The sequence below is a fragment of the Culex pipiens genome, chromosome 1, assembly GCF_016801865.2.
Source record: "Culex pipiens pallens isolate TS chromosome 1, TS_CPP_V2, whole genome shotgun sequence".
Classification (NCBI taxonomy): domain Eukaryota; kingdom Metazoa; phylum Arthropoda; class Insecta; order Diptera; family Culicidae; genus Culex; species Culex pipiens.
In genome coordinates this window covers 118,417,669-118,561,847 of record NC_068937.1, presented here as the reverse complement: position 1 = coordinate 118,561,847, position 144,179 = coordinate 118,417,669, and the positions used below count along the sequence as shown (strand labels likewise).

General features: G+C 37.5%; 2 protein-coding genes and 1 long non-coding RNA gene across 4 annotated transcripts in view; 1 reads left to right on the top strand and 2 right to left on the bottom strand.

Annotated features, from left to right (window-relative positions):
- The first annotated feature begins 38,654 nt into the window (after nt 1-38,654).
- On the top strand, nt 38,655-118,951 carry LOC120426226 (uncharacterized). Its single transcript, XM_039590962.2, has 7 exons — nt 38,655-39,530; nt 82,908-83,624; nt 108,000-108,345; nt 108,411-108,556; nt 111,579-112,413; nt 117,223-117,310; nt 118,357-118,951. Exons 2-7 carry the CDS (start codon nt 83,543-83,545, stop codon nt 118,522-118,524), a joined length of 1,665 nt encoding a protein of 554 aa, XP_039446896.1. The 5' UTR covers nt 38,655-39,530; nt 82,908-83,542; the 3' UTR covers nt 118,525-118,951.
- Nucleotides 118,952-131,845: 12,894 nt separating this feature from the next.
- LOC120426228 (uncharacterized) lies at nt 131,846-140,091 on the bottom strand. 2 transcript variants are annotated; one of them, XR_005606673.1, is made up of 3 exons: nt 139,543-140,091; nt 132,538-132,796; nt 131,846-132,476 (listed from the first exon to the last, which is right to left on the bottom strand). It is a non-coding gene; the product is annotated as an uncharacterized LOC120426228 (long non-coding RNA). The 2 variants fall into 2 exon arrangements; XR_005606674.1 differs by having other exon boundaries at nt 139,577-140,091.
- Nucleotides 140,092-142,987: 2,896 nt separating this feature from the next.
- The window catches only part of LOC120426233 (scavenger receptor class B member 1), a 60,357-nt gene continuing 59,165 nt past the window's right edge, over nt 142,988-144,179 (bottom strand). The window contains exon 9 of the mRNA XM_052706760.1: nt 142,988-143,835. Coding sequence (XP_052562720.1) covers nt 143,542-143,835 — 294 coding nt within the window. The 3' untranslated portion in view covers nt 142,988-143,541. The remainder of the gene's footprint in view (nt 143,836-144,179) is intronic.

Genomic DNA, 144,179 nt, shown 5'->3' with positions numbered 1-144,179 from the left:
GAAAATTTTAAAGGAGGAGGAGTAGACAAAGAAAAAATAAAATGTTTTGCAATGGTCTAGATTTGTAAACTTTAAATTTCATATTGATTTAAAAAAACATTGATGGATTTTTTGGTTTAATTATTTCCGAGGACCATGATTTTTTTTTTTTTTCAAAGCTATAATGCCTGTCAAAGTAAAATTGGAAGTATAGCGCACATTTTTTTTGCTCTATTTTTGTGGAATTAGCCTAAGGTGTGACATAAAGTCTTTAAAAATATCAGGATGGTATATCTATATGAAAAAACACTAAACATTTATCGAGGCCATTTTTTTGAAAAGATGACTAAACGTCATAAATATAAAAATCAATTTACATAATAGTAGTTTATGCAACAAGTTGCAAAAAGAGGATTTTTCAGCACGAGTCGTACATTTATCCAACGAGGTTCACCGAGTTGGATAAATACGAAGAGTGCTGAAAAAATCAAGTTTTGCAACGAGTTCCGCACACAATTTTTTGCAATTCCGAAAAACTATCATTGAGTGAAATTTTAAGTCAAATTTTCATGTATTTTGTCAATGAATCGTTTAAATCAAAAAAATGTTGAAAAGTGTTACTTTTCGAAACAAGTGCTGAAAAGTTCATTTTTTCAGCACCCATTTGAGTGCTGAAAAGTAGAACTTTTCAGCATTTATTTTGAAAAGTGTTGCTATTCGATTCTGTTATTTTTGGTACAGAAAAGTAGGCTATTTCGTCGTTCAAGAATGACAGTAGTTTCACGAACGGAATTGCAAAAAAGTTTTTTAACTACCGTTTTCAGTTCAATCCTTGTAAAGATAAATCGATTTTTAAAATAATGGTAGTTTAGGCATCAAGTAGCAAAAAGAAGATTTTTTTCAGAATGAATCGTACATTTATCCAACGAGGTTTAAAACAAACAATTTTTGCAACTCCGAAAAATACTTTTTTTGCAATTCCGTCGTGGAACTACTTACTTTTTCTCTCATTCTTCTGAACGACGAAATAGCCTACTTTTCTGTACCAAAAATAACAAAATCGAATAGCAACACTTTTCAAATTAAATGCTGAAAAGTGCTACTTTTCAGTACTCAAATGGGTGCTGAAAAGTTGAACTTTTCAGCACTTGTTTCGAAAAGTAACACTTTTCAACATTTTTTTGATTTAAACGATTCATTGACAAAATACATGAAAATTTGACATAAAATTTCACTCAGTGTGTGTTTTTTGGAATCGCAAAAAATGTTGTATGGAACTCGTTGCAAAACTTGATTTTTTCAGCACTCTTCGTATTTATCCAACTCGGTGAACCTCGTTGGATCCTCTTTTTGCAACTTGTTGCATAAACTACTATTTTGCAATTCCGTCGTGAAACTATTTACTTTTCCTGTCATTCTTGAACGCCGAAATGGCCTACTTTTCTGTACAAAAAATGACAGAATCGAATAGCAACACTTTCCAAAATAAATGCTGAAAAGTTCAACTTTTCAGCATTGAAATAGGTGCTGAAAAGTTGAACTTTTAAGCATTTGTTTCGAAAAGTAATACTTTTCAAAAAAATTTTTTATTTGAACAAATCGTTAAATCATTGGCAAAATACATGAACATTTCGTTGCCATTGTGCTAACTTGTCGTACGTGCATTTTGGGCCAAATTGAGTTAAGAACGCCATATTGTGCAGCTCACAATGCCTCACCTTTTGACCGTCACAGATCCCCAAAATTCGATTTCAATCCTGAGATATTTAACAAAAACCGAAAAAACTCCGTGCATTTTTGTCACTTTATATATGAAAGTAGTTTCAATCTTGTCGTGCTATCTTGTCACTCCATGAAAATTGATGTAAGTGCGACAAAAGGCCAAAGGGATTTCAGGCCAGGAAAGTCAGGATGCGTTTGACGCGCGTACAAGCTAGACTACCGTTAACATTTGTAATTATAACTCGGGACTCCAGCAACCAACTTTAACCAAACTTTGGGACAATGCACAGAATGGTCAGCCAAACAAAACGTGTTTGTTATTGTTTACATTGCGTGCTCTCGTTTTTGTATATTCAAGGTCAAACATTAAAACGCGTTTTTCTCGGAACGTCGAAATGGCGGGTGCGACAAGATAGCACGACGACGTAGATTTGACTTATAATTAAACTCAAAGGGTGTTATTTGAAATAGCGAAATTTGTTGTATAGAACTCGTAGCAAAACTTGATTTTTTCAGCACTCGTCGTATTTATCCAACTCGGTGAACCTCGTTGGCACTAGCGTGCCCAGGGTGGGGCAACATGGGGCAGTTGCCCCACCATCCTCGGAAATTTGTTCTAAAATTGGGCAGGGGGTGTCCATAAACGACGAAATTTTCAAAACTCTTATATTTTTGCCCCACCTTCCTTGAGGACCTGGGCACGCTAGTGCTCGTTGGATAAATGCACCACTCGTGCTGAAAAAATCATCTTTTTGCAACTTGTTGCATAAATTACCGTTTGCCGTTCCAAACAAAAATTTAAATTTTCAATACTAGAGCTAAAATGTAGAACTTTTCATTTCCCATTTCAGCACTGGTATTGAAAGGTATTAATTTTCTATTCAGTTATTTTTGGTAAAGAAAAGTCGGCCGTTTCGTCATTAGTTTCACGACGGAATTTCGAAGAAATGATTTAAAAACAGTGGTTATGGTCATTTTACATGGTCAAACATTTAGGAAAGGAGTTTTTTCTCAATAAATCTGCTTTCCACAAATAATGATGTTAAGAGTTGCTATAAAACTATAAGCTACTTGCATCAATCTCAAGAGAGCGCATCATTATATGATTGTCGTAGACGGCAGACATTGCATGCAACTCCTCTAAGTCTGAGCCGAGCAGCCAGCAAGATGTATAGCAGCAGCTGCTTGACGGAACGAAAGAAATAAAGCAAAGCTTAATATTGTTATGAGTTAACTAATAGCAATCGCGATAAGACGCTGCAAATACTCCGTGATGATGCTGTTTGCTGTGAAGTTGTTTATTTGTGTTGGAGCTTTTTATTTTGCTAGGAATTTTAGATGCTTTTTTATCACATTTTCTGTTGTTTTTAATTAAAAAAAAAGTTTTTTATTATTTAATGTAAATCCATATTACTCAAGGTGAATCAATCAGCGTGTTTCCAAGCTCGAGTCTCCAACAATCTGGTCCAAATCGAGGAAAAGAAAACTCTTTGTTTTTGTTTGTGCTTCAACTTTAAGGTGATCCAAATTCGAACCACAAGACATGGGGTGCAAAAATGTTGAAAAGTCAAGCTCTCTTCCACTCATCAACAGGCGACGATGATACCTGAAAAATATTACTTCACACCACCCATACTCCTTGCATGAACAGAAAAAAGCTCGCTCGATTTTCATTTTGCTTGTCGAGATTCCAATGTGACTGAAAAACACCCCAAAGTTGACGACACTCACTTCAGGTTTTTAAACTTTGAACGGCACCTGAAGCAAAACAGCGAAACTGTCATCGGCAGATGAATTTCCAGCAAGTTTCGTGCCCAGAAGTACTTGGCCTGAAGTGACGGCGAAAGTGACGCTAAGTTTTAGGCTAAAGCTCAGCTTTCGATGGTGCCGTGACAGAGTGGCGGCGCTTTTTGTTGTCGATTTGTGGAATTGATTTTCAATCGAAACTTCACGCCCAGTTTTCGCGTGACAAGCGGCCGAAATAATAAATCGTGCCCAAACGGACTTTGGGGAAAACTGGCCAGATTTTGGGTGATCTTATGATTTTGACTGACTGGTTTTTTGAATTCAGTTTAAGATTTAGTTTGTTCGACAATATATTGAAAGTTAAAATCCATACTTATTCCACCTTAAGGTGGTTGGTGCCTTCCTCACATTAATATAATCTTGACAGGGTTGTCAGATTTTCAATCGTTTGTACTCATTGGAAAGGTCTTTTGATTAAGCATCCAACGATGGGTTGCATAATAAATCCAGGCAACGTTTTCAAAAAATATATGAGATCCGACCTCAAACAAGTGTATAAATAAGACTTAAATACTTATAACGTTTGATAGTGTAGTCAGATCTTCAATGTTTTGGACTCATTTGAAAGGTTTTTTTGGTTATTTTTCTAAAAATGACAACTAAAACAGACAAAATTGGTTCAACCAGTGTCGAAATGATCAAGTGACCATTTTTGGATCCCACCACACATACATTTGCTCGGACTTTGGTCCTGAGTAGATAGATATTTGTGAAGGTTTGTCTAGGAGGTCTAATTAAGATGTTCAGCTTTCGAGTGATTTTATAGCATTTCCTCAGTAAAGTAAGAAAGGTAAAATTTGTTTTGAAATTGTCTTAGATTTAATGTAAACATGTAAACATGTTAACATTACAAATATATTTCGAAGTTTTTATGAGGGTAAAACTATAATTACCATAACAAAAATTCCAGACCATTGATATAGTTAGTAGTAGTAGTGTTCACAAAAATAGCTGCCGATGCGAAAACAGCTAATATACCATTCAATCAGAAATCACCGGATTTGATATGATTTGATGATATTTGAATTATTCCTTGCATTCGAAATTCCAATTATAAACAGTTTAGAAGCTAAGGGAGTGGAGAGACTAGTTGATCTGTTTTGTATCGTTCATAGTTTTAAATTAATACGAAAACATAGAACTTTTTGCATTGCATCGTTGGAAGCTTACATTACGTTATGCTGGTATGGAATTATGATTTAACTAGTCATGCCAAACATTTAAAAAAAATATAAAAAAAAAAATTCAAACAAAGATCGGCAAAACAATAACATTTTAGAAAAATTACTTTATTTAAAAAAATCTAAAATATTTTTCAGAAAAAGCCCCATTTGAAACCAAAAAACATACAAACTCTCACCGTTTACCCCAAAATCATTCTCGCATTTTCATTTCAACTATCTCCCTCCTCGTCAACGTCAATGTCAGCCGTGCGGCGATCAAACAGAATTTATTCATGCCAGTACAAGCTTCGGTGGCTCTGTCCACGTCAATAATTGATTAATAAATTAAAACGTTTTCCTCAATGTTGTGACCAGAGGAGGAGACGCTGGTGGCATTTCGGTGGGAGACAAACAAAAACCGCAAAATTTTGACGTAGTGAAAAGCAACATAAATCGACATTCAAAGCATAAAACCAATAACTCTCCCTGAGTAGACAAAACAAGGCATTGCTACTGGTTATTGATTTATTTTTTTCACGTTTCGTTCTGCCTTGCCGGTGTAATTAATTCGATTTTTTTCAAATTTATTACCTTGTCTGCAAACTTTCCTGTTTTGCACGTTCACGGTGGGTTGTTGGTTACAGCAAAAATAGTGACATTTTCTTCAGCCTATAGTGCAATGCATTATTTTACATTGCTTTTCTGCAAAAAAAAAAATCAAAAATTGAAAAACTTATTTATTCCACCTTCAAGCAGAAACCAATCATGCATTTATTATAACAATTAATCGTAAAATTGCTCCATACTGTTTTTTTTCAACTCTTATGGCAATGGATTCAAATTAATAAGTCCTGTTATGTATTTTCAACGTGTTTCACCACATTTTTGTTTCAATTTTAATTTCCGTAAACCACCAGCACGTGGAATGGCATGCCCTACCGGACCTGCTGTCCGGTTTGTGGTTTGCTTTTAACTTTTATTCAAGCTCACTTTTCCACACCCCCGACTTTGTTTGCTTTTTGCATCCCAACAAAAAATGTAACTGATGTTTTACACCGTTACTGATTTTTATGTTTTTATTTGTTTTTGGTTCATTGCTCAGATTAAATAATGTTTGCTCCCGTCCAGTCACTGTTGCTATCACAGTTGCTCTTCTACAGTTGTATTGAGTTTCCTTCTGCCTTGTATAGAATCTCAAAACGAAAGTGACAGCAAAAAGGTGCTCAAATTAGAGGTATCAATCATTTGGGAAAGTAATAAAATAGGCAAAAAATCAGAAAGCACCCACTGGATTCGATTTTTTTCCTTGCCTAAATTAAAAAAAAAAAGTTTATCAAAATTGATGTCAAATTTGAGCAAACAAAAGCCAAATTTTAATTAAATAAAACTAATTTCTTTTAATCCTTTTGCCTATTGGAGATTTAAGGCCAAGGTCCTTTTGAAATATTGATGCTCTTGAAATTAGGCGATACTTGCAAGTCCCGAATTTAAAAATGTATAAACTGAAGACTTCTTATACAGCACTTCCATATGAAAGTTAAAGAAAAAAATAAAAGTGGTGCGATTTGGCTCAAAATTGTTCTGGGGGTTCCTTGGCCAAAATAATTAGACCCGTATTTTTTGTTTGGCCTTTAGGGTGGCCTACGCCGTGTTATGATGTTTGAAAATAGAATCCGGGTTTTTCGACGCACCGCGCAAAAACGGAAAATTGACGAAATCGGCAAAAAAATCAACTTTTTTCACTAAAACTGCGATAACTCGAAAATGTCAGCGATGACCTATACATGTTTTGGTAACAAAATTTTCGTAATTGAAATACGCAACTTTTGGTACCCTAACATGTGTAGGTCATCCCGGAAATTTTAGAGTTATCGCAGTTTTAGTGAAAACAGTTGATTTTTTGCCGATTTCGTCAATTTCCCGTTTTCGCGGGCGGCGCGTCGAAAAACCCGGATTTTATTTTTAAATATCATATCTCTGAATCTTGTTAATGAATCTCGCCAATGTTTTGATATGATACACCCAAACGACGGTCGCATGATTTTGTTGCACGGTGGCATGAAAGTATATCAGAATCTGCATGAAAACTGTCCTCATGCATTTTTTGCGATATAGGGGTATGACATTTTTGCCCGTTACCGACAATTATCGACATTACCGACGGCTTTTTTGTTGTATTTCACAAAAAAAAAACCCTTAACAGAATGAGAATTGAACCACCAACTTCTTCATTATTGATCCGACACGATACCACCACGCTATGGACGCTTGATGAAATGTAAGTGACAGAGCACCAACATATGCTTCTCTTTGGAGTGTTGCTCGGGGCCGGGCCAGCATTATATGTGTTCGTGAGAACTGCAGATCGCTGACATGTTTACACGCGGGCAAAAATGATCTACGGGCTTGCTGCAAAAATGTTATAAAATGTGACATATTCTGCAGCAAATCCACTGTTGCAGATTTTGAGATATATTTTTCCTTTGGGTGTATGTAAAATTGTTCGAGGAATCCGTTAAAAATATTTTCAGATACAGGCTTTTTGGTCCAGACACCGTCAAAATGGCATTTGATGTTTTCATAAGACTTTTTCAAATGTTAGGCTAGATTTTTGAAACTCCACATTATTTTTTCTTGTAAATTAAACTTATCATATTTTATTAACGGCTAAAACAGCTAAAATCGGTTGAAATGAAGCGAAGTTATGATTTTTTGAAAAATGTGGTTTTTGTGAAAATCGACAATAATGGCAATTTTTCGGACCACCCTAACACGGCGTAGGTCCTAATGGCCAAACAAAAAAATACGGGTCTAATTATTTTGGCCAAGGAATCCCCAGAAAATTTTTGAGCCAAATCGAAGCACTTTTATTTTTTTTCTATAACTTTCATATGGAATTGCTGTAGGGGAGAGTGGAGAGACCTGATCCCCTTTTTTTGTATCGCACATAACTCTGTCAATTTCTCACAAACATATGATCTTTTTGCATGAATTGAAAGCTTTAACATTCAACTATGTTTGGCTGATAAGGGTATTTCATGAGATAATCTCTTCGAATCATGCCAAGCGTTTAAAAAAAATATTTTAAACCGGCATTTTCAAAATGTTGACGGTAATTTGATCCCCCTTTCAACATTTTGAAGAAATCTTAAGCAAAATGTTTCTTATTCACCCAAACTTTTAATTTTCTATAAGTTACAGCAATTTTACATAAAACCTGTACGTTTGTGTTCAAAATATAACAAGTTTAGCATGCAAAATATTTAAAATCTTAAAATTTTCATTTTTAGACCGAAATTAAGGTGAAGCCGTTGATCATTTTTGAAGAAAATTGATCATCACTTTAAAATATTCTGTATTAAATTCAATTTAACGAATTTCAGCACCAAAAGGAATCAGCATGTGCCGGTTGTTGCCTTCTTGAAGCCACTGAAAGAATTTTTGATCTAAATCAATTGAGCTTCAAAATTTATATAATTTTGCGGCACAGTCATTGACGACTTAGTTGGCAATCATTGATTAATGACGATTTCCATAACTTTACAGGGAATGGGATAATCGTTACCAAAAGGAATCAGCCTGTGTAGGGCACTATTCTAAACAACTTGTAGAAGGAATTTTGTCAAAATATTGAAAGCAACGCAATATTTATATCTTTGAACGAAAAATTATGACAATGATGGAAGTCTTCACGTTAAGCATGTTTACAAAAGCTGGTAATTTTTGTTTACAAAAATTTTGAAAAATGGTTCATACTGCAGTAAGTTATGTACAACTATACTAAAGGAAACTATGTACGAAAACCCAGCCCAATTATTTAATGTTGAGGCTGATTCCAGTGACTGTAAAAATGCAGGGATCAAGTCTCCCCAAACGCACTTTTTTAAACAATTGATTGTAAAAATAGTATGACGATAAATTTAACGTCAAATACGTAAGGGTTTCGGAGTTGATATGTTTATCAAACAATTCATGTATAAAAAATGTTTTTTTGAATATTTTTTCAGTGTTTTCTATACTTATCAAAACAAAAAAAAGATTTCTTGGAAATTTTTTGCAGCACTTCTTAGAAAAATGTGGGTAACTAAATGTAAACATTTTTTAATTTTTTCTTTGTTTTCTACAATGAGTTTTAGTCAATTTCGCACAACTTTCTAGAACAAAGCTAATTGTTTTACCCACATGCGAGACGAGATACAGGCTTAGCATCAAGTCTCCCCGGCGATCAAGTCTCCCCACTCTCCCCTATAGTACGTCTCATGGGAAAAATATCTACGTTTCAAGAAACGATATTTTGACATGGTTCATAATTCAAAGAAATATCACCGATTTGCTTACGTAATATATTTTGCATATAATCTACAATGAATTTTTATATTGGAAATACTTAGAAATGCGAAATAAATAAAATAATAAATGATATTTTTTTAAATTCCCTTTGGCTTCATCCATAAAGTATGACAACATTTTATCACCCCCCCCCCCTTTCGTAAAAAGATGAACTTTTCAGAACATAAATCAATTTTGAAAAGAACTTTTAAGATTTTTTATGCTGTGAAAAAAGGCGATTTGCATTCGTGAATGATAGGAACAGTACGTAGATTCACGACAGAATTGTAAAAAGTACTTTTCACCGCCCATTTTTTAAAGATAGGCAAACTAAAATACACAAAAAAAAATCCGAATCGTTTTCTATCTTCTTGTAACTACTTTTTTGACTTGAAATACCCAAACAGCTTCTTAACAGCAGTAAAATTTGCAGTCAAATCGACACCACGTCTGAAAATAAAGAGGAGAAAAAAAATCATAAAACGTTAGTGGCTGAAATTGCTCCCCGATTGCTCGATATCAAGCGTCTTTCTTTCAAGCAAAAGTGTCGTCTCCTGAACGGAAGAAGAATGCAGTTTCTTCCAGCAGCTGCATCGTCTTCAGCAGTAGCACTCAAATTGCATTCGAAACGATTGTGAGAGAGAGAAAAAAGGGGTGGAAAAGAAGCTCACGAAATTGTTCAATTTAAGCGATATCTTTCGACACGTTTTTTTATTTGTCTCTTTGGGCGAATATGAAGTGTCTTTTATTTCTTCTTTTTACGTGAATCTTTTTTTCTGCTTCTTCTAGTCTATTGCACCCTTCTGTTTCGTGTTTGAAAATATGACAAACGAAAGTTTGTTTACTTCACGAACTGTCGTCGCGTGTTCTGACCTTTGGCTGGCTGGCTGGTGACGACAACGTCGAACGACCTTTTGGGAGAAAAAGTGCTCAACTTTTCCTTTCGATTGTGTCGCCAACGTCGTTTTCCATTCAACTGCATGCAATGCAAAATGCAATTGACAATCTCTTAGGGATGAAACTAGCTTGTTATTACAGCAAAGGTAATCATTTACCGGGACCGTGGTGTAGGGGTAAGCGTGATTGCCTCTCACCCAGTCGGCCTGGGTTCGATCCCAGACGGTCCCGGTGGCATTTTTCGAGACGAGATTTGTCTGATCACGCCTTCCGTCGGAAGGGAAGTAAATGTTGGTCCCGGACTAACCCAAAAAAGGTTAGGTCGTTAGCTCAGTCCAGGTGTAGGAGTCGTCTCCCTGGGTCCTGCCTCGGTGGAGTCGCTGGTAGGCAGTTGGACTAACAATCCAAAGGTCGTCAGTTCGAATCCCGGGGTGGATGGAAGCTAAGGTGTAAAAAGAGGTTTGCAATTGCCTCAACAATCAAGCCTTCGAACACCTAGTTTCGAGTAGGAATCTCGCAATCGAGAACGCCAAGGCAATGCTGTAGAGCGAATAATTTGATTTTGATTTTTTTTTTGTAATCATTTACTGATATATCTGTGAAATTATAAAATGTGGAAAATTCAAAGCTTTTTTAAAATAATTCCAACCCTTGAAAAAAACTCAAAACAATAACACACATTTAAATTCAATTCCATTATTAAATCCAAATGTTCAACCCAAACTCAATCTCCCCTCCCACAAACGTTGCCAAATTATTCATTCAAGCCCGAAAGCTCCCCCTCTTCGCCTGACAAAGGCAGGTTGCAAATTAAAACGATAAGCATCGTTCTGTGAAAAGCCACTTGAGGAAACAATCTTTGATGCAAGCAAGCCAGAAAGCAAAAAAAAATCGTCTTCTTTCTCCAGCCTCCTCCAAAAGCTCATTTTCCGCTCTCCGTTTAGCAAACACACGGCACAGACACACAGCGCAACTGAGCAGTCTAATTGACATTGGGTAAAACATTTAAATTATTTCCTCGAGAGGAATCTTTTTTCTCTTCGTTTCTCCCCCATTGCTGGAACCGAGCATGAGGCGGAAACAAAAATGACAGCAGGAAAAAGTTTTTCACCAGTTCGGATTCTTGCGCTGGAAGGCTTTTAATTAATCTTTTCCAGTGCGTTTTTTTTTTGTGCTTTTTCCTGCCACTTTAGCTTTCAAGTGCATGGAAAAAGAGCTCACTTGCATCCGATGGATATTTTATTGCCAGAAATTTGGTCACCACAAAAAAAAAACTGCCTTTTTTCATTCCCCATAAGTGAAGGCAGGCATGATATATAAAAGTTGTGTCTAAAAGTATTGAAACAGTGCATGTTTTGCATTTCTTTAATTGATACGATCCTTCTGGAGTAGAAAATGAACTGAGCATCGGCATACGAGAGAATAAAGAGCACGATTCGGTAGTAAAATGGTACTGTGTGCGGACGGAGAGAATAAATCCCGAAATTACCGAGAGTACTTTACTCATGGTTCATTTTCCAAAAAAGTTCATCTTTCAAAAAAAAAGTACCGGTACCGAGACTCGAACCCAAGACCTTCGGCATATTAAACCGTGCCTTTGCTGTATGGGCCACCATGGTTCGATAACTAAGTGGCGGTAATTTGTCCATATAAGCCACTCATAGGATAAACTGTCCCAATGAACGAATGAACACGCGAGAGGACTATACTCTCGCAATATAGCACTTTCCTCACGTTTCTTTTCGTGAGGACTATCCCCTCGTTCTTTAATTTTGGGTGCACATGTAAAATAGACCAATTTCTCATACAATTTCTTGGACAATGCGGAAAACTTATCTTTTTACAAATTTAAGATGATACCCATTTTTAAAAGCAATTCCATCCTTAGATTTTTAAAATATACTGATTAAGTCGGGTGAAGTCGGGTTTGGGAATTCTATTCACATTTGTGACACGTAGTACACCCAGAACTGGACAACGGCATACGAGAGGATAAAGAGCACGATTCGGTAGTAAAATGGTACTGTGTGTGGATGGAGAGTATAAATCCCGAAATTACCGAGAGTACTTTACTCATGTGTTCATCTTTAAAAAATGTTCACCTATCACTAAAATGCCAATAACTCTCTTTAGATATAACCAATTTTGATGCTTCTCCTTGCATTTTGTTGCATTTTTTAAGTTCTTTCAGATGCATTTTGAATTTTGAAAATAAATTGAATTTTGCTTAAGCTAAGTTAAGATTTTTGACGTTTTTGAACCTTTAAACTTTGTGGCCCGATTTGCCCCACTTCCCGTTGACCTAGAGTGCTCACATTTTGGCCAGATGCTTTATATGTACAAACAACCCCTGAAAATCCAAACGACGTTCCATACAAAGGGGTATGCCCTGTTCGTGTTATTTATACACTTTATAGATGTCGGATCTCAAAAATTTGAAGAAAAAAAACATTGTCCGAATCTATCACGCAACCCATCGATGGATGGGTAATAAAATTAGCGTTTCCTAAACATTGGAGATTTGACAACCCTTATCAGCAATTATGAGTGTTATTTACGTGTTCAGGAAAATGATTAGAATGTGAGAAAGGCATTAAAAAACTGTACTTCTTTTGTTTTATATTTCTCTATAATGTTTGTTGTTTTTATTGGCATTTATACTTTTAAGTTTGAAATTTGTATTGATGGTATTTATCTTATCCGCAAACCACTCGTTACATTTTGTTCTGCCTGTTTGCTAATTTTTATAACTGTCCAGTCAATTTTTCGTTTTTTTTTACAATTTTTTAACATTAAATGATGCTGGTAACTTTGAAATCTCAAAAAAGTTAGTTGAAAATAAATCTGATAAAAACAATTATGCATGTTATTAATCTTCTCATTGAAAAGTGCCGGCGACAAAATTGGGCGAAAAGTTCACCGCCCGGAGATCGCGAGTTGGCGCGAGCGAATGAACACCGCGAAAAAAGATTCGGGGGTGCATTGGGGTTAAATGATCATTTCGTCATTCGGTTTAATTAAAAAATAATTATTTTTTCGTAAATATCGCTACTTTGATGCGATGTAATTCATTTTTAAAGTAAATTAGGCATTGTTACATCAAATTTGACCATTCAAACGCACTAGAATGGCCAAATTTTAAAACATCAATGTTTGCCAATGTTTGATCTCCACGGTTTCTCTCACGCACACCATGATTCTGTGTTAGTATTTGTATTTAAAGTATTGTTTTGGTTTTGATCGATTGTGATTGGTTGAATTCCAAGCAGCTGATTTTGTTTATACTATTTTTACACATACATAGGCGAATCGAGTAGATCAATCGCCTGTAAAAAACCAGCTGTTTACCACGTGCTCGTGGGATAACAAAGGACACAGCTGATTGTGACAGACGAATCATTCTACTCGATTTGCCTATGTATGCGTGTCAATTTTGTTACGAACTAACACACTCTCGCGCGTAGATATCTCTATTTGACCGTTTTACCCCCAATTCCCCTTGTAGAACAAAAGAAAAGTTCATCCGCGGTCTGTCAGCAGCGCGCTGTTTTGTTTGCTGGATCAACATTTGGAAATGTCGAACGTTGAAGGAAATCGCTCAAAAAATGGAAATTAACCGATTTCAAATGTAATGGCCGCAAATGAAAGGTAAGGGTGGCTAATTTTTGATTCCGATCTGTAAAACTAGTTCTGGCGAGGGTTCTGGGCACTGCGGCAATCGATTTTACCGGCGGGTTGCTTCCGGTTGCATTTGATTTGAGGAGAAGGTTTTTCAATCCACCAGGGGCTTATTCGGGGGCAACAGTTTCGGTAATCCGGAACTTCCGGTAAGTTACATATTTGCAGTGTTTAGCATGAAAAACAAACTTAGACCAATCTTTCAAGTGTGCGCTCTTTTTGAAGAAGAGCGCAACTCGAAACTATTGGCACTACGCCCCCCGGGGCATGGCCTTCCTCTAACGTGGGATTTCTGCTCCAGCGCCTCTGACGAGACAGGAGAAACCGGGACCGACGTTTTACTTCACCATCCGATAGAAGCTCAGAGCGCAACTCGGGGGAGCGTTATTTCGGGGTTTGATCGCAAATCGAAGGAGCGTTATTGCAGGGTTTTGGCGTAAAATGGGATTTTCTTTTTTAATTTTATTTACAATTAAACGAAACATTTATATAAGGGGTCATCCACAAAACACTGATAATGGGCCATCCTCAAATCTGGGTATCCAAGAACTCCCGGATGTCATGGCCTAGATAGCTACCTGATCAACGGAGGTCTCGACAGAGGTCTATATGGGTGAATTAACCATCGGTATACACTCAACCCCCGATGGTTGGTCACTTTTTCGTTTGACACTTTTTTAGTTTGTACCCCGTTGGTTGGTCAAAGCCAAACTAAAAAGTGACGAACTGTCAATTTTTACACGGCGCTCACGCACACTATCAAAACACGCGTTTGGTAGTGTGCGTGAACTCCGTGTAAAAGGGGTGTCAAACTAAAAAGTGACCCCGTTCGTCTGACAACAGTTGGTGTCAAACCATCGGGGTTTGAGTGTAGCTTCAGTGAGCAACGATGGACACACTGGGGTACGTTGGATTGTTATAAGTCTTCTAAGAACTCCTTGAAGTTATGACCTGGATATCAACCAGATCAACGGAGGTCTATATGGGTGAATTATCCATCGGTATAGCTTCAGGTTGCTCCAGTGAACCACGATGGATACCCTTCGCCATGTTGGATTATTGGTCCTCCAGGAACTCCCGGGAGTTATGACCTGATGATCCAAGGCTGTATATCATAGGTACTCACTATCTTGCTTTGCTTTAGTGTGAGTGCATGACTCCGTGCCACTAAAACCAAAACAATAACAAACGAACAATGGACCGTGCCAGGAAAAGCAAAACATAAACAATGGCAGTGGAGTGAGAGAGTCAGAGATAACGATTTTGACAACCGCACTACTACACACTCGCGAGTACCTTAGGTAGAAAGCCATGCTGATGATCTACCTAATCAACGGGGGTCTATATGGGTGTATTAACCATTGTAACTATAATCTTTTCTAGACTAAAAAAAGTTTTTAATTCAAACCTGGTCATAACTTAAAACTTTGCCAATGGTTGGTATTCAGAAAATCTTATCTCAAGATACAGATTTGCGAAAACATTCACAGCACTTGTGTATAGATAGACACCATTTTGTATGAAGAATATGAGGCAATAGTGCACAATAACTATTTTGGTCATAAAAAACATCAATGGACAAGGTTTCATACAAATCTGAAAATGCAATCAAAAGTCGATTTGCAATAACGAAAGGAATAAAATACTTTGTTGAATCCAAATTAACGCCTCATTTTTCTGTTTGTTTGTAGTTGTTCAGGTTTGGTTTCAAATATTTCGTTTGATATGTTTCACACTAGCGTGCCCAGCTCTTTGAGGAAGGTGGGGCAATAATATGGACGTTTTGAAAAATACGTCATTTGTGGACACCCCCTGACCAAATTTAGAACAAATTTCTGAGGATGGTGGGGCAGTTGCCCCACCCTGTGCACGCTAGTGATGTTTCAATTGGGCCCAAAGGTGAAGCTTACATTTGTGATATTATTGTTCACAACGATAAAGCTTATTTTCTGAGTATAATGACACTTTATACGACCGAGAAGGATTTAAAATCGATTTTAAAATCAATTTAAAAAAAATCACAGCTCGTTTTAAGCGGACCTTAGTTGATTCATCAAAAAAAATGTTGTCCTGTCCTATTTTTTGCATTTAAATGAAAAAAAATGATCAAAAATGGGTTTTAATCTGTTTTTTACCGTTGAACATAACAATTGACTCAGGGCTTTAGGACCCTATTGTCTATATGGGTGAATTGATCATCGGTGTGGCTTCAGGTAGCTTCAGTGAACAACGATAGATACTCTGGGGTACGTTGTTATCGATCATCCAAGAATTCCAGGAAGTGATGACCTGATGATCTACCTGATCAACGCGAAACTATATGGGTATATCAACCATCGGTATCGCTTCAAGAAGCTTCAGTGGACCATGATGGACACTTTGCACCATGCTGGATTGTTATGGGTTTCCCAGGAACTCTCGGAAGTCAGGTAAATCATCAGGTCATAACTCCCGGGAGTTCCTGGAGGACCCATAATAATCCAACATGGCGAAGGCTATCCATCGTGGTTCACTAAAGCTATCTGAAGCTATACCGATGGTTAATTCACCCATATAGACCTCTGTCGAGACCTCCGTTGATCAGGTAGCTATCTAGGCCATGACATCCGGGAGTTCTTGGATACCCAGATTTGAGGATGGCCCATTATCAGTGTTTTGTGGATGACCCCTTATATAAATGTTTCGTTTAATTGTAAATAAAATTAAAAAAGAAAATCCCATTTTACGCCAAAACCCCGCAATATTGTCCGTTTCTCTCGAAGGTACACGCCGCGCGGCATTTCAGAATGTGCCGCAGACACTGTGGCCAGCGATTTTCTGCACTTTTGGTGCAATAAAAAATATTCCCGGCAACAATGCCATGCAACTCGAAGAAGAAGATCAACAAAAACAAAACGCACAGTATGGGATTTGACAGCGCGCATTTGCCGAAAGTGCGGCGCGTCGTTTCGAGGCTGGTATGCCGCGTGTCCTTTTCGGGAATACGCGCAATAACGCTCCTTCGATTTGCGCTCAAACCCCGAAATAACGCTCCCCCGAGTTGCGCTCTTCTTCGGTTTGCGCCCCCCCTCAAAAAGAGCGCACACTTGAAAGATTGGTCTAAGTTTGTTTTTCATGCTAAACACTGCAAATATGTAACTTACCGGAAGTTCCGGATTACCGAAACTGTTGCCCCCGAATAAGCCCCTGGTGGATTGAAAAACCTTCTCCTCAAATCAAATGCAACCGGAAGCAACCCGCCGGTAAAATCGATTGCCGCAGTGCCCAGAACCCTCGCCAGAACTAGTTTTACAGATCGGAATCAAAAATTAGCCACCCTTACCTTTCATTTGCGGCCATTACATTTGAAATCGGTTAATTTCCATTTTTTGAGCGATTTCCTTCAACGTTCGACATTTCCAAATGTTGATCCAGCAAACAAAACAGCGCGCTGCTGACAGACCGCGGATGAACTTTTCTTTTGTTCTACAAGGGGAATTGGGGGTAAAACGGTCAAATTAGCAAACATTGATGTTTTAAAATTTGGCCATTCTAGTGCGTTTGAAAGGTCAAATTTGATGTAACAATGCCTAATTTACTGTAAAAATGAATTACATCGCATCAATGTAGCGATATTTACGAAAAAATAATTATTTTTTAATTAAACCGAATGACGAAATGATCATTTAACCCCAATGCACCCCCGAATCTTTTTTCGCGGTGTTCATTCGCTCGCGCCAACTCGCGATCTCCGGGCGGTGAACTTTTCGCCCAATTTTGTCGCCGGCACTTTTCAATGAGAAGATTAATAAAACATCAAAGTTGATACCAGACAATTCATATTTTACAAAAAAAAAAATCAAATTATTCGCTCTACAGCATTGCCTTGGCGTTCTCAATTGCGAGATTCCTACTCGAAACTAAAGTGTCCGAAGGCTTGATTGTTGAAGGCCTCTTTTTACACCTTAGTTTCCCTCCACCCCGGGATTTGAACTTACGACCTTTGGATTGTGAGTCCAACTGCCTGCCAGCGACTCCATCCCAGGGAGATGACTCCTGTACCTGGATTGAGCTTACGACCTAACCTCTAAGTTAGACCGGGACCAACATTTACTTCCCCGTCCGACGGAGGGCGTGGTCAGACAAATCTCGTCTCGAAAAATGCCACCGGTACCGTCTGGGATCGAACCCAAGCCGACTGGATGGGAGGCAACCACGCTTACTCCTACACCACGGTCCCAACATAAAGTCACGTAAAACAAGTCAACTCAATTAACCCGTAATTTCCTAATTAAAAAGGTTTATTTTTTCATTACTTTAGAAAAGACATAGTTAAGGCCGTCTAGAGGTTTTGTTGGGTTGTAGAGTAGTTTAATGGTGTTCAAAACATGTGCAAAAATTTTGTAGAGGAGATTAGGGAGAACTCCTGTTTGTTTGTATCGCGCAGCTTATACATACAACTTGCCAATGCTAGCCTTGAGTTTTTTAACAAACCGAACTTCTTAAAACAAATCAGCAAAAAAAAAATAAAACAAGCACTGTCCCTTCAGCAGATGCTTGCCTTGAAAAAAAATGTAACTCCTTAAAAAATTAACTTCTCAAAAATCAAACGGAAAATGTTTGTTGATAATACAATAATAATCCTTAATCGCATTGTGTCACTGGTCGCAACGCTTGCTTAGAGCATATCCTAGACCTTATACCATCCCAACAACCATTCATCTCCAAGTTAAACTTTTTAAGGGATACCGTGGAGATTTTTTATTATCCCCTTTAAAAAGTGGATCATCATCACTTCCCGTCCTCCAAATTCTTTTCCTTTAATCTTGGTGCGCGTTAAAAATGGGAACGGCCGGCATTAGGGAGGTGGCGTAACATCGTGCTGCCATCTGGGTTTTTTTAAGTGCAAGAGTGGAAAAGTGCTGAGTCATCGTCTAAAAATAGACGACATCCTATCTCGCCCAGCAAAATGAAGTCGGTAAAATAGTCTGTTTCGATGAGAAAAAGTGGAAAATGTGGTCTAACAATAGCGACGCCATCCTCGACGGCTTTCATGTTGTTGAAGATCCGATTCAGGTGGGATTAGTTTAATTCTCAACTTTTATTTTCAATTCCACTACCCACTATAATATTCGTGAAATCTTCATTCTAGCTGAGGGATGCATTATCCTCTTCTTCGATTCTTAATAATTTCGAGTTCAATCGAATCTCAATTTGGAATGAAAATTCTGCAAAGTCAAAGCATTTGTGTTATCATAGCACATTGCACAAACGTTGGTAAAAAAATTAATACATATTCCTTAAATGTTACATAAACGCCATTATTCGGTTCTTTTGCTTTAGCTCAAACTTTTTCCGAGTTAGATGAATCCGATTTACATTGTTAAGGTGAGTTTAGTGCTGCTTATTGCCCACTGAACAAAGTCACCGGTCACTTGCAGGAACCACCTCCAACGCAGAAAGAGTAATAACAACATCAACGATCACAGGCGCCAGTGGCCGACCCTCCCTTGTTGTTATGGGCTTAACATGTTTTTATTTCCTACAGTTTTTTTTTTTTTGTTCCCACGGACCGGAATAATGTTGCAGGACAGCGCCGAAGACAGGTGTTACAGTCATCCCACATATTCGGAACGGTTTCCAGATCGGCCAATGTTCAAAAAATCATAGCAAATCGATAATTGAACTTAATGATTCGCTTTTACCTTCATTTGAAAGCTTTTCTTGCGATCTCTCGAATGCTGTATCGAACATCTCCAAATTTCAACTTTTACATGAAGTTTTTGAAGAATTACTTTGACCCTTGAAATCCACAAATTCGAAACACTTTTTTCTTACGAATGTAAACAAACTTTGGATCTCTCCAGGAGTACATATTTATTACCAAATAATGACTTCTCACACTGAAACCAATGAATCTCAAGCTTAGTGATGTTATATACATGGTTTGATAACTTTTTTGTGAAAATTTCAGTTAAATTCAGGTGTTCCACAATAGTGGGAGGCACAATAACATCCCACAATTATGAAACAGGCCATTTGGAGGCAGTGTTTTGCTGCTCTGGACAAAATAGTCTTGGAATGAAGTTTTTTTGTTCAAAAAGTACTACTTTTACTAGTGAAATAGCAAGATAATGTCCAAATGAAGGTTCTAAAAATAGTAAGGTCGACAGAAAAGCTACTTTTGGCATGCTATTGACAAATTATCATAAAAGTGTTCCGAATTTGTGGGTGTTCCGAATATGTGGGATGACTGTACGTCAAATTGGATGTTACTATTTCTTTTGAGAGTTTTTTGCTAGGAGTTGGAGTTTGTTTTTTTTACAAAGATATATGTGCCGCGCTGAATTTTTTTTGTAATATTCAAAATGTCATTAAATTGCCTATCATTTCTGTCACAGACTCTCAGAAGTTTCCTTTATCAAGATGGCGCTAGCAGTTCTTTTTTTATAGTTTCTTTTCTGAAGAAGATTAGTCAATAAGGAACTTACCGAATCATTGCACAAAAGTGTTTTTTGTACATCAAGTTAGATTGGCCAATGACCACTCTGGACGGCAGATAAGACACCGTCTCCAGTTTCTATCCGTTCCAGACAAACACCCCAAACAAAATTCAGAAGCTTCAATGAAAAAAGTTGGCACGTGATTGGAATGAGACAGATGGCGGAAAATAAATAATTACAAGCACCAGAGAGCGTGAAGATTACCACCATTCAACATCTTCACCTTTTCGAGGAACCCCAGTTGCACCTTTTGACAATCGGTAAGGTGAGTTGGGGTGAAGCGACTTATTCCGCAATTTAAAATGGGTTCTTTTTGTAACAAAAACAATGTTTTCGAGGTTGTCAATACTTCAATCAAACTACTGTTTGCGTTTCCACAACCGACCCTTCGTTCAAATCGAGCCTGAAGGAAGGACAGAATAAAAAAAAACAGCCACCCAAGCATGGGTGCGAAAGATGGCGTAATCGACGATGAAAGCTTTAGTTGGGAAGGCCAAAGACCACCCTACAAGGGTGCAAGAGGACGTCCGAGAGTAAAACCAAAAGTTTAGCTTTCACAACACCGTGGACTCCACCCGCTTCTAGTTCACCCCCCCTCCCACTTTACACGCTGTTCCTCTTCCTGATGTTGGTTTGATTTTTTGCTCTCCTTTTTGAGGGATCACCTCCTACGATTTATGCTGTGGTTAAGAAAAGTACGCGGAGAGTGAGGAAAGAAGGAGCAGTGGGACGCCGTGATTTTTTAATTAAAATATTACTTAAACTCTGCTTCTTCGTCCAGCTTTCCGTAATCCGCTTCCAGTCCAGAAGGAAGGTTGAGGTTTTTTTTGTCGTCTCCGTAACACTATTCAACAAGGTAAATAAAAAAGTCATGACGGCTTCCGTCGAGATGAATTGGTGAAAAGTGAGGAAGGTTAGTTTAAAGGTGATAGATGATTAATTTGGTAAGAAAAATAATAATATAATCCTGATGATTGCACCATTAGCAGAATGTGTTTGAATTCACATGAGCAGCTCTTCAGAATTTTGGGCCGATGTTTATTTTTTGTATTTTTTATGAATCCATTTGAGGGCCATCCATAAACCACGTGGACACTTGGGGGAGGGGGAGGGTTGGCGATTGTTCACGCTCCATACAAAAATGTTTTTGCCTTCCTCACCTTACTGAGGAAAGGCTATAAAATCACTCGAAAAACGAAATTCTTAATTTGAACTCCTAGACCCACCTTCATGTATACATATCGACTCAGAATCAAATTTTGAGCAAATGTCTGTGTGTGTGGTGGGATGATGATCAAAAAAATTTGCACTCGGCACTGGCTGACCCGATTTGGACCGTTTTGGTCTCATTTGATCCGTCTTGGGGTCCCATAAGTCGCTATTAAAAATTATGCAGTTTAGTTAAGTAATTCTAAAGTTATGCTAAAAAACCGAATTTAACAAAAGTCCGGAAGATTGTAAAAAGGGTGATCGTCATGTTATACATTTTTAAAAAGGTATTCGAAAGACCTTTTCAACAAGTTCAAAAGATTGAAGATCTGATAATCCTATCAAAAGGTATAAGCACTTAAGTGTTATTTATCACCTTTTTAGAGGCCGGATCTCATATACAGTCATACCTCGGTTTTGCACGCCTCGGTTTTGCACTGCCCCGGTTTTGCACCGTTCAGCTGCCTCGGTTAAGCACGGCCCAGTGCTTAACTGAAGCACAGAGCTTATGGGATTTTGGCTATATGGGAGACACTGGCTATAATTCTATGAATATTCATGCAAACATCAAAAATTATAGTGTTTTGGAATCGGGATGATATCAGCTATCCATTTAAATTATAATTTCATGAAAATTTTTACAAAAATACGTATTTTTCCTGTATTTTGAAAATGCATATTTTTTCTCTAAAGAAACCAAAAATATATTGATATTGCAATATGGGTATCAAATGATCAGGTTTTTTTTCATATATTTTTGATGTAACAATAACATTTTTAGAAAATACTCAAAACATTCACAAAACTACGTATTTTCGAAAAAAATACTCAAAATTTAAATTTTTACAATATGGGTATCAAACGATCGAGATTTTTTCATACATTTCGAATGTAATAGCAACATTTTTAGAAAATACTGAAAATTATCACAAAACTACGTATTTTCGAAAAAATACTCAAAATTTTAATTTTTACAATATGGGTATCAAACGATCGGGATTTTTTCATACATTTCGAATGTATCAACAACATTTTTAAAAATACTCAAAATTTTCACAAAACTACGAATTTTTGAAAAAAACACCCAAAATTCAGAGTCGAGATAATCGTTCTCTCAAAATTTCTTGAGGGCTCAGTGCCAAAATCGATAGAATAATGGTACCAACTCACACCATCATAACAAATGAGTTCATTCGTTAGTTGAATCAATAAATCTCCAAAAAGTGTCATACATCGACTTCTGACTTCTCCTTGGTCACCAAGCTGTGGTGGCCGAGGCAGCTAAGTCATTGGATTGGTTTGTCAAAAGTCTCTGATTCGATTCCCGTTGTCGACACTTTTGGTTTTTTGTTTGACGGATGAACTTTTTTTGCAAATGAACCTCGAGAGAATAGTTCTATCGCCCATCTCGAGCTGTGTTCTCTGCGTCCGTAAATGGTACCACTATTCTCTCGACTCGAGACCATCATTCTCTCGGACTAGCGCTTCCAGTTTTGGGTGAAGTACTCAAAATTTCCGTTTTTACAATGTGGGTATCAAACGATCTTGATTTTTTCATACAATTCGAATTTAATAACAGCATTTTTTTTAAATACTCATAATTTTCACAAAACTACGTATTTTCAAAAAAAAAATACTAAAAATTTCAATATTTACAATATGGGTATCAAACGATCGGGATTTTTTCATACATTTCGAATGTAATAACAACATTTTTAGAAAATACTCAAAATTTTCACAAAACTACGTATTTTCAAAAAAAAATACTCGAAATTTCAATATTTGCAATATGGGTATCAAACGGGATTTTTTCATACATTTCGAAAGTAAAAAATTAAAATACTCAAGGTTTTCACAAAACTACATATTTTAAAAAAAAAATACTCAAAATTTCCGGTTTTCACAAGAGGTATCAAATGTTCGGGATTTTTTTATACATTTCAAAAGTTTTAACACAAATTTGTGAAAATATCCAAATTTTCACAAAACTACGTTTTTTAAAAAAAATACCCCAAATTTCAGTTTTTTACAATATGAGTATAACATGGTTGAGATTTTTTCATTAATTGTTTCTTTGTATCGTCAACGGAAATTTTAAGTATTTTTTCGAAAATACGTAGTTTTGTGAATTTTTTAGTATTTTCTAAAAATGTTGTTATTACATTCGAAATGTATGAAAAAATCCCGATTGTTTGATACCCACATTGTAAAACCGGAAATTTTGAATACTTTTTTTCAAAAATTCGTAGTTTTGTGAAAATTTTGAGTATTTTCTAAAAATGTTGTTATTACATTCGAAACGTATGAAAAAATCCAGATTGTTTGATACCCATATTGCAAATATTGAAATTTCGAGTATTTTTTTTTTGAAAATACGTAGTTTTGTGAAAATTTTGAGTATTTTCTTAAAATGTTTTTATTACATTCGAAATGTATGAAAAAATCCCGATCGTTTGATACCCATATTGTAAATATTGAAATTTTAAGTATTTTTTTTGAAAATACGTAGTTTTGTGAAAATTATGAGTATTTAAAAAAATGCTGTTATTAAATTCGAATTGTATGAAAAAATCAAGATCGTTTGATACCCACATTGTAAAAACGGAAATTTTGAGTATTTTTTCGAAAATCCGTAGTTTTGTGAAAATTTTCAAAAAAAAATTTGGTGCGCGTTAAAAATGGGAACGGCCGGCATTAGGGAGGTGGCGTAACATCGTGCTGCCATCTGGGTTTTTTTAAGTGCAAGAGTGGAAAAGTGCTGAGTCATCGTCTAAAAATAGACGACATCCTATCTCGCCCAGCAAAATGAAGTCGGTAAAATAGTCTGTTTCGATGAGAAAAAGTGGAAAATGTGGTCTAACAATAGCGACGCCATCCTCGACGGCTTTCATGTTGTTGAAGATCCGATTCAGGTGGGATTAGTTTAATTCTCAACTTTTATTTTCAATTCCACTACCCACTATAATATTCGTGAAATCTTCATTCTAGCTGAGGGATGCATTATCCTCTTCTTCGATTCTTAATAATTTCGAGTTCAATCGAATCTCAATTTGGAATGAAAATTCTGCAAAGTCAAAGCATTTGTGTTATCATAGCACATTGCACAAACGTTGGTAAAAAAATTAATACATATTCCTTAAATGTTACATAAACGCCATTATTCGGTTCTTTTGCTTTAGCTCAAACTTTTTCCGAGTTAGATGAATCCGATTTACATTGTTAAGGTGAGTTTAGTGCTGCTTATTGCCCACTGAACAAAGTCACCGGTCACTTGCAGGAACCACCTCCAACGCAGAAAGAGTAATAACAACATCAACGATCACAGGCGCCAGTGGCCGACCCTCCCTTGTTGTTATGGGCTTAACATGTTTTTATTTCCTACAGTTTTTTTTTTTTGTTCCCACGGACCGGAATAATGTTGCAGGACAGCGCCGAAGACAGGTGTTACAGTCATCCCACATATTCGGAACGGTTTCCAGATCGGCCAATGTTCAAAAAATCATAGCAAATCGATAATTGAACTTAATGATTCGCTTTTACCTTCATTTGAAAGCTTTTCTTGCGATCTCTCGAATGCTGTATCGAACATCTCCAAATTTCAACTTTTACATGAAGTTTTTGAAGAATTACTTTGACCCTTGAAATCCACAAATTCGAAACACTTTTTTCTTACGAATGTAAACAAACTTTGGATCTCTCCAGGAGTACATATTTATTACCAAATAATGACTTCTCACACTGAAACCAATGAATCTCAAGCTTAGTGATGTTATATACATGGTTTGATAACTTTTTTGTGAAAATTTCAGTTAAATTCAGGTGTTCCACAATAGTGGGAGGCACAATAACATCCCACAATTATGAAACAGGCCATTTGGAGGCAGTGTTTTGCTGCTCTGGACAAAATAGTCTTGGAATGAAGTTTTTTTGTTCAAAAAGTACTACTTTTACTAGTGAAATAGCAAGATAATGTCCAAATGAAGGTTCTAAAAATAGTAAGGTCGACAGAAAAGCTACTTTTGGCATGCTATTGACAAATTATCATAAAAGTGTTCCGAATTTGTGGGTGTTCCGAATATGTGGGATGACTGTACGTCAAATTGGATGTTACTATTTCTTTTGAGAGTTTTTTGCTAGGAGTTGGAGTTTGTTTTTTTTACAAAGATATATGTGCCGCGCTGAATTTTTTTTGTAATATTCAAAATGTCATTAAATTGCCTATCATTTCTGTCACAGACTCTCAGAAGTTTCCTTTATCAAGATGGCGCTAGCAGTTCTTTTTTTATAGTTTCTTTTCTGAAGAAGATTAGTCAATAAGGAACTTACCGAATCATTGCACAAAAGTGTTTTTTGTACATCAAGTTAGATTGGCCAATGACCACTCTGGACGGCAGATAAGACACCGTCTCCAGTTTCTATCCGTTCCAGACAAACACCCCAAACAAAATTCAGAAGCTTCAATGAAAAAAGTTGGCACGTGATTGGAATGAGACAGATGGCGGAAAATAAATAATTACAAGCACCAGAGAGCGTGAAGATTACCACCATTCAACATCTTCACCTTTTCGAGGAACCCCAGTTGCACCTTTTGACAATCGGTAAGGTGAGTTGGGGTGAAGCGACTTATTCCGCAATTTAAAATGGGTTCTTTTTGTAACAAAAACAATGTTTTCGAGGTTGTCAATACTTCAATCAAACTACTGTTTGCGTTTCCACAACCGACCCTTCGTTCAAATCGAGCCTGAAGGAAGGACAGAATAAAAAAAAACAGCCACCCAAGCATGGGTGCGAAAGATGGCGTAATCGACGATGAAAGCTTTAGTTGGGAAGGCCAAAGACCACCCTACAAGGGTGCAAGAGGACGTCCGAGAGTAAAACCAAAAGTTTAGCTTTCACAACACCGTGGACTCCACCCGCTTCTAGTTCACCCCCCCTCCCACTTTACACGCTGTTCCTCTTCCTGATGTTGGTTTGATTTTTTGCTCTCCTTTTTGAGGGATCACCTCCTACGATTTATGCTGTGGTTAAGAAAAGTACGCGGAGAGTGAGGAAAGAAGGAGCAGTGGGACGCCGTGATTTTTTAATTAAAATATTACTTAAACTCTGCTTCTTCGTCCAGCTTTCCGTAATCCGCTTCCAGTCCAGAAGGAAGGTTGAGGTTTTTTTTGTCGTCTCCGTAACACTATTCAACAAGGTAAATAAAAAAGTCATGACGGCTTCCGTCGAGATGAATTGGTGAAAAGTGAGGAAGGTTAGTTTAAAGGTGATAGATGATTAATTTGGTAAGAAAAATAATAATATAATCCTGATGATTGCACCATTAGCAGAATGTGTTTGAATTCACATGAGCAGCTCTTCAGAATTTTGGGCCGATGTTTATTTTTTGTATTTTTTATGAATCCATTTGAGGGCCATCCATAAACCACGTGGACACTTGGGGGAGGGGGAGGGTTGGCGATTGTTCACGCTCCATACAAAAATGTTTTTGCCTTCCTCACCTTACTGAGGAAAGGCTATAAAATCACTCGAAAAACGAAATTCTTAATTTGAACTCCTAGACCCACCTTCATGTATACATATCGACTCAGAATCAAATTTTGAGCAAATGTCTGTGTGTGTGGTGGGATGATGATCAAAAAAATTTGCACTCGGCACTGGCTGACCCGATTTGGACCGTTTTGGTCTCATTTGATCCGTCTTGGGGTCCCATAAGTCGCTATTAAAAATTATGCAGTTTAGTTAAGTAATTCTAAAGTTATGCTAAAAAACCGAATTTAACAAAAGTCCGGAAGATTGTAAAAAGGGTGATCGTCATGTTATACATTTTTAAAAAGGTATTCGAAAGACCTTTTCAACAAGTTCAAAAGATTGAAGATCTGATAATCCTATCAAAAGGTATAAGCACTTAAGTGTTATTTATCACCTTTTTAGAGGCCGGATCTCATATACAGTCATGCCTCGGTTTTGCACGCCTCGGTTTTGCACTGCCCCGGTTTTGCACCGTTCAGCTGCCTCGGTTAAGCACGGCCCAGTGCTTAACTGAAGCACAGAGCTTATGGGATTTTGGCTATATGGGAGACACTGGCTATAATTCTATGAATATTCATGCAAACATCAAAAATTATAGTGTTTTGGAATCGGGATGATATCAGCTATCCATTTAAATTATAATTTCATGAAAATTTTTACAAAAATACGTATTTTTCCTGTATTTTGAAAATGCATATTTTTTCTCTAAAGAAACCAAAAATATATTGATATTGCAATATGGGTATCAAATGATCAGGTTTTTTTTCATATATTTTTGATGTAACAATAACATTTTTAGAAAATACTCAAAACATTCACAAAACTACGTATTTTCGAAAAAAATACTCAAAATTTAAATTTTTACAATATGGGTATCAAACGATCGAGATTTTTTCATACATTTCGAATGTAATAGCAACATTTTTAGAAAATACTGAAAATTATCACAAAACTACGTATTTTCGAAAAAATACTCAAAATTTTAATTTTTACAATATGGGTATCAAACGATCGGGATTTTTTCATACATTTCGAATGTATCAACAACATTTTTAAAAATACTCAAAATTTTCACAAAACTACGAATTTTTGAAAAAAACACCCAAAATTCAGAGTCGAGATAATCGTTCTCTCAAAATTTCTTGAGGGCTCAGTGCCAAAATCGATAGAATAATGGTACCAACTCACACCATCATAACAAATGAGTTCATTCGTTAGTTGAATCAATAAATCTCCAAAAAGTGTCATACATCGACTTCTGACTTCTCCTTGGTCACCAAGCTGTGGTGGCCGAGGCAGCTAAGTCATTGGATTGGTTTGTCAAAAGTCTCTGATTCGATTCCCGTTGTCGACACTTTTGGTTTTTTGTTTGACGGATGAACTTTTTTTGCAAATGAACCTCGAGAGAATAGTTCTATCGCCCATCTCGAGCTGTGTTCTCTGCGTCCGTAAATGGTACCACTATTCTCTCGACTCGAGACCATCATTCTCTCGGACTAGCGCTTCCAGTTTTGGGTGAAGTACTCAAAATTTCCGTTTTTACAATGTGGGTATCAAACGATCTTGATTTTTTCATACAATTCGAATTTAATAACAGCATTTTTTTTAAATACTCATAATTTTCACAAAACTACGTATTTTCAAAAAAAAAATACTAAAAATTTCAATATTTACAATATGGGTATCAAACGATCGGGATTTTTTCATACATTTCGAATGTAATAACAACATTTTTAGAAAATACTCAAAATTTTCACAAAACTACGTATTTTCAAAAAAAAATACTCGAAATTTCAATATTTGCAATATGGGTATCAAACGGGATTTTTTCATACATTTCGAAAGTAAAAAATTAAAATACTCAAGGTTTTCACAAAACTACATATTTTAAAAAAAAAATACTCAAAATTTCCGGTTTTCACAAGAGGTATCAAATGTTCGGGATTTTTTTATACATTTCAAAAGTTTTAACACAAATTTGTGAAAATATCCAAATTTTCACAAAACTACGTTTTTTAAAAAAAATACCCCAAATTTCAGTTTTTTACAATATGAGTATAACATGGTTGAGATTTTTTCATTAATTGTTTCTTTGTATCGTCAACGGAAATTTTAAGTATTTTTTCGAAAATACGTAGTTTTGTGAATTTTTTAGTATTTTCTAAAAATGTTGTTATTACATTCGAAATGTATGAAAAAATCCCGATTGTTTGATACCCACATTGTAAAACCGGAAATTTTGAATACTTTTTTTCAAAAATTCGTAGTTTTGTGAAAATTTTGAGTATTTTCTAAAAATGTTGTTATTACATTCGAAACGTATGAAAAAATCCAGATTGTTTGATACCCATATTGCAAATATTGAAATTTCGAGTATTTTTTTTTTTGAAAATACGTAGTTTTGTGAAAATTTTGAGTATTTTCTTAAAATGTTTTTATTACATTCGAAATGTATGAAAAAATCCCGATCGTTTGATACCCATATTGTAAATATTGAAATTTTAAGTATTTTTTTTGAAAATACGTAGTTTTGTGAAAATTATGAGTATTTAAAAAAATGCTGTTATTAAATTCGAATTGTATGAAAAAATCAAGATCGTTTGATACCCACATTGTAAAAACGGAAATTTTGAGTATTTTTTCGAAAATCCGTAGTTTTGTGAAAATTTTCAGTATTTTCTAAAAATGTTGTTATTACATTCGAAATGTATGAAAAAATTTCGATCGTTTGATACCCATATTGTAAAAATTGAAATTTTGAGTATTTTTTTCCGAAAATACGTAGTTTTGTGAAAATTTTGAGTATTTTCTAAAAATGTTATTGTTACATCCAAAATGTATGAAAAAACCCTGATCATTTGATACCCATATTGCATTTACAATATATTGTTGGTTTCTTTAGGAAAAAATATGCATTTTCGAAATACAGGAAAAATACGTATTTTTGTGAAAACTTTCATGAAATAATAATTTTAATGGATAGCTGACATCATCCCGATTCCAAAACACTATAATATTTGATGTTTGCATGATTTTTCGTACGATTAAAGCCAATGTCTCCCATATAGCCAAAATCCCATAAGCTCTGTGCCTCGGTTATGCACGCCTCGGTTTTGCATCCCCCATATGCGGTGCTAAACCAAGGCACGTCTGTATTTCGATGAAAACGTTGTCCGGATCTATCATGCAACCTGTCGTTGGATAGATAATCAAAAGACCTTTCCAACGAGTTCAATAGATTGTGGATCTAACAGCCCTATCAAAAGTTATAAGCACTTATATGTTATTTATGAACTTTTTGGAGGCAGGATCTCAGATATTCTACACCCAAAACTGGCAGCGCTAGACCGAGAGAATGATGGTCTCGAGTCGAGAGAATAGTGGTACCATTCACGGACGCAGAGAACACAGCTCGAGATGGGCGATAGAACTATTCTCTCGAGGTTCATTTGCAAAAAAAGTTCATCCGTCAAACAAAAAACCAAAAGTGTCGACAACGGGAATCGAACCAGAGACCTTTGATAAACCAATCAAATGACTTAGCTGCCTCGGCCACCACAGCTTGGTGACCAAGGAGAAGTCAGAAGTCGATGTATGACACTTGTTGGAGATTTATTGATTCAACTGACGAATGAACTCATTTGTTATGATGGTGTGAGTTGGTACCATTATTCTATCGATTTTGGCACTGAGCCCTCAATAAATTTTGAGAGAACGATTATCTCGACTCTGAATTTTGGGTGTAACAAAAACGTTGCCTGGATCTATTAAGCGACCTGTCGTTGGATAGGTTATCAAAAGACCTTTGCAACGAGTTCAATAGGTTGCAGATCTGACAACCCTATCAAAAGTTATAAGCACTTAAGTGTTATTTAAGAACTTTGTGTAGGCCGGATCTCAGATATTACCAAGCATTACACTCAACATGTGAGGAAGGCACCAACCACCTAATGGTGGGTTAAGTAACGTTTTTTTTTGTACGGACATTTGTCCACGAAGGGGGGGGGGGGGTTTGAGATTTCCCAAAATGTGTCCACGCCCCTTAACATAAGTGTGGTGTACAAATTTGACAGGTGTCCATACAAAAATTTTGTCTTTATATTTCAAAATATGTAACATTTATAGTTCTAAAAATCACAAAGAAAGACAAAAAATGAAAAGCAACCCTTGAAGTACCATGCTTCTCCATCAAAATTAGTTCCCCGTACATTTTCTGGATGTGCTTAATGTTCTAATAATGTAACGAAATCAGATTATTATTATTTATTTTTTTCATTAGGTCATATCGTCGTTGTAGTACTCTTTTGTCACACGAACATTTTGGGAAAAATTAAGTAAGAACACAATTTTTTGCCTTTACAGATTTCCAAAATTCGATTTCCATCCAAAGATATTAAAGAAAACCGAAAAAACTCCGCGCATTGTTGAAACTTTTTGAAAAAAGTATCTGTTTAGTCGTGATATCTGACACACCCTGTATGTTGATGTAAGTGCAACAACTGGCCCAAGAGATTTTAGTCAGAATGCGTTTGACACACGTAAATGCTCGACAGTCCAGACTCGATTATCCGAAGTTCGATTATCCGAAGGTTTGTATCGGACATCAAATAATCTTTAGAGTAGTTCAAGGGTACTTAAGCTCGACAAACAAAAATATAATAACTATTTTTTTTATGATTCAATTATCCGAAGTTTCAATTATTCTTAGGATAATTGAGTCTGGACTGTAAATTTAACTCGGAACTCAGGCAACCAAATTCAATCAAACTTTGCGACAATGCGCGATTAAAAGCTTCATAATTCCGACAGATGGCGCAAAGCATCGAAGAATGACGATTCAAATTTTCGCTGTTCGGTTATATAGCAATACAAACTTAAAATTTAATATACAGCTCTTAGAACAACATTTGAGAAAAAATTCAAGTACGAGTGTCAACTTTTTGCCCTCTATAAATTAACGCAATAAAAAGATTTTGAAAAAAATACTGTTTCAAATGATAGAGCATCAAAAGTTAACAAAGTATCAGCTCGAAGGCTTGTTCAAAAGTTTTTTTGAACGCTGGAATTTAACAAAACAGAATTCGAATACATAACCTCAAAGGGCAAACATTTCAATCGACATCCTTCGCTCTGTTCTGCTACTCAACACTAGATGCCGCATGTCGTTAAGCTTATGAGGGTCAATGGACAGAATGGTCATTCAAACAGCTTTATTTTTTGATTTTGTCAAGGTCAAATATTTGTTCTCGGAACGTCAAAAAGCGACGTGCAACAAGATAGCACGACAGCCTCGATATGACGTATTGATCACAGGGTATACAAGATTTAACTTTTTTTTTGGCTTATAGTCCAAAGAATTCAATAACTTTTGACCTAAGTTTGTATGGGTGTTGGAGGCTCTTGCATAAAGATATTGGGATTTCATAAATATTTATTTATTTTGCGGCAAGGATCATTTCCACACAAAACAATATGTGTGCAATTATTTTGGTCCAGGAATTCGAAAGACAAATCGGAGTACTTTTGATCAAGATCCTGCTAGTTGGCGAATAAGTCTATATTTATTTATATGTGATATTTGAATTTGTTCTATAACATAAGTCTATGTATAGCGTAACAACATGTCTTCTCCAGGGCTACATTGCATAACCGCGATCTAAATGTTGAGTAATCCAGCTTAGCCCCGTAACAAAAAGCCTTCTCTGGCATAACTTCTACGTAAGTAACCTAGTTTTTGCTTGCTCGCAATCCGCATCTCCGTTCAGCAGGTCACTCTAATTGCACCGCCGCCGCAGCCGCGACCGCAGCATTCGGTATAGTATAATTACTCTTGCTATCACTCTTCTGTTAAGCCGTGGCGTAAATCTGAGACACGTTTTAGAAGGAAGTGCCATTATGGCACCCCTCAGGCCAAACCGATCCGATCCAAATCGAAGATTCCAGCGGCCGTCTGTCGTGCCTTTGCGTAAGTCCGCCGAACGGCAAAAACTCGGTCGATCTCTGGTCTTATCACACCATTAACCAACTTCTCCAGCATCGAGCGGACAATCGCGTAACCTGGACCAACGCCGCATCGTCCGATGGTTTATCCGACTGGCCTCGATTCGTCTCCGACGGATCCAATTGCCGTACAGACTCACAGCAGTGGCCAAACGCGCCGAGTCATCGGTAAGTGAATTGTTATTGTTTGGCTTTCTTCTTCGTCTTTTTCTTTTTTTTTTTTGCTCATTGCACGCCGATCTTTTTAGTCACCTGCTTTGCATTGCTCATTGAATCACCACACCTCCAGTATGATTGCCCGCACCTCTTCTCCAGCTATGGGAAGCAGTCGAGAGAAAAAACACACACACTCGAGAGACTCGTAACCTGTGCCAGTGCGCTTGTTCACGATCGTAACCACTTCTGGCTTGGAGTCTTGTCGTCGGGAGATCTAGTCGTGACCCCAAAATGCTCCACATGAAAGTGAAATTATGCTTGTATAATATAATTACTAGTTTTATTCTCTTCTTTTCCTTTCGGTTTTACCCCACTACTGGCTAGGCTAAAGTGTAGCAGCTCTCTGGCGTAACGTCGGGTGGTCATTTTTTTTTTCTTTTTGGTTGATAGGTCTGTTATTTGGCTAAACGGCCAGCGTTGGTCACTTCAAAGGGGCTGGAAGGCAGTTTAGGTCCGTGAGCCCAGTCCGAGTCAAGTAGAAGCTTAAGGATTAAGGTCCCCAAAATCATCGCCTTTGGAAATTACAAGCCAATGTTTCAACATTTCAATACAAGACTAGCGGTAATTCCGAGCAAACGGAAAAAAAAACTTTTTTGATATTTGAAAATACTAGGCCAATAACATTGTATGTTATTTATAACAAGATTTGCCATTCGTCGTTATGATTTTTTTTGTTATTTGAATTGTAATAACAGACTTATAACACTTTTTGTTATTCTTCGAACAAATCTTTGTTATTATTTTTTTGTTATTTTAACAACTAATCCGATCATCCCGATAACAGTTGGAGGTAATCTTCCATAACAAAACATGTTATTCCATAGTTGTTTTGGCTTTCAACCAATGTCAGTCCAATAACAAATTTTGTTATGATAACATAAACTTTTATTCAACTCTTATTTTCAATTTCAATTCGGTTTTATTGGTGAATAATCAAGATACAATAAGTGCTTTTGAGGTACATAACAGAGTTTTGGAGATCCTTTCAGCTGTGTGTTACATCATAATCCATTTTGGAACAATTATTGCTTGTAAATAAAGGTGTCACGAAGAGTAAGAAAAATTTAAAAAAAAAACTTACTAAGATTGCAAGGGAAAGGGGATAGAAATAGAGAAAGCTTAGAACCAGAACACACATTATTATCCTTTATGGGTAATTCTCCGCCAACTCACACAGCAGTTGCCCCGACCCCTCTTCGATTTGCGTGAAACTTTGTCCTAGGGGGTAACTTTTGTTTCTGATCACGAAACCGAGGTCCGTTTTTTGATATCTCGTGACGGAGGGGCGGTACGACCCCTTCCATTTTTTTACATGTGAAAAAGAGGTGTTTTTCAATAATTTGCAGCCTGAAACGGTGATGAGATAGAAATTTGGTGTCAAAGGAACTTTTGTGTAAAATTAGACGCCCGATTTGATGGCGTACTCAGAATTCCGAATAAACGTATTTTTCATCGAAAAAAACACTAAAAAAGTTTTAAAAATTCTCCCATTTTCCGTTACTTGACTGTAAAAAAATTTGGAACATGTGAGCAATTCTCTACCAAAACCGGAAATGGATTTTATTTGTATTTTTTTATTTGGCTCAAACTTTGTGGGGGCCTTCCCTATGACCAAATATGCTATTTTGTGTCATTGGTTCACCCATACAAATCTCCATACAATTTTGGCAGCTGTCCAAACAAAAATGGTATGTAAATATTCAAACAGCTGTAACTTTTGAGTGAATTTTCTGATCAATTTGGTGTCTTCGGCAAAGTTGTAGGTATTGTTGAGGACTTTTGAGGAAAAAATAGGTACACTGAAAAAAAAATTTGCAGATTTTTTTATCAACTTTTTTTTACTAAAACTCAATTTCCCAAAATACGTATAAAAACAAGTTTGACATTATTTTTTAATGCAAAAATGAATTTGCAATCGAAAAGTACTTTACAGATTTTTTGATAAAGGGCTCCGTTTTCAAGATATAGCCACCGAAAGTTTGATTTTAGCGAAATATTTGCAGTTTTTCGATTTTTATAAATAGTGACCATGAGTGACCAATACGAAAAAAAGTTTTGAAAAAGTTGGTCGTCATCGATCATGGCCATTCATGGTCACCCGCGACAGACACGGACGACGAAACAAAGAGAAACGCAAAAAGTAACTTTTTCAAAACTTTTTTTTCGTAAAATAGCGATAACTCGTGATGTTTATAAGCAAACCCCTTATGTCTATATATCAAAATTTTTGTAATTGTCTGCTCTACAACTTTGTAGAACATTGTTACACTCTAAAAAATTACCCTGCAAAGTTAGAAAAAACACGAAATTTTAAAATGAAAAATTTTGTTCTAAATGAAAAAATGACCCTTCTGGGACAATGTAGATTCGAAAAGTACATTAAATTTCCCATAAAATGACATGTTCCAAAATTTTTTACAGTCGAGTAACGAAAAATGGGAGAATTTTTAAAACTTTTTTAGTGTTTTTTTCGATGAAAAACACGTTTATTCGGAATTCTGAGTACGCCATCAAATTGGGCGTCTAATTTAACATAAATGTCCCTTTGACACCTAATTTCTATCTCATCACCGTTTCAGGCTGCAAATTGTTGAAAAACACCTCTTTTTTCGCATGTTCAAAAATGGAAGGGGTCGTACCGCCCCTCCGTCACGAGATATCAAAAAACGGACCTCGTATTCGTGATCAGGGACAAAAGTTACCCCTTAGGGCAAAGTTTCACGCAAATCGAAGAGGGGTCGGAGCAACTTTTCCCGATTTCGTGTGAGTTGGTAGAGAATTACCCTTATAGATGTGCTTGATCATCAGCTCCCCAAGAGCCAGGAATTGCTCCGCTTTGTTACGGCAGGTCCGAAAACGCGTCATCATCTCCCCTGCGAGAGCAAAGAACTCTGGCAGGGTAAAGATCTTCCCCAGTAACTTCATGCTAGGCCGCATTGCCGCTACCGGCAGCGACCACGCTGGCGAACGATCGCCCCCATCTCCCATCCAGGAGGGAGCGCTGAGCTGTCCGCTGGAACCGTACGATGGCCAGCTGCCGGCACGGTTACGCTCGTACTTCGCTGAGGAGGGTGGGACGCTGCTGCTTTCTTCTTCCTCTTTTCCTGCTCCTCGAGGTAGTTTTTCCGTGCGCTGCATCCACGGTAGTTGCTGCACAGCAAATAAAGTAGTAATCGAGCTTCGTGTGAAAGGCCTGAGTGTAAAATAAATTTCGCATGATTTTATGAAATCCTGTGTATTATTACACCCTGAAATATGTAGCCTATCAGTATGGGAAACCTACTTGACCGAAATGTCAAGCTCACATATAGGTTTATCCTTCTCAATTTAAATCGGTCTGATGGCCGAGCGGGCTAAGGCGCCAGTTCTTAATGCAAGTGCTGGGTTTGAGTCCCGTCGGCTGCAACTTTTTTTTTGTGTTTACAAAAATTGTACATGCAGCGTGTAATATTAAGTGTCTTTTTTGACGAAAGTGATGTGCATGCTTTTGCATGCGATTTTACCATCGGATTTTTTGCTGTGCAGTTATCACAAGTCAACAACATGGCAATTTTAATATTAAATAAACGTAAGATTTCCATCACTGCCACCGTTTTTTTTTTGCTGATTCATTTTGGCACAGAAATGTGTTAAATTTAATTCAATGCAACGCATTTTAGAGTGATGATCAATTTTCTTCGAAAATGATCAACGACTTCACCGTAATGTTGGAATTTTAATATCATTATGCCAAATGGCCATTATGCCGGACGGCGTCATGCTTTTTTTAAGTTCCTAACAATTTCTGAGGAATGGGTCATTCTGGGCAATAGGTTATTCTGGGAAGCGGGATTCTGGGGAATGGGATAGAATCATTTTTCATGTAAAAATATTGATATTCACAATTGCAACAAAAAGTACTTTGCACTGAATCATGATTTCATTTTAATGCTGGCTCCGTCCCGCTCCAACTTCTCCCTTCAGGTGAAGTGTGGTGAGATTGCGCAGGGATCAGCTCACCACCATCGCCGGGGCAGCAGTAAAAAGCATCTCCTCAACGGTTGCCTCGCGATGATCGCGATTATGCTGCCGCGCTGCTTGGGATGCTGTGCGGAAGGCTACTGAAGACACTTTTTTTCAACTCTCTTTTTGTTCATAATTTGGGAGGGGAAGGGGCGGCTCTTTTATCGAATTATGTGCATCGCGAGCACGTTTTTTATTACCGTTCAAGCTCAAGTCTTTTCGTTGTTGTTTTTTCTTCTTTCTCTCTCTCTCTGAAGTCCCGGTCAGAGACGTGTTCCGGCTTTGGCGGCTTGACAAGTCGTGTGCGTGCTCAAATTTCCTACAGAGTTGGGGCGTAAGATCGGTTTTATGTTGCACAGGAGGTACCGCCGCCACCCAAAACGTGTGTAGGATGGCTGTAATTGCTGCTGCTGCTGCTGGAGCTTGTAGGAGCATTACTGATGCTGTGGGACCACATGAGAAAGGTAAAGGTTACTTTGTTATAGGATGCCACCCATAACTTTCCAAAATGCTCTAGATTCTGTTCCACGAAAAAAATCTTTGAAAAATGATGTACTAGCCTAACTGACGATAAATAAAAAGTGACTCAATCCACCTGTGTGGACATCAAGCCTCGCCAAAAACAAGTTATACAAATAAAAAAATCCATAAATAATGTATAGCTGTGGAACCAACATAACCCAAATAATTTAGCTTCAAATAAGTACATAAATACTCAAGTGGTATCAAAATTTAGTTATTTTTTAAATCATATCATAAATCATACATTGAAAATTCCAGAAACCAAACAGATATCAGCAACAACTAAAATGCATTAATATTGCAGTTATTTTTTTGTATATTTTTACAAAGCTTACTTTTCACTCACTTCGATCATAAACTAAAAACAAATATTTGTTACATAACACACAATTCCACAGTATATTTTAAGGGTCATATTATAAGTTTTAGGAATTCCTGTTTATAGAAAACCCATAGTTAATGACCGTGCGGATAGTCCTACCGAAAAGAAACGAGAGGAAATTATTGGTTGGCGAGAGTATAGACCTCTCGCGCTTACAATAACAACAAATCATGTTCATTCGTTCATTGAAACAGTTCATCCCATTGAGTGGCTAATATGGACAAATGAACGCCACTAAATCACCGAACCACGGTGGTCGGTACGGCAAAGACGCAGTTCAGTATGCCGAAGGTCGGTATCGACACATTTTTTTGAAGCTTTTGAAAAGTGAACCCACGAGTAAAGTACTCTCGGTAATTTCGGGATTTACCCTCTCCGTCCATTCACAATACCATTTTACTACCGAACTATGCTCTTTTTGTCCTCCCGTATACCGATGCCCAGTTCTAGGTGAACCTTTTCAAATAGTATTGTTGAATTGAAATATCTTCTCATGAATCAAATTTTATTTTATTTCTAATTATTTTATTTTTTATATGCATCAGCAAACAAATTACTCAGTAGAATCACTTTTCCCCCTAAAACACAACATCACTCCTCCAACACTTCTTCAGCGATCCTCGATCGCCGTCGAGCAAAGGAGAGCGAAACTGAACACCCTCGCACGGGAGAAAGAGAGGGAGAGCGCGAGTGTGCAAACATATCAAAAACAACAAACGCTCACCGGCGCGCGCGCGAAACCAACGCCAAAGAAAGGTGAGCGTCGTCGTCGTCTTGGAAACCAGCTGGTAGTAGGAGCAAACCACGAGAGACGGGGTTTTGGCGCGCGGAGGACTTCCCGGAGGCCGCCGCGATCGACACCGTCAGTCAGTCGCGATCCGCGAACCAAACCAGCAGCCGCCTCCGAATTCAGCTAGCGGAACAAGCCAGACTGTCGAAGAACTTTCAGTTTCAACGGGCACGATCGTTGGAGCGTTAGAGCCGTGGGAACTTCAACCTGTGCGTCGCGTCGTCGATTCTGAAGCGTGTCGGATTGTGTCTTGTGGCCCTGGTTGAAGAGTTATTGCCTCCAAGAGTTGGACTAGACCAGGTTCCGGTGATCAATCTCGTCGAACAAGACACGCGGAATCGCGATCGCTAAATTTGCATCTGCTTGAGGTTATGTCCAGCGATCGGTAGTCGCAAACCGGTCGCTTTTGTTTGTTTGTTAATTCGGCCTGATGACCGGAGTGGTCTTTAAAACCGTTTTGATTGGCAGTGTGTGACCTGGAAGATCAAGAGTCCAAGAGTTGCGAAAACATGAGATTGTAGTGAAATTGATGTCCGTTTATCGTAAAAGCGTACGAAGCGGGTCGAAGAAGAAGTTCATTGTTGGACCGGAAAAAAGTGCTGAATTCTGGGCCGGAGCTTCCGCGTGACACGATCGCCGTGGTTCAACTGGAGTGAAAGTCACTTGATGCTGTGGGATTCGTTGACTTCTGACTTTGGACGATGCATCAAGAAGAAGTGCGTGTATTGAGTAACAACTACACGAAAGAAGAAGGAAGTAATCGTTACTCGTAAGTCCAAACCGAAGAGGCAATCAACTCTGATCTGTTGCTGGATACTGGAACGGTAAGTGGATGAACTGCAATGGCGTTAAAATAAGAAGAACGGGTCGAGAGAAGTGGCGGGAAGACGTGACGGAGGGACGAACAAATTGGGATCGGATTACTGGTTGGCCTGGTGGTGAAGTTTTTAATTTGGACAGGAAGAAACAACTGAATTATTCAAGATAAATTTGTGTGCCACTTTTGGGCGATGGAATGTGACCCAGATCGATGGTTGGGTTGACAAGAAGTTCAACCAGCTTGCGCAGGAAATACATTTAATTATGATTTAAAGTGCAGGTTAAATTTGATTAAAAAAACAGAAAACATATTATATTTTGGATCATTTACCACTTTGCCTTATAAAATAGTAATCATTAGGGTGACAACAAAATGAGAAATTTCGGAAAATACTAGGCGATACTACCTGGCTCAATTCCTTAGGCAATATCAAGCATCTGTGCCAATTTCGAACAAAATCGGTTTATAAGGTAACGAAATACTTGAAAAAAAATGGAGAAAGAGAAATTATCGATTTTTCCCTGAAGTTTTTCTTAAATGTGTGTACTGCCCATGTTCGCATAAATGTCCCATATGCAAAAACAGCAAGCTGAGAAAAACGCATTTGAAGTTTGTCCCACGCATAAGGCTACGTGTTAAGTTTTCACGAAAAAACTTGATTTACTCCTGATTTCTAGAACAAAGTACTGGATGTTATAGGCTCTTTTGAAAGAGCACACGATTTTGAACCAAACTGCATCAATAACTCAAAAGTGATGAAAATGCATATGGGACATTTATGCGATCATGGGCAGTGTAAATGTGTGTAAATTTACTCTAGAGTGAGATTTTAATGTGAAATTTAACGCTCTACAATTTTTTCCAAGAGTTATTAGCGATTAAAACGAGACGTATTTGTATTAATTTTGTTTATTCACCAACGATGCCTGGGATATTTCTACAATCTTGTTGCCCCCTAATTATATGGGAAAGTTTTGAAGGGAAGGAGACATTTTTTTCAAAAATTTTGATTAGTTTTAGTCAGTGGTGCTCAACCTTTTTTGATCCATCCTCCCCTTGGCTTTTTTTTCGTTTTCTTCACTCCTCATTCATTTTAACAAAATTCTATCGTTGCTCAAATGTTATAATTTTAGCTTTAATGTTTGTAGAATGATTACATATTCGACAACATTTTTTTTGGCTCTCAAAAATACAAATATTCATAGCATTTTTAAAATCATTTTTCATTAGCATATTTAATGTAATTATATATAATATTTGTTCAATAATCTTTTCAAACTGTTCCTGTATATAGAAATTGCAAATAACACCAATTAAAAAAATAATTAAAGAAGATATACTTTCTTGTTTTGCAATAAATAAAAAATGTTCTTTGAAATGCAATTCAGAAATTCCCTGAAATTTATGTAAATATTTTTTACATAAAAAACGAATGAATGCAAAACCTGACAAAGGCTTCATCCATAAAGTACGTCACGCTAGAATCTGCCAAATATTTACCCCCTCCCCCCTTCTTCACGCTTAGCCTATACTAATAACATGCAATGTCACATTCGCTCAGACTCAGAAATATCTCAAAATGAGTCAAAACATCAAATAGAAAAAACAATATTTTCATAAACTTCAATCATTCTAAGAAATACGAACAATCATTAACGTGTCTTCATCATCAATCGTGAAACATTTCAATTTATTAAATATTGGAATAACTAAAACGTAAACATAGTTTCTATTTGTAATTAAGATTTTAATTCAAATTTCGTTTCAATAAATATTATCTTGTCTAGTTGATGTTCAAACTAGGAAAAAATACCCTGCAATTTAAATGTGTTTCTAGTTAATAATAATAAGTATTCAACTTTAATTAATAAGTATTCAACTTTAATTAATAATAAGTATTCAACTTCAATCGACAAAAACAATGAAAATACAATTTTACGCAAAACAAAATAAAAATAAATCCAATAGACCGATCGAAGCAAGCCGTGCGCGTGTCGTGACGTTTTCAATTTTTGCTCCGCGATTTTTTCGTTTCTTGATTTGATTGTTATAGTTTTCTAAGTGAATTTTAACTTTAATATTTTGATTGCCCGGGAGGTTCAGAGTCGGATTACGAATGCTGAGCGACGAATTTTCAAATTGGAGGTCAAAGAGAAATATGATTCGTAAACTGGAAATACGGTGGCAGTTTTGTTTGGCAAACAAATCCAAAGACAGGGACCTTCAAGGGTGAGCTTGCCCTAGCTAGAAGCAGAACCTTTTGAACCTGCTGGTAGAAATTTCGGTGCTGTCGGGATCGATTCATGCTGAATGGTGATCGAGATGATCGAGTCAAAATCGTGTTGTCCCATCCCGGTGAGCTCTTTCCTTTTTGGATCTACGTTTAATTTTCATGTATTACATAACGGAAAAAAATATGGGAGTGCCGTGGCTGACTGGTAACGGTGTTCGCTTTGTAAGCGAATGGTCCTGGGTTCGATGCCCATCTCATCATCCAACGAGAAAGTTTAAGACTTATAATACTTGAAATATGTAATATGAACTAAAAATCAAAGTCGCTCGAGGCGGGGTTCGATCCCGCGTTCTATGGATTGGTAAGCAAAAATGCTAACCACTGTGCCATCACGGCTTGGTGAGCTTTGACTGGAATTAAGAATACTATTACTACCAACTAAATACGTGCTGGGTCTTTGTCCATTTGGCAAGGACCCGGAAGTTCTTAATAACGTGTATCCGATTGATACAAACGTTCTTTAGAGCGGGGCTTGTCGGTTCAAGCTGAGGTACCTCGCGTACGGCTAGCCTACGTAGAAATGGGTCACCGAAGCTCGGCAGAGCTAACACCCTCCAAATGCCTATGCGAGTTATTTGCATGTATAGAATGGAAATCTAAAACACATGGAAACAACTCAATTTGTAAGATGCGACCGCGTGGTCCCGTTTGGTTGGTTGCACACACCACACACACAACAAAATAAAAATAAATCCAATAAACACATCTGTGAAAGTTATCTTTGTTTTTTTGTTTCTTCAAATTAAGATGTATGAATTATATTTGCAACACTAGTTTATTTATGTGTTTACTTGAAACAATCTAATAAAATAAGTTTTAAGAAAAAAAAATTAACTTTTTTAACTTTTATTAAACGTTAGTTCCGGCCCGCCACTACTTCAGAAATATCAGATCAGGTTGGGCACCCCTGCCCTAGAGCGTAACATTCTTTATGGATGGCGCCAAACATGTTTTGTTCAAGTGGTGCTCCGATATAAAAGAATAAATATTTGTTTTGATTTTCATATTATTGCTAATAATTTGAAAAAAAAACTGAAACTAACAAACACATAAATAAAAATAATCTGACAAAAAAATAAACGCTCACATCAATTCTCCTTAAATATTTGTTTCTATATAGCCTATCATAGCTTTGCAGGAAATATCTTAATTGTCGTTTTGACCCACTTGAAAAACTTTTTTTACTCTCTCAATTAATGCATATCCATTTTTACTGTTTCATCCAAACAGTAAAAAAGGAAACACATTAATTGAGAGAGTAAAAAAAAGTTAATGTTAAATCTCTTAATTGAAAAAAAAACTTCTACAAAACTGTTCAACTATCCAGGTTTTTAAGCGAAGATGGCGTTCGAATGGTGAACGCCCGAAATGTCAAAATCGCACAGTGGTACCAACATTGCGAAAAAAGTGTGCCATGGCATGACCGCCACATTTTTTTTTGTAATGTTGGTGCTACTGCACGATTTTGACATTTCGGACGTTCACCTTTCGAACGCCATCTTCGCTTAAAAACCTGGATAAACACAAAAAAGAGTTGCTCAAAATATGGTTGCCACACAGAATACTTGTTTTTTTGATTTGATTTCCAAATAAATTTATTTTTTAATTGATTTTAAAAACTATCTTCATTCGTGTTTCTATGAAAACAGATTCAATTATGCTTTGATTTTGCATTTTGCCTTCCTCACTGAGGTAAGGCTATAATCCTGCTCTAAAAATGAACTTCGTATAAAAACGGCGTAAACCCACCTTCATGTATACATATCGACTCAGAATCGAAAACTGAACAAATGTCTGTGTGTATGTGTGTGTGTATGTGTGTGTGTATGTGTGTGTGTATGTATGTATGTGACCAACAAACTAGCTCATGTTTCTCGGCACTGGCTGAACCGATTTGACCCGAACTTTTTGCATTCGACTTGGTTTAGGGTCCCATAGATCGAGTTTTATACAGATTGAAGTTTCGATAAGTAGTTCAAAAGTTATGTATAAAAATGTGTTTTCACATATATTTGGATCTCACTTAACTGTATGTAAACTATGTCCGGATCCATCATCCGACCCATTGTTGGTTAGGTTATCAAAATACCTTTCCAATGAGTCCAAAACATTGAAGTTCTGGCAACCCTGTCTCGAGATATGGCCACTTAAGTGACATTTATGTACTTTTCTGAAGCCGGATCTCACTTAAATGTATGTAAACTATGTCCGGCTCCACTATCCGACCGATCGTTGGTTAGATTATCAAAAGACCTTTCCAACAAGTCTAAAACATTGAAGATCTGGCAACCCTGTCTCGAGATATGGCCCCATAAGTGATATTGATGTACTTTTTTGAAGCCGGATCTCACTTAAATGTATGTAAACTATGTCCGGATCTACCATTCGACCTATTGTTGATTAGGTTATCAAAATACCTTTCCAACGAGTCTAAAACATTGAAGATCTGGCAACCCTGTCTCGAGATATGGCCTCTTAAGTGAAATTGAAGTACTTTTTTGAAGCCGGATCTCACTTAAATGTATGTAAACTTTGTCCGGATCCATCATCCGACCCATCGTTGGTTAGGTTATCAAAAAACCTTTCCAACAAGTCTATAACATTGAAGATCTGGCAACCCTGTCTCGAGATATGGCCCCATAAGTGATATTGATGTACTTTTTTGAAGCCGGATCTCACTTAAATGTATGTAAACTTTGTCCGGATCCATCATCCGACCCATCGTTGGTTAGGTTATCAAAAAACCTTTCCAACGAGCCCAAAACATTGAAGATCTGGCAACCCTGTCTCGAGATATGGCCACTTAAGTGATACCGATGTATTTTTTTGAAGCCGGATCTAAAAAATAGATGAAACTTGTGTACAGCCATTGTTGTGAGGAAGGCTCTAACCACATAGGTGGATTAAGTTAGTTTTTTATGAAAGTTATTCTCTATATGTTGAGTTAAAATCAACCAAAAACTGTACATGCTTTTGATGTAACAAATAAAAAATACCTCTGAGCCTTTTCGCAACAAAACCTCTAAACAAGATGTTGATTCACCACGTGTTACCAACCTTCTTTCATCAACGTGAGATAATCTTTCAATAGCACACGTCACCACCTGCATGTGTGAGACAACTTTACCGATGGTGGCGGCACTTTCTGTAACATGTGAGTATGTGTGATCTACCGGCTTTCCTCCGGCATTCACCTGCCCAAAATGCCTTTACACCTCGTCAAAACAATCTCCCGACCCCCTCTCCACCCCAACTATTGCGCGTCTGTTTGCGTTTTGTTTACAAATTCAAAACTCCCACGCTTGGGAGGTTTTGTTGTGCGCGCCCATTGTGTCGGGGGCCAGGAACTTTCTTCTGCGGGATGACTTTGACCGTTTTTCTTCGGAGACCATTTCTTGGGCGCTCCACCCAGATGGCTTATCTAGATGAGTTATCACAGAGGATTAGCTTTGGAGGAGGGGAGGGCATTAAAAAGTGTTGGTTTTATCTAATTGATCAAAAAATGGCACAACAGTTTACGTAATTTACGACGTTTTTAAGGTGGCGTTATTTTTATGAGTTTTTTTTTTACTAACTTTACATCAGATATGATTTGCAAGAAATGGAATGTTGCATCGCAGTTGTTGGCGTAATGGCGCTTGTAGATTTAAATCTTAAACGAATATACTTTAGAAGGTTAGTTCAGAGCGTTCATCGCTGAACATTTGATGCCAAATTGTTTGTTGTGGGAAGCTAATCTACAAAATGGTACAGATTATCCGTTTTGTAAATTTTAGCTGATTTCGTTTTCAAACTGTCTGCAAAAGCGTTTTTTTTTTTTCAAAGTAGGAGAAGGTTTCAGAAGTTCTTGAGATGCCATTGATAAAATATACTTAAAATATATGATTTTTTTTCATCCCGTAAATTAATGTCTTCTAAGTTATTTACAACAAAGTTTGAATAAGAAGACCACAACTTTCTTGGCTGCTCAATCAAATCAAACCATCCACATTAACGACCCCCGGGTCTTTTGTGGTCTCTATTGCAAGTTTCTGCTCGAACCTAGGAGTCCGAAGGCTTGAATGAGGAGAGCACCCAAACCTTTTTTTACTCCAAGGAACCTTCCACCCCAGTGTTTGAACTGACGACCTTCGGATTGCGAGTCCAACCGCCGCCAGCGATTCCACCGGAGTAGGCTTGGTTTGGTGTGTTGTTTGTACTTATGGCATGGAGACGACTCCTACACCTGGAATGACTTAACGGCCTAACAACCAAGGCCGGGACCGACATTTTACTTCCTCATCCGATGGAAGGTTGCAGCAGATGGGAATCGAACCCAGAATCATCCGCTTACAAACCGGACAGCGTAACCATTCGGCCACGCACTGCCACCTTCTTGGCTGCTGTGCACCCTTAAAAAATTAAAAAAATTAAACACTACTGAAATTTTAATTTACTTTTTTATAAAAAAAAAATAGTAAAATCACATTAACTTAAAAAACTTGAAAAATTGATTGATTATTTTTTTATGCTTTCAAAAGATCTGTACTGCCGCTCGAAGCTAGTCCGTCCCATATGTAATTGCGTCAATTTTGAGGTAATGATGCAGTTTGGTTCAAAATCATGTAAACTATCAGAAAAACCAATAAAATGAAGTACTTTGTTCTAGAAAGCCGGAGAAAATCCACTTTTTCGTGAAATTCTAACACGGGATAACATGGGCGGGACAACTTTGACACGCGTTTATCTCGGCTTGCTGTTTTTACATATGGGACGGACACGATTAGAGCGGCAGTGTAACAGGCATAAAAATGACAGTAGCACAACTATTTTCTTGTCTCCGCCAACTGACACAGCAGTTGCCCGACCCCTCTTCGTGGGTAACTTTTGTCCCTGATCACGAATCCGAGGGAGGGTACGACCCCTTTCATTTTTTAGCATGCGAAAAAAGAGGTCTGAAACGGTGATGAGATAGAAATTTGGTGTCAAAGAGACTTTTATGTAAAATTTTGAAAAAGTTACGAAAAAGATACTTTTTGCGTTTCTCTTTGTTTCCTCGTCCGTGTCTGTCGCGGGTGACCTTAACTTTCTCGATGGGATCAGTTGAGAATTGAACCCAGATCCATTGGCTTACAAAGTGACCACCGTAATTATTAGCAGTCATGTGCTCCCTGAACGGGAGGTATTAAATTATAGAACGAAAAATCAAAGCATGCTACTTGAAGGGACTAAAAAATTTATTGACAACTGGAATATATCGATATCGAGAAGATCAACAACCCATAAAGTCAACTGCTTAGATACAGATGATTTTGTTAAGGTGAAATTTCAATATCTGGCTTAGTCACATACACGGAAAATTTTAACAGACTTAGCTCAAATTTTTTTTAATTCGGTCCCGAGATATTGTGGCACTCGAAAATAAATAGTTGATAAAACATTCAGGAGTTTAAGAAAAAACAATTCTGGGATTTTTTTAAAGGCCCTATAAGCTACGGGATTTGCTATGTTTATAAGACACTTTCAAATAAAACTCTACAACTTACAATCAAGTGAGTTGATTTTCATAAACATAAATTTTGGTAATTTTTAATGTACGTAACCCCTGAATTTAATTTTTATAGCTTGTGTTCTGTCATGTGACACGTGTTCCGTAAAAAGATAGAACCTTTTCCAAACTACGATCACGAATATAATATAATAAGTTTGTAAACATTCTAATGTTCCCAAATCACCCAATTTTATTCGATTTCACTGTAAGTGATTTCAAAACCGACAATATTGTTGCTCAAAATCGGATTTTTTAATGATTCTAAAAACTTCCCCTAAAAATAAACAACAACATCAAATTTGACAACAACGAGTTACCGGATTCACTTACAGGATAACTATCCATGTAATGAACTCAGAAAAGAAGTTTTATAGAAGTTAGCTATCCAATAAAATTGAAATGTTACAAACAAACTTTTTGCAATTCCGTCGTGAAACTACTCACTTTTCCTGTCATTCTTGAACGACGAAATAGCCTACTTTTCTGTATCAAAAATAACAGAATCGAATAGCAACACTTTTCAGCACTTGTTTCGAAGAGTAACACTTTTCAACATTTATTTGATTTAAACGATTTATTGACAAAATACATGAAAATTTGACTTAAAATTTCACTCAGTGTGTGTTTTTTGGAATTGCAAAAAATGTTGTATGGAACTCGCTACAAAACTTGATTTTTTCAGCACTCTTCGTATTTATCCAACTCGGTGAACCTCGTTGGATAAATGTACGACACGTGCTGAAAAAATCCTCTTTTTGCAACTTGCATAGCATAGCATAGCATAGCATTGGTGTCTACCCGTAGCTGCTACTTCGTTATTGACCAGGACCCCCAAACATTGCTCCGTGGACCACAGATGAAAAGTAGGAACCAATCATCACCCCTTCGCAATTTTCAAAGGTCCCTATCGTGCTGATCAATACCGACGCCGGCCACGACCAGTGGTAAGACACGGGGAAGTGGATGGGAATGTTAGTCCGATACTTGAGTGATGGGACCGCCAAATCGACTGCGTCTCCGACAAAGTATCACATGAGTTTTGAGGGGTTAGTAAGTTGGGTATGAGGTCAGGATTCACTGTGGTAGGTGATGCGACCATGAGCAATTTGTTTATGGGTTGAAATTTTAAAAATCTTAGACAGCCGGCTGCGGAAAGATACCTATCTAGGGATTTAAATATAGTATTAATTCGACCGCGATTCTCCCGAAAAACTCCGTCGGCGTGCCTTCCGATCAACGGTGATGTAGGAAGTGCTTCATTCATTAAAATTATTTTATATCATAAGCCTTAAAACATATCCGTCGACGTGCCTTCCGATCCTCGATGATATGGAAAGGACTTAATCCAGCAATACGACTTGCTTGTCTCAAAAACAAAAATCGGATCGTTTCTATCGAAAACTATATAAAGAGAACAAAAATAAAATTCATCGGCCAACGAACGCGCGAACAAAAAATAAATGAAAAAAGAAGAAGAAGAAATCCAATCACCCCATGTACACAAATAGCGACACAAAAAAGACGGAAAATAACACGAAAAAACAGGACTGCGCGTCCACACAGGCACCGCACCACTGATGCCATTATTTAATTATAATGACCAATCACCCCATGCACTCGAACAGCGACATAAAAGAGACGGAAAATAACACGAAAAAACAGGACTGCGCGTCCACACAGGCACCGCACCACTGATGCCATTATTTAATTATAATGACCAATCACCCCATGCACTCGAACAGCGACATAAAAGAGACGGAAAATAACACGAAAAAACAGGACTGCGGGTCCACACAGGCACCGCACTACTCAAAAATCCTCTTTTTGCAACTTGTTGCATAAACTACTATTTTAAAACTGTCAATTTGTTATGACCTTCACCATTAAATGGGCTCGAAACGAAAAATTAAAAAAAAATTCAAATTATTTAAACATTTTCTGCTAAGAACAGACAGCAAAGTCTAAGGCTTGGGAGGTGAGCTGTTAAAAATTGACTTAAAATCGGCTTAAAATCAGAAGCAGTAATCCTGGGCATTAGACTGGCTCGTCGTTAAATGGAAAAATTTTGAAAAATGATCAAATCAAACCAGAATAAAGATTTTTGATGCCTTTTGGGCCTCAAAACAAGCCTCTTAAACTTGAGGGCGATTGGTTGCATCCACACTTTGCGCATTGCATTTCAATTTTGTATGGGAGTTAGTATGAAAAAACCCCTCTTTTTTACATTTTGATTTTTTATTTTCCACTAAATTTTTCAAACCAGCACAATAGCGTTAAAATTGAGAAAATTCTCTAAAACTTTTCCGAAAATGTATCTTGCTGTTCTCAAAAGATACAGCGTCCTCAAAACTGGTCTAAAACGTGTTTTTTGCTCGGAAATCACGTTTTAGACCAGTTTTGAGCACGCTGTATCTTTTGACAGGAGCAAGATAGCACAATGCATTCTTTGGGAAAGTTTTAGAGAATTTTCTCAATTTTAACGCTATTGTGTTGGTTTGAAAAATTTTGTGAAAAATCAAAATGACAAAAATCAAAATGTTAAAAAGAAGTTTTTTCCATACTAATTCCCATACAAAATTGAAATTCAATGCGCAAAGTTTGGACGTAACCAATCGCTTTCAAATTTTGGGGAGTTGTTTAGGGGTAATAGCAATCGAAAAAGATTTGTTAGGAAAAATTCACCACCTCGAACCATCCTAATGGGCATTTAATTTGTATTTTTACACATTTTCTTCAATTCAAAAGTAGAGAAAATAAATTTGATGTTATAAACTATAAAATTTACACCGATAGGCATTTTTCCTTTATCTACTACTTGTATTACGAAACAAGCTTTTTATCGTATGACACCATGGATGGCAGATTCCTCAAAACGCTACCTTTTGCAATATAGAACTACGTGAAAGGCCGTCCACTCAAAATTGATTAAACCCGTCGCAATTGTTCCCCTTTATCTGTGCATCGTATCATTACCGCACACATGTGTTGTACATGTTATGTTTGCTCAAACACTGCAGCAGCAGCACTTTCGCTGAACCTCCCCGGACAATACATTCTTCAAGAAGACATCCACCGCGCGGATACGACAAGTGGCAACTACCTTGTAACAATGACCTATTGAATAACACATCTCCCATCACCGCAGCAGCGGTGGCGGTCAAGACGTTGATGATGGTCATTTCGACCAACTCCAGGGGGTTCCAACCCATGGGGATGGGGATGTCGTAGGTGGCTTCATCACTGCTAGCTAGACCGCGGTTCATTTCACTTTCAATTTGCAGAGCTGTCCCGGGCCCACGTGGAACAATGCCGACCTGCTGCTGCTGGCCACAATCAAAAGGTCGTTATCTTAAGTCAATTCAGTCATGGGGTGGAAAGGGTGGTAGGGGCAGGTCGGATGTTGATTTGATGGACTGCCGGCACACGCCGCGAGTCACCAACGACACTTTAGACGGCCTCCCCGTGTTGTCGGACAACAGTCGTAATTTGTTGCGAGAGGTAATTGAAAAACTCAGCCGTTGAATTAGTGTCTCCGCAAGTTCCTGTTGGGATTGGATAAGAGTGGTGGCAAAAAAAAGCGAGACGAGAAGCCCTTTGCAGAATGCATGCCGGTACCAACCCTCTTGACCATGTCTACGCGCGCCACGAAGAGTCAGCAGCAGAAACAACTGGACCTGACTCGATTGCACTGCACTGCTGAGGTGGAACTAATGGCCAAGCTTGAAGTGTTTGCAAGTTGATTGAGTTGGAAAGATACGCGCGAGGTGCTCCTGCTGTGACAGCTGGACACGGACACAACTTTGTTGATGGACGAATCAGCAGGATCACTCTTCATCCGGATGTTTTACCGAGCGATTAACGCGAACAATTAAAGCGGATGTGGATTTTGCAGCAAGGGTTGACATTAAGCTTGCGAGCCTTGATTGTAGGATTATCGGGTTGATCCGTGAGCGTGGTAACCGAGCCAGGTAGCCCGGTGTTAACGCTTCCGCCTCGTAAGCAGTAGGTCGTGAGTTCATTCTCCGACTCGGATCATTGTTTCTCTTCAGCAATCAACTGCTTTGTAACGGGAAAGTATAGTGTCATCACAGGTCGGACCTCATCTGGACACCTAATCCGAAGCCTCGATTATCCTAAGTTCGATTATCCGAAGGTTTGTATGGAGCTCGAATCATTTTCGAATCGATTTTTTTTCGTGGTTTTCAATTTTCTTACTATTGACATAAAATTTGTGTTTAGTATTTTTTTTATAATTGACTGCATTTTAAATTAACACAACGACTAATTTTTATTTTATTGGTTCGACTTTGACCTAGATTTTTTTTCATGTTTTAAATGGTTTCAGTGGACAAAAAATAGGGTACATATTAGGGTGGTCCAAATCCGGACTTTTTTGGGGCTACCCCCTGAAATCAAAGATTGACCCATCACTAGGCTAAATTCCAAATTTGAGCTCATTCTGACCACGGGAACCCCTCCCTCCAATCGCTTAAAGTTTGTATGGGAAAAATCGTCAAAATGTATGGAGAAAAGCAACTGTTTTACTTTTTTACCTGTGGAAGGCGCCAAAGTTATCCGATTCTTACCATTTCTCAAATGTAGAACCTTCATTAAATTTAGAACAACTTTCCCGAAGACACCATATTTTTAGGATTTTTTCTCGCGAAGTTATTAGCGCCCAAAACTGACCCTTTTTGCGCGGCCAGCTGTAAGGGGCTACCTAACAACGATGTTTATTTCCAATTCGTACACGCACGTGCTCTCTCTCAGGTTCAAACTCTCTCACGAGCTTGTTCGCCTGCCTGCCTGCTTGTTTACCTACAAGCGCGTGCTCTGTTTCTCGGCTTGGACTTTTGTCGTCGTCGTCGTTTTCGTTTGCTATCCGCTGCGCTGCGTTCTTGACATGTTTATTATAATGTTGAACTAAAATACCAGGTTTGTTTTGAGATATAAAATTTAATGTAATATGTGATCAACAAAAGATATCATATTATAAGAGCGTGTGAGGGAGAATACAAATTTGATGAATTAGTTCATCCCAAGTTCATCCATGAATCGTCATCGTTTTGGATTTTAATTTATCTGCTCTTGTTACAAGAAATACCATGCAGTTTTTTTAGATAAAAAATGAAGGAATCTTTTTTAGATTTTTTTTTAAACTGAAAGGAAAGGAAGGCCGCAACTGCAAGATCTGAAGGTAGTTTACGATTGTGCAGAAAGAGATGTTTTCTGAATCGTTAAATTTACAGGTAAACTGACAAAAAATGATAAACAGTTGCAAAATTTGTTGCAGGTGGTCTAGGAACACAGAAAGAAATTTCCATAAAGAATAAAAAAATAATTTTAGAGAGTATGAATGAAAATTTGCAGCAATAATTGTAAAATTGCTTTGATTTGTACTAAGTATATTTTTGTTAAAGCAAACTACCTAAAGGAACAACATTTATATTACCTGAAGTTTTTTTGTTTAATAATTGAATCATTATCATGTTTCTTTAGAATATACGAAAAACTGCGTGTAATGCTTGAAAAAACAAACAAACCCTGTTCTCATGACATTTGCTGTAATTTTTTGATCGAGCCTAAGCTGTCTTTTCTTTAAACTATTTTTCAGCGCAGTTTTTTTTTTTATTTTTGTCATAATTTAAGAATTTATATGCTAAGTATATCTCAAAACAATCCTGCTATTTTAGTTGAAAATCATAATAAACATGCCAGAAACGCAGCGCAGCGGATAGCAAACGAAAACGACGACGACGACAAAAGTCCAAGCAGAGAAACAGCGCGCGAGCTTGTAGGCAAACAGACAGGCAGGCAGGCAGGCGAGCAAGCTCGTGAGAGAGAGCACGTGCGTGTACGAATTGGAAATAAACATCGTTGTTAGGTAGCCCCTTACAGCTTGCCGCGCAAAAAGGGTCAGTTTTGGGCGCTAATAACTTCGCGGGAAAAAATCCTAAAAATATGGTGTCTTCGGGAAAGTTGTTCTAAATTTAATGAAGGTTCTACATATGAGAAATGGTAAGAATCGGATAACTTTGGCGCCTTCCACAGGTAAAAAAGTAAAACAGTTGCTTTTCTCCATACATTTTGACGATTTTTCCCATACAAACTTTAAGCGATTGGAGGGAGGGGTTCCCGTGGTCAGAATGAGCTCAAATTTGGAATTTAGCCTAGTGATGGGTCAATCTTTGATTTCAGGGGGTAGCCCCAAAAAAGTCCGGATTTGGACCACCCTAGTACATATAGGGTATGACGGTCGTTTTGTTTTTAGTTAGGCCGTTGCAAATATTTTTCAAAGTTTGATCAGAGTCGAGGGACATAAACATCCAAAAATATGTGCAACGGTCTTATGATTTTTTGAAAAAATAGTAATTTATCTCTGAAAAAATATATTTGTAAAGCTGAGGAAATTTTCTACAATACCAGAGTTTTTTTTAAGATCCTATATGCTATTGTGTTTCATATGTTTATAAGACCTTTTGAAAAATCTAGAATTTATAAAGAATGAAAATATTTCAATCGATTATATCTTGAAAACTATTGACTTCGATTTTAAGGGTGCACCCAAAGTTAAAGAACGCGGGGATAGTCCTCACGAAAAGAAACGTGAGGAAAGTGCTATTTTGCGAGAGTAAAGTCCTCTCGCGTGTTCATTTGTTCATTGGAACAGTTCATCCTATTGAGTGGCTTATATGGACAAATGACCGCCACTTAGTTACCGAACCATGGTGGCCCTACGGCAAAGGCACGGTTCAAACTGTCGAAGGTCTTGGGTTCGAGTCTCGGTACCGGTACTTTTTTTTTTGATAGATGAACTTTTTTTGAAGATGAACCATGAGTAAAGTACTCTCAGTAATTTCGAGATTTATCCTCTCCGTCCGCACACAGTACCATTTTACTACCGAATTGTGCTCTTTATCCTCTCGTATGCCGATACCCAGTTCTGGGTGTGAAAGAAAATGTTAAAAAGCGCAACTCGTGTGAAGTTTTATCAAATTAATAGGCTCTTTTGATATGTAGATCAGGTTTTGAAAAATATTTTTCAATAGGTTGACCAATTTCCTAAAGGTTGACCATTTCCGAGGAACTTTTTGATTCCAAGTTCATTATACATCCATAAATTATTCTTGGAAGCATTTTTGGGTGAACTTCCGATAGTTTCCGAAAATCACTATTTTTTCTAAAATGAAATCATTACTTGGCCAAAAACTAAACGTCCGTCGTACCCTATAGGACAATAGTTACACCCAAAACTGGCAGCGCTAGTCCGAGAGAATGATGGTCTCGAGTCGAGAGAATAGTGGTACCATTTACGGACGCAGAGAACACAGCTCGAGATGGGCGATAGAACTATTCTCTCGAGGTTCATTTGCAAAAAAAGTTCATCCGTCAAACAAAAAACCAAAAGTGTCGACAACGGGAATCGAACCAGAGACCTTTGACAAACCAATCCAATGACTTAGCAGCCTCGGCCACCACAGCTTGGTGACCAAGGAGAAGTCAGAAGTCGATGTATGACACTTTTTGGAGATTTATTGATTCAACTAACGAATGAACTCATTTGTTATGATGGTGTGAGTTGGTACCATTATTCTATCGATTTTGGCACTGAGCCCTCAAGAAATTTTGAGAGAACGATTATCTCGACTCTGAATTTTGGGTGTAGAACTTTAAAACAAAATATCAAAAAATTAAAAATCGAAGGGGGTTTGTCAAAATTGTTTTTTTGTGATAAAAAGTTATATGTAAAAATGGTATTTACTCCGCTTACCTATTTTTCCGATTATTTCTAATCATACCCGAAAACATTTCAGAAGACACCAAATCGATCAGAAATGGCAAAGCACTTTTCTATACAGCAATTCCATTTGAAAAGAGCCTAAACCGTAAAAAAAAGTTCTCCGATCGGGCTCAAAATTTTTATGGGGGTTCCTTGGCCAAAATAATTAGACCCGTATTTTTTTTGTTTGGCCATTAGGGTGACCTACATCGTGCTAGGGTGGTTCAAAAAATGGCAATTTTCGTCATTTTTCGCAAAAAAAAAACACTTTTTTCGAAAAATCATATCTCCGCGCCATTTCATCCGATTTTAGCTGTCTTAGACGCAAAAGAAAGGTGATGAGTTTGGCTATTTGAGAAAAATAGTAAAAAGTTCCAAAAATCTAGCTTAACTATTGAAAAAGTCGTATGAAAACTAAAATTGCGTTTTGACCGTGTCTGGACCAAAGAGCCTATGTCTGTAAATATTTTTATCGGATTCCTCGGAAAATTTCATATGGCATTTTTAAAAATTTGCCAAGTTGAACCGTACGTTTCCAAGATATGATTTTTTGAAAATAAAAACTGCGTTTTTTGACGCGCCGCGCGCAAGAACAGGAAAATGACGAATTCGGCAAAAAATCTACTTTTTTCACTAAAACTGTGGTAACTTAAAAATTTCAGTGATGACCTATACATGTCTGAGTACCAAAAATTGCGTCTCTCAATTGCAAAAATTTTGATACCCAGACATGTATAGGTAATTGCTGAAATTTTTAAGTTACCGCAGTTTTAGTGAAAAAAGTTGATTTTTTGCCGAACGCAGTTTTATTTTCAAAAAATCATATCTCGGAAACGTACGCTTCGACATCGCCATTTTTTTTAATATTCGGTGAAATTTTCCGAGGAATCCGATAAAAATATTTTCAGACATAGGCTCTTTGGTCCAGACACGGTCAAAACGCCATTTTAAGTTTTCATACGCCTTTTTCAATAGTTAAGCTAGAATCGGATGAAATGGCGCGGGGATATGATTTTTCGAAAAAAGTGGTTTTTGCGAAAAATGACGAAAATTGCCATTTTTCGAACCACCCTAGCACGATGTATGTCACCCTAATGGCCAAACAAAAAAATACGGGTTTAATTATTTTGGCCATGGAACCCCCAGAAAAATTTTGAGCCCGATCGGAGAACTTTTTCGGTTTAGGCTCTTTTCAAATGGAATTTCTGTATAGACAGCCCTCAATATGCATGGAGCAATCAATGTTGCAAAATGGTTTATTTGGACCTAAGAAATCGATGGACAAAGTTTCATCCCAATAAAAAATACAAAAATTATTAACATTTTTTTGCAAAATTTTAGATAACTGCTAAAACGTTTTTAGATAAGGTTGTCATGTTATCAAATATCCACTAAAAAATGCGGTGCAATCAATTGTACACTATTTAGAAAACCTCGTACCATCAGTGGGGATGATTATGAGTTAAAAAACGATAAATCTCTCGTAATTTCTAAATAACAAAAACAATTTTAATGATATCAAAAAACTTTTTGCGTAGGATTGTTCTAAGAAAGTTTACCATCATTTTCTCAAAATAAGTTGGAATTTGATGAATTCTACCATAAATGCCAATCATTTGAAAAATGTCTCAAAATCACTCCCTTAGCGTGGGTTAGATTGGGTCAAATGAAACTAAAATTATGATCAAATACAAATAAAGGATCAAAACAAGTCACCCAACAGCGTTACTTGTTCCATTGAGAAGAACCTGAGAAATTGCAAAATCCTTAAAAAATCACTTTGGCCGAATTTCACCCCCGATGTCACCCCCACTGACGGTATATTTTTGTTTAAATTTAAATTAATAAGGACAAAATCGGTTGTGCCTATTTATTTTAAAGCAAAATTATTTAAATAAAAAGCTACACCCAAAATTCAGAGTCGAGATAATCGTTCTCTCAAAATTTATTGAGGGCTCAGTGCCAAAATCGATAGAATAATGGTACCAACTCACACCATCATAACAAATGAGTTCATTCGTTAGTTGAATCAATAAACCTCCAACAAGTGTCATACATCGACTTCTGACTTCTCCTTGGTCACCAAGCTGTGGTGGCCGAGGCAGCTAAGTCATTGGATTGGTTTGTCAAAGGTCTCTGGTTCGGTTCCCGTTGTCGACACTTTTGGTTTTTTGTTTGACGGATGAACTTTTTTTGCAAATGAACCTCGAGAGAATAGTTCTATCGCCCATCTCGAGCTGTGTTCTCTGCGTCCGTGAATGGTACCACTATTCTCTCGACTCGAGACCATCATTCTCTCGGACTAGCGCTGCCAGTTTATTTTCTACTTTTTCAAAGTTAAGGTTTATTTTTAACTTTTATATGCTAATCTTTTTTATTTTTTGTTGATAAAAAAAACTTATGATTTATTAATATTTTGATCCCCACTCAAGGATACAAAAAAAAGTTCATAATATTTAATAATTAAAACAATTTCACAGGTTTCAATGTGAGTGAAACTAGTAAATATCGTCAAAACTTTCATCAAACATTTTTAGAAATATTTAAAAAAAAAGTTCAAGTTTGACTTAGGTAGAATTCTGTAATATTTGCCAAAATATAAGTTTTCTTTATTAATTTGCAAGTCATAATAACCCTTTTATGAACTGACCCTGAAACATACATTGCACTTCCTTCGGGATTTGAACTCATTACAGTTAGATATCGTATCTGATTGACTACCAACTGATTCAGGCAGACAAATTGTGGAAATCTGAGGATCAAGTTTGTTGCAAATATTTTTCAAAGCTTTCGTCGAAAAAATTGGCTCGGAAACAAGGAGCAAAAATATATTTCCTAAAAACTTTAAAACTTAAAAAAAAAATAGGTGCAATCAGCTGAAATTGATTGAATATGCATTCCTTTGCATTTAGAATCATTTGAACATGTTTAGGTTTATGAAAAATAATTTAAATTTAAGTTTATTTTCGTTGAAATATATAAATGTTTTTTCTGTAAATTTTTTTTTTTCGAATCTTTTTTTAAAATAATGATTGCAGTCTAACTATACGGAAGCTTACATTATTTTCATTGAAATGTTGAAATTCTGGCTCTCAACGATTTTTCATAAGCCAAACTAAACTTATAGATAAAATTACGCCTTTAGATAAATTGTTCAACATGTTATGTCACCATTTTCGAAATATAAAAACAAAACCTATTTATTTTTTATTTTTTTGAAAACGCAAGTTCATTCAGCTAAAAACTTTTTTTTCAAATACCTGAAACAATAAAATCAACAATACCGATAGAAAACCGTTATTTTGTATTTTCTATTATTATGAATTGACAATTTTTTAAATAACAAAAATTAAATCTTTTAAATTAAAATAACGTAATTTATTTTGTATAACCTTTTTTTGTATATTTGGCCCGCAACCTCATTTGAGCTTCAAATTTGGCCCGGCCTCCAAAAACTTTGAGCACCCCTGACCTAGAACCACGGCAAATAGTGTCTTCCTCCCCTGTCGATTCAGAATTGTGTTGTTGTTCGAACACTCTGTGCTCAAACTCAACCCACTTTGAACGAATCATGTCTCTGCAATACGACTTTACGCAGTAGGCCTGGCCGCTTTAACGCTTGTGATGTTTCAATGCATTCCAATGTATTGGCGCACTACAAATGTTACAAGAAGAGTGCTAACCTAAGGCACTCATCAGCATCCCTTCAAAAGATTGGCTGCGCTAGGGTTTGACTAGATTAGATTAGATTGGGAAACAAAAGGTATTTGAAAATATATATATAACTGACAGTATTTTTAATGTAAAAAAAGAAATTTCATGTTATTGCAACAAATTCCTTTGATAAAATCCTCTTTTTATTGACTTACGTCTGTTGTCCTATGCACCTGACAGCACCTTGAATTAACGTCGAGCGCCCGCGCACACTCGTTCCTCCGTCTTGTAGTACATCACTTGAGCGCAACGCTTAGGCACACCACCCGGTAATTGGCGAATTAAATTTTCAATAGCGCAATGAGTACCTGCCACCTGTCCCCGTCCCTGTCCAATCCTGCCTTCCAGGCGTGGAGCAAGAAGCGCGCCAAAGAGATTGAGTGGACCCCGGGGGCCACCGATTTAAGAGAGGGGGGACTTTGGTGGAGCCCCCGCGGGGCCAACGCTAATCTGCCGGAATCATAAAGCCATGAATCAAATCGAACAGGTAGCTGGTACCGATGACGGAGATGGTGTCTGAGGGGGGATCAGTGATGGGAACTTAACATAATGGGATCGATTGCAGCGCGTTGGTTTAAAATGATTTTTCGTTCACAGATTTCACGAATTTTATTCATAGCTTGGTAGGCCACAGCCACTGCTGGTACAGCTTAAATTGAGATATTTGATGATCGCGTGCCGAGCAAATTCTTCACCTGATTGCATCGGGCAAAACTGGATTTGCAGGTGCATTGCTGGGCGTCCCTCGGAATTGGATGAAAGTGAAATTTTCTAAACAGATCAACAGCGAATTAGTTCCGGCGAAGGAAATTGCATTCGGCGTTCAATATCTTATTATAAAACAGTTCAGTGCAGTTTTGCAGTCATCAATCTTGCCAAGCTGCAACTTTACTTTCCATCCCTGGATGGAGAAGTGCAGTATCAATGTTGCGACAGCGATGCCGGAGATGGTGGAAGCATATCTGTAAGGCACTACCACGGACTTTGGCAGTCGGTTAAGTAGTCGATAACGTGCAAAGTTTACCGGGAAATCCATTTTTCATGATATGAAGAGTATTTGACCGATTCTTAGCACTTGTTTACCAAGCAGTCATTTTTTCAAGTTGAACTTTGGATGGTTCTGATAATTTTCCATGTTTTCCAACTATTTGAACCACACAAAAACCATATTTCCACACCAAAGTTCTTATTCAAAACAAATCTGTGAGCAGAAGTTGTAAAATGTATAAACGCTGAAAATTTTTAATTTTCCCAACTTTTTTAAATAATTGCTCAAATCAAACGATGGAATGAAGATATTTAATCATTCTAAACGGAATTTTATAGTAAAATGACTCTTTTATAAGCCCTCTTTTCGACAAAAGCAGATTCTGTAGGTATAAAATTATACAGGACATTTTAAAAGGGGGTATATGGAAGCGTTGTCCCGTCACGAAAAATGACAATTGTTTAATTTGCAATCGTTCTTGAAATCGGATTTGCATCATATTTTGGATTCTCTTCGTACTCGAAAACCCCTTTAAAATGCTTATTAGAAATCGAAAATTGGTTAAAAGGAACCAGAGTTACGACTGACGCAATTTTGCGTTGTCCCGTCACGCCCCGTTTTGACAAAGAACTTTGTCCTAAGGGCTCTATTCTGGTGAGGTGTCAATCCAGAAAAACGAAAAATGTCGCGCGTTACGAAAATGTTGCATGCTTGGTACTGGGGAAGGGGTCTGCAACGCAACAAGGCACTGTTGCGTGGAATTTTCGAGCCAATATAAACCCCACTCGATCAGCCTAGGGAAATCATTCTATCGTTGGACGCCGAGGAGTAAACAACAACCTGGACCTGGAAGCAGATGGCCTGGAGGCCCAGAAGCAGTTGGCCGAAAAGCAGCTGGCCTGGAGCAAGGAGCAGCCCAAGCGGAGGCAGGCCAGCCGGAATATTCTGGCCACAAGACCCGGAGTGGCCAGAACCCTCAGGGGTGTTCCGATGGAAGGCCATACGAGAGGGGACAATATGGGTATCAAACTTCTTGGATTTTGATACTGGTGATGAAAATGGCCATTTTGACAGTATTGGCCACAACCTGGAGTGGCCGGTGCCCTCAGGGAGGTTCTCCCGGGAGGACATTAACAGAACCATACGATTTTGGGCAATATGGGTATCAAACTTCTTGGTTTTCAATACTGGTAATGAAAATGGCCATTTTGACAGTATTGGCCACAACCTGGAGTGGCTGGTGCCCTCAGGGAGGTTCTCTCGGGAGGACATTAAGCGAACCATACGATTTTTGGCAATATGGGTATCAAAATTCATGTTTTTAAATACTGGTTATGAAAAATACCATTTTGACAGTATTGGCCACAACCTGGAGTGGCCGGTACCCTTAGGGAGGTTCTCCCGGGAGGACATTTACCGAACCATATGATTTTGAGCAATTGTTCAAGGCTCAACTGCGATCGTTGACGATGACGATGGAATGAAAATCGTTGGCAAAAATGCTGCCTTCACGACTCCACGGCAAAACAAAACAGCCAATCAGAGAGCGGAAAGATTTTTTGCGTGGGTCAAAGCACGCGCTTGCTTGTTCAAGGCCAACTGCGATCGATTGACCGTGGACACTTGCAAGCGAAAATTGCTAATATTCGTTAATTTTTTTTAAATGAAAATTTTGGAGGAAATATTTAAATTAATTTAAACGCCAAGCGTCAAAAGCTTTAAAACTGCACCAAAAGCAGTGCATGAATCATTCGAAACAATAACTCTTTCGTGATTTTTTCGTTGGCGCTGAAAAGCGCCATTTTGTTAAATTGCAGCAGAAGTTGATTTTTGTGGCCATCTTCTCGAGCGTCCATCCAAGTCGGCCTTGTTTTTCTCCTTCGACGTCGTTTTGGCAGCAATTTCACGCACACGCTGGCGTGTTTCTTCTTCTCGGAGCTCGCTCTTGATTTCCTCCAGTCGTTGATTTTTTTTCCGCTGCTGCTGCTGCTGCTACGATGTTGTCGGTTCGAACGATGACGATGGAATGAAAATCGTTGGCAAAAATGCTGCCTTCACGACTCCACGGCAAAACAAAACAGCCAATCAGAGAGCGGAAAGATTTTTTGCGTGGGTCAAAGCACGCGCTTGCTTGTTCAAGGCCAACTGCGATCGATTGACCGTGGACACTTGCAAGCGAAAATTGTTAATATTCGTTAAATTTTTTTAAAATGAAGATATTGGAGGAAATATTTAAATTAATTTAAACGCCAAGCGTCAAAAGCTTTAAAACTGCACCAAAAGCAGTGCATGAATCATTCGAAACAATAACTCTTTCGTGAATTTTTCGTTGGCGCTGAAAAGCGCCATTTTGTTAAATTGCAGCAGAAGTTGATTTTTGTGGCCATCTTCTCGAGCGTCCATCCAAGTCGGCCTTGTTTTTCTCCTTCGACGTCGTTTTGGCAGCAATTTCACGCACACGCTGGCGTGTTTCTTCTTCTCGGAGCTCGCTCTTGATTTCCTCCAGTCGTTGATTTTTTTTCCGCTGCTGCTGCTGCTGCTACGATGTTGTCGGTTCGAACGATGACGATGGAATGAAAATCGTTGGCAAAAATGCTGCCTTCACGACTCCACGGCAAAACAAAACAGCCAATCAGAGAGTGGAAAGAATTTTTTGCGTAGGTCGAAGCACGCGCTTGCTTGTTCAAGGCCAACTGCGATCGATTGACCGTGGACACTTGCAAGCGAAAATTGCTAATATTCGTTAATTTTTTTTTAAATGAAAATTTTGGAGGAAATATTTAAATTAATTTAAACGCCAAGCGTCAAAAGCTTTAAAACTGCACCAAAAGCAGTGCATGAATCATTCGAAACAATAACTCTTTCGTGATTTTTTCGTTGGCGCTGAAAAGCGCCATTTTGTTAAATTGCAGCAGAAGTTGATTTTTGTGACCATCTTCTCGAGCGTCCATCCAAGTAGGCCTTGTTTTTCTCCTTCGACGTCGTTTTGGCAGCAATTTCACGCACACGCTGGCGTGTTTCTTCTTCTCGGAGCTCGCTCTTGATTTCCTCCAGTCGTTGATTTTTTCCGCTGCTGCTGCTGCTACGATGTTGTCGGTTCGAACGATGACGATGGAATGAAAATCGTTGGCAAAAATGCTGCCTTCACGACTCCACGGCAAAACAAAACAGCCAATCAGAGAGTGGAAAGAATTTTTTGCGTAGGTCGAAGCACGCGCTTGCTTGTTCAAGGCCAACTGCGATCGATTGACCGTGGACACTTGCAAGCGAAAATTGCTAATATTCGTTAAATTTTTTTTAAAATGAAAATTTTGGAGGAAATATTTAAATTAATTTAAACGCCAAGCGTCAAAAGCTTTAAAACTGCACCAAAAGTAGTGCATGAATCATTCGAAACAATAACTCTTTCGTGATTTTTTCGTTGGCGCTGAAAAGCGCCATTTTGTTAAATTGCAGCAGAAGTTGATTTTTGTGACCATCTTCTCGAGCGTCCATCCAAGTAGGCCTTGTTTTTCTCCTTCGACGTCGTTTTGGCAGCAATTTCACGCACACGCTGGCGTGTTTCTTCTTCTCGGAGCTCGCTCTTGATTTCCTCCAGTCGTTGATTTTTTTTCCGCTGCTGCTGCTGCTGCTACGATGTTGTCGGTTCGAACGATGACGATGGAATGAAAATCGTTGGCAAAAATGCTGCCTTCACGACTCCACGGCAAAACAAAACAGCCAATCAGAGAGTGGAAAGAATTTTTTGCGTAGGTCGAAGCACGCGCTTGCTTGTTCAAGGCCAACTGCGATCGATTGACCGTGGACACTTGCAAGCGAAAATTGCTAATATTCGTTAAATTTTTTTTAAAATGAAAATTTTGGAGGAAATATTTAAATTAATTTAAACGCCAAGCGTCAAAAGCTTTAAAACTGCACCAAAAGTAGTGCATGAATCATTCGAAACAATAACTCTTTCGTGATTTTTTCGTTGGCGCTGAAAAGCGCCATTTTGTTAAATTGCAGCAGAAGTTGATTTTTGTGACCATCTTCTCGAGCGTCCATCCAAGTCGGCCTTGTTTTTCTCCTTCGACGTCGTTTTGGCAGCAATTTCACGCACACGCTGGCGTGTTTCTTCTTCTCGGAGCTCGCTCTTGATTTCCTCCAGTCGTTGATTTTTTTTTCCGCTGCTGCTGCTGCTGCTACGATGTTGTCGGTTCGAACGATGACGATGGAATGAAAATCGTTGGCAAAAATGCTGCCTTCACGACTCCACGGCAAAACAAAACAGCCAATCAGAGAGCGGAAAGATTTTTTGCGTGGGTCAAAGCACGCGCTTGCTTGTTCAAGGCCAACTGCGATCGATTGACCGTGGACACTTGCAAGCGAAAATTGTTAATATTCGTTAAATTTTTTTAAAATGAAGATATTGGAGGAAATATTTAAATTAATTTAAACGCCAAGCGTCAAAAGCTTTAAAACTGCACCAAAAGTAGTGCATGAATCATTCGAAACAATAACTCTTTCGTGAATTTTTCGTTGGCGCTGAAAAGCGCCATTTTGTTAAATTGCAGCAGAAGTTGATTTTTGTGGCCATCTTCTCGAGCGTCCATCCAAGTCGGCCTTGTTTTTCTCCTTCGACGTCGTTTTGGCAGCAATTTCACGCACACGCTGGCGTGTTTCTTCTTCTCGGAGCTCGCTCTTGATTTCCTCCAGTCGTTGATTTTTTTCCGCTGCTGCTGCTGCTGCTACGATGTTGTCGGTTCGAACGATGACGATGGAATGAAAATCGTTGGCAAAAATGCTGCCTTCACGACTCCACGGCAAAACAAAACAGCCAATCAGAGAGTGGAAAGAATTTTTTGCGTAGGTCGAAGCACGCGCTTGCTTGTTCAAGGCCAACTGCGATCGATTGACCGTGGACACTTGCAAGCGAAAATTGCTAATATTCGTTAATTTTTTTTTAAATGAAAATTTTGGAGGAAATATTTAAATTAATTTAAACGCCAAGCGTCAAAAGCTTTAAAACTGCACCAAAAGCAGTGCATGAATCATTCGAAACAATAACTCTTTCGTGATTTTTTCGTTGGCGCTGAAAAGCGCCATTTTGTTAAATTGCAGCAGAAGTTGATTTTTGTGACCATCTTCTCGAGCGTCCATCCAAGTAGGCCTTGTTTTTCTCCTTCGACGTCGTTTTGGCAGCAATTTCACGCACACGCTGGCGTGTTTCTTCTTCTCGGAGCTCGCTCTTGATTTCCTCCAGTCGTTGATTTTTTCCGCTGCTGCTGCTGCTACGATGTTGTCGGTTCGAACGATGACGATGGAATGAAAATCGTTGGCAAAAATGCTGCCTTCACGACTCCACGGCAAAACAAAACAGCCAATCAGAGAGTGGAAAGAATTTTTTGCGTAGGTCGAAGCACGCGCTTGCTTGTTCAAGGCCAACTGCGATCGATTGACCGTGGACACTTGCAAGCGAAAATTGCTAATATTCGTTAAATTTTTTTTTTAAATGAAAATTTTGGAGGAAATATTTAAATTAATTTAAACGCCAAGCGTCAAAAGCTTTAAAACTGCACCAAAAGTAGTGCATGAATCATTCGAAACAATAACTCTTTCGTGATTTTTTCGTTGGCGCTGAAAAGCGCCATTTTGTTAAATTGCAGCAGAAGTTGATTTTTGTGACCATCTTCTCGAGCGTCCATCCAAGTAGGCCTTGTTTTTCTCCTTCGACGTCGTTTTGGCAGCAATTTCACGCACACGCTGGCGTGTTTCTTCTTCTCGGAGCTCGCTCTTGATTTCCTCCAGTCGTTGATTTTTTTTCCGCTGCTGCTGCTGCTGCTACGATGTTGTCGGTTCGAACGATGACGATGGAATGAAAATCGTTGGCAAAAATGCTGCCTTCACGACTCCACGGCAAAACAAAACAGCCAATCAGAGAGTGGAAAGAATTTTTTGCGTAGGTCGAAGCACGCGCTTGCTTGTTCAAGGCCAACTGCGATCGATTGACCGTGGACACTTGCAAGCGAAAATTGCTAATATTCGTTAAATTTTTTTTAAAATGAAAATTTTGGAGGAAATATTTAAATTAATTTAAACGCCAAGCGTCAAAAGCTTTAAAACTGCACCAAAAGTAGTGCATGAATCATTCGAAACAATAACTCTTTCGTGATTTTTTCGTTGGCGCTGAAAAGCGCCATTTTGTTAAATTGCAGCAGAAGTTGATTTTTGTGACCATCTTCTCGAGCGTCCATCCAAGTCGGCCTTGTTTTTCTCCTTCGACGTCGTTTTGGCAGCAATTTCACGCACACGCTGGCGTGTTTCTTCTTCTCGGAGCTCGCTCTTGATTTCCTCCAGTCGTTGATTTTTTTTCCGCTGCTGCTGCTGCTGCTACGATGTTGTCGGTTCGAACGATGACGATGGAATGAAAATCGTTGGCAAAAATGCTGCCTTCACGACTCCACGGCAAAACAAAACAGCCAATCAGAGAGTGGAAAAATTTTGACAAAGAACTTTGTCCTAAGGGCTCTATTCTGGTGAGGTGTCAATCCAGAAAAACGAAAAATGTCGCGCGTTACGAAAATGTTGCATGCTTGGTACTGCGGAAGGGGTCTGCAACGAATGAAATGTGGCAACAATGGTGCAGCATTCTCGCGTGACAGTTCCAAGAAAGCAGGAGACGAGGCAAAATTTGCACCATGTTGCCACATTTCATGCTAACTATATAAGCTAACAGATAGCCTCTGAACAATTTTAGTTTTATTCGAAAATCCGTCAGAGACGGATCGACGGAGGTAATTTTATTGCTCACACACACATGCACACATTGAAAGACACAGGTTGTGCACCAACTTGGGAGGAATTCTGTTCTAACGAAGATTGTTAGATCGGTCACTCGAAAACCAGAATGATTTAAGGAAACGGGGTTGGGACCAAACTGGTAGGATATTGGCCACACCCGGAGTGGCCATGGCCCTGAGGGAAGGTTCTACCGGGGGGACATTTATCGAACCATTCGACTTGGGGCAATATGGGTATCAAAATTCATGGTTTTTGATATTGGTAGTGAAAATGGCCATTTTGAAAGGATTGGCCACACCCGGAGTGGCCATGGCCCTGAGGGAAGGTTCTACCGGGGGGACATTTATCGAACCATTCGACTTGGGGCAATATGGGTATCAAAATTCATGGTTTTTGATACTGGTAGTGAAAATGGCCATTTTGACAGGATTGGCCACACCCGGAGTGGCCATGGCCCTGAGGGAAGGTTCTACCGGGGGGACATTTATCGAACCATTCGACTTGGGGCAATATGGGTATCAAAATTCATGGTTTTTGATACTGGTAGTGAAAATGGCCATTTTGACAGGATTGGCCACACCCGGAGTGGCCATGGCCCTGAGGGAAGGTTCTACCGGGGGACATTTATCGAACCATTCGACTTGGGGCAATATGGGTATCAAAATTCATGGTTTTTGATACTGGTAGTGAAAATGGCCATTTTGACAGGATTGGCCACACCCGGAGTGGCCATGGCCCTGAGGGAAGGTTCTACCGGGGGGACATTTATCGAACCATTCGACTTGGGGCAATATGGGTATCAAAATTCATGGTTTTTGATACTGGTAGTGAAAATGGCCATTTTGACAGGATTGGCCACACCCGGAGTGGCCATGGCCCTGAGGGAAGGTTCTACCGGGGGGACATTTATCGGACCATTCGACTTGGGGCAATATGGGTATCAAAATTCATGGTTTTTGATACTGGTAACGAAAATGTCCATTTTAACAGGATTGGCCACACCCGGAGTAGCCATGGCCTTGGAGAAGGTTCTACCGGGGGGACGTTTATCGAGCCATTCGACTTGGGGTAGTATGGGCAATTTATATCCACAGAGGTGCCATTGAATGCAAATATTTAATTAGAATTAATTACTCAGGATTAAATAAATTGGCAAAGAATTAAAAAATATAAATAAAAATAGCATGATTTTTTGAGTTTTGTACAAAGTTCTTTGTCATATTGGTCATGTAGAACATAACCACCTGCACCTTTTTTGCGTAGGTCGAAGCACGCGCTTGCTTAATCAAGGCCAACTGCGATCGATTGACCGTGGACACTTGCAAGCGAAAATTGCTAATATTCGTTAAATTTTTTTAAAATGAAAATATTGGAGGAAATATTTTAATTAATTTAAACACCAAGCGTCAAAAGCTTTAAAACTGCACCAAAAGCAGTGCATGAATCATTCGAAACAATAACTCTTTCGTGAATTTTTCGTTGGCGCTGAAAAGCGCCATTTTGTTAAATTGCAGCAGAAGTTGATTTTTGTGGCCATCTTCTCGAGCGTCCATCCAAGTCGGCCTTGTTTTTCTCCTTCGACGTCGTTTTGGCAGCAATTTCACGCACACGCTCTTCTTCTCGGAGCTCGCTCTTGATTTCCTCCAGTCGTTGATTTTTTCCGCTGCTGCTGCTGCTGCTGCTACGATGTTGTCGGTTCGAACGATGACGATGGAATGAAAATCGTTGGCAAAAATGCTGCCTTCACGACTCCACGGCAAAACAAAACAGCCAATCAGAGAGTGGAAAATTTTTTTGCGTAGGTCGAAGCACGCGCTTGCTTAATCAAGGCCAACTGCGATCGATTGACCGTGGACACTTGCAAGCGAAAATTGTTAATATTCGTTAAATTTTTTTAAAATGAAGATATTGGAGGAAATATTTAAATTAATTTAAACGCCAAGCGTCAAAAGCTTTAAAACTGCACCAAAAGCAGTGCATGAATCATTCGAAACAATAACTCTTTCGTGAATTTTTCGTTGGCGCTGAAAAGCGCCATTTTGTTAAATTGCAGCAGAAGTTGATTTTTGTGGCCATCTTCTCGAGCGTCCATCCAAGTCGGCCTTGTTTTTCTCCTTCGACGTCGTTTTGGCAGCAATTTCACGCACACGCTGGCGTGTTTCTTCTTCTCGGAGCTCGCTCTTGATTTCCTCCAGTCGTTGATTTTTTCCGCTGCTGCTGCTGCTACGATGTTGTCGGTTCGAACGATGACGATGGAATGAAAATCGTTGGCAAAAATGCTGCCTTCACGACTCCACGGCAAAACAAAACAGCCAATCAGAGAGTGGAAAGAATTTTTTGCGTAGGTCGAAGCACGCGCTTGCTTGTTCAAGGCCAACTGCGATCGATTGACCGTGGACACTTGCAAGCGAAAATTGCTAATATTCGTTAAATTTTTTTTAAAATGAAAATTTTGGAGGAAATATTTAAATTAATTTAAACGCCAAGCGTCAAAAGCTTTAAAACTGCACCAAAAGTAGTGCATGAATCATTCGAAACAATAACTCTTTCGTGATTTTTTCGTTGGCGCTGAAAAGCGCCATTTTGTTAAATTGCAGCAGAAGTTGATTTTTGTGACCATCTTCTCGAGCGTCCATCCAAGTAGGCCTTGTTTTTCTCCTTCGACGTCGTTTTGGCAGCAATTTCACGCACACGCTGGCGTGTTTCTTCTTCTCGGAGCTCGCTCTTGATTTCCTCCAGTCGTTGATTTTTTTTCCGCTGCTGCTGCTGCTGCTACGATGTTGTCGGTTCGAACGATGACGATGGAATGAAAATCGTTGGCAAAAATGCTGCCTTCACGACTCCACGGCAAAACAAAACAGCCAATCAGAGAGTGGAAAGAATTTTTTGCGTAGGTCGAAGCACGCGCTTGCTTGTTCAAGGCCAACTGCGATCGATTGACCGTGGACACTTGCAAGCGAAAATTGCTAATATTCGTTAAATTTTTTTTAAAATGAAAATTTTGGAGGAAATATTTAAATTAATTTAAACGCCAAGCGTCAAAAGCTTTAAAACTGCACCAAAAGTAGTGCATGAATCATTCGAAACAATAACTCTTTCGTGATTTTTTCGTTGGCGCTGAAAAGCGCCATTTTGTTAAATTGCAGCAGAAGTTGATTTTTGTGACCATCTTCTCGAGCGTCCATCCAAGTCGGCCTTGTTTTTCTCCTTCGACGTCGTTTTGGCAGCAATTTCACGCACACGCTGGCGTGTTTCTTCTTCTCGGAGCTCGCTCTTGATTTCCTCCAGTCGTTGATTTTTTTTCCGCTGCTGCTGCTGCTGCTACGATGTTGTCGGTTCGAACGATGACGATGGAATGAAAATCGTTGGCAAAAATGCTGCCTTCACGACTCCACGGCAAAACAAAACAGCCAATCAGAGAGCGGAAAGATTTTTTGCGTGGGTCAAAGCACGCGCTTGCTTGTTCAAGGCCAACTGCGATCGATTGACCGTGGACACTTGCAAGCGAAAATTGTTAATATTCGTTAAATTTTTTTAAAATGAAGATATTGGAGGAAATATTTAAATTAATTTAAACGCCAAGCGTCAAAAGCTTTAAAACTGCACCAAAAGTAGTGCATGAATCATTCGAAACAATAACTCTTTCGTGAATTTTTCGTTGGCGCTGAAAAGCGCCATTTTGTTAAATTGCAGCAGAAGTTGATTTTTGTGGCCATCTTCTCGAGCGTCCATCCAAGTCGGCCTTGTTTTTCTCCTTCGACGTCGTTTTGGCAGCAATTTCACGCACACGCTGGCGTGTTTCTTCTTCTCGGAGCTCGCTCTTGATTTCCTCCAGTCGTTGATTTTTTTCCGCTGCTGCTGCTGCTGCTACGATGTTGTCGGTTCGAACGATGACGATGGAATGAAAATCGTTGGCAAAAATGCTGCCTTCACGACTCCACGGCAAAACAAAACAGCCAATCAGAGAGTGGAAAGAATTTTTTGCGTAGGTCGAAGCACGCGCTTGCTTGTTCAAGGCCAACTGCGATCGATTGACCGTGGACACTTGCAAGCGAAAATTGCTAATATTCGTTAATTTTTTTTTAAATGAAAATTTTGGAGGAAATATTTAAATTAATTTAAACGCCAAGCGTCAAAAGCTTTAAAACTGCACCAAAAGCAGTGCATGAATCATTCGAAACAATAACTCTTTCGTGATTTTTTCGTTGGCGCTGAAAAGCGCCATTTTGTTAAATTGCAGCAGAAGTTGATTTTTGTGACCATCTTCTCGAGCGTCCATCCAAGTAGGCCTTGTTTTTCTCCTTCGACGTCGTTTTGGCAGCAATTTCACGCACACGCTGGCGTGTTTCTTCTTCTCGGAGCTCGCTCTTGATTTCCTCCAGTCGTTGATTTTTTCCGCTGCTGCTGCTGCTACGATGTTGTCGGTTCGAACGATGACGATGGAATGAAAATCGTTGGCAAAAATGCTGCCTTCACGACTCCACGGCAAAACAAAACAGCCAATCAGAGAGTGGAAAGAATTTTTTGCGTAGGTCGAAGCACGCGCTTGCTTGTTCAAGGCCAACTGCGATCGATTGACCGTGGACACTTGCAAGCGAAAATTGCTAATATTCGTTAAATTTTTTTTTAAAATGAAAATTTTGGAGGAAATATTTAAATTAATTTAAACGCCAAGCGTCAAAAGCTTTAAAACTGCACCAAAAGTAGTGCATGAATCATTCGAAACAATAACTCTTTCGTGATTTTTTCGTTGGCGCTGAAAAGCGCCATTTTGTTAAATTGCAGCAGAAGTTGATTTTTGTGACCATCTTCTCGAGCGTCCATCCAAGTAGGCCTTGTTTTTCTCCTTCGACGTCGTTTTGGCAGCAATTTCACGCACACGCTGGCGTGTTTCTTCTTCTCGGAGCTCGCTCTTGATTTCCTCCAGTCGTTGATTTTTTTTCCGCTGCTGCTGCTGCTGCTACGATGTTGTCGGTTCGAACGATGACGATGGAATGAAAATCGTTGGCAAAAATGCTGCCTTCACGACTCCACGGCAAAACAAAACAGCCAATCAGAGAGTGGAAAGAATTTTTTGCGTAGGTCGAAGCACGCGCTTGCTTGTTCAAGGCCAACTGCGATCGATTGACCGTGGACACTTGCAAGCGAAAATTGCTAATATTCGTTAAATTTTTTTTAAAATGAAAATTTTGGAGGAAATATTTAAATTAATTTAAACGCCAAGCGTCAAAAGCTTTAAAACTGCACCAAAAGTAGTGCATGAATCATTCGAAACAATAACTCTTTCGTGATTTTTTCGTTGGCGCTGAAAAGCGCCATTTTGTTAAATTGCAGCAGAAGTTGATTTTTGTGACCATCTTCTCGAGCGTCCATCCAAGTCGGCCTTGTTTTTCTCCTTCGACGTCGTTTTGGCAGCAATTTCACGCACACGCTGGCGTGTTTCTTCTTCTCGGAGCTCGCTCTTGATTTCCTCCAGTCGTTGATTTTTTTTCCGCTGCTGCTGCTGCTGCTACGATGTTGTCGGTTCGAACGATGACGATGGAATGAAAATCGTTGGCAAAAATGCTGCCTTCACGACTCCACGGCAAAACAAAACAGCCAATCAGAGAGTGGAAAAATTTTGACAAAGAACTTTGTCCTAAGGGCTCTATTCTGGTGAGGTGTCAATCCAGAAAAACGAAAAATGTCGCGCGTTACGAAAATGTTGCATGCTTGGTACTGCGGAAGGGGTCTGCAACGAATGAAATGTGGCAACAATGGTGCAGCATTCTCGCGTGACAGTTCCAAGAAAGCAGGAGACGAGGCAAAATTTGCACCATGTTGCCACATTTCATGCTAACTATATAAGCTAACAGATAGCCTCTGAACAATTTTAGTTTTATTCGAAAATCCGTCAGAGACGGATCGACGGAGGTAATTTTATTGCTCACACACACATGCACACATTGAAAGACACAGGTTGTGCACCAACTTGGGAGGAATTCTGTTCTAACGAAGATTGTTAGATCGGTCACTCGAAAACCAGAATGATTTAAGGAAACGGGGTTGGGACCAAACTGGTAGGATATTGGCCACACCCGGAGTGGCCATGGCCCTGAGGGAAGGTTCTACCGGGGGGACATTTATCGAACCATTCGACTTGGGGCAATATGGGTATCAAAATTCATGGTTTTTGATATTGGTAGTGAAAATGGCCATTTTGAAAGGATTGGCCACACCCGGAGTGGCCATGGCCCTGAGGGAAGGTTCTACCGGGGGGACATTTATCGAACCATTCGACTTGGGGCAATATGGGTATCAAAATTCATGGTTTTTGATACTGGTAGTGAAAATGGCCATTTTGACAGGATTGGCCACACCCGGAGTGGCCATGGCCCTGAGGGAAGGTTCTACCGGGGGGACATTTATCGAACCATTCGACTTGGGGCAATATGGGTATCAAAATTCATGGTTTTTGATACTGGTAGTGAAAATGGCCATTTTGACAGGATTGGCCACACCCGGAGTGGCCATGGCCCTGAGGGAAGGTTCTACCGGGGGACATTTATCGAACCATTCGACTTGGGGCAATATGGGTATCAAAATTCATGGTTTTTGATACTGGTAGTGAAAATGGCCATTTTGACAGGATTGGCCACACCCGGAGTGGCCATGGCCCTGAGGGAAGGTTCTACCGGGGGGACATTTATCGAACCATTCGACTTGGGGCAATATGGGTATCAAAATTCATGGTTTTTGATACTGGTAGTGAAAATGGCCATTTTGACAGGATTGGCCACACCCGGAGTGGCCATGGCCCTGAGGGAAGGTTCTACCGGGGGGACATTTATCGGACCATTCGACTTGGGGCAATATGGGTATCAAAATTCATGGTTTTTGATACTGGTAACGAAAATGTCCATTTTAACAGGATTGGCCACACCCGGAGTAGCCATGGCCTTGGAGAAGGTTCTACCGGGGGGACGTTTATCGAGCCATTCGACTTGGGGTAGTATGGGCAATTTATATCCACAGAGGTGCCATTGAATGCAAATATTTAATTAGAATTAATTACTCAGGATTAAATAAATTGGCAAAGAATTAAAAAATATAAATAAAAATAGCATGATTTTTTGAGTTTTGTACAAAGTTCTTTGTCATATTGGTCATGTAGAACATAACCACCTGCACCTTTTTTGCGTAGGTCGAAGCACGCGCTTGCTTAATCAAGGCCAACTGCGATCGATTGACCGTGGACACTTGCAAGCGAAAATTGCTAATATTCGTTAAATTTTTTTAAAATGAAAATATTGGAGGAAATATTTTAATTAATTTAAACACCAAGCGTCAAAAGCTTTAAAACTGCACCAAAAGCAGTGCATGAATCATTCGAAACAATAACTCTTTCGTGAATTTTTCGTTGGCGCTGAAAAGCGCCATTTTGTTAAATTGCAGCAGAAGTTGATTTTTGTGGCCATCTTCTCGAGCGTCCATCCAAGTCGGCCTTGTTTTTCTCCTTCGACGTCGTTTTGGCAGCAATTTCACGCACACGCTCTTCTTCTCGGAGCTCGCTCTTGATTTCCTCCAGTCGTTGATTTTTTCCGCTGCTGCTGCTGCTGCTGCTACGATGTTGTCGGTTCGAACGATGACGATGGAATGAAAATCGTTGGCAAAAATGCTGCCTTCACGACTCCACGGCAAAACAAAACAGCCAATCAGAGAGTGGAAAATTTTTTTGCGTAGGTCGAAGCACGCGCTTGCTTAATCAAGGCCAACTGCGATCGATTGACCGTGGACACTTGCAAGCGAAAATTGTTAATATTCGTTAAATTTTTTTAAAATGAAGATATTGGAGGAAATATTTAAATTAATTTAAACGCCAAGCGTCAAAAGCTTTAAAACTGCACCAAAAGCAGTGCATGAATCATTCGAAACAATAACTCTTTCGTGAATTTTTCGTTGGCGCTGAAAAGCGCCATTTTGTTAAATTGCAGCAGAAGTTGATTTTTGTGGCCATCTTCTCGAGCGTCCATCCAAGTCGGCCTTGTTTTTCTCCTTCGACGTCGTTTTGGCAGCAATTTCACGCACACGCTGGCGTGTTTCTTCTTCTCGGAGCTCGCTCTTGATTTCCTCCAGTCGTTGATTTTTTTTTCCGCTGCTGCTGCTGCTGCTACGATGTTGTCGGTTCGAACGATGACGATGGAATGAAAATCGTTGGCAAAAATGCTGCCTTCACGACTCCACGGCAAAACAAAACAGCCAATCAGAGAGTGGAAAAATTTTTTGCGTAGGTCGAAGCACGCGCTTGCTTAATCAAGGCCAACTGCGATCGATTGACCGTGGACACTTGCAAGCGAAAATTGCTAATATTCGTTAAATTTTTTTAAAATGAAAATATTGGAGGAAATATTTTAATTAATTTAAACACCAAGCGTCAAAAGCTTTAAAACTGCACCAAAAGCAGTGCATGAATCATTTGAAACAATAACTCTTTCGTGAATTTTTCGTTGGCGCTGAAAAGCGCCATTTTGTTAAATTGCAGCAGAAGTTGATTTTTGTGGCCATCTTCTCGAGCGTCCATCCAAGTCGGCCTTGTTTTTCTCCTTCGACGTCGTTTTGGCAGCAATTTCACGCACACGCTCTTCTTCTCGGAGCTCGCTCTTGATTTCCTCCAGTCGTTGATTTTTTCCGCTGCTGCTGCTGCTGCTGCTACGATGTTGTCGGTTCGAACGATGACGATGGAATGAAAATCGTTGGCAAAAATGCTGCCTTCACGACTCCACGGCAAAACAAAACAGCCAATCAGAGAGTGGAAAGATTTTTTGCGTGGGTCAAAGCACGCGCTTGCTTGTTCAAGGCCAACTGCGATCGATTGACCGTGGACACTTGCAAGCGAAAATTGTTAATATTCGTTAAATTATTTTAAAATGAAAATTTTGGAGGAAATATTTAAATTAATTTAAACGCCAAGCGTCAAAAGCTTTAAAACTGCACCAAAAGTAGTGCATGAATCATTTGAAACAATAACTCTTTTGTGAATTTTTCATTGGTGCTGAAAAGCGCCATTTTGTTAAATTGCAGCAGAAGTTGATTTTTGTGGCCATCTTCTCGAGCGTCCATCCAAGTCGGCCTTGTTTTTCTCCTTCGACGTCGTTTTGGCAGCAATTTCACGCACACGCTGGCGTGTTTCTTCTTCTCGGAGCTCGCTCTTGATTTCCTCCAGTCGTTGATTTTTTTTCCGCTGCTGCTGCTGCTGCTACGATGTTGTCGGTTCGAACGATGACGATGGAATGAAAATCGTTGGCAAAAATGCTGCCTTCACGACTCCACGGCAAAACAAAACAGCCAATCAGAGAGTGGAAAGAATTTTTTGCGTAGGTCGAAGCACGCGCTTGCTTGTTCAAGGCCAACTGCGATCGATTGACCGTGGACACTTGCAAGCGAAAATTGCTAATATTCGTTAAATTATTTTAAAATGAAAATTTTGGAGGAAATATTTAAATTAATTTAAACGCCAAGCGTCAAAAGCTTTAAAACTGCACCAAAAGCAGTGCATGAATCATTTGAAACAATAACTCTTTTGTGAATTTTTCATTGGTGCTGAAAAGCGCCATTTTGTTAAATTGCAGCAGAAGTTGATTTTTGTGGCCATCTTCTCGAGCGTCCATCCAAGTCGGCCTTGTTTTTCTCCTTCGACGTCGTTTTGGCAGCAATTTCACGCACACGCTCTTCTTCTCGGAGCTCGCTCTTGATTTCCTCCAGTCGTTGATTTTTTTCCGCTGCTGCTGCTGCTGCTACGATGTTGTCGGTTCGAACGATGGCGATGGAATGAAAATCGTTGGCAAAAATGCTGCCTTCACGACTCCACGGCAAAACAAAACAGCCAATCAGAGAGCGGAAAGATTTTTTGCGTGGGTCAAAGCACGCGCTTGCTTGTTCAAGGCCAACTGCGATCGATTGACCGTGGACACTTGCAAGCGAAAATTGCTAATATTCGTTAATTTTTTTTAAATGAAAATTTTGGAGGAAATATTTAAATTAATTTAAACGCCAAGCGTCAAAAGCTTTAAAACTGCACCAAAAGCAGTGCATGAATCATTCGAAACAATAACTCTTTCGTGATTTTTTCGTTGTCGCTGAAAAGCGCCATTTTGTTAAATTGCAGCAGAAGTTGATTTTTGTGACCATCTTCTCGAGCGTCCATCCAAGTAGGCCTTGTTTTTCTCCTTCGACGTCGTTTTGGCAGCAATTTCACGCACACGCTCTTCTTCTCGGAGCTCGCTCTTGATTTCCTCCAGTCGTTGATTTTTTCCGCTGCTGCTGCTGCTGCTGCTGCTGCTACGATGTTGTCGGTTCGAACGATGACGATGGAATGAAAATCGTTGGCAAAAATGCTGCCTTCACGACTCCACGGCAAAACAAAACAGCCAATCAGAGAGTGGAAAGAATTTTTTGCGTAGGTCGAAGCACGCGCTTGCTTGTTCAAGGCCAACTGCGATCGATTGACCGTGGACACTTGCAAGCGAAAATTGCTAATATTCGTTAAATTTTTTTAAAATGAAAATTTTGGAGGAAATATTTAAATTAATTTAAACGCCAAGCGTCAAAAGCTTTAAAACTGCACCAAAAGTAGTGCATGAATCATTCGAAACAATAACTCTTTCGTGATTTTTTCGTTGGCGCTGAAAAGCGCCATTTTGTTAAATTGCAGCAGAAGTTGATTTTTGTGACCATCTTCTCGAGCGTCCATCCAAGTCGGCCTTGTTTTTCTCCTTCGACGTCGTTTTGGCAGCAATTTCACGCACACGCTGGCGTGTTTCTTCTTCTCGGAGCTCGCTCTTGATTTCCTCCAGTCGTTGATTTTTTTTCCGCTGCTGCTGCTGCTGCTACGATGTTGTCGGTTCGAACGATGACGATGGAATGAAAATCGTTGGCAAAAATGCTGCCTTCACGACTCCACGGCAAAACAAAACAGCCAATCAGAGAGCGGAAAGATTTTTTGCGTGGGTCAAAGCACGCGCTTGCTTGTTCAAGGCCAACTGCGATCGATTGACCGTGGACACTTGCAAGCGAAAATTGTTAATATTCGTTAAATTTTTTTTAAAATGAAGATATTGGAGGAAATATTTAAATTAATTTAAACGCCAAGCGTCAAAAGCTTTAAAACTGCACCAAAAGCAGTGCATGAATCATTCGAAACAATAACTCTTTCGTGAATTTTTCGTTGGCGCTGAAAAGCGCCATTTTGTTAAATTGCAGCAGAAGTTGATTTTTGTGGCCATCTTCTCGAGCGTCCATCCAAGTCGGCCTTGTTTTTCTCCTTCGACGTCGTTTTGGCAGCAATTTCACGCACACGCTGGCGTGTTTCTTCTTCTCGGAGCTCGCTCTTGATTTCCTCCAGTCGTTGATTTTTTTTCCGCTGCTGCTGCTGCTGCTACGATGTTGTCGGTTCGAACGATGACGATGGAATGAAAATCGTTGGCAAAAATGCTGCCTTCACGACTCCACGGCAAAACAAAACAGCCAATCAGAGAGTGGAAAGAATTTTTTGCGTAGGTCGAAGCACGCGCTTGCTTGTTCAAGGCCAACTGCGATCGATTGACCGTGGACACTTGCAAGCGAAAATTGCTAATATTCGTTAATTTTTTTTTAAATGAAAATTTTGGAGGAAATATTTAAATTAATTTAAACGCCAAGCGTCAAAAGCTTTAAAACTGCACCAAAAGCAGTGCATGAATCATTCGAAACAATAACTCTTTCGTGATTTTTTCGTTGGCGCTGAAAAGCGCCATTTTGTTAAATTGCAGCAGAAGTTGATTTTTGTGACCATCTTCTCGAGCGTCCATCCAAGTAGGCCTTGTTTTTCTCCTTCGACGTCGTTTTGGCAGCAATTTCACGCACACGCTGGCGTGTTTCTTCTTCTCGGAGCTCGCTCTTGATTTCCTCCAGTCGTTGATTTTTTTTTCCGCTGCTGCTGCTGCTGCTACGATGTTGTCGGTTCGAACGATGACGATGGAATGAAAATCGTTGGCAAAAATGCTGCCTTCACGACTCCACGGCAAAACAAAACAGCCAATCAGAGAGTGGAAAAATTTTTTGCGTAGGTCGAAGCACGCGCTTGCTTAATCAAGGCCAACTGCGATCGATTGACCGTGGACACTTGCAAGCGAAAATTGTTAATATTCGTTAAATTATTTTAAAATGAAAATTTTGGAGGAAATATTTAAATTAATTTAAACGCCAAGCGTCAAAAGCTTTAAAACTGCACCAAAAGTAGTGCATGAATCATTCGAAACAATAACTCTTTCGTGAATTTTTGGTTGGCGCTGAAAAGCGCCATTTTGTTAAATTGCAGCAGAAGTTGATTTTTGTGGCCATCTTCTCGAGCGTCCATCCAAGTCGGCCTTGTTTTTCTCCTTCGACGTCGTTTTGGCAGCAATTTCACGCACACGCTGGCGTGTTTCTTCTTCTCGGAGCTCGCTCTTGATTTCCTCCAGTCGTTGATTTTTTTTTCCGCTGCTGCTGCTGCTGCTACGATGTTGTCGGTTCGAACGATGACGATGGAATGAAAATCGTTGGCAAAAATGCTGCCTTCACGACTCCACGGCAAAACAAAACAGCCAATCAGAGAGCGGAAAGATTTTTTGCGTGGCCAAGGCCAACTGCGATCGATTGACCGTGGACACTTGCAAGCGAAAATTGTTAATATTCGTTAAATTATTTTAAAATGAAAATTTTGGAGGAAATATTTAAATTAATTTAAACGCCAAGCGTCAAAAGCTTTAAAACTGCACCAAAAGCAGTGCATGAATCATTTGAAACAATAACTCTTTCGTGAATTTTTCGTTGGCGCTGAAAAGCGCCATTTTGTTAAATTGCAGCAGAAGTAGATTTTTGTGGCCATCTTCTCGAGCGTCCATCCAAGTCGGCCTTGTTTTTCTCCTTCGACGTCGTTTTGGCAGCAATTTCACGCACGCGCTCTTCTTCTCGGAGCTCGCTCTTGATTTCCTCCAGTCGTTGATTTTTTTTCCGCTGCTGCTGCTGCTGCTACGATGTTGTCGGTTCGAACGATGACGATGGAATGAAAATCGTTGGCAAAAATGCTGCCTTCACGACTCCACGGCAAAACAAAACAGCCAATCAGAGAGCGGAAAGATTTTTTGCGTGGGTCAAAGCACGCGCTTGCTTGTTCAAGGCCAACTGCGGTCGATTGACCGTGGACACATGCAAGCGAAAATTGCTAATATTCGTAAAAAAAATTTAAAATGAAAATTTTGGAGGAAATATTTAAATTAATTTAAACGCCAAGCGTCAAAAGCTTTAAAACTGCACCAAAAGCAGTGCATGAATCATTTGAAACAATAACTCTTTCGTGAATTTTTCGTTGGCGCTGAAAAGCGCCATTTTGTTAAATTGCAGCAGAAGTTGATTTTTGTGGCCATCTTCTCGTGCGTCCATCCAAGTCGGCCTTGTTTTTCTCCTTCGACGTCGTTTTGGCAGCAATTTCACGCACACGCTCTTCTTCTCGGAGCTCGCTCTTGATTTCCTCCAGTCGTTGATTTTTTTCCGCTGCTGCTGCTGCTGCTACGATGTTGTCGGTTCGAACGATGACGATGGAATGAAAATCGTTGGCAAAAATGCTGCCTTCACGACTCCACGGCAAAACAAAACAGCCAATCAGAGAGCGGAAAGATTTTTTGCGTGGGTCAAAGCACGCGCTTGCTTGTTCAAGGCCAACTGCGATCGATTGACCGTGGACACTTGCAAGCGAAAATTGCTAATATTCGTTAAATTATTTTAAAATGAAAATTTTGGAGGAAATATTTAAATTAATTTAAACGCCAAGCGTCAAAAGCTTTAAAACTGCACCAAAAGCAGTGCATGAATCATTTGAAACAATAACTCTTTCGTGAATTTTTCGTTGGCGCTGAAAAGCGCCATTTTGTTAAATTGCAGCAGAAGTTGATTTTCGCTCTTGATTTCCTCCAGTCGTTGATTTTTTTCCGCTGCTGCTGCTGCTGCTACGATGTTGTCGGTTCGAACGATGACGATGGAATGAAAATCGTTGGCAAAAATGCTGCCTTTACGACTTCCCATTCCCACCAGTGCATCAAAAAGCGAATGACGTAGGAATGGGATAACCGGCGCAAAGGGGCGGGACATCCGTCTCCATTCTAAGCCAATATAAGCCCGCTTGGTCAACCCTGGGAAATCATTTCAATCATTTCGCATTTCGCAATCATCAATCATTTCGCATAATTCAACAAAATTACTTAATTTTAAAAGCTTTTCTGCTAAGTTCTTTGTCATACTGGTCATGTGTAACATAACCACCTGCACCTTTTTTGGTCAAGACACGAATTCAAAAAAAGCTGCTCATTTTTCGTGTCTAGAAGCAAAACGTGTAACAGGCCAGTTTTTGATCGATCTAGACTAAATCGACCCTCCTGAATCCAAATTTGCCTGTTGATTTTCCTGAGTCTCAAAGGGAGGCGAGATATTCAAGATGGCGTCTAATATGTCGACTGAATGGAAAAACCACCATAAAAGGATTTTTAAGTTCAATCAACTAGTCAAATTTAACTAATTTGGGGTCGCTGAACTCGAATATGAGCCATATAATACTCCAAAGTACTCAGGGAATGTACAATCCAAGATGGCGAACCTAGAATATTGGAATTTTTTATACAGAAAAGTAACAGGCAGTCAACAGGTCAAATTTAATTAATTTGGGGATGCTGAACTCGAATATAATCCTTTGAATATTCTAAAATCCTTGGAACAGTCTGTGCGGCATAATGCCAAATACGGTGACAAATAAATAAATAAATACTCAGGGAATGCAATTCAATTTTCTAGCTTCGCCATATTGGCTGCCATCTTGGATAGCACATTCCCTGAGTACTTTGGAGTATTATATGGCTTATATTCGAGTTCAGCGACTCCAAATTAGTTAAATTTGACTAGTTCATTGCCTGTTACAACCCTGAAAAAAAAACAAATTTTCTAGCTTCGCCATATTGGCCGCCATGTTGGATTGCACATTACCTTAATACTTTGTAGTATTATATGGCTCATATTAAAGTTCAGCGATTCCAAATTAGTTAAATTTGATCCGTGATTGCTCGTTACATATCTGAAAAAATATTTTTTTTTGCTTCGCCATATTGGACGCCATCTTGGATTGCACATTCCCTGAGTACTTTGGAGCTTTCTATGGCACATATTCAAGTTCAGTGACCCCAAATTAGTTGAATTTGAACTGTTGATTGCATGTTACACATCTGAAAAAAAAAATCAAATTTTCGAGCTTCGCCATATTGGCCGCCATCTTGGATTTCACATTCCCTGAGTATTTTGGAATATTCTAGGACTCATATTCGAGTTCAGCAACCCTTTGTTGAATTTGACCTGCTCATTGCCAGTAACATTTCTTTATAAAATATCGAATATTCTAGCAACGCCATATTGGCCGCCATCTTGGATTGCACATTACCTGAATACTTTGGAGTATTCTAGGAGTTAAAGTTTACTAGTCAGTAGAGATTTTCACAATTGCTTCATTTCGTGACGGGACAACGCGAGCAAAACCCTCTTTTGCAAAATATCTGCGTTGTCCCGTCACGACAAGAAGTACCTACCTGTCAAATCAACAAAATTTTACGAAATTGGGTGGTCCACGAAGCAAAATCTTCGTTTTTCAATTTAGAAACAACTGTAGAAAAAGGTTTTTTCAAACACTTACTAGGAGAGCAGAGTTCTTCACTTTTGTGTATAAAAATCAAAATGATCCAATTGTACGATGTTGTCCCGTCACGCTACATTTGTATCTCACTTGACTCAAACTTTGTGTTTTTAAATATTTGCTAGAGTAAATCTTATTCAAAATTTAATGTACTTTCCAAATTTGTATGAATATTGGTACTTTTTCCCACGGATGTTAAAGTTAACAGAAAAAAACTGAAAACATATGCGTACAAACGTTGTCCCGTCACGAAAGAATCGGTCATATGCTGTTTTTTTTTTATTTTAATTTATGAAAGTGAAAAACTTCTTATGCAAAATAATTTATTGGCAGCTGCGAAAATTAAATTGCTCGATCATTACCTTTAATTTATTTCGCTCCGCAAAAATGTTCCGATCGTATCACTTTACGATCCCAGTGGGACATATCCCCAATTTGTTTTTCTTCCAATGAGCGGGATTCATAACCTTTTTACGATTTTCGGTATTTCACTATCGTTATCATCAACTTCGAATCAACCAGCAGGAAATAACATTTAATATTTGTCTCTTGTTTTATTCACCTCTTTCTAGACAACTGTAGACCGCGCCGCGCCAAACACGGACGTCACGAGGAACCTAACCTCCAAAAGTCGTGCGTCGCCGTATGAAAGTGAACTTCCCCCGCTCAGCAGTACAACGTTTTTCCGGCCAAAGTTTGGCTGAGCAGCGCGCGCGCGGAAAATGCAAATGATGCCGAGCGGTGAAACCGAATTCCAGCGCCGCGCAACAATTGACAAACAAGAATAGGAAAAGTGAGGTTAGGGAAGCTGCTCGACATAACCTCGACGAGCTTTAGGAGAAAGATGGGAATCACCAAACCAGGATGAATAAAGTCAACTAACGCGATGTAAATGAGATGCAAAAGAAGGAGCAAAAAAAAAGTGTTGTTCAGTGAAGTGTATTTGCTAGAGGAAATTAAGAAAGGAATAAAAAATGAAGTGAAATGGAATTGCGGGTCACCAAAGAGCCGAAAACACAACGGACAGCGCCATCTGAATGTGATTTAGAGAAACAATCACGCGAAGAAAACAACGTGAAAAGTCGTGCAAAGTTGCGCTGTGTCTAGCCAAAGAGGAGGAAGAAGACGCCACCGCGGTCAAAGGTCGCCCGAGTTGTGGAAGGTCCAGCTTGGTGGGACAGCCAGGATACACGTCCGGGGACAAAACATGCAAAATGAATACAACATGTGCATGACCATTCTGCTGCTGATCGTAGGGTTCGTCCGAGCGGAACACTTGTTATTCTCAGGTGAGATGAAGTTTCTTTTTTTACTATTTAAAAGTATTTATTTCGCAAAACATTTTTGACTCTCCGTCAAAAGCTTCGCTATTGACTGTCATTCATATAATTTTTAATTATGTTTCGATAACAAAAAATGCCATCTTTTGAATTATGGCTAAAGTTGTTCAAAGTTCAAATCTAATCTAAACTAAACTAATCTAACACAAACGCAGCCAGTCTGTCAGTCACTATGTTGCACCACCGAAAAATTAGCTCAACAGTGACCCACTAAGCTTCGTCATTTCTCACGCTTTTCTATTGATTGCAAAACATTCAACGTATCGGATTTCACAAAAAAATAATAGCGACCCCCAGTACCGAAACAAGATCGCGTCGCTTCAACTTACGACAAAAACTTCTGTGCAACTCATGCCCATTGAAAAAAATTTATTCGGAACGAGGGAAACTGAAACGCCGCCGCATCGAATATCAAAAGAATGAAAATCAAAATGAAAACATTCACCAAAAAACATCTGAGGATTAATCGTAATACTGGGCAAAAACTTCACTTGATTCATAAAGTATGAATCACAAACTCAATTTTTAACACTAAAATAAGACTGCAATGTCTCGAAAACATTGAAAAAATCGAATCGAAATAAAAAGCACTAAACAACAAACCGACCCGTTTCGTATGCACGGAAAAACTCGGCTAAAGTTGTTCAAAGTTCAAAGCCATTTTTTTAAATCCATTTTTTAATCTTGATTTTTTATGAAAAACAAGCCTTACCCGGCAAACTTCGTCCTGCCTTTTTTTCGTTTGTTGACGTTTCTGGCTTGTTTGCTAATTCAGCCTCCTTTGATCAAGATGACCCTAAGATGACAGTTTTCGTGAGTTGCGCGTATTCACGGCTTTTGCGGCACGTCACTTCAACTGTTCTAGACTAATATTTGAACGTGGCGTATCTCTAAACATATTTTTAAAGAAAATGATTCCAGAACGTTATTTTGTCGTTTAAAACCAAAACAAGGCAAAAACTATATTTATTTAAACTATTCGCCATTTTCAAAAGTTTGGCTAGATAATATCGAAGGCCGCCATCTTAGGCCCACTGAGCCTACAAAACGGGGTACGCTCAGTTTGTATGGGAGCTGTCAACATGTTCCCGGGCTGATTTTACGTGACTTTTCCCATACAATCTGCAGATTTTCCGGAATCGGTTCCAGAGTGGCCAAAGTTGTAACTTTTTGGCGTAAGAACCTTCCTTGGGCTTATACGAACCCAACGCAACAAAGAGCACCTCGATCCGACGTTCCGTATTGAACTGATTCGCGTTCGAACAAAACCGTCGAAATTTTTTATATTATGAAAAATAAGAGTTTATTTTTAGATGTAAAATCAAATTTGCTTCACTTGGAGACGTTGATTTTCGAGGATTGCAGACTAGACTGGAACGGATTTCCTATGATTTGATAATTGGGAACAAAACCAATTCCACCTGAACCAGATTCTCAGCACCATGACAGTATGGACCTACATAGAGAAATGACATATTTTGAGAGAAATTCAAACACCCAAAGTCATTGAAATTTAAGGTTAAAAAACTAGTAGTTTTTCTTTTCTTGTACAAAACAAGCACGAAAATAACAAAAACTACCAGATTATTATCAACAACAGTTTTACAATACTTGTGATTGTTTAAGTCTCGTTTTTTGCCAAAATTATTTTAAATTCATTCCAACCTTGTTCTTGCATCTTGTTGCTCGATTGAAACCCCGGCCGCTCCCATCTCTACGACAGGGACAAGAAAATCATATATTGAAGACGAGAAATACTGATACTCTACTTTTTTAAGGTGACAAGGGGAAATCTCCATGGTATCCTCAAATAAGTTTCGCTGGAGTGGGATGGATTTTGAAAAAGTTACTTTGAAAGTTTTCGTTGGGACTCAGCAGTTTACCGTGTCATGTATTACAAAATTGTTATAAAATGAAAGGCACCAGCTTGCGGTGGCAACTGAAAAACAGATGGCTGTGACAGTTTCTAATTGAAATATCAACCTTCCTACTACTAATTATAACCATTACCGTCATCAGCAGGTAGATAAGTCGTTAACTTAGGCCAAACATGCCAACGATGCCACGCAGTCTATTACTTTGGTTCATTGCTTTCATCGCTGTTAAAAATGTACATAAAATTCGTTTGCTATTAATTATGCTTGCGACGGTCAAGCATAACAAGTCGTACTTCCTCACATAAATTGCTTCCCCCCGCAGGAAAATTACTATTTTTTATACTATTTTTGATATGTTTTAAAGCTATTCTTAACTTTAACAGATATGTATCATTCTCCTCCATCCTAAAATGAGTGCTTACCAATTCTCTACTCGATGTATCTTATGAATGGGTTTTTTCTCCTGTTGCTCGTGTTTCCCTCTTCAGAACATCAATTCTTCTCTTCCCCATCCATTGACCACATCCATTATTACCATCATTTTTCGTGCCACTTTTTTTGCTACCCTTCCCACTCTGATTTTCACACTTTTCTTTGCCGTTTCCCACAAGATGCCCCCGGTCAAGAGATGCTGGTCAGTAGTCAATCTTACGTCACTGACCCCCTCCCAGGGAAGGGACCTTCCTCTCGACCAAATTCGTGCCAATGGCAATCGATACTTTTTTGCTCGTATAGCTGCTCACCTCGGTTGCAGTTTCGTTTTCATTTGGCCACGGCCACCGGTTGCTAATTTAGTGAACCGGACCGGAGGTTACGTGTCCGTGTGCTTTGGTCGAGTTTTTCGCGCGTGATTCTCTTGCTCTGGTTTCGTGCGCCGAATTTAGTTTTTTTTTTTTGCACACTTGTGCAAATTATGAGTTTCCGAAACGAGTGGTGTTGCAAATCGATGGAAACGATCGATTAGGTTTGGCTCATTTTGTTAGTCATATTTTATGGTCCGTAATGGCGTGTTTGTAATATTTAATTGTTTGTTTTGGTGAGATAATTTTGTTAATTACCCAAGTGACAATTCAAATGCTGTATATTCTTATATGGTTTTAAAACAGTTTTATTGGATGCAACAATGTTTTATAAAAACTTTTATCAAAGCCAACAAGTTTTCATCTAGCGTAACCTTCAACATACTTTCAAGGTTTCTTCCAGACTTGACTAGGAATTCTACTTAGAAGTTTTTATTCAGTTTTCTAGTTACACTTCGAGATTTCCTGAAGAATACATGGCGAAGCTTGAATATCTTGACGAAGTCTGCAATAAACCTTTTTCGTCTTCATAAGGAATTTGACCAATCTTGTTGGATTTGAACTGTCACTTCAATTTATTCAGTTGTTGAACGAGAAACACAGTGCTAGGAGACGAATTGTTTTGATCCAGCTTTTAAGTGCAGTTACAAGTGATCTCTTAACGAAAAGTTTAAAAAAGTGTGCTGAGAATAATAAAAAGAATAAATTGGTGGTTTTGGTTGTGTTTTTTTTCTACGAAATGATTACCGATTTACCGAATTGCCGATTTATTTCCAGAATTTTATTTCGTTTATTGCAGAAATGGCGCCTGTGCAGTTGTTGCTTATTATTATTTTTATGAAATTAATAGTAATTTTATTTGGCATCGATATCCTGTTAGTTACATAATTATGTTTTTTTTTCGCAATTTATAATATCGTAACATGGCGTTTTACACATTTTGTTTTTTAGAGTGTTTCGCAGACTTTTTAATGAAAACCTTCAAGACTTGATCAGAACAGTTTAAAGTGCTAATGGTTTTCAAAAAGAAATTGATAAAACTTTGAATTCTGCAAGTTTTCTTATACAAAACCATCCAGATTTTATGCCGTGTATTGCTACGCGCTGTCATTTGCAATTTGCTGGTGCTGTTTGAGTGAGTTAAGCTGAGTTTTTTTAAATTTCAGTTAAGATTTTTGTTTCACAGATCATTTAAACGTTTAAAAAGTAATATTATTTGTCCAGTGTATGTTGTACAGGTGGGATCAAAGGTATAATCAACTACAACATGAAAAGGTGAAAATAAGCTATTCTTCAGGACAGTGCAGCGCTTATCAACCTGTGATGGTAATAGTGTTTACAATGAATTGTATATAAAGTGGCTTGGTTAGTGTATATTATGTAATAAAAACACCATTAAAACGAACAAACGCTGTTGTTTTTTATTGAATTGTTGTGAAATTTTGGCGATTTCTCTAGTCGGATCGTTTTGCAGTAATCAATGACAGGCAAGCGCTAACCGTAGGGCTTAGGCGATTGAATCTTGAATAAAACCAGTAGAAAGCTACATTATCCTGACTGAAACCTTAATAAATCACTCTTAAAACAAGTCATTCCTAGTCAGTTTTGAGAAAGAGCATTTAAAGAAGAAATGAATTTAAAACAGTTTCAAGCAAGAATAAGTATATTTAATAAATTTCGCCATATTGCCTAAAGAATAATGTTACTGAAAAGCGTCCATGTTGAATTCTTGAGCAATGACCTTGCTTAAATTATTTTTTTAGGTAAAATAACAAACATTTTCAAATGATTTGAGAAGGCGCGTACCATTTTTTCGAACTTTCTCATAAAAATGTTCGATGATTTTTTCGGCATTACCGTTACAGTGCATTACATGAGTGATTTGATCACTGATATTTATGGCTTTAATATTATTGACTTGTGAATTATTGTCGACCAAAAGTATTTTCTGATTCCATTTAGAAGAAGAATTATTGCCTTCGATAAAATAATTATGCATGCTTTTCAGTCTACGATACAGGCTTTTGGTTTCCTTGCAGAGTAATTGAAAATGCATTTTGTTCTGTTATAAGAATTTAAGAATTCTTTCAGGCTACAACAAAACTTATTTCCCAGCTAGACAGCATTATTCGTATCTTGTAGAGCTCTTTAAAGCATCAACAAAGCATACAATAAAATTATTCTGTCTCATGAAACTCTTCATTTTTGCTCTGGCTAACCTCCTAAAATAGTCCATTTTGGCTTTATTGCTTATTTAACTCGTATTTAACTCAGCATGTGGGACTAAAAAGCATCTCTCATACATTTTACGAAGTATTCTGTACAACCTCTTCAAAACTACAACAAAACTAAAATTGTTACTTGGGTACCTTTCTACTATTCTGTAATTTTGTAAGCTACCCATAAACCGATTAGGTCCTATGTTCAACTTTTAGAAAGATTTAACCATTCTAATTTAATCAACTTTGACGAAGACATAAAAATATTACATCTTATACTTAATCTTCTTTAACCCTTTCCGGCCTGATGAGTCTCCAAAACTAGCCTATAATCAAACAGCAATTCCATTTGAATAGAGCCTAAACCGAAAAAAAGTTCTCAATTTTTTCTGGGGGTTCCTCTGCCAAAATAATTAGACCAGTATTTTTTTTGTTTGGCCATCATCTGGCTAGGGTGGTTCGAAAAATGGCAATTTTCGTCATTTTTCGCAAAAATCATATCTCCGCGCCATTCCATTCGATTTTAGTTGTCTTAGACGCAAAAGAAAGGTGATGAGTTTGGCTATTTGAGAAAAATAGTAAGAAGTTCCAAAAATCTAGCTTAAGCTAGAAAAAGTCGTATGAAAACATAAAATAGCGTTTTGGCCGTATCTGGACCAAAGAGCTTATGTCTGAAAATATTTTTATTGGATTCCTCGGAAAATTCCACATGGCATTTCAAAAAATTGACGATTTCGAACCGTGCGTTTCCAAGATATGATTTTTTGAAAATAAAAACTGAGTTTTTCGACGCGCCACGCGCAGAAACAGGAATATGACGAAATCGGCAAAAATCAACTTTTTTCACTAAAACTGCGATAACTTAAAAATTTCAGCGATGACCTATACATGTCTGGGTTGCGTCTTTCAATTCCGAAAATTTTGATACCCAGACATGTATAGGTCATTGCTGAATTTTTTAAGTTATCGCAGTTTTAGTGAAAAAAGTTGATTTTTTGCCGTCGTAGTTTTTATTTTCAAAAAATCATATCTCGGAAACGTACGGTTCGAAATCGCCAATTTTTTTAAATGTCATGTGAAATTTTCCGAGGAATCCAATAAAAATATTTTCAGACCTAGGCTCTTTGGTCCAGACACGGTCAAAACGCCATTTTAAGTTTTCAAACGACTTTTTCAATAGTTAAGCTAGATTTTTGGAACTTTTTACTGTTTTTCTCAAATAGCCCAACTCATCACCTTTCTTTTGCGTCTAAGACAGCTTAAATCGGATGAAATGGCGCGGAGATATGATTTTTTGAAAAAAGTGGTTTTTGCGAAAAATGACGAAAATTGCCATTTTTCGAACCACTAGCATGATGTAGGTCACCCTGATGGCCAAACAAAAAAATACGGGTCTAATTATTTTAGCCGAGGAAACCCCAGAAAATTTTTGAACCCGATTGGAGAACTTTTTTTTCGGTTTAGGCTCTTTTCAGATGGAATTGCTGCAAAGGAAGATTTTTAGGCAAATTTTGTCTTTTTATCAATTTCACCTAAAATTTATATGTATTAAAAAGCTTATAAACTAATTAAATTAAATTGCTATATACAATTTTCAACGCCACTCTTTTTCAAAAACTATTGAAAAACATTTTTTTCCTTCCAACAATAGTGCAGTGTGGCCTACCCCAGTACATGTTTTACAAAATAATAATCTTGATACAAACCTTACCAGTAGGAAAAAAATATAAAACAGAATGAAATCCTATCATTTTTACCCCATTTTTACAATAAATTCTTATTAGTTCAATATACGCAGTAGAATAAAATAACTTAAATTAAGTTAGGTTTTGTCATTATTATTTTTTTTTTTAATTTTCAAAAATTGAGACTAAAAAGTAAGGAAAATGTATACTTCCGCTTAGATTTCGGGAATTCCCGGGAAATTTGTACGGAAATATTATTTTTCGGGAAATCCCGGGAATTCCCGGGAATCTTTTCCCGGGATGGGAAATTGGACGCTCTAATGGCAACCCTATTCAGACCAAAGTAAACTGACAAACATTCAATGTTACGCCCTTTTGAAATGTTAGTCTTGATTTGAAAATTTTGTATATATTGTTTTCGAAAAGATCGAAAAATTTCCCGAAGTTGCATATTTTAACATTGAAAATCGGACCATTAGTTGCTGAGATACCGACAATAGAAAATGGTGGGTTGTTTGGGTGAGACTTAGAAAACATCAACTTTCCTGTTTTAAAACATGGCAATATCTCAGCAACAAAGGGTCGTATCAACAAAAGTCATATAAATGCAAAATATAGAGAAATTTTCTCAGCCGTTCAATAGTAGTTTATGCAACAAGTTGCAAAAAGAGGATTTTTTCAGCACGAGTCGTACATTTATCCAACGAGGTTCACCGAGTTGGATAAATACAAAGAGTGCTGAAAAAATCAAGTTTCGCAACGAGTTCCATACAACATTTTTTGTAATTCCATAAAAACACACACTGAGTGAAATTTTGTGTCAAATTTTCATGTATTTTGTCAATAAATCTTTTAAATCGAAAAAATGTTGAAGAGTGTTAATTTTCGAAACAAGTGCTGAAAAGTTCAACTTTTCAGCACCCATTAGTGTGCTGAAAAGTAGAACTTTAAAGCATTTATTTTGAAAAGTGTTGCTATTCGATTCTGTTATTTTTGGTACAGAAAAGTAGGCTATTTCGTCGTTCAAGAATGACAGGAAAAGTAAGTAGTTTCACGACGGAATTGCAAAAAAAATATTTTTTTCAAGAGTGGAAACATGTGCTTAAAAAATAATGAAAAACTGTGACTAGTTACCTAAAAATGGCTATAACTTGAAAACGGTGCACTTTATAAAAATTTCATCACAGTAGTTTTTGATTGCAAATTCGATTTTACATCGAAAATTAAAGTTGAAAATTTTTTGTGACTTAAGTATTTCGATTTTTTGAAAAAAAATCAGTATTGATTCAAAAATTCATAACTCGGTAGAAGACTTTTTGCCCATTCTGAAAATTTCTGAAAAGTTGGCATTTTCGGTCCCCTAAAACATATTAGAAAATGAAAAAAAATAGAAATAGTGTTTTTTTTTCAAATCAAGTTTTAGTGACAAAGAGTGAAATTAAAAATAACCAATTTATTTTACAGTGTCCCATATGTAGAAAAAGCAAGCCGAGAGAAACCCATGTCAAATTTTTCCGCCCATAAGGCTACGTGTTAGTATTTCACGAAAAAGTGGATTTTCTCCGGTTTTCTAGAACAAAGTACCAAATTTTATTGGTCACCTAAAAATTGACAAAATTACATTTGGATCGGACTAGCTTCGAGCGGCAGAGTTTTACTGTCAAAATGCATATCGTCACTTGTGTGCTATCTTGTGACACGCCTGCTTTAAAAAGATAGGACGTGTCACAAGATATCATACAAGCGACGATATGGGTCATTCCTTCAAAAAATGTTTCTAAAGCATGCAAGGCATTACAGTACTTGTTCGTTAACTGGGCTGACAACGTAGTCCAGTCACCGAATGATGCTCGCTAACTAGGCTGACCAGAAAATTCCGAGGGGACCACCAATGCATAATATTTTCCTAATGAAACAAAAAAAAAGTTACTAAAATTGGTTTACATTGCTTACTTTTCGTATTTCTTCAATTGTGACTTGACATTTAATAAAAGTTTGAAAAAAAGTATTTTTCATTTATTGAACATGACTTTTGCATCCATAAACCCCTCGATAATTTCGGTTTGTTTTGGTTTTTTGACGTTTGTTTGCTTTTTAACTGGGCTACGACTCAGTTATCGAGCGCCCAGTTAAAAAGCAGCAAAGTTAAACATTGCCCACTTACCGAACAAGTACTGTATTTGATGTAATCTTTATTTCTAAAATTTGTTTTAATTATGATATTACATCATCCCATGAAATCACTGCATTGAAAATTATGTAAATCCAAAACCAGTAGGAACCATCGCATCGCTTTCACTGGTTCTACCATGGGGTGCCTGGGTCTCCAGATGTCACACTGAAAAACCAACAACGCGCACCATCGAACGGATTGAGACCTGTCCGTAGACGACCCGTCCGGAAACAAGGGCCAGCAATTAAACACCCCGGTAAAGCGGCGAAATACACATGCTCTGGGGTCCCCGCGCAGAGTCAACAGTGACAACAGCTCAGTGGCCGCGGTGGCAGTGCGTCCGAGATTGATATCTCCCGATAGGGAAGCTATAAAGGCGACTAATGGGTCTTTTACTACAACCGGGGCCACTTTTGTCCCATCGAACGGTCGATCGATCGCAGGGAGGTAGAAAAAAAATTAGTGCGATGTCATAATGACAGCTGGGTTCGATTGTGCCACAGGAAATCCATTTGCTAGCCAGGTGTCATTATGTAAACGATTGTTGTTCGCACGTAGATGTCGCCACCGTTGCCGACGGACGGCCGTTGTCTCTCACTTCGCATTTTCATCGCTCCGTAGTGGCCAATCCAGCGGATCAACGGTTTCCCCCGAGACCACTTTGGATTCCTCACGAGTGAGCACACAAAGTCCGGAAGTTGTTCGGGAACAAACAGCTGTTGATTTTGATTATGCAAGGCCAAGCGGCTCCCGTCGTGCAACCTCCATCTTGAAATCTCTCCACGGGCGGCAGCCGTGGACGTGGACCATTTAGACACTAATCACTTTCATTTAGTTTGTTTATACTTTTTTAATTGCGTCCAACCGCGGGTTGTCCAGGCAGTAGCGCGAGCGGAGTCAGGGAAAATGGAAATGCACAACGGCCAGACGAGTGGACGCTGACTTAAGTTAAGGCTCGGCTCGGCTTGTTCACATTCAAGGGGGGCACACTTGCGGGTAGCTCGCCATGTGAGGGTGGTTAAGCTTTCAAATTAAAAAACTTTAATCGCCTCCGTTTTTGTTAATTATTCGCGTCATTGTTTGGTCAACGACACCACTACATAGTGGATAGATTTTTTTTTGTACTGGTCAAATAATAGTTCCAAATATTTAATTGTAATTTGTGTACACTTAAAAGAAAAAAGTTTAATCAGAAGCATTTTTTCTATAGTTACAAAAAACAGTTTTCAATTTTGTTATTTTTATTTAATCAATCTTTCTTGTGTGCATTTCAGTTGAAACAGTATGAGGTACTTCGCTCTCTACAAAAGTTGGGTCTCACAGTTTAGTTCGGAAACGATGCCACCCACTGCAACTAGCTGTCTGAAGCCATACTCAGTGATAATCTGCAAACTGTTGCGGTGACTTTGATGTCAACTTTAAATTAGTATTAAAGTTTAAGCGTCAACATTATTTTATGTAGCCTCTTTGGTTTATTTATTTTAATACAGTTCAGATTCGATTATCCGAAGGCTTTGCCAAATTTCACTACGGATAATTGAATCACAAAAAAAAAATCGCCGTCTTTTTTATTGTCGAGCTTAAGAATGACCCATAAAATAATTTAACACTGGAACGCCCAACGCATGTCCAACTTACACGGACGCCCAAGCCTCCCAAAAAAGTTGGAACGGCAACTTCAACTCGTTGGTTCTCGGACGTAACTCAACCAATCGGGACGAGTCTTGTTTGCAGAGATTTGTAAGAATGTCTACACTAAAATAAAAAAAAAATACCAAATTCCTAAATTCTAGGAATTTTGCCACTTTTCCTTATTTAGTAATCTGGTTTTTTGGATTACTTAATAGGGAAAGGAGGCAAAATTCCTAGAATTTAGGAATTTTGTACTTTTTTTTTATTTCAGTGTAAATGATCCTAAAATTTTGCAGAACTTGATTTAAACAAATCTGTAAACCTGTTACCGAAAACATCGTTCCACCTTTTTTTTAAATACTGCCTCCACGGAATTTTTGGCGATTTTTTACACGCGAAAAAAAAAGTTGGAACAATGTTTTTGATCGCAAAAATTACATATTTGATCTTATTGAGTTCTGCAAAGTTCTACACGGAGAGACCGGCCGGGGCAAATCGAAGAAAATCTGGGTTAATTTAATTAAAATTTGGGTTAATTTTTTACACAGCTTTTTTTCAACAATCGATTGTTGATTTTGTTAACCCGAAATTGCTGACCAACAGTAACTAAAATTAACTGAAAAAAAAAGTTGGAATTGCCATTTTTGTTGGTTAAATGGCCGAAAAAATTCTAGCAGTCGACTGCTAGAATATTTTTTTCGGAAAATTAACTAAAAAATTCTTGTTTTTAGCTGAAATATTGTGGAATATTCTGTTTAAAACTGGCTGGGACATATTTTTCAACAATTTTTCAACATTTTTCTTTCGTTGTATTAACCGAAATATTTTTGCATGCAGCAAATTATTAGTGGTTTATAACAAAACATTGTTTGATTTGACATAATTTATGTAAGTGTTGATATATATTTGCTTTGATTATCTAACGATATAGGCTGGGCTGAATTTCTAGCTATATTTTAACTAATGTTTTACTTGAATACAGAAAATTTTCACCAAATTTTTAGCTTATATTTTTATTATGTTGTATAAAATTAAGTGTTGTATTCACTTACCATCACTGTGAAATCTTTCGATAAGTAATCATCATCTACAACGGTCTCAGGTTTAGTTATTTTTCTTGTGGTGGGACACAGAATTTTCACCAAAGTGAACCTTTTGCTGCAAATAGACACATGAGAAATTTATTAGTAATTTAATACAAAATTTTTAATTTCGGCTATAAACTGACAAAAAGAACGCATTTGATTTAATTTATTCATCGTACTCCAATTTCTGAAAAAAATATTTTGAGTTTAAATTACCAGTTTATTGAGCAGTCGAATTGCAACAATACTTTCAAGATAATAATTATCTTCTTTTATATATTTTATATATTTTTATTTTTTGATATTTTACTTAATTTCTATTCTTTATTTTGTCATGTGTACGCATTTCAATGTATTTAATAATTGATGGTTCTGAAAAAAAGTGGTTCATTAATATTTTATCGTCGTAAGCACGAAGCTTTTTAATGATTAGGTTTTCTAATAAGAATCACATAAGATAAATTATTGTGCAAAAATAAACCCATACTTACTTGGATTAACCAACATTTTGTTAAATTTGTCCGGGCTGCTCTATCCGTTAAGAGTTGGCCCGCATCTCCCTTCTACTGCCCTCTCTTTCCATCAAACATTCTTATATCGTGTTAAACTCACTCGCATTAGAGGTCTTTATGGCGAAGGTCGTCCTCTTGCTCTTCATAGTTTATCACCTGCAAAGAAATCATCAACAAACCTACTCACCAATTCCACCTCCCCAGTTGCAACACTTTGATTTTCCACTTCAACATTAGCTAAATAGTGTAATTTTCACCTTTTACATCCTCTCACTTCACAATTAACAACACAAATTCAACAAATCGACCGCTCTCGTTCGAATTCTGACTTCTAATGACAGACGTAAACAAACCCAAGTTCGTCTTTTAAATATTTAACCAATTGTTAATTTTATTCAACCAACAAAATTTTTGATTTTCCTAAAACCAAAGCTAACAGTCAAGCACGTTCATTTGAGTTCGGGAAATCTGTTAGCTTTTTGCATTCAGCATTTTCAACAAACAGGTTTTTAAATTTATACTGCAAAAAAAAATAATCAAATTATTCGCTTAACTGCATTGCCTTGGGGTTCTCGATGGCGAGATTCCTACTCGAAATTAAGTGTTCGAAGGCTTGATTGTTGAGGCAATTGCAAACCTCTTTTTACACCTTAGCTTCCATCCACCCCGGGATTCGAACTAACGACAATGCTAACAAAATGCGACCAATTTTATTTGATGATTGCAGCATTTTTTAAAAGTAGTGGTGACTGCACTCAAAACCAACAAGTTTGATATGTCGCACGGCCAGTTTATTATGTTTCCCAAAACTGTTCCGGATGCGGCCACCAACAAATCACAATTTTTTTGCCGCTTTTTTCCCTCTGTGATGTTGTTGTTGTTGTTGATTTTATTGGGGGAACTTTAACCCTATGGGTCATTCGCTCCCGACCCTCTGTGATGTTTCATAACTTATGCTCCAATTCCTATCAATTTTCCGTTTTATTTCTCACCAAACCACGATTATCTCACCGTTTCTCTCACTCTGTCAATCGATCAGTGGGTTACCAGGTGAAAAACTCCAATTATCATGACTATTTCCAGCGCATGTCTGGCTCTTCTTCATCGTTGGCTTCTTTTTTCTCGGCGCCAAGCAATTACACATTTCGCCGATTCCCAAACAATCCTGCATTACTTAACCACGCGCCCGGCCAGCCAGCCGGACACCGAAGAATGCAATAAAGAAGACGAACGAATAATAAAAAAAAGCAGCGAATTGCATGCGAAGCACACACAAAAAAACAGCCGCGAAAACGACTGTTAAACAATAAAAACGACGCTCACCGCGCACAAACACACACATCCAGACACAGACGAACAAATTAAATCACACCGCTGATTGTTTTAATGCGTTCGCATAATTGCAATCCAATTGAACGATTAAACTATTATACAATTTGTATAGTTTTGTGTGATTGTGTGAAAAGTATGAAAGAGGAAGAGGAACAGAGGAATGCGCATTCCACGTAGAGTTGGAATGAAACAAAAAGTGAGAAGACGAGCTAGAGAGAGAGAGAGATCGTTTTCAAGCTCAACTTTGATGCAAACGAAGAGAAAAGCGGGAGAGGAAGAAAGTTGAGAAATGGGCGGGAAGTGGACCGACCAATTGAGCGATTTGGCGGATCATCTTACACACTCACATTTGATTAGCCGAAACGCGATGCGATAGGGGTGGTAAGTGGATAGTGAAAGATGAGAAGACGCGCTGCAGTCCGCAATGATTGGCGTTCAATCGAGCTGATTGATTGATTAGTTTGTTTTGTTTTGAATCTGGTTTTTCGGGTGTTTTCACGGATGAAAGTGATTATACGCTAATAGGAAACATTAGATCGCTGGAAACATGTTTCGCCGAATGTGGGTCAGATTGGAGTTTTGCATTTTGTTTTCTGTTGTGTTTTTTCTCGGCACTGTTTTTATTTTCAATCGAGGTGTAAATTTATTTGATAAATTGTTCATTTCATTGAATATTTTTTTAAAAGTAAATCTTTCAAGACTTGCAAATACAAATTAAAAATTTCCTTGCTAATTTGTTTTTTTAGCTATCAAAATTGCAAAATTACAAAAAGACATTCTCTGCCTCTTACAGCTGGTTGTATAGTAAGTTTTATTTACTGATCACGAATCCGAGGTTGATTTGGATATCTCGTGACCAATGCTTGAAAAGGGATCTATCACTGAACGGGACTGCTCGATATTCGATAGAACTTTCTGTCAGCGATCATTTCCCAAAACGATATTTGATCGCTGACACACAACGCCTATCATGACCGTCATTGCTTGGCGACGGTCGATGAACGTAAACACGAAGACGAAACGAACGAAAAATGAGCACCACTCAAGCAGCCGCCCGAACGAGACAACGTGCTCTTTCTCTTTCTCTCGTTTTAGTCTCTCTCTTCCTAGTGTATGTTGCGTGGTGACAGAAATCATATGATTGCTATCATTGGAGAGATGATTGGAATCTCGGTAGAATGTCAAACTACCGCTCTCCAAGCGATTTTTCTCCTAGAGGGAAGTCAATGATTGTGTGAGTGACTTTGCGTAGCACTCATTCATTTGTGTGTGAAACGAACGAAAGCAGAATGTAAAAATCAGGTTGTCGTGGTGAAGACAATTGGAGTGATCTGTCAGCTATCACAAACAAAGTCGAAATTTCGCAAGCCCTGCTCGTGACAGTGGAGTCGTACGACCCTTTTATTTTTTGGGGTTTGTAATTTTATTAATTTTTATCAAACGGGCACTTTTGAAGTTTTAGCATGTTTCGTATTTTTAGGCCATCTATAGATCGAAAAATGACATTTTTTAATTCTTTGAAAATTTAGCTGTTTTAAATTTTTTAATCATGAAAATTTGACAATTATTATTAAAAAATCCCAGACAGTCCCGGAGGCATTTTTTCGAGACGAGATTTGTCTAACCACGCCTTCCGTCGGACGGGGAAGTAAATGTTGGCCCCGGTCTAACCTAGAGGGTTAGGTCGTTAGCTCATTCCAGGTGTAGGAGTCGTCTCCCTGGGTCCTGCCTCACACAGAAAAAAATCAATTCTCGTAATCGTGAATTAAGTTCACGAATGTGAGAACCACGAAGGAATTGATTCATGAGTATGGTGCATTTGCACCATAAACGTGAATATATTCCTTCGTGGTTCTCGCATTCGTGAATTTAATTCACGATTTCGAGAATTGATTTTTTTCCGTGCAGTGGAGTCGCTTGTAGGCAGTTGGACTAACAATCCAAAGGTCGTCAGTTCGAATCCCGGAGTGGATGGAAGCATAGGTGTAAAAAGAGGTTTGCAATTGCCTCAACAATCAAGCCTTCGTACACCTAGATTCGAGTAGGAATCTCGCAATCGAGAACGCTAAGGCAATGCTGTAGAGCGAATATTTTGATTTTGATTTTTTTATTAGAAAATTCGTTTTTGTATTATTTAAAGTTTCAATTGTCTGAAGTTCCATTATCCGAAGCTGTCCATAAGAAAATCAAGCAATGAACAGTCCATTTTTTATTTTCTTTCAATGTTTATGTTGCTTTTCCAATCCATCAAACTGATTAACTTCCGCGGTGCGATCATCACCGTCAACGACTAACTAGACCACTTCCTCTTCCACCCTCACATGGTTAATGATCACTTTCACTAAACTCTCCACCCGTGTGTGTGGACAGCAGTCACGTGGGGTGCATCCATTCGTCCAGGCACACTAAACTTCCGTCTTTCCTTCACTGTGTTTACCTTAAGCCACCACATATCAACATTAATCAACCTCACCAGCGAGAGCCACTTTATCATAATTAATTCCTCACCTGGCCTCGCACTACTGTACACACTGTCTTGGCCTAGACCCCCAAGGCCAGGTTCAACGATGAGTTAACCACTAATCACACACACCCTACGAACCTCTCCCGGTCGGTGACGATCGCTGTTGGTTCCTTCTCGAACCACGGCTTGTAAATTACATCACTTGGCAAGACATCTCGGAGCTCCGTCACGGATCGGGAAGTGTTCAGCGAACCGGCTAAAGTGTGTACTACATACCTCATCATCATCATTATGATCATCATGCGCACCCCAAACATCATTATCGCCAACAGCCATCTGATTACGGAGATTTTGCTGAAGAAATTCATTTAAGAAATGGCTTGTAAGCTAAAGGGGCCATCGCCAATGTAAGTGAACTGTTACGAAATTCACTTTTCCTTTCTGTATGATCCCGTGCCCAGGAAACACCAATTTATGCAGCTCGTGGCTTCCCCTCTCTCGTCCTGACATGAAGATCTAATCGGGCCCATAGTCAATGCAATGTCTCACGAGATTGCATCTCGTTTCAATAACCGTTTTTCAGCGCGTTGAGCGCGGATCTAGTGCCTGAAAGTGGTGCACTGAGGGAAAAAATTGCTATTATTTTTAGATACACGACTCGACATTCTTTGAGTTTATGTTAGTAAACGTTTCAGTTGCGTCAAGGAATGATAGATTTGGGCTTCCTGAACACGCTACTTTCACCAGAATTCAAATTTATTGAATTACTTGCCAATAAATATTATTGTAAATTTCGGATATTAATGGTATGAAATCATCTTAAGTAACCATCCACACCCACATTTATTTACATGGTTATTATTACACATTGTATGTGTAATAAGAGTGTGCGCATGGTTGTTTAAGATTATTCCATAGCATTTATAGCAATACCAATAAAATTGAATTCTGTATACTGACGACGTTTTCAGTTTTCTATTCTATGAATTGCTTGTAATTAATTCCTCCTTCTTAGGACGTTTATTGACATTTTAATTGGGGTTCTATTGAAAAGATGAGAACTGATTCAAGATCACAGTAGGCGAATAGTAACCCTTTTCAAAACAAATGCTGAAAAGTTCTACTTTTCAGCACTGAAATGGATGCTTAAAAATTGAACTTTTCAGCACTTGCTAGGAAAAGTCATACTTATCAACATTTTTTTTTTATTCAAGCGATTCACTCAATGCATGGACATTTTTCCTATAATTCTTTTCAAATTGTGTTTTTCGGGATTGCAAAAAATGTTGTATGGAAATCGTTGCAAAATTTGTTTTTTTCCTCACTCGTCGTATCTATCAATCTCGGTGAACCTCGTTGGATGTAAGACTCGTGCTGAAAAAATCATTGCTCCTTGTTGCAGCCGTGATCAACAACTCGTCGCTCTCGTGCTAACTTGTCGTATGTCGACTTTGAGCCAAATTGATAATCCGGGTTGGTGGCAGGGTGACCTTATGGCACCAGATGGTACTGAGGATGTCAAATTTGAGTTCCTGATCAAAAATCATTGTTGTTTGACATGTCGGAACGTGTACTTGTGAAATTACTGAAATTGGTCCATCGGAACCATGTCACGGATATTCCGGGTTGGTGGCAGGGTGGCCAAATGGCACCAGGTCGTAATAAGGATGTCAAATTTGAGTTCCTGAGCAAAAATCAGTGTTGTTTGACATGTCGGAAAGTGTACTTGTGAAATTACCGTAATTGGTCCACCGGAACCATGTTACGGATATTCCGGGTTGGTGGCAGGGTGGCCAAATGGCACCAGATCGTAATGAAGATGTCAAATTTGAGTTTCTGAGCAATAATCAGTGTTGTTTGACATGTCGGAAAGTGTACTTGTGAAATTACCGAAATTGGTCCATTAGAACCATGTGACGGATATTCCGGGTTGGTGGCAGGGTGGCCAAATGGCACCAGATCGTAATGAGGATTTCAAATTTGAGTTCCTGAGCAAAAATCAGTTTTGTTTGACATGTCGGAAAGTGTACTTGTGAAATTACCGTAATTGGTCCACCGGAACCATGTTACGGATATTCCGGGTTGGTGGCAGGGTGGCCAAATGGCACCAGATCGTAATGAAGATGTCAAATTTGAGTTTCTGAGCAAAAATCAGTGTTGTTTGACATGTCGGAAAGTGTACTTGTGAAATTACCGAAATTGGTCCATTGGAACCATGTCACGGATATTCCGGGTTGGTGGCAGGGTGGCCAAATGGCACCAGAACGTACGATTGATTTCCTGAGCCAAAATTAGTGTCGTTTGACATGTCGGAAGCCATATTACAATTGATGAAGAATTCGACATCCGTTCCTGTGTAGTCGGTTCCGGAAGGGTGGCCAATTCATATCCGTAGGTCCGGGATCAAAGTAATATGCCTTATATGTCCAGAACAGACCTTGGAGCAAATTGGGATGGTTTTTCTGAAGAATTTATGATAATAATCATGATTTGTAGATTGGGTTGCATACCCGGACAAAAACCTACCCCACTAGGTTCCGGATTATCTCCGTGGCGAAGTGTCCGATTCCGGATTTCTTTGTAGATTCTGAAAAAAGACATTTGTCCGGTTCTTTTGAGGGGTGAATGAACTTATTTGGTCAAAAGAGGCCAAAGATACAGCATTTTTAAGGTTTTTTCGGTATCTCGCATCAGACGTTCGGACTGTAAGGGTTAAGAACGCCATTTTGTGCAGCTCACACTGTCTCACATTCACCTTCACAGATCCCCAAAATTCGAATTCAATCCTGAGATATTCAATAAAAACCGAAACATTTTTGTCACTTTTAATATGAAAGAAATTTCAATCATATCGTGCTACCTTGACACAGCCTTGATGTAAGTGAGACAAATGGCCAAAGGGATTTCAGGTCAAAACGCGTTTGACACAGATACGAGCTCGACTACCGTAATAATTTTTAACACTTGTAGCCCCAACGGGGTCAAAAAAGTTGGTAATGGAACTCCACCGGTTCATACAACCCTTGGTTGAAAATGCCTTTTTTATTATAACTTAAGATAGACGCATCTGTTTTGAAAACATTCTTCCGGGTCGAATGCAACAAGAATCATCCAAATCGGTTGAGTTTTCGCCGAGATACAGCCGATTGAAGTTGCATTTCCAACTTTTTTGACCCCTTGGCACTTCGCGTAAGTTTTGACCCCGTTGGTGCTACAAGGGACTTGGACAACCAAATTCAATCAAACTTCTGGAAACTGCACAGAATGGTCAGCCAAACAAAGCATGTTTGTTATTGTTTAAATTGCGTGCTATCATTTGTGATTGTTCAAGGTCAAACATTAAAACGCGTTTTTCTCGGAAAGTCAACAAGCGACGTACGACAAGTTAGCACGATGGCGTCGAACTATAACTTTGCCAAAGATTACTGTCAAAGCTGTCAAAATTGTATGAAATCAAATGCAAATTTTAGTCAAATTAAAATAAAACAAGACTTATCCCTTTCCAGTTTACATAAAGATTTTTTCACTACCCGAGCAGACGGAAATAACTTGGGAATAACATTTTCTGTTATTTGAAAATACTAGGCCAATAACATTTTATGTTATTTATAACAGGATTTTTTATTCGTTGTTATGATTTTTTTGTTATCGGATTGTTATCGTAATAACAGATTAATAACATTTTTAGTTATTCTTCGAACAAATCTTTGTTATTATTTTTCGTTATTTTAACAACTAATCCGATCATCCCAATAACAGTTGGAGTTATTCTTCCATAACACAAAATGTTATTCCCAACTTGTTTTGGCTTTCAACCAATATCAGACCAATAACAAATTTTGTTATGATAACATAAACTGTTATTCAACCCTTATGCAAAAATGGATTTTTCAAGAAGATTCCATAACAATTTCTGTTATTTTAACAGTATTTGTTATTGAAATGGCATGAGTTTTGTTATTACCGTCTGCCCGGGTAACCCCAGAAAATCTTGTCCAACAGAAAAGTCTGATTCCCTCCGTGTCACACCTTCCAAAACTTCGAAGAGACCAGTTATCCACGATTCACCCCCCCTTCCAATAGCTATAGGGAGGACGCTACTTTAGGCCACAGTTTCATAACAAACTCATGTGGCTACGATCAGGCAGAGCAAGTCGTGTAATGCCAATTTATGTCGCCTCCGGCCACACCAACCAACCATCCCGCGGAAAAAGTACGACCTTTAAAACCGGTGAGCTTGCGTGGAACCGACGACGTCCGTGAGCTTGCAATCATACCGCACATCCCGAACACACGGTGTGGTTTTGTGCAGTCAATTATCGATTACCTGAACCCGCTACCTTTCCTTGGGAGCATCAATGAAAGGTAGGTGCGATTACGTGGACGACAGTCCGTGAGTTGTTGAGGCTAACACACACACACACACACGTGTGCCACGAATTAAACCTGTCCACTTGACTCCCCCTTAACACCCTCTTAGTGGGACCAGTGCAATCTGTGCAGTTTGCGGAAGTATGGTTCAACCCTACCTCTTGCGAGCATCTGTTGAGTTGAGGGTGGCGGACTTTCAATTTGCGTTTTCAATCTCCGCCAATTTGCAGGTTCCCGAGGTGTTTGTCCGGGACGGCAAGTATGATGGCGTGAGATTTTCAGTACATTCAACAAAACTTTCGTAATGATGCTGAATGGGAAATGATTGCGCAATTGAAAACATTTTATGAGTAATCAGAATTGCAGAGGTAATTGCATCCGTTCAGATTTATTCTTGGTCAATTGAAATAAGAACATTGTTGGAATAATATTTTTAATATGATTATTTCTTAATTACCTGGGTAGCTTGATGTTGTTTGAGAAGATTGGACACTTCGCAGAATACAAATGCCTCGTAATTTCATTTAGATGAAACCCACAAAACACTGCATTTTTGGGTGAATCCATGTCAAAAAATATTCCTGACATTCCTCCCTAAAAAAAACAAATAAAAAAACGAGAATTTTTCAGTTTAAATTATACTTGGCTATAACGCCGCTGTCGTGCTATCTTGTCGCATGTAGCTTTTTGACGTTCCGAGAAAAACGTGATTTAATGTTTGTCCTTGAATAAACAAAAACCAGAGCCCGGAATGTAAACATAACAAACACGTTTTAGTTGGTTTACTATTCTGTACATTGTGCCGATTTTTTTTTTTAATTTGGTTGCTGAAAGCCCGAGTTATAATTACAAATGCTTATGGTAGTCGGGCATGTACATGTGTCAAACGCGTTTTGGCCTGAAATCCCTTTGGTCAATTGTCACACTTTAATCAATTATCAAAGTGTGTCAAAATAGCACGACAAGATTGAAACTTCTTTCATAAGAAAAGTGATTAAAATGCACGAAGCTTTTTTGGTTTTTGGTTTTGGCGAGACGAGATTTGTCTGACCACGACTTCCGGCAGACGGGGAAGTAAATGTTGGCCCGGTCTAACCTAGAGGGTTAGGTCGTCGGTGGAGTCGCTGGTAGGCAGTTGGACTCACAATCCAAAAGGTCGTCAGTTCGAATCCCGAGGTGGATAGAAGCTAAGGTGTAAAAAGAGATTTGCAATTGCCTCAACAATCAAGCCTTCGGACACTTAGTTTCGAGTAGGAATCTCGCAATCGAGAACGCCAAGGCAATGCTGTTAAGCGAATAATTTGATTTGATTTTTTTTTCTTTGAAAATCTCAAAATTGAAATTGAATTTTAGGGGTCTGTGAAGGTCAAAAAGGTGAGGCATTATGAGCTACACAAAATGGCGTTCTTAACTCAATTTGGTCCAAAATGAACGTACGACAAGATAGCACGACAGTGACGATATCTTGGAAACGGTGCCCTTTATCAAAAAATCTGTAAAGTACATTCGATTGCAAATTTAGTTTTACGTTAAAAACTGAAGTAATAATTTTTATTGTGGTTTTTTAGGCCGATGCAAATATTTAAAAAAGTTTTTGTCCCTTGGCCCTGGCCGAGGTCAAGGGGGGGGGGGGGCAAAAAAATAAAAAAATAGAAATTTAAATAACAAGCCATAGTCTTCACATTTAAATGAAAAAAGTGTTTTAGAATGTATTTTACACAAGTTCAGTTGTTTTGCAATAATTAGTTTTCAAAAAATCTAAGATCTGACAAAAACAAAAATTGCATCGAAAAAAAAATTTGCATCGGAAATTTTCAAAAAATCTTTAGATTTTTTAATAAACCCAAACATGCTAAAAATGTTTTCAAACGCAGGAGAATGTATTTTAAATTGATTTCAGCTGGTTGCACTTGAATTTTCATTGAAATTTTGAAGTTTATTGTAAAAATATTTTTTTTGCCCCCTGATTTTTCGGGCCAATTTTGAAGGGGGGGGGGTGACAAAAACTTTAAAAAATATTTGTACCAGCCTTATCCCTTAAAAAATATTAAATAATTGAAAAATACGGATTTACGCAAACAAGTTAATTTATAAATCGGCAATTTTAAAAAAAATAAGTCTTGATTTATGTCAAAAATAATGCAGCACAATAAATTCTGCAGTTATTCACATTTGATTACTTTAAATAACAATTTACTTCTTTAAACACAGCCATCTAAAACCCAAAGCCTTTATTTATATGATTTTTTTTTAAATTTTACGCTAAAATACTTAAGGGACCACCATAAACCACGTGGACACTTTGGGGGGGGGGGGTATGGCGGTTGTCCATGCTCCATACAAAAAAGTTTTTTTTGTATGCACAATTGTCCACGAAGGGGGGGGGGGTTCGAGATTTCCAAAAAAGTGTCCACGTGGTTTATGGATGGTCCCTTAACTAGACATTACTTTATAACAACATTCTTGTGTCAAAATGTAATTACCTTACAATCATATAGAAAAGCGATTAAAAATCACTTTGCACATTTTTATCAAGGTTTTTATAATTCTTTTTTTGGAGTTTCAAAATATATTTAATCTTATATACAACGAAATAAAATACAGTTTTAACACAACTTTAAAAATAATTTTGGTCGTACTATAAAATAAAATGTGAAATTTCTATTGATTTGTTATGAATAAGAAATATCAATAAATTTAATTATAATAAGGAACTCAAAATAGTTCTGAAATTTTAGATTAAAGCTATCCTATCCTCATTCTCCCTAGTAACCCCTAGTTATAGAAGCAATGGCTTTAAAAAGTTTTGTCTACCCTCACTAAATTGATTGAAATTTATTCCATCCAATGATTGTATGTATTTGAATTAATTTGTTCTTGTAAGGATCTCTTTTTTCGGACAACTTTTTTCGAATCGGGCTGTTTTCGTAAGGAATTGCTAAGTATACACTGAAATAAAAAAAATAGTACCGTAAACTTCGGTGACTTTGATAGCCCGGGGTGACTTTGATAGGGTTTTCAAATGCCCGTCAAATTAATATCTAAACATTTTTGAGAATTTTGAGTATGTTAGCATTAAGGGATAGCTTATTATCGAACATATATGCAAAAATATATTGGTTATATTGGATGTATCAAAATTAGTGGCCAAATCAAATTTCTATCAATGTCACCCCAGGCTATCAAAGTCACCCCAGTTACGGTACCCAAATTCCTTTATTCTAGGAATTGTGCCTCTATTCCTTATTTAAAAATCGGGTTTTTTGAACTACTTAATAAGGAAAGGAGCTAAAATTCCTAGAATTTAGGAATTTGGTATTTTTTTTTTTTTTTTCAGTGTAGTAATTCCTGTTTACCAACAAATCAGCAAAGACCAATCAAAGAATGTGTGATGATAGAACTTATTTTATCACTCGAACATAACAAAAAATAAATTTGATCTTTTTGCTGGCACCACTGCTTTCAATGGTCAAATAAAAGTGAAATTCCGCCTAATGTCCACGAGATCTTCAAACGACCCTCAACCGGGCATGATTAATCGTTTGCGGTCTGTTGTTTTATTGTCCAGAAATGAGATGTTTACACGGCCACTGGTTTTGCGACGTTGCGAAGAGAGCGAGAAAATAAAAGCAAAAGTTAAAGTGGCAAACGAGACGATAAAGAGAGATGCACGAAGGAAGTAGCGGTATGAGAAAGAAGGAAGTTGGAGAGCTTCTTTTCATGTTGTGTGCGAATCGGCGATGATGAGCTTTGGGAGCTTTGAGGAGAGCATAATTTAGTGCGATGAAGGGTGGAAGAGCGTGTGACTTTGGCAACTCGTGGTTCGTGATAACTGCATGGTTAATGTGGACTGAAATGCAGGGAACGAGGTAATTACTGTTTGTTATCCGGTAGTCAAATTAACATATCTCGAGCAGGTACAATTACGGCGGCGTGCTGAATGGGTTGCACTCGCCTAGGTTGGAGGAGTAAGAGCTGGTTTCATGGAATGGAACGATGCGATTTTTGATTTGCATGTCGAAGGTGACTTGCGTGTGGCTTGGGGAAATCCCCCTTTTGTCTTCTCAGACCAGAATTGTTATCGATGAAATTTGGTGTGACGGTGCCTTATAAAACACAGGAGATATGATTTTCACTTAACACTTTCTATTCTTTATTTTCAACCCTTGCCTAGATTGCGGAATCCGTACCTCTCGCAGACAACCCCGAAGCAGCAGCAGCGCCAACAACGCCAACAGCAACGAGGACGGCTGGTCAGGGTACTACAATAGCAACCATCACCACAGCGGTTCAACGACTTCCGCCGAATCGGACGGTCCTGCCGCCATGGCAGACTCCGACCCGGATGGACCCAATCGAAACCCCAAGATCATGCACGGCGTCCCCACCCTCGAAGGCCAATACCCGTGGCAGGTTTCGCTGGAGCTGATGCACCCCTCGTACGGCTTCATCGGCCACTGGTGCGGCGGGGTTCTGATCGACCGGAACTGGGTCCTGTCGGCGGCGCACTGCGTTCACAAGTGGGTACCAAAGGGGGTTTTGACTGAGAGCGAGGGAGAAGCCATGATTACCATTTTGATTTCAGTGAACTGTTCAACCTACCACTGCCAGCACTGTGGACTGTGGTGCTGGGCGAGTACGACCGGGGCCGGGAGTCTGGCTACGAGCAGCGCATCCCGGTGGACAAGATCATCCTGCACGAAAAGTACCACAACTTTAAGCACGACCTTGGTATGTAGGGTTTTTGGTGGGGATGGCTATAAATATATGTTATAAGGGAGTGTTCTTTTATTACGTAACGCAATAGGGGGGGAGGGGGGGGGGGTTGGAGGCCGTGTTACGCTCCATACAAAATTTTTAAAAATTGTATGGAAATTTTGTTACGAGGGGGGGGGGAGGTGGTCTAAAAGTCCGATTTTTCGCGTTACGTAATAAAAGAACGCTCCCTAAAAGTTGAACAGAATTTGACAGGGAGCCACACTTGAGTTGTTAGAGCATCTTGTTTGAACTTTATGAAACCTATTCAATCTTTGATTCAATGATTGTCATTTATTTATTTCTGTAATAAGTAAATAAAGTAAATTTTCCTATAAAGTGTATCAGTCCCGCATTTACAAACCGGATTCAGTGGCTATTTCTTAGCTTAATATTAACATGTCAAGGATAATGATAACATACCATAGGTTGCCTCCCCTAAGGTGTCGTGATAAGGTCCAGCTTGTGATGAACACTACTTTCTCCATTTCAAAGCAATCGAACGCCCCCCCCCCCCTCATTTTTTTTTTTTTTTTTTTTTGAAAAATGTACTGTTGCCAAGTAATTGCTACTATTAGGAATAAAATTTGACTTTTTAGGTTTTTTTGAGCTTGAAAAAAATCCTTATGAAAAAGCACATCTGAAAAAATATTTTTGAAGACCTGAGGCCTATATGGCCTAAAATTTTCTCTCTGGAACATTGAAAATCTAGCTGCTAGTTTTTGAGAAATAGCCTCGAGAAGAATTCGACTCGATAAGAATGAATTTCTCTGAGTGTGACCTTGTAATTTTCAACTGATGATATCTCAGAAACTGTTGATACGATTTTCAAGTTTTAAAATTGAAACTTTTGCAAAATTTTCTAATCTTTTCATTAAAAATAATTTCAAAATTTTAAAATCAGGCTTCACTTTTCAAATGGTCTTCAAATCGATAATTTCCTTATTTCATATTTTAGGCTGAATTATAATTTTTTGGATTATATTCATCCATATCAAAAAAATCAAAGAAAAGTCGATTTGCGGAATTGTAGAGAACTACTCATAAGCAAAAATTAGAGTTTTGCCTGTAAAATTTTTTGAATTTCCGAAAACACTCTTTGAATATATTTTCTAGTAAAACAATCGTATTTCATGCATTTTGTTAGCGTCCATATTTCAAGCCAATCAGTCAGAAAATGATGGGTTGTTTGGGTGAGACTAAGAAAAATTTTTTTTTATCTATTTTTTTCTATTATATTTTAAACCTTTGCATGACAATATCTCAGCAACCAAGGGTCGTATCAACAAGGTCAAAAAAGAGCAATTAAAGCTCAAACCAGGATTTTTTCTGGTACTTTTGTACCCGACCCTCTCCGATTTCAATTAAACTTTGAAGACATGTTATTCTAGGCCTAATCAGCCATTATTGTGTATATGGAACCAATAGTACTCGAAAATAACATTTGAGGAGGGAGTAAGGTATTTAAATATTTTGTATTTTGTTATTTAAAAATTACTGTATCTCGAAGCCGTTGCGTCGTATCCAAAAGTGGTCAAAGACAAGCTTGTAGGAAATTGGACGGGCTTTCTGAAAAAATACACTGAATCAAAAATACTTGCCACATCTATGAGATTTTTTGATTTTGAAGTCTAAAACTGAAATTTAAAGGTGATGTCACGATTTTTTTTCTTTCAAATTTTTTGAGGAAATAGCCTAAAATGTTACCAAAAGACTGACGAAAAATGCAAAAAAAATACAAATATCATTTACTAAAACTGTTTTTTTGAAAAGTGGTCTAAACGTCAAATTTTTTAAAAACCAGAAGTGGGAATCGATTCTCCAGACAATTTTACATAACAGTCTCCATATTGCCCATTATCCTATGTCCAATCCTTGGGAAGATACAGCGGTTTTAAAAATAAAAATGTTGAAAAAACGTTTTTTTTGTGGTTTTTGGCAATTTCTATATGCCAGACTTGGTTTTTCAGTCTCGTAAATATTTTTACCGGAAAGCTCGTCCAATTTCCCATAAGTTTGTCTTTGATCACTTTTTGATACGACGCAACGGCTTCGAGATACAGTAACTTTTAAATAACAAAATACAAAAGTATTAAAATACCTTACGCTCTTCTCAAATGTTATTTTCGAGTACTATTGGCTCCATATACACAAAAATGGCTTATATAGGCCTAGGATAACATGTCTACAAAGTTTCATTGAAATCGGAGAGTGTCGGGTACAAAAGTACCAGAAAAAATCCTGGTTTGAGCAGGAATTGCTCAAAAGCAAGATCTAGAGAATTTCTCAGCCCTTCGATTTTTTTCAAAAATGGGCAAACATGGGCACTAACGTGAAAAAAATGAATAACTTTTTCAGTTTGAGTGACAAATAATGAAATTAAAAATCAGCAAAAAAAATAACCGTGTATCATTTTTTCAGTGTAGTTCTTATCCATACCTACAACTTTGCCGAAGACACCAAATCGATCAAAAAAATTCATCAAAAGATACAGATTTTTTAATTTTCATGTATAATTTTTGTATAAACAGTAAATTTGTCCACTTTGCCTCTTTAATTTCAATTATTTGATTTCTCAAAACAATTGAGATAGAAAGTAAACAAGGGTATATTCAAAACACAATAGTATTATACTGTATCCATCTTTCGAAGAAAAATATGCTTCAAAAATTCAATCATCTCTGAATTTTCTAGTTGTACTTCTTGCTTAAGTTTTCTAAACCGCAAGAGTAAAATTTAAATGAAACCTGACATTGTTAGGTATTTTTTGTATTTTAATAAGCCTTTGAAAAACTAATAAATAAAATTTGACTGTAGAACTTAACTTGAACATAAAACAAGAACACATTATTAACTGAAATCAGCTCGTTACTAACCGCATCCTTCACGATTCGTAAATTCTTTCAAAAGATACCTCTCTGTTTTCTTCTACTCTTTTCTTCCCTTTCTTCTTCTCTGTCTTTCTTTCTCTCTCTACCCCTCTCCGCTCACTTCACAGTGCTCCTGAAGCTGAATCGCCCGGCCAACATCGCGCCCAACTCCCGGGTCAAGAAGATCTGCCTTCCGTTTGCCGACATCAAGGTCAACAGCGTCCCGTTTGATCCCCGGCCCGAGCTGGACCGCCTGCACCAGCAGACCAAAACCAGCCAGTTGTTCTACTTTGACTATCTGGGCCGACCCCCGGACAAGGGCGGCGGGCGCCCTGCCGCAGAGGACGGTCCCACCAAGGAGGACGTGGTCGACGAAGAGTCGGAGCTGAACGCCGAGGACGCCTCCACAGACTTCCCGGATGCGCTTCCGGACCGCGAGGACAACTACCTGCGGCGGCTGAGACTGCTGGGTGAATCCGGCGCCCCGGAGTACCGACGCCCACGAACGGCCCGCGTCGTGGTAAATCAGATGGTCCGGAAACGGTTGCAACATTCGTCGTCGTCAGGACTGGTTGGGAACGCCACCCGAGCCAGATCCGAAAGTGCTTCGAGAAGGTCCTTCCGACGGGGGCGACGACTGTACCAAACGGCAGATTTCGACGACGACGACGATGATGATGACGATGAGGACAATAGCTGGGGAACGCGACACGGTGGCAAGCGGCGCCGAAACGATAAATTTGCCCACGGGGGCTTCTATCGGAACGAGCACTACCGGAACGAGTTCGGGGAGGACGTTGGTGGAGGCGGCGGGGGTACGAGCGATGCCGAACCCATCAGTGCCATCCCCGATACTTCCCAGTACGTGGACTGCCTGGCAACAGGTTGGGGCAAGTCGACAATCGATGATGAATTAACAGACATCCTGCTGCAGACGAAGGCCCCCATTCAGAACAGTAAAAAGTATTGCCATTTTTTTCATCCCTGTATCAAGCGCGCGAGTTCTGGCTTTTCAATTGCTTTCTGCTTCGATATTTTTGCTGCTCTCGAAATCGAATGTCATCGATTTTGAATGAGCCCGGTGCTCTGTGTACGCTATTGCGCTCGGAAATGCCGTAAACTGGGGGACAGTTAAATTCTTACTCTTGGTTTCAATATTTTTGCGGGGAATAAATTGCTTTTTATTTATTTATTGAAGTCTAACAAATATATTATTACTTTTGTATGCTTTTTTATAACTTTTTAACCAAAAAACATGTTATTCTTAAAAGTATGACACAGGGTAAAGGCACTGCCAAAATTGACCTTTGCACATTTTATTATTGAAATTTAAGTTTCAATTGAAAAAACTTGTAAAATTGATTGAAAACTATTCATAATACATTGAATCGATGTTTTTATAAGTAAGTGAAGACTGTTGAATCTGTTAACAAAAAAATTTGTTAAGGCCAAGTCAATTTAAAATAGCATGAAAAATATGAGTGATTCTCTAGATTTTCGAAATTTTTAAGGGATTTTTTTATTTTATATTTTTTGAATGGGACGAAACTGTGTTCATGCAGCAATTTTGCATCACCAAATTTCATTCATTCGAAATAAGCATGTGATTGGGGGAGAGGGGGTAATATGCATCCCCTAAGGGAAAACTGTGATTTCTCAACCATTACTGCATTACTCAACCATTATAGCATTATTTTCTACTTACTACGCTTTTTGTAGAAAATTTACTTAAAAAAGCATTTTTTGATGTTTTTGGACTCATCTGTCTATAGAATAATGAAGATTATGGCTAAAACTATCTGCCTCAAAACTTACAATATCAATAAATGCTTTTTATTTTGTCCAAAATCAAAATGAAAGTTCAATGAAAATTAGATGAAAACACAATATTTTAATGTTATGCAAATAACTTAAGCTAATTTTATACTACGAAGCTCAAATTTTTCCAGCATGGTTTAGCAGTGTTAAGCTTCCAATTTCTATGAATTTTTCCCCGAACATTTCTTCCAAATACCGAGAAAAGCAGGGAGTGCATTTTGCCCCGGGGGTGCATATTACCTCCTATCCCCCTAATTCGAAAATCCGTTGCTTCAGAAGGGATTTTGTGCAAAATCTGGTACCGGGGACAAGATTTTTTGAAATAGTCGATTTTGTTTGAAATGGAGTGCAGGATTCGAGTGGTAGAAATAAAAGTTTTCCTATTTAGAAAATAACTTCAAAACTGCTCGAATGGAAATGGTCCATTGAAAATGACTTCCCATGTTATTTTATTTTTTATTTATAAATAGTACACCCAAAGTTAAAGACCAATCGGATAATCCTTCCGTAGAGAAACGTGAGGAAAGCACTAGCACCCTACACAGAAAAAAAAAATCATGGTAATATTACATCTGGGAAGGGGTACATCTTTTATGTCAGAAAAAAGGTGTAATTTTACCTCTGGAAATGTGTAATTTTACCACTTTTATGTTGTAATGTCACTTTTTCAGTCTAAATTGAGGTAAAATTACATCATAAAAGAGGTAATATTCAACCTTCCAAAATAAAAGCTTCCAAATTTACATTATTTTTTCCTGTGTAGTTGGAGAGAGTATAGGAGCAATTCCAGCCCAAAACAGGAATTTTTCAGGTACTTTTTTCTCGACCCTCTCCAATTTCAATGAAACTTTGTAGACATGTTATCCTACGCTTATATAAGCCATTTTTGTGTATATGGAGCCAGTTCCACTCGATAATGACATTTGAGAAGGGCGTAAGTGTTTTAAATATTTTTGTAATTCGGAATTTAAATATTTCTGTATTTCGAAGCCGTTGCATCGTATCAAAAAGTGGTCAAAGACAAACTTGTAGGAAATTTGACGGGCTTTTCGATAAAAATACACTGAAAGAAAAAAACACCCAACATTTATGAGATTTTTCGATTTTTAAGTTTAAAAGTCAAATTTGAGGGGGAGCCCACGATTTTTTTTCGTTCAAAATTTTTGTGAAGATAGCCTAAGATGTTACAAAAAGACTCACGAAAAATGCAGGATGGAGCAACTCACCTAAAAAAATACAAAAATCATTTACTGAAACTGTTTTTTTTTGAAAAGTGCTCTAAACGTCAAAATTTTCAAAAACCGAATACGGGAATCGATTCTCCAGACAATTTTACATAAAAGTCTCCATATTGACCATTGTCCTAAGTCCAATCCTTGTGAAGTTACAGCGGTTTTAAAAATAAAAATGTAGAAAAAATAGGTTTTTTGATGGTTTTTGGCAATTTCTATATGACAGACTTGATTTTTCAGTCTCGTAAATATTTTTACCGGAAAGCTCGTCAAATTTCTCATAAGTTTGTCAAATTTCCCACATATCAATTGGATGTTTGGGCTTACAGATATAAGCTAATTTACAATCCAGGTTACTATACTACACTGAAAAAATATGATGTTTTCAATTATGAGCAATGTAATTAGCTTATATCTGTAAGCCCATACATCCAATTGAAATGTGGTCAAAGACAAACTTATGGGAAATTCGACGAGCTTTCCGGTAAAAATATTTACGAGACTGAAAAATCAAGTCTGTCATATAGAAATTGCCAAAAACCATCAAAAAACCTATTTTTTCTACATTTTTATTTTTAAAACCGCTGTAACTTCACAAGGATTGGACTTAGGACAATGGTCAATATGGAGACTTTTATGTAAAATTGTCTGGAGAATCGATTCCTGTATTCGGTTTTTGAAAATTTTGACGTTTAGAGCACTTTTCAAAAAAACAGTTTCAGTAAATGATTTTTGTATTTTTTTAGGTGAGTTGCTCCATCCTGCATTTTTCGTGAGTCTTTTTGTAACATCTTAGGCTACTTCACAAAAATTTTGAACGAAAAAAAATCGTGGGCTCCCCCTCAAATTTGACTTTTAAACTTAAAAATCGAAAAATCTCATAAATGTTGGGTGTTTTTTTCTTTCAGTGTATTTTTATCGAAAAGCCCGTCAAATTTCCTACAAGTTTGTCTTTGACCACTTTTTGATACGATGCAACGGCTTCGAAATACAGAAATATTTAAATTCCGAATTACAAAAATATTTAAAACACTTACGCCCTTCTCAAATGTCATTATCGAGTGGAACTGGCTCCATATACACAAAAATGGCTTATATAAGCGAAGGATAACATGTCTACAAAGTTTCATTGAAATCGGTGAGGGTCGGGTACAACCGATTCCCTATTTGGCATGGAATTGCTCATAGACCTCTCGCGCTTACAACAACAAATCGTGTTTAATCGTTCATTTAAACAGTTCATCCCATTGAGTGGCTTATATGGACAAATGATCACTAGTTTATCATGGTGGCCGATACGGCAAAGGCGTCGTTCAATATGCCGAAGGGTTTGGAGTTCGAGTCTCAGTACCGACACTTTTTTTAAGGGTAAACTTTTTGGGAAATGAACCCACGAGTAAAGTACTCTCGGTAATTTCGGGATTTATCCTCTCCGTCCGTTCACAATACCATTTTAAAACCAAACTATACTTTTTATCCTCTCGTATGCCGATGCCCAGCTCTGGGTGTATCTTTTCAAATAATATAAAAATACCTTGGAAGAAATATGAAGCGCGAGTCAACATCGACGTTTTTACTAAATTGGCAGTATCTTCAAAACGATAGCGTTTAATTCGAATATTCAAAAAGCTTTCAAATGTAGACATCTTAGCCTACAGAAGGTGAAATTTTCATGAGATTTGGTAGGAATATAAAAAAAATAACATTCGAATGAATTTTGAATGTCATATACATTTGACAAGTACACACACACAGAAAAAAAAATCGTGGTAATATTACATCTGGGAAGGTGTACATCTTTTATGTCAGAAAAAAGGTGTAGTTTTACCTCTGAAAATGTGTAATTTTACCACTTTTCTGGTGTAATGTCACTTTTTCAGTCTAAAATGAGGTAAAATTACATCATAATAGAGGTAATATTCAACTTTCCAAAATTACAGCTTCCAAATTTACATTATTTTTTTCTGTGCAGCTAAAAAAATAGTAATCCAGCTGCGTGTAAAAGGCCTGGGTGTAAAATAAATATTGCATTATTTTATGCAATTATATGTAATTTTACACCCTGAAATATGTAGCCCGTCAGTATAGGGGGATGACGTCGCTATTTTTAGACCACGTTTTCCACTTTTTCTCATCGAAACCGACTACTTTATCGACTTCATTTTGCTGGGCGAGATAGGACGCCGTCTATTTTTAGACGATGACTCAGCACTTTTCCACTCTTGCACTTGAAAAATCCAGATGGCAGCACGATGTAACGCCACGTCCCTATGGGAAACCTACTTGGCCGAAATGTCAAGCTCATATATGCGTTTATCCTTACAACATTTCATTGGTCTGATGGCCGAGTGGGCTAAGGCGCCATTACTTACTGTTGGTGCTGGGTTTGAATCCCGTCGGTTGCAGTACAATGATAATTTGGTAGTTCTTAACAATAAAGTCAATTATACTTCTAAGGGTGAAAAATGAAAAAAAATAATGAAAAGCTATCCCCAGTTTACGGTTTTCCTAGAAAAACGCTTCCATTCCGAATCGGAAAACCTTTTTTATTCACATCTACTTTTTTCTTCTTTTGTTTACTATTTTTCTCTCTCCCGTAAATTTCCTTGCTTTTTTCCCCGACAACTGTGTTTTTTTTGGTTGGCTTTTCCCACTCTTTTCTATGAAAACGAAAAAACGACAACAAAAAATTGTCACTGCCGTCTACCACCACCCCACCCAGATGTGAGGAAGCGTACGGGGATTTCATCAAGCTGCACCGTGGCCACCTCTGCGCGGGAAACCTGGACGGAACCGGTGGGACCTGTGTGGTAACTATACTATTCCTCTATGACTATGACCTTTTGAACTCGGTGACTTCCGTTTTCGCCGTCCCCAAACACACACCTGGATCTGGCTGGAGGGCAGCCGGTTTGCTAGCAACAGGTTTTTTTTTTTTTCAACGGGATGTCGAACGTTTTAGAGCATTTAATCAGCGGAAATGTTTCGTGGAATGTGTTCGATTGATGAAATGGAATGAAATGAAGTAATTGTTTTGGAGTTTCAATAGAACGATCTTTCTAAATTATTAGTACGAAGTAGAAGATTGGTAAGTAAGGAGTAAAGAGTAAAGAGTACCATAGTAACATTTTTAAACTTACTGGTTTTATCATGGTTCTTAAAACCATCATACGGCCTGAATAGGCTTTTATGGCCTACTTAAAACCTTAAATGCTACTAGGGTAAAGAGTAAAGAGTAAAGAGTAAAGAGTAAAGAGTAAAGAGTAAAGAGTAAAGAGTAAAGAGTAAAGAGTAAAGAGTAAAGAGTAAAGAGTAAAGAGTAAAGAGTAAAGAGTAAAGAGTAAAGAGTAAAGAGTAAAGAGTAAAGAGTAAAGAGTAAAGAGTAAAGAGTAAAGAGTAAAGAGTAAAGAGTAAAGAGTAAAGAGTAAAGAGTAAAGAGTAAAGAGTAAAGAGTAAAGAGTAAAGAGTAAAGAGTAAAGAGTAAAGAGTAAAGAGTAAAGAGTAAAGAGTAAAGAGTAAAGAGTAAAGAGTAAAGAGTAAAGAGTAAAGAGTAAAGAGTAAAGAGTAAAGAGTAAAGAGTAAAGAGTAAAGAGTAAAGAGTAAAGAGTCATCATAATAAACATCGCAGAATTTGTAGCTTAAATCACATAGATTTGTTACGAGCATTTGCGCAATTTACTGAGATAAACAACATCATGTTGTAAAACACTTCTACCCCCTACAAACAAACATATCCCATTCGTAACTAGGACATTAGTATCCTTCGCTGCCCTCCGGCGTGAAACCGCATGGCCAACTAACATTTTCATGTGTTTTTCTCCACGTTTTTTGTTTTCATTTGATTCTCGTCCCGCAGGGCGACTCCGGTGGACCGCTGCAGTGCCGTATCACCAAACACGGGCCGTGGATTCTGGTCGGCATCACCTCGTTCGGTTCCGGCTGTGCCTTCAAGAACTACCCGGACGTGTACACCAAGATCTCGTTCTACCGCCAGTGGATCGTGGACACCATCCAGGGCAACTGAGGGGGAACACACGGACAAGCCACAAATACTACCGAGAGTTACCAGCTATAGCAGCAACACACATATATGCACCTTCGAAAGACAAACATTGTGATATTACTTTTTAGCTCGAGGGGAGAGACATTACTTTTGAGGATTGGTGGTTGCACAAAACTAATAGACTTAAAAATTTCAAACAAAAAGCGAGCTATCTACCATATAAAGCTCAATGAAAATAGTAATAAGCAGTCCTTAACTCAAATGACTTCCAAAACGATGGAAGAAAGGACTGGATGAGCTATCATAATGCTATGAGCAATTCTCTACGAAATCGGTCTTTTCTTCAATTTTAATTTTTGTATTTTTTAATCCGACTGAAACTTTTTTGGTGCCTTCGGTATGCCCAAAGAAGCCATTTTGCATCATTAGTTTGTCCATAAAATTTTCCATACAAATTTGGCAGCTGTCCATACAAAAATGATGCATGAAAATTCAAAAATCTGTATCTTTTAAAGGAATTTTTTGATCGATTTGGTGTCTTGGGCAAAGTTGTAGGTATGGATATGGACTACACTGGAAAAAATGATACACCGTAAAAAAAGGAGAATGGGCAAATTTGTATGGGAGCTGGTCCAAGGATGTACACGAACGGGACCAACTTTTTTCGAAAGATCTCGCCGAGACATGAAAAAAAGTCTTCTGGACCAACTCTCTAAACCCCGGGGTTCAAAAGTTACATGCTGTTGAAGTTTGAGCATTTTGGGTTAAAATGTACAAAAAATCGTATTTTTGCTATTTCTAAAATCATTCATAAAATCTTTGTTTCATAATGGATTTCGATTTTCTTGACTTCATTCGACGCGTATCAGCAAAAACTATGAGTTCTGATATGTCTTAGCATGATTGAAACATGATTTCTCTTGTTTTTATCCGTTTGAACCGTTTGTGCAAGAGGCATCCTATAGAAACAAGTCGAAACTTCAAGGTTTTGAAACCGGATCCGACCCAGACTGCTTCAGTGAGTATGGAAGGCTTCAGTGCAACTACTTTGCTAATGTGTTAGGATGTCTCGGGTCATCCAAGGACTCCCTGGAGTTATGATCAGTAGGTCTACGGCTGTCACAAGGACTCCCTGGAATGGTCCAGAACATCCCAACATAACAGCAATACAGTCTGCCATACTCACTGAATCTTTGCGGTTATGATGCGCGGTTAAAAATCATCGACCTTTTTCTTGTTACAGTGACCCAAATATCTAAACTCCAGGGAGTCCTAGGATGACCAAAGACATCCCAACACATTAACAAAGCAGTCTACCATACTGTCTGAAGCTATGCGTGTATGTTCCGGGGTCAAAAATCGTCGACCTCTTGCTTGTTACGGCTGTAGCTCCACAGATCATAACTCCAGGGAGTCCTTGGATGACCCAAGACATCCTAACACATTAGCAAAGTAGTCTACCACACTCACTGAAGCTATGCGGGTATGTTCCGTTGTCAAAACCGGTCGACATTTTGCTTGTTACGGTAGTAGACCCACAGATCTTAACTCCAGGGAGTCCTAGGAGAACCCAGGACACTCCAACACATCAGCATAGTAGTCTACCATACTCACTGAAGCCATGCGGGTATGATCCGTGGTCAAAAACCGCCGACATCTTGCTTGTTACGGCGGTAGACTCACCGGTCTTAACTCCAAGGAGTTCTCGGATGACTCAGACCATCCCAATAAGTTGTTACAACATTGCACTGAAGCCTTCCATACTCACTGAAGCAGTCTTGGTCGGATCCGGTTTCAAAACCTTGAAGTTTCGACTTGTTTCTATAGGATGCCTCTTGCACAAACGGTTCAAACGGATAAAAACAAGAGAAATCATGTTTCAATCATGCTAAGTGTGTGGCCGCAAACTGCCTCCAGGAAATCACCCACCACGTGGGAGTGATCACGGACCACAACGTGCTTCTTGCTTGTCCGCTTGCTGAGATGCGACTGCCCAACTGACAGCCGCACGCTGTCATCGAGCAGTTCCCTGTTGTCACTGCGAGAGTGCAATAGGCACTCTCTACATAGACTGGCACGCTCTCATGCGTGTGCCCCACACATCTCCCTTCCTCTCTAAAATAAAATAATTTGATGTTATGTTGAATTGCACATATTACATTTAAAACTAACATCGACAAGTATCTATACAAATGTTTCGGATAAAAAGGTTCCTTTGTTTTGTTCCGGTATGGCGAATACCAATTTAACACTTAGGGGTTTTTTGTGTTCGCCGCGGAATCTGACTGCCACTGGATTATTAGTCCAGTGCGCGGTCTGATTGATCCATACAGGCTGACAATATTTCTACCATCACGCACCGCATTTTCTCTTATCACTCGTCTGCCTAAATACATTTTTGATCAACGCTTGTTAAAATAAATATCCTTCGCTAAGTTTTCGCAAAAACTATAATTCTTTTATCATTTTCCCCTTTTCACTTTTCATAAAAGGTCATCATTCTAACCTTTTCCATTTCTCTTTATGGCTGTTTGTATCCTGTCGTTTAAGATTCCTTCTAAAATCGCGCAAAAATTTTATAATTTATCTGTTCCGTTTCCTGAGTGATTAAATGATTTAAACTTTCTCTTTAACATAAGATCTTGTTTCGCATAAGTACTCTGTTCCCTATCTTCTTTTGAGTGGGATGCCTGACCACACTTTTGTCTTTTTCTTACCCAATGATTCATCTGACTTCTCTTTTTATCTTTACCGTGTGGTTCACCCAATTCCACACTTATCTTTTTTCTTCAAATAGCCCGGCTTCTCTCCTTTCTTTTTGACGAGCGGTTCTCCTCTCTATTTTAATCTATCTATCCCTCTATCCTTCTAAGTATCTATATTTATCTTTCCCTCTTCATCTATCTACCAAACTCTTTCATAATCTAGCTCTCTCCTTATCTAACCTTCTCTCTATATAATTCCCTTTATATATCCCTATCTATCTTTCTATACCTATCTCTTAAACTCTTACATTCGCTAACTCTGTCCTTATCTAACCCTCTCTCTGTCTAATTCTCTCAACCTCCCCTGTCTCTAACACCCAGCTACATTAGTTATTGTAAACGATAAACCTAAACTAGTCACGATAGCCTTCGATTGATCTTTCTCAAACCTTAAACTATTTAAACCCACATTAACGTATTTCCCAGTTCTGAAATATTTTAGCAGAGCTGGTTTTGCTAGAATGCTGTAAGAATATCCAGCTCTGTGAGAACTCTGCTAGAATTTTGCTAGAACGTGACTGGGTTGGCATGCTTCATTTTCTGCGAAAACCAGATTCTACATAACCAAAATGTACAGCTTAATGAAAACACTAGTCTAAGAAAACAACTAAGTCATTTGTTACGTTCCTGGCGTACTCTGAGCGATTTAAGCCACTCAGTTGTTCGAAGCACATGTTTGAACATACTCACAATCCTCATCCAACGATCAGTGACTCTTTTTATTCCCTTTTCCGATCGGTCCGTACGAATGCACTCTTCCTTCTCCCTTTAAGAGTGGGCTTCTAAAATACACCCTTCTTTTAACTCTACAGAGTGGTCTGATCTACCGCACTCTTCTTGTTTATTTTTGAGTAGTAAGCGCTAACTCGTATTTTTCCCTTAGAACGATCGATTTTTTTTAGAAATTATGACTTTGCCTAGCGGTCCTCGGAAACACGCTGTGGTGGTGCGGTCTCAAACTCTCCCACACCTTTGAGTAGTCCCTCAAACTACACTCTTTCTCATTCGAGCGGTCTCAAAACACGCTTTGGTGGTGCGGTCTCAAGCTCACACACACAACTTGAGTGGTCCATCAGACTTCACCCTTTCTTGTACGAGCGGTCCTCAAAACCTCGCTCTGGCGGTGCGGTCTCAAACTCACACACACACCTTGAGTGGCCCATCAGACTTCACTCTTCCTCTTCCGAGCGGTTCCAAAAACTCGCTCTGGTGGTGCGGTCTCAAACTCACACACACACCTTGAGTGGTCCATCAGACTTCACTCTTCCTCTTCCGAGCGGTTCCAAAAACTCGCTCTGGTGGTGCGGTCTCAAACTCACACACACACCTTGAGTGGTCCATCAGACTTCACTCTTCCTCTTCGGAGCTGTTCTCAAAAACTCGCTCTGGTGGTGCGGTCTCAAACTCACACACACACCTTGAGCGGTCAATCAATCTTCACTCCTCCTTTCCGAAATTGGGTCTCCTAACCTCGCACACATACATACCACAAACTATTCCATGCATCAAATCTTCTCCAAAGGTATTCTTTACAAACACTGTTTAATTTCTCAACGACTACTACTTTCTCATTACCAACGCACAACACCAACCGCAATCCGTACGGCACTTTCCCAAACAAACAAAAATACTGAAACAAACCCGCAGTGTGGGTGATTTCCTGGATGATTTCAAAGTGAAAACTGCAGGATTTGCTATAATAAAGTAAGCAAAATATCTGCCACGGTCGCCAAAATGTGTGGCCGCAAACTGCCTCCAGGAAATCACCCACCACGTGGGAGTGATCACGGACCACAACGTGCTTCTTGCTTGTCCGCTTGCTGAGATGCGACTGCCCAACTGACAGCCGCACGCTGTCATCGAGCAGTTCCCTGTTGTCACTGCGAGAGTGCAATAGGCACTCTCTACATAGACTGGCACGCTCTCATGCGTGTGCCCCACACACTAAGACATATCAGAACTCATAGTTTTTGCTGATACGCGTCGAATGAAGTCAAGAAAATCGAAATCCATAATGAAACAAAGATTTTATGAATGATTTTAGAAATAGCAAAAATACGATTTTTTGTACATTTTAACCCAAAATGCTCAAACTTCAACAGCATGTAACTTTTGAACCCCGGGGTTTAGAGAGTTGGTCCAGAAGACTTTTTTTCATGTCTCGGCGAGATCTTTCGAAAAAAGTTGGTCCCGTTCGTGTACATCCTTGGACCAAATTTGCCCATTCTCCTTTGGTGATTTTTTTAATTAACTTTTTATTACTAAAACTTGATTTGCAAAAAAACATTATTTTTATTTATTTTTATTTTTTGATATGTTTTAGAGGACATCAAATGCCAACTTTTCAGAATTTTCCAGGTTGTGCAAAAAATCTTTGGGTTATGATTTTTTTAATAAATATTGATTTTTTCAAAAAATCGAAATACTGGTCGCAAAAATCTTCAACTTCATTTTTCGATTTAAAATTAAATTTGCAATCAAAAAGTACATACTCTACTAAAATTTTGATAAAGTGCACCGTTTTCAAGTTAAATCCATATTCAGGTAACTTTTTTGAAAATAGTCGCAATTTTTCATTTTTTAAATAAGTGCACATGTTTGCAAACTTTTGAAAAAAAATATTTTTGAAAGGCTGAGAAAATTCTTTATATTTTGTTTCTTGGGACTTTATTGATACGACCTTTAGTTGCCGAGATATTGCAATGCAAAGGTTTAAAAACAGGAAAGAATGATGTTTTCTTAGTCTCACCCAAACAGCCCACCATTTTTCAATGTCGATATCTCAGTAACTAATGGTCCGATTTTCAATGTCAAAATATCAAATATTTGTGAAATTTTCCGATCTTTTCGAAAACAATATTTTCAAAATTTTCAAATCAAGCCTTACATTTGAAAAGGGCGTAATTTTGAATGTTTGGCCCTTTTGAAATGTTAGTCTTGATTTGAAAATATTGTTTTCGAAAAGATCAGAAAATTTCACAAATATTTCATGTTTAAACATTGAAAATCGGACCATTAGTTGCTGAGATATCGACATTGAAAAATTGTGGGCTGTTTGGGTGAGACTTAGAAAACATCAATTTTTCTGTTTTGAAATCTTTGCATTGCAATATCTCAGCAATTAAAGGTCGTATCAACAAAGTCCGAATAAGCAAAATATAGAGAATTTTCTCAGCTCATCAAAAATATTTTTTTCAAAGGTGGGCAAACATGTAAACGAAACGAAACTATTGGCACTACGCCCCCCGGGGCATGGCCTTCCTCTAACGTGGGATTTCTGCTCCAGCGCCTCTGACGAGACAGGAGAAACCGGGACCGACGTTTTACTTCACCATCCGATAGAAGCTCAGTGGATAAGGCGGGAATCGAACCCGCGTCTCATAGCATCATCGGGATCAGCAGCCGAAGCCGCTACCCCTGCGCCACGAGGGCAAACATGTACACTAATTTAAAAAAATGAAAAACTTCGACTTTTTTTCAAAAAAGTCACCTAAATATGGATTTAACTTAAAAACGGTGCACTTTATGAAAATTTCACTAAATTACTTTTTGATTGCAAATTTGATTTCACATCGAAAAATTAAGTTGAAAAATTTTTGCAACCAATATTTCGATTTTTTGAAAAAATCAGTATTGATTCAAAAACTCATAACTCGCTCAAAGACTTTTTGCACAACCTGGAAATTTTTGAAAAGTTGGCATTTGATGTCCTCTAAAACATATCAAAAAATAAAAAAATTAAAAATAGTGTTTTTTTTTTGCAAATCAAGTTTTAGTGATAAAAAATTAAATAAAAAAATCAACAATTTTTTTTACAGTGTATAATTTTTTTCAGTGTAGTCTGTATCCATACCTACAACTTTGCCGAAGACACCAAATCGATCAAAAAATTTCTTCAAAAGATACAAACTTTTGAATTTTCACATATCATTTTTGTATGGACAGTTGCCAAATTTGTATGGAAAATTATATGGACAAACTAATGATGCAAAATGGCTTCTTTGGGCAAACCGAAGGCACCAAAAAAGTTTCAGTCGGATTATAAAAAAACCAAAATTAAAATTTAAGGAAAGAGACCGATTTCGTAGGGAATTGCTCTATAAGTAAACTTCAAACGTTTGGCTGGCTATCAACCGAACAGTGGGTACAAGTGCCGTGGCGTATTAATATCTTATAAACCTTGAAAAGCCCACTTTCACGCTAAAATGAAGTACAAATTTATTTTTACCTCAAAAAGTAAGACAAATGACATCAATCGTTATCAAACCATCTGAAAAAAAAATATTTTGAAAAAATATACATAAAAAAGAATCCAAGGGTTAACAATTCAACCAAAAAGCAGCTTGACCAGCCAATCTGCTCCCCAATACTCCCAGAGGGAAAAGTGACCCACCCTCTTACAACAACCACACAATCCCACCAACGCTGCGCCACCCACTTGTTATGTTTCAATTGTTTCACCCAGCACTTTTATCCTTTTCCTCTTTTTTGCACCAGTGATTACTGTTTGTTAAACTGTTTCTATACGTGTACATAGTTTTTACTCTGTTTATCTTTATTGCGTTTTCACGGCCGCCAGGATGTTGGACTTTTTTTTAACCATCCAAACTCCCCTCCCTCGGGAGGCAATGAGTCCTTAAAAGCTGCTCCTCCCCACGGAGCTGCGCGCAAAAAGTGTTTAATAACCACCGATCCGGCTTTTTTTCGGTAAATAACTTGTAAGGATTTTAATGTTTAACGTTGTTACGCTTTTTTGTTGTTTGCTCCGTTGCAATCGTTACCGTTGATATTGTTTATGTTGTACCTATTTTGTTCTTGTTGTTGATATTCGCCGAAATCGCTTTGCAGGACTCAATCCATAGATTAAAAAATAAAAAATAAAAAAAAAACAAACAATTCAGCCAAAAGCCAACTGCGTGAGGCAGCGAGTTGAAAGCGGTTTCGATTATTTTGGAGGATTTGTACAGATTATTTATTTCCGTTTTTTATTTTTCGTTTTGTAAAAAGCCATCTGAAATTAAGTAGTGGTAAGGATTATGTTTTCAATAAAAATTTAATTGATCGTTGTTGCGTGTTTTAATCGCTGGGCAGTATCCGAACGACCAGTTGAAATCAGATGGGATTTTTGGTTTTATCAGTTTGTTATTACCTTTGATTTATTAATTTTTAATTCAATTTTGGTGTTTCTCCGGAACGTTTTGATTCTTCTGTGACAAATTAGAAATGCAAAGAAAATCGAAAAAATACATAACAACAATTTTTTTATGGCTTAAACAATATTTAAAGGTGTTTTTGCTTAATCTTTTTCTTTTCTCATGAATTGTGGCAAGATTGGTGCGCTTGAAGTGGGGACGCGAAGACGTGATTATTCAGGTTTTTTTTTTTTGTGTGCTTTTGTGTCGCTGTTCGTATGAGGTGAGTGCGTAATTTGTAAAGGTGGTGTAAAAAATATTCGGAGTGAAAAGTGATTTTTTTGTGTGTTTTTGGTCATAAATTGTGTGTGTCTTAATTTATTGTTTTGTGATTTTCAAAGCCCTTCCTATATCATCGTTGATCGGAAGGCACGGCGTCGGGTGGATTGTGTTTAAATTTTTCGAGGTTTTATTTATTTGCGGTGAAAAAGCCATTTCTATATAATGATCGAAAGACGCACTGACAATTAGGATCGTCGAATTAATAGTGGAGCAAAAAACTGTGTGTGAGTGATTGTGTGTGCTAACCAGAAAGACCTTCCCATAGCACCGTTGCTCGGAAGGCTCGCCGACGGGTCTGTTATGAAAGTCCTCCCCATAGCGTCGTAGCTCGGGAGGCATCGAAAAGCCAATACCTTATCCTACTAACCCAAAAAAAATATTAATCACGTGATGCTTGAAGGAGATGCTGTGGATTCAACGGTCTCAAGCGGTATCAACAAGTATATAGCGAAAAACTATGTGCTTGATGAGTCTACAACTTCAACTATCGGACTAACATTCCTCCCTTTCGTTGAACTGCAGGCTTCTTGGGAGGGCGCCGGTATTGACTAATAAAGTAGGGATTTTCAGAGGTTAAACAGTTAACGGATGGTTGGCTCCCACTGATCATTTTTGATTCATTGTTTAACTTCAGCTGATCTGTCAATAACGGAGTAGCAGCTCATTGGCAGTCAACCATGCTCATGCTCATGCTCTTTTGTGATGAATTGTGGCAAATCTTTGCATCATTGGTTTGAGCGTCAAAAAAATAATTATTATCGTTTGCTCACAAACTTCTTTAGCGACAAAACTTGACGACTCAAACACAATACGGGGCACATGGGGGTAAAATAGTACATTCGACATTTGGTAAATTCCTACATCGGCTCAATTTTGACAGTATGCTTTATGGCTTTTCAAAAACTTTCCAACTCATTTCCATGCTTACATTAATCGAATATTGCCTAAAATGAGCAGTTTTTAACTGCGCAGACTCAACTCAAGGGGAAGCACGAACTTTTGGGTCCCCAGAATTTGGTACACTTTGAATTTTTCAAAAATATTAAGACCGGGCTGGAGGGGTGTCCATCATAGTTTGTATGGATAATTAGGACGGTTTGTCACTGTTGCATACAAGCAAAAATTGCATGCAATAAATATGTGGGAGTAGCGAACAGCACTAATTCTCAAAATAAAAACTTTGGAGAAAAACCATTTTTGAAAAATTCAAATTGCACGTGTTACTGGGGATCCCAAAATTAATGCTTCCCCTCGAGCTGATCCTGCGCAGAAATTTTGGTGGTCGGTGTAGTAAAACAAATAACTTTCGTGTTATTTAAGTTTTGAAAATGTTATTGAACAAAAACCACATTTCGTGGCCAAAATGATGGCCATGACAAATTTGGACAACATTTTCCCTAAGTTCTGACTTGTATGTTGGTCATTCCATGTCAACTGAGTAGACTTTTGGACTCGACCCTCACCGATTTAGACCAAATTTTGAGGGAACGTTCATCTATTGATAGTTAACAGAAATGTCAAGTTTGGTGCTGATTGGACCATCCCTATATTGTTGGCACCGCTCTCTTTTTTAACGATTTTCTAAAAAACTTTTTTTTTCTTTTAATCATAACTTTGCAGCTATTTGAGCTGAAGACTTTCTAGATGTTGCATTTAATAGAAAATTGTCTAAGGAATTCGAAAATTTTAACCCTTAAGTGCCCCCGTATATTATATTTTAACGTTTTATGTATTAAAATTCAATTTTGACCAATTCCTTATATTTTTATTTTTTTTATTTTATCATCATCGTGTTTCCCGAACAATTTTACATAAAAATCAATGTGAACCTCAAACTAAAAAGAACGATTGGCAAGATACAGCGATTTTAATAAAAAAAAAAAAGTTTGATTTGGACATAGACGGATGGTCCAATCAGCACCAAACTTGGGATATCTGTTAACTACACCCAAAGGAAAAATATATATCAAAATCTGCAACAGTGGATTTGCTGCAAAAATACTACATTTTATTACATTCTTTGCAGCAAGCCCGTTGATCATTTTTGCCCGCGTGTAAACAAGTCAGTGAGCGCGTCCCTGAGAAGAGAAGAATATGTTGGCGCTCTGTCCCACACAATACATTAAGCGTCCATGAGTGTCTTGCGAACCTTCGTGGTGAACGGACACTAGAGCTGCAGTATTTTTTACTACCTAAGCTCAGAGTTATTTCAAAACAAAATTCACAGTCTTTTTAAAGACTACCTGAGTTATTTTCCAAAATTCTAAACAGTCTTTTCAAGACTAACACCACCTGAAATTTTGTTGTATTTTACAAACGAAGCCATCTTTTAAAGAGAACTTTGCTTGCAAAATGCGTCAAAACAAAGGTAAACGCAAATCTTCTGAAGATTTGGTCGTTACGTCGGTGAAGCGTTTGAACGCTAAACCGGCTAACGGAAACAGAAAAAGAAAACAGCCTCTTCTGAGGTCTGATTCTGATTCTGAATGTGAGGTCATTCCTCCAATTCCATTGACAAACAGTTTCGGTGTTTTATCCGAAACTGAAGACAAGGAACCTTCTCCTCGTACTGAGCCTTCTGCCGTCGAGAAACGAGTAAAGGCTCCGCCAATTGTAGTGACTTCCGTCTCCGATTTGGCCAGCTTTCGAACGCAACTGAAGAATTGCAAGGAAACTTGCAATTTGAAAGTTTCGTTCCAGCTTGGTCGAAGAGGAGAATGTCGCTTGTTGACGGAATCTTTACAAGATCACCAAACTTTTGTTGGTTATTTGAAAAACCACAAACACAATTTCTACACGTATGAGACCAAGAATGCTCGTCCATTCAAGGCAGTCTTGAAAGGTCTCTCCAACGACTTGTCGGTGGATGAGATCAAAAACGAACTTAAGGTGTTGCTTGGCTTTGCCCCATCCCAAGTAATACCAATGAAGAAAAATCAAACGGGAATATTTCTCGCTTTGGTTTGACTTCACAATTTTATCTGATTCATTTCAACAGAAATGAAATCAACAATTTGAAACTTTTGGACAAAGTTCAGTTTTTGTTCCATGTACGGGTAAAGTGGGAGCATTTTAAGAAACATGGCGGTAATGGCCAGAATCTGACCCAGTGCCGGCGTTGCCAGGCATTCGGTCACGGTACTGATCATTGCGCCATGGTTCCAAAATGCATGGTTTGCGGGGATTCTTCTCACGACAAGGACAATTGTCCCGTGAAAGAAGTCACCCAATTTAAATGTGCAAATTGTGGTGGAAATCACAAATCAAATTTCTGGGATTGTCCCATCAGAAAAAAGGTTTTGGATTCTCGTGCTAAGCATCAGCCGAAATCCAAACCGAAATTTTCTCAAAGTCAGGTTGTACCTGCATCTTTAAATCAAACGTTCGTGCTGTCCCACTCGAACAATTCTAGAAATACCCCTACCGTGGAAAAGTTAGGTAACAACAATGGCATTTCTTATGCTAACGTCGTTTCGGGTTCGGGTTCATCCACGAATTTTAAATCCTCTACCAATCTTTCTGAAATTGGGCAGGTACCTCAAATCTCATTTGAAAATTTTTCTGCTGGCAATCTTCTGATCTCGGCGATGTTACGTTTGAAAAAATGACTTTTTTGCAAAACTCACTGTTTGGTTTGATTCAAACAATGAGTAATGCTACATCCATGATGGAAGCTATCCAGATTGGATTAAAATTTGCGAATGATGTTGTTCTTACCCTGAAGTTTAATCATGGATCTAAGTAATTCCATCAATATTATGAATTTTAATGCTTGCTCTTTAAAAGCGAAAGAAAATGAATTTTTCAACTTTTTACGAGTTCATAACGTGCATGTCGCTGTTATAACCGAAACATTTTTAAAAACTGGCACTTATTTGAAAAGTGATCCAGATTATAAAGTTATAACTAATAACCGAATGAATCGAAATGGCGGTGGAGTTGCAATAGTTATCCACCGTAGTATGACTTATAGCACGTTACGTGACTTTAAGTTAAAAGTTATTGAAAGTTTGGGCATTGAACTTGAAACTTCTTTTGGGAAAATTATGATTGCAGCTGCATATTTGCCATTCCAATGCACTGGGGAAAATAAAAATTATTTCAAAGGGGATTTGAATAAACTTACTCGGCATAGATCTCGATTTTTGATTATCGGTGATTTTAATGCCAAACACCAATCTTGGAATAATTCAAAAGTAAATTCCAATGGTAAAATTCTATTCAGAGATTGCACTTCTGGTCTTTATTCGGTTTTATACCCGAATGGGCCAACTTGCTTTTCTTCTGTTAGAAACCCATCAACAATTGATTTGGTGTTGACAAATCAAAGTCAGTATTGTGGTCCTTTAGTGACTCATGCTGATTTTGATTCTGATCATCTTCCAGTAACTTTTTCACTTTCTCATGAAGCAGTTACCAGACCCAATAGTTCTGTGTTTAATTACCACAAAGCTAATTGGGACAGGTATCAGCATCATATTGAGAATAATTTAAATCATGATTTTGTTTTAGAAACCAAAGCTGATATTGATTCAGCCTTGGAATCTTTAACTAATGCAATTTTGGATGCTAGGAATATTGCTATTCCTAAAGTCCAAGTCAAATTTGATTCTCCCATTATTGATGACGATCTTCAGCTTCTGATTCGTCTGAAAAATGTTCGCCGAAGACAGTATCAACGTTCTCGTGATCCTGCACTGAAGCGAATTCATAAAGATTTGCAAAAGGTTATTGACCACAGATTCACTCTCCTGCGAAATGAAAAGTTCGCAAGAGGTGTCGAACAAATTAAACCTTATTCCAAACCTTTTTGGAAACTTTCAAAGGTTCTTAAGAAACCTCAAAAACCAATCCCTTCTTTAAAATATGGTGATAACATTCTATTAACTAATGGGGGAAAAGCTCAAAAACTTGCTCAGCAGTTTGAGAGTGCTCATAATTTCAACTTGAATGTTTTGAGTCCTATTGAAAATCAAATTTCAATAGAATTTCAGAATATTGTTGAACAAGAATTTTCATCAGATGAAGTTTTTAATACGGATCTGAATGAAATAAAATCTATTATCAAAAAATTTAAAAATATGAAAGCCCCTGGTGCACGGATAGAAATCCTGTCCGTGAAATCGACAACATTGTTCTCGATTCGTTCTAAAATTCGTTTCGGAATGTTTTCGACCAGTCGTCCGGTAACAATTGCAACGAAATCGATAAAAAATGTTGTCGATTCCGTCAACATCAATTTCACGGTTTGAATGCGCCTAGATGTATGCAATTTGCAAAGTATCGATATAGCGTCGATATTTTGCTTTCAAATTGGCCGTTATAGTTCAAAACTGTTCCGGAATAGTTAATCATATCAGAAAACTACTGATTTGCATAAAATTTCTTTTATTTTCGTTTTATAATCAAAAATTAACTTGCACACAAAGGTGTACACTCGATTTAGGTAAAATGTGGATTGACATCTTAGAGACTAGTGGTAAATTCCGTCAGTTTTGGGTCCACGCTGGACCAGCACAGCACAGGCGGACGGTCTAACATCCAAATTGATGCCGGAACGTGGCTTGTCGCTGCGTAGTCGGGTTGACGATCTCCTTTGCCGAGGACAGAATCACTATGACATTCTGGACCGACGGAGCGGAGCCCTTAAGTATTCGCGCAGTGTAAGCAGGTGTTTTGTAGTCATGATGAGCTGGCATCCAAACATCAGCTGGCATTTCAGACTTTCAAAGAGCTGAATGGATTGGGAGAGAGATTAGTGAATGTGCAAAGGAGTTTGAGATTGAGAATCTTACCCGCTGCCCTTTCAGATCAGCACTTGGAGCAAATCAGATGCGACGTACTCATCGGGCGAGGTCAGCGTGATCGCGTCGGTGCGCAGCTGCACATCCGGCCAAGGTGATTCGCCGACGACGTCGCCGCAATCAACCAACAACATGGCAGCGGTCTCTGGACAACCGCAACGGATCATGGTCATCGAATTAGACCACATGGAATGGCACGAGCTGCATGCACCAAGCTAGATATAGCCAAACAAATCTCGTCCAGCAACCCCTGCAGAAGAAAGCAATAAATTAAAAATCTAAAAATCTAAAAATCTAAAAATCTAAAAATCTAAAAATCTAAAAATCTAAAAATCTAAAAATCTAAAAATCTAAAAATCTAAAAATCTAAAAATCTAAAAATCTAAAAATCTAAAAATCTAAAAATCTAAAAATCTAAAAATCTAAAAATCTAAAAATCTAAAAATCTAAAAATCTAAAAATCTAAAAATCTAAAAATCTAAAAATCTAAAAATCTAAAAATCTAAAAATCTAAAAATCTAAAAATCTAAAAATCTAAAAAACTAAAAATCTAAAAATCTAAAAATCTAAAAATCTAAAAATCTAAAAATCTAAAAATCTAAAAATCTAAAAATCTAAAAATCTAAAAATCTAAAAATCTAAAAATCTAAAAATCTAAAAATCTAAAAATCTAAAAATCTAAAAATCTAAAAATCTAAAAATCTAAAAATCTAAAAATCTAAAAATCTAAAAATCTAAAAATCTAAAAATCTAAAAATCTAAAAATCTAAAAATCTAAAAATCTAAAAATCTAAAAATCTAAAAATCTAAAAATCTAAAAATCTAAAAATCTAAAAATCTAAAAATCTAAAAATCTAAAAATCTAAAAATCTAAAAATCTAAAAATCTAAAAATGTAAAAATCTAAAAATCTAAAAATCTAAAAATCTAAAAATCTAAAAATCTAAAAATCTAAAAATATAAAATCTAAAAAACTAAAAATCTAAAAATCTAAAAATCTAAAAATCTAAAAATCTAAAAATCTAAAAATCTAAAAATCTAAAAATCTAAAAATCTTACAATCTTAAAATCTAAAAATCTAAAAATTTAAAAATCTAAAAATCTAAAAATCTAAAGATCTAAAAATCTAAAGAACTAAAGATCTAAAAATCTAAAAATCTAAAAATCTAAAAATCTAAAAATCTAAAAATCTAAAAATCTAAAAATCTAAAAATCTAAAAATCTAAAAATCTAAAAATCTAAAAATCTAAAAATCTAAAAATCTAAAAATCTAAAAATCTAAAAATCTAAAAATCTAAAAATCTAAAAATCTAAAAATCTAAAAATCTAAAAATCTCAAAATCTAAAAATCTAAAAATCTAAAAATATAAAAAAACTAAAAAACTAAAAATCTAAAAATCTAAAAATCTAAAAATCTAAAAATCTAAAAATCTAAAAATATAAAATCTAAAAAACTAAAAATCTAAAAATCTAAAAATCTAAAAATCTAAAAATCTAAAAATCTAAAAATCTAAAAATCTAAAAATCTAAAAATCTAAAAATCTAAAAATCTAAAAATCTAAAAATCTAAAAATCTAAAAATCTAAAAATCTAAAAATCTAAAAATCTAAAAATCTAAAAATCTAAAAATCTAAAAATCTAAAAATCTAAAAATCTAAAAATCTAAAAATCTAAAAATCTAAAAATCTAAAAATCTAAAAATCTAAAAATCTAAAAATCTAAAAATCTAAAAATCTAAAAATCTAAAAATCTAAAAATCTAAAGATCTAAAAATCTAAAAATCTAAAAATATAAAGATCTAAAGATCTAAAAATCTAAAAATCTAAAAATCAAAAATCTAAAAATCTAAAAATCTAAAAATCTAAAAATCTAAAAATCTAAAAATCTAAAAATCTAAAAATCTAAAAATCTAAAAATCTAAAAATCTAAAAATCTAAAAATCTAAAAATCTAAAGATCTAAAGATCTAAAAATTTAAAAATCTAAAAATATAAAGATCTAAAGATCTAAAAATCTAAAAATCTAAAAATCTAAAAAACAAAAATCTAAAAATCTAAAAATATAAAAAACTAATAATCTAAAAATCTAAAAATCTAAAAATCTAAAAATCTAAAAATCTAAAAATCTAAAAATCTAAAAATATAAAATCTAAAAAACTAAAAATCTAAAAATCTAAAAATCTAAAAATCTAAAAATCTAAAAATCTAAAAATCTAAAAATCTAAAAATCTAAAAATCTAAAAATCTAAAAATCTAAAAATCTAAAAATCTAAAAATCTAAAAATCTAAAAATATAAAAAACTAAAAAACTAAAAATCTAAAAATCTAAAAATCTAAAAATCTAAAAATATAAAATCTAAAAAACTAAAAATCTAAAAATCTAAAAATCTAAAAATCTAAAAATCTAAAAATCTAAAAATCTAAAAATCTAAAAATCTAAAAATCTAAAAATCTTACAATCTTAAAATCTAAAAATCTAAAAATCTAAAATTTTAAAAATCTAAAAATCTAAAAATCTAAAAATCTAAAAATCTAAAGATCTAAAAATCTAAAGAACTAAAGATCTAAAAATCTAAAAATCTAAAAATCTAAAAATCTAAAAATCTAAAAATCTAAAAATCTAAAAATCTAAAAATCTAAAAATCTAAAAATTTAAAAATCTAAAAATCTAAAAATCTCAAAATCTAAAAATCTAAAAATCTAAAAATCTAAAAATCTAAAAATCTAAAAATCTAAAAATCTAAAAATCTAAAAATCTAAAAATCTTACAATCTTAAAATCTTAACATTTAAAAATCTAAAAATCTAAAAATCTAAAAATCTAAAAATCTAAAAATCTAAAAATCTAAAAATCTAAAAATCTAAAAATCTAAAAATCTAAAAATCTAAAAATCTAAAAATCTAAAAATCTAAAAATCTAAAAATCTAAAAATCTAAAAATCTAAAAATCTAAAAATCTAAAAATCTAAAAATCTAAAAATCTAAAAATCTAAAAATCTAAAAATCTAAAAATCTAAAAATCTAAAAATCTAAAAATCTAAAAATCTAAAAATCTAAAAATCTAAAAATCTAAAAATCTAAAAATCTAAAAATCTAAAAATCTAAAAATCTAAAAATCTAAAAATCTAAAAATCTAAAAATCTAAAAATCTAAAAATCTAAAAATCTAAAAATCTAATAATCTAAAAATCTAAAGATCTAAAAATCTAAAAATCTAAAAATCTAAAAATCTAAAAATCTAAAAATCTAAAAATCTAAAAATCTAAAAATCTAAAAATCTAAAAATCTAAAAATCTAAAAATCTAAAAATCTAAAAATCTAAAAATCTAAAAATCTAAAAATCTAAAAATCTAAAAATTTAAAAATTTAAAAATCTAAAAATCTAAAAATCTAAAAATCTAAAAATCTAAAAATCTAAAAATCTAAAAATCTAAAAATCTAAAAATCTAAAAATCTAAAAACCTAAAAATCTAAAAATCTGAAAATCTGAAATCTTAAAAATTCTTAAAATTCTTAAAATTCTTAAAATTCTTAAAATTCTTAAAATTCTTTAAATTCTTTAAATTTTTTAAATTCTTGAAATTCTTTAAATTCTTTAAATTCTTTAAATTCTTTAAATTCTTTAAATTCTTTAAATTCTTTAAATTCTTTAAATTCTTTAAATTCTTTAAATTCTTTAAATTCTTTAAATTCTTTAAATTCTTTAAATTCTTTAAATTCTTTAAATTCTTTAAATTCTTTAAATTCATTAAATTCTTTAAATTCTTTAAATTCTTTAAATTCTTTAAATTCTTTAAATTCTTTAAATTCTTTAAATTCTTTAAATTCTTTAAATTCTTTAAATTCTTTAAATTCTTTAAATTCTTTAAATTCTTTAAATTTTTTAAATTCTTTAAATTCTTTAAATTCTTTAAATTCTTTAAATTCTTTAAATTCTTTAAATTCTTTAAATTCTTTAAATTCTTTAAATTCTTTAAATTCTTTAAATTCTTTAAATTCTTTAAATTCTTTAAATTTTTTAAATTCTTTAAATTCTTTAAATTTTTTAAATTCTTTAAATTCTTTAAATTCTTTAAATTCTTTAAATTCTTTAAATTCTTTAAATTCTTTAAATTCTTTAAATTCTTTAAATTTTTAAATTCTTTAAATTCTTTAAATTCTTTAAATTCTTTAAATTCTTTAAATTCTTTAAATTCTTTAAATTCTTTAAATTCTTTAAATTCTTTAAATTCTTTAAATTCTTTAAATCTTTTAAATTCTTGAAATTCTTAATTTTTTTAAATTTCTAAAATTCTTTAAATTCCTAAAATTCTTAAATTTTTTAAATTCCTAAAATTCTTTAAATTCCTAAAATTCTTAAAATTCTTTAAATTCTTTAAATTCTTTAAATTCTTTAAATTCTTTAAATTCTTTAAATTCTTTAAATTCTTTAAATTCTTTAAATTCTTTAAATTCATTAAATTCTTTAAATTCTTTAAATTCTTTAAATTTTTTAAATTCTTTAAATTCTTTAAATTCTTTAAATTCTTTAAATTCTTTAAATTCTTTAAATTCTTTAAATTCTTTAAATTCTTTAAATTCTTTAAATTCTTTAAATTCTTTAAATTCTTTAAATTCTTTAAATTCTTTAAATTCTTTAAATTCTTTAAATTCTTTAAATTCTTTAAATTTTTTAAATTCTTGAAGTTCTTAATTTTTTTAAATTTCTAAAATTCTTTAAATTCCTAAAATTCTTAAATTTTTTAAATTCCTAAAATTCTTTAAATTCCTAAAATTCTTAAAATTCTTTAAATTGAGCATGAGCATGAGCATGAGAGACCACCCATGGTTGTCCTTCTCCGTTACTGAACAGAACCGTAATATCCTATCAACACAACCGGTCATACGCTTCAACGATCAAATAATGTTTCCCTTATCAACAGCATGCATGAATGCGCTGAAAAGATAAAACATCACGATCATCAAAACTAGAGCCGTTGCTAATAGGAAACAGTCATTGGCCACCAACGGCGCCCGCCATGTCAGTTTGTAGATCTCGAGGGAACGGGACGGGAATGTTAGTTAGCACAGGCTGCTACCAAGGGTGGGTTCTATACGATATCCACACCCCCGCGTGTGCCGGAAAACTACTTCTACTTGGGATTTTGTTAGTGGGAAAGGGTAATGGCCAGGATTCATCATAGAGGATGATGATGTGGCCCAATAATCAATGAATTTCGTTGAGTGATAGGAGTGATTATGTATTCTCAAGGCAAACAATCGGATGATGCGGATGAGATTATTCCCGGTTATTTGGTGTTGAGTTTAGCACAAATGATTTAATCTTAGACAGCCGGCTGTGGAAAGATAGAATCAAAATTGTGTGTAATTAAAAGGTGAAATATTATACTCAGCGTAACACATTTACGTAGAGTTGACCTGAGACTATTTATACTTTTAAGTTTTTATAAGATGAGCGACCAATTAATTACTGATGAGTTATGAGTTATCTGAAGGACTTGAACAATCGCGTTGAAACAATATTTGTCACCGTACTTTACGAGCTATAATGCTAAAAGGTGTTTTCGCGGGAAATGAAAGGTCAAATATAATTTATATTATGCTAACGCAATTAAGAACGAATCTTCCCATGAAACAATCGCGAATCATAGAACAAAGAAACCCGACTGACTAACGAGAAAGACGATCGCGATATTTGAACTTTACAATCTAACTAAGAAGAAAAAAGCCACGTCAATAGAAAGGAATAGACAAACATACAGGTAACCACAAAACGGACTGCCTCGACTGTCATCGTGACAACCAGAGCAAGCCGCACCTTCACACACACACACGCACGCACTCACCCGACAAAATCACCGACGACGAACGACGCGAAAAAAACATGCGACTCGACGGACAGGCATCGCAAAACGGACTGGCTCAACTGTCATTTTTTCAACCAGAGCCAGCCGCACCTTCACACACACGCGCGCACTCACCCGACAAACTCACCGACGACGAACGACGCGAAAAAACGTGCGACCCGACAGACAGGCATCGCAAAACGGACTGGCTCAACTGTCATTTTTTCAACCAGAGCCAGCCGCACCTTCACACACACACGCGCGCACTCACCCGACAAACTCACCGACGACGAACGACGCGAAAAAAACATGCGACCCGACGGACAGGCATCGCAAAACGGACAATTCTTAAAATTCTTTAAATTCTGTAAATTCTTTAATTTTTTAAAATTCTTAAAATTCTTTAAATTCTTTAAGTTCTTTAAATTCTTAAAATTCTTTTAATTAAGTTTTGATACAGAATGACTATTTGGGCAATTTGAAAGGGTTAGATATGTCGCATGATACATTTTGAGCCAGAAATGTTCAACCGTTGCAATTATTGAACAGCTTGGATGAACCGGTTTTGAAACAGAACGTTCAAACATGAACCAGTTTTGAAACAGAACGACTATTTATGAAATTTTGAGAAGTTAGATATACCGCATGATTATGTGTCTGATGAAAAGTCATGTTTTATGTTCTCTTACTGAAGAAAGTATAAAGAACAATAAAAGTTTACCAAACTTTTTTTTAGTGACACTTTTTTGAAAACGTACTCTTTTTATATTTTAAACGCTAAGTGTAGATTAAGATCTTTCCAAAACACTATAAAACTTTGAGTTTTGGTTATGTTTTGCATGAGATATAAATTTTACAAATTTACTGTAATATAACGCATTTTGCTATGATATTTTTTCGTTCAGCCCCTCTCCCCCGAGCCCCACTCAAAATCCACTAATTTGCATATTTTCTCCTTCAAGTAAACATCCTGACGATTCCAAAGCACTATAAAACATTGAAGTTGCAATTATGCCTATTTATTCAAGCCTGCGAAAATTTACTTTAACGCATTTTGCAGCCTTCGGGTTGAACAGGGTTTTTTTTTTCTTTCGGGTTGTCCCGTAGGTAAGAATTGTTGGTGGTAGCCAATGTGGTTTACTCTATAACACTCACTTGGCTGATCCGGGCTGTTCCGGCTGAAACTCACCAAACTAATCCATCCAAAACTGCGTTCAAAAGTAAAACATTGACAAAAGCACAACATTTCACAGCCTAATAATTTCAATTGCCGAAAAAGCTCACCGCACCGGGACTTTTCCGTATCCGAAAACGTGGACGAGGAACCGGTCGCGTCTTCCGAATTCACCAATACAAAAACGAACACCGTAATCAAAACTGCGGAAACGTTGACGACGTTGGAGATACCTGGTCACGGTAATAGAAAAACGGCCCGGGAACCCGGCGCGACGCGGCTAAGTGGCCAAAAAGTTTGTTTTGATCTGTTTGCTAAAATAAACAAAGTCCCGAAACGTCATCACTGTTTACCGTGGTGGTCGATATTATGTAAAGCAGAAAACGGCGGGCGCCGAAATGTAGGCAACAAAATCACCGATTTCGTCGACATTGTAGACATTATCGAAAACATTGTTTTCAAAATCGAAAACATTCAATGTTTTCGATTTTATCGCCTAATGTTTTCAAACACACGGACAGGATTTCTATCCGTGTGAGGATGGCATTTTTTACATTTTAATTAAAAAATTACCAGAAGCAACTTTAAGATGCTTGGTCAAAATTTTCAACAAATGTTTTGATTTGGCATATTTTCCCAGTAGTTGGAAAAATGCCAAAGTAATTCCGATTTTGAAACCGGATAAAAATCCTGCTGAAGCCTCAAGCTATCGGCCCATTAAATTGCTTTCATCTATTAGTAAATTATTCGAAAGAATAATTCTTAATAGAATGATGACGCACATTAATGAAAATTCAATTTTCGCTGATGAGCAGTTTGGATTTCGCCTTGGGCATTCAACTACTCATCAGTTGTTGAGAGTTTCAAATTTAATTCGAAGCAACAAATCTGAGGGCTATTCTACTGGCGCTGCTCTTCTAGACATAGAAAAAGCATTTGACAGTGTTTGGCATAAAGGATTGATTGCGAAATTGAAAAGGTTTAATTTTCCGATTTATATCGTGAAAATTATTCAAAATTATTTGACGGATCGTACTCTGCAGGTATGTTATCAGAATAGCAAATCTGATCAACTACCTGTACGTGCTGGCGTCCCTCAAGGAAGCATTTTGGGTCCAATTTTATACAATATTTTTACTTCTGACTTGCCTGATTTGCCCCCAGGATGTCAGAAATCACTTTTTGCTGATGACACAAGCATCTCCGCCAAAGGCAGAAGCCTTCGTGTCATTACAAGAAGATTACAAAAAAAGCTTGGATATTTTCAATTCTTATTTGAAAGAATGGAAAATTACTCCAAATGCTGCAAAAACTCAACTTATTATTTTCCCTCACAAACCAAGGGCTGATTTTCTTAAACCAAAAAGTCATCACATTATTAAGATGAATGAGGTAAATTTGAAGTGGGAGGATCAAGTGAAATATCTTGGACTTGCTTTTGACAAAAACCTTACTTACAAGGATCACATTGAAAGTATCCAGGTTAAATGTAACAAATATATTAAATGTTTGTATCCACTTATAAACAGGAATTCTAGACTTTGTCTCAAGAATAAACTGTTAATTTATAAACAAATTTTCAGACCTGCCATGCTTTATGCTGTGCCGATCTGGACAAGCTGTTGCTTAACCAGGAAGAAAAAACTTCAGAGGATTCAGAACAAAATTCTGAAAATGATTCTGAAACTTCCTCCCTGGTTCAGCACCAGTGAACTTCATCAATTAGCCGAAGTTGACACTTTGGATGTTATGTCCAATAAGATAATTGATGCATTTCGACAAAAATCATTGCAGTCTTCAGCTGCATTGATCCGCTCTTTATATAGTTTATAAGTTAGTTTTAAGGTATCCCTTTTCCCTTTTGTACATGTAGGACCTCCTACATTTGAAATCACTGAATAGCGAAAGTTACAATATTTCATGAATAAATGAAAGTTGCTAGTATTTAAAATTGAGGTGAAAAGTCATCGTTTGTGATTGGACACTCAATAATATTTTAACTGAATGAATGTACATGGAAAAGAAATTTGAATAAATATAAATTAAAAAAAAAAAAAAAAAAAAAAGAAAATTAAGCGTCCATGGCGCGGTTGTAGCGTGTCGAATCAACAACTAAGAAGTTGTTGGATCAATCCTCATTCTGATAAGATTTTTTTTGCAATACAATCAATCAGCCGTCGGTAATGTCGATAATTGTCACTAAAGGGCAAAAATGTCATACCCCTATATCGCAAAAATGCATGAGGACAGTTTTCATGCAGATTCTGATATACTTTCATGCCGCCATGCATCACAATCATGCGATCGCCGTTTAGATGTACTGATAGATGAACGTTTTCTCCAAGTTTGGTCCAAATCGGTGAAGGTCGAGTCCAAAAGTGTACTCAGTTGACATGGAATGACCCATCTACCGAGTACTTGATTAGAATATACAAAAAATATGTAAAACTGGATTTTTTTATTTATTTCATCCATTATTTCAACATAACAAATATATTATTTGACTATTAAAAAATGCCGCTTTCGGAAATCTCAGCGGCACTATCTAAAGCGTTAATTAATCAATTACGATGATAATACATAACGTAATAATAATAATCAACTTCCACCCTTTGGGAAACAAAACACACGCTGGGGGGTTTTCCCTGACAACTTCACATACGCACACACACCCTAGGTGCGCATATCACAGTCGGAAAATTCATTTGCTAATTTGCATTCGCAACCCATCAACAAGCGCCGTCCGTCCAACCGGCATCCCAATTGTGCCCGCTTGAACTTCCGCTGATTTATGGAAAAGTCCCACGCCCATCCATTATTTCATACGGTATGATATAAATTAAATTAGCTGCTCATCCCACCTCACTCACCACCTCAAACTATTCACCCACTTGAGGGACTAATAAAGCTAAACTATTTTCCGATCGCGTTTCAACCACGTGGAAAACTGGTCCATTTGCACGCTTCCGTGGGTTTACAAATTTTAGAGTGCAAATTATGTGTACAAAGTTATGCAACCAACCAGACACGTGCCGCGGGCCGCCGCCACCCCGGTCAAATCGTGTTGTTGCGTTGTTTTTTTTTTTCGGAAGAGGTTAGAACAATCATAATTTATTCACTGTCAGGTGCAATTTTCCCTCAGGGCAGAGATAATTAGGGACCTGTGATGCAACAAGTGTCACGCGGTGTATAACTCAATCACGAAGAGTGAAAATGTGATTCACATTGCATTTTTTTTTCTTTTTTTTATGAAATCGAACCAATTGTTTAAATTCCAAATATGTTTAAAGTGCTGAAAAATTATTCAAATAATTATTTATGTTGTTAGGAACAATATTTTCTTGAACAAGAAAATAAAATGCATTCTAGCACCCCCTCCTTGAAAAATTAAGGGATTTCTTTTAAATATATGCAAAACACTCAAAATAATTCTTAAACAAGACTTTATTTGGAACCGTCCTGAGTCCTGGCGACGGTTTCCGACCTAAGCTCGTTACGTCACACACACCACCGACTTAATTTGTTACTACACCATAGCTCGTAATAGAGAAGAAAGCTTTTATAAAATCCTATTGTTCAATTGTTACACTCGAAACCTCTTTAGTTAGATACTGTTGCGTGTACTTACAAAGTAACACGATGCTACAATTGCGGTTAAAGAATCACAGCTTGCGCTATCTTTTCAGATCAGTTAGATAATAGTAATCCCTAATAGTTAAAATAATTGCTCAAAGCTAAATAAGCCTACAGAATGTCAGTTCAGTGGATGGAACGTGTCGTTGCTTTAATGTTGGTTGTGTGTGAGTTCGTACAGTAATCCCGATCGCCTCCATGCTTCACGTGCGCTTACTAGCCTAAATATATCACAATGACTGTTTTATTCTATGAGAATAATTATTGCACAGATCCCACCCCGATTAGGGGGGCAAAATCGCTAAACACTTAAACACAGAGCTAACAAGAAGCATTTTTTCTTTCTCTCAGGGCAAATTCTCGATGAGCAGGGCCTCGCGGCGGATTTCCCCGTCGCCGTACTTTTCCAGCTCCTTGCGCAGCGGAAACGGAATCATCGAAACGGTCGAGTATCGGATCGATTTCCGCGGGTCGTACGAGAGGGCGGTGTGGCGCGTGCACAGCACCATCAGCGCCGTCGTGGCGAGTAGCGAAACCCCGAGCAGCGACAGCACGTACACGCACCCGAGCTGGGCGTACGGTGCAATGTCGAAGAGCAGGTGTAGCAGCATCACGATGTCCGGGGTGAGCTTTTCGACGGCCTGGGTGGGAAGAAACGGAGAATGCTGTTAATTCGAGAAATGCTCAAGGATTGTAAAAAATCTGGTGAAAAGATTATTTCTATAAAAAGTTTTATAACAAATACTATTACAAAAATCAAAAAAAGGTGCAAAAAAGGTAATGAACTTTTCAGAACTATAATTTTTGGTGATTAGGTATAAGGCCATTTTATCACTATAAATGAGAGGAAAAGTATGTTTTTTTAAATATTGCATTGCTTAACAAATATTTAAATAATAAATTTTTCAAGATGTACACGGTAAATTCTGATGTCGTTTTTGGTTAATATTTACTGAAAACTACACTACTGAAATTTTCAGTTAGT

Excerpts from the sequence above, each read along its gene's own strand:
- LOC120426226 (XM_039590962.2), top strand. The coding sequence starts at position 83,543 with ATGCAAAATGAATACAACATGTGCATGACCATTCTGCTGCTGATCGTA. Across the intron at positions 108,346-108,410 it reads GCGGCGCACTGCGTTCACAA|TGAACTGTTCAACCTACCAC; the intron begins GTGGGTACCAAA and ends TTTTGATTTCAG. Across the intron at positions 108,557-111,578 it reads CAACTTTAAGCACGACCTTG|TGCTCCTGAAGCTGAATCGC; the intron begins GTATGTAGGGTT and ends CTCACTTCACAG.